The sequence below is a fragment of the Loxodonta africana genome, chromosome 4 (assembly GCF_030014295.1).
Source record: "Loxodonta africana isolate mLoxAfr1 chromosome 4, mLoxAfr1.hap2, whole genome shotgun sequence".
NCBI lineage: Eukaryota > Metazoa > Chordata > Mammalia > Proboscidea > Elephantidae > Loxodonta > Loxodonta africana.
In genome coordinates this window covers 94,815,629-94,939,268 of record NC_087345.1, presented here as the reverse complement: position 1 = coordinate 94,939,268, position 123,640 = coordinate 94,815,629, and the positions used below count along the sequence as shown (strand labels likewise).

General features: G+C 51.5%; 3 protein-coding genes across 12 annotated transcripts; 1 reads left to right on the top strand and 2 right to left on the bottom strand.

The window, feature by feature from the left end:
- Nucleotides 1-10,587: 10,587 nt before the first annotated feature.
- RAPGEF3 (Rap guanine nucleotide exchange factor 3) lies at nt 10,588-50,717 on the bottom strand. Of its 8 annotated transcripts, XM_064284337.1 has the most exons (31): nt 50,551-50,717; nt 40,373-40,463; nt 39,533-39,609; nt 36,850-37,062; nt 30,973-31,026; nt 30,783-30,889; nt 30,462-30,583; nt 30,120-30,288; nt 29,467-29,551; nt 28,431-28,491; nt 28,241-28,317; nt 27,929-28,075; nt 27,292-27,404; nt 26,912-27,000; nt 26,530-26,608; nt 26,177-26,327; nt 26,009-26,091; nt 25,157-25,196; nt 22,435-22,516; nt 21,959-22,105; nt 19,065-19,162; nt 18,476-18,601; nt 18,196-18,377; nt 17,848-17,950; nt 17,679-17,729; nt 16,562-16,649; nt 16,170-16,234; nt 15,472-15,526; nt 15,241-15,312; nt 12,935-12,983; nt 12,326-12,429 (listed from the first exon to the last, which is right to left on the bottom strand). In XM_064284337.1, coding segments are annotated over exons 2-30 (2,754 nt in total). In that variant the 5' UTR covers nt 40,389-40,463; nt 50,551-50,717; the 3' UTR covers nt 12,326-12,429; nt 12,935-12,981. The 8 variants fall into 8 exon arrangements, with proteins under 8 accessions (XP_064140401.1, XP_064140405.1, XP_064140402.1 ...); XM_064284331.1 differs by lacking the exon at nt 12,935-12,983 and having other exon boundaries at nt 10,588-12,429; nt 50,551-50,716; XM_064284335.1 differs by lacking the exon at nt 12,935-12,983 and having other exon boundaries at nt 10,588-12,429; nt 17,848-17,884; nt 50,551-50,715.
- A 15,055-nt stretch (nt 50,718-65,772) lies between these two features.
- Nucleotides 65,773-74,208, top strand: SLC48A1 (solute carrier family 48 member 1). Its single transcript, XM_003405740.4, has 3 exons — nt 65,773-65,972; nt 71,731-71,898; nt 72,920-74,208. The coding sequence occupies exons 1-3, from the start codon at nt 65,837-65,839 to the stop codon at nt 73,054-73,056; spliced, it is 441 nt and encodes a 146-aa protein (XP_003405788.1). The 5' UTR covers nt 65,773-65,836; the 3' UTR covers nt 73,057-74,208.
- A 941-nt stretch (nt 74,209-75,149) lies between these two features.
- Nucleotides 75,150-111,520, bottom strand: HDAC7 (histone deacetylase 7). Of its 3 annotated transcripts, XM_064284328.1 has the most exons (26): nt 111,433-111,520; nt 95,561-95,611; nt 91,816-92,018; nt 91,608-91,698; nt 91,219-91,330; nt 90,419-90,534; nt 90,077-90,202; nt 89,574-89,665; nt 89,295-89,405; nt 88,961-89,141; nt 88,558-88,754; nt 88,147-88,320; nt 87,124-87,352; nt 85,514-85,647; nt 85,065-85,185; nt 84,754-84,803; nt 83,297-83,404; nt 82,013-82,068; nt 81,755-81,842; nt 80,867-80,986; nt 80,537-80,634; nt 79,156-79,274; nt 78,124-78,257; nt 77,789-77,873; nt 76,452-76,590; nt 75,150-76,318 (listed from the first exon to the last, which is right to left on the bottom strand). In XM_064284328.1, exons 1-26 carry the CDS (start codon nt 111,449-111,451, stop codon nt 76,273-76,275), a joined length of 3,000 nt encoding a protein of 999 aa, XP_064140398.1. In that variant the 5' UTR covers nt 111,452-111,520; the 3' UTR covers nt 75,150-76,272. The 3 variants fall into 3 exon arrangements, with proteins under 3 accessions (XP_064140398.1, XP_064140400.1, XP_064140399.1); XM_064284330.1 differs by lacking the exon at nt 89,295-89,405 and having other exon boundaries at nt 111,433-111,516; XM_064284329.1 differs by lacking the exon at nt 95,561-95,611 and having other exon boundaries at nt 111,433-111,509.
- Nucleotides 111,521-123,640: the final 12,120 nt, after the last annotated feature.

Here is a 123,640-nt window from a genome sequence, read left to right as displayed (position 1 = left end):
GCTGGCCCTTCTCTCCTGGAAGGAGTCACAGCTGAAATGGCTGTTTCATTTGCACAGCCTGAAAACAGGCAGCCGAGCCACTGCCAGTCAGTCCTCATCTCCCTGGATTGGCACCCTGCCCACATATCTCTGACTCCAGTTAGTTTAGGGAAGAAAAGAGAGTGTCACTGGCCCAGTAGGAAGCAAGGAAGGCCTCAGAATTTAGGACTGGATGGCCTGTCCTTTCCTAGTGCTCAGCTGGGCAGATCCTGACTAAGGCAGAATCTGTCAGAGTAGGAGTGGGGTCTGCCCAGGGTCCACTGATGTCCAGCTAAACTGACTCTGGAATCGATCTGCAAGGGCGTGAGCTCTTCCTCCATCAGGGGAATTTTAGGTCAGGACCAAGGCTGGGAGGTGGGGAGACAGCTGAGACTGACATCAAAGAGCCAGAGGGATCATCTGAGGACCCGAGTGTTTCAAACCAAGTTCTCTAATAAGAACAATGACAACTTAATGACCACCATCATCAACATTGAGCAATATCACACACCAAGAGGTTCGTGTTATCTCATTGATTTTTACTACAACTCTTGATAGGTACTATTGTTATCCACATTTTACAGATGAGGAAGCTGAGGCACAGAAAGATTAGGAGTTGTGCCCGGGAGCATACAATTATTAACTTTTACAGTAGGACTTCAAACCCAGGCCTATCTGACCAGAGTACATCCTCATAAACACTAATGCCACATCGCCCCACAAACATTGCACCTTTAAAAATGCATTAACAACCACTTCATTATGTCTGCCACTATGCAAAGAGGCCTGAAATCACAGATTCGTTGGAACTAAAGGGGCATTAGTAGTCAACTAGCTCTACTTCTCAAATAATATTCCAACCCCCAAACAATGCTACTAAGGGGTTGACCTGCCTCCACTTGGATGCCCCTGGTGACAGGAGCTCACATCCTCTGAGTGCTGCAAAGGTTTCAAAAGGCAGCTCGAGAAGACACAGTAAAGTGTTATAATGAAATATGAAAAGACCTGGAGTTAGAAAACCAAAAGGGAAGAACACGCTCAGCATTTCTCAAGCTGAAAGAACTGAAGAAAAAATTCAAGCCTAGAGTTGCAATATTGAAGGATTCTAAAGGAGCTCTGGTGGCACAGTGGTTACAAGCTTGGCTGCTAACCAAATAGTGAGCAGTTCAAATCCACCAGCTGCTCCTTGGAAACCCTATGGGGCAGTTCTAGTCTGTCCTAGAGGGTCACTATGAGTTGGAATCAACTCAACAACAATGGGTTTGAGTTTTTGTTTTTTTTTTATGAGCAAAATATTGAATAATGCAGGAAGCATCAAAAGAAGATGGAAGGAATACTCAGAGTCACTGTACCAAAAAGATTTGGTCCATGTTCAACCATTTCAGGAGGTAACATATGATCAAGAACAGATGGTACTGAAGGAAGAAGTTCAAGCTGTACAGAAGTCATTGACGAAAAAAAAGGATCCAGGAATAGATGGAATAGCAAATCAAATGTTTCAACAAATGGGTGCAATGCCGGAAGCACTCACTCATCCACTCCAAGAAATCTGGAAGATATCTACCTGGCCAACTGACTGGAAGAGATCCATATTTGTGCCCATTCCAAAGAAAGGTGATCCAACAGAATGCAGAAATTATCGAGCAATATCATTAATATCACATCCAAGTAGAATTTTGCTGAAGATCATTCACAAGTGGTTGCAGCTGTATATCAACAGGAAACTGCCAGAAATTCAAGCTGGATTCAGAAGAGGATATGGAACCAGGGATATCATTGCTGATATCAGATGGATCCTGGCTGAAAACAGAGAATACCAGAAAGATGCTAATCTGTATTTTATTGACTATCCAAAGGCATTTCACCTTGTGGATACTAACAGATTATGGATAACATTGAGAAGAATGGGAATTCCAGAACACTTAATTGTGCTCATGAGGAACCCATAAATAGACCAAGAGGCAGTCATTCAAACGGAACAAGGGGATACCGCATCATTTAAAATAAGGAAAGGTGTGCATCAGGGTTGCATCTTTTCACCATATTTATTCAATCTGTACGTTAAGTAAATAATCCAAGAAACTGGACTGTATGAAGAAAAATGAGGCGTTAGAGGAAGACTTATTGACAAACCTCTGATATGCAGATGACACAACCTTGTCTGCTAAAAGTGAAGAGGACTTGAAGCACTTACTGATGATTAAAGACTACAGCCTTCAGTATGGATTACACCGCAACATAAAGAAAACAAAAATCCTCACAACTGGACCAATAAACAACATCATGATAAATAGAGAAAATATTGAAGTTGTCAAGGATTTCATTTTACTTGGATCCACAATCGGTGACCATGGAAGCAGTAGTCAAGAAATCAAAGGATGCATTGCATTGGGCAAATCTGCTGCAAAAGAACTCTTTGAAGTGTTAAAAAGCAAAGACGTCACTTTGAGGACTAAGGTGTGCCTGACTAAAGCCATGATATTTTCAATCATCTCATATGCATGTGAAAGCTGGGCAATGAGTACAGAAGACTGAAGAAGAATTGATGCCTTTGAATTATGGTGTTGGCCAAGAATATTGAATACTCCGTGGAGTGCCAGAAGAACAAACAAATCTGTCTTGGAAGAAGTACATCCAGAATGCTCCTTAGAAGCAAGGATGGCAAGACTTCATTTTATATACTTTGGACACGTTATTAGGAGTGACTAATCCCTGGAGAAGAACGTCATGCTTGGTAAAGTAGCAGGTCATCGAAAAAGAGGACGACCCTCGATGAGATGGATTGACACCATGGCTGCTGCAACAATGGGCTCAAGCATAACGATTGTGAGGATGGTACAGGACCAGGCAGTGTTTCGTTCTGTTGTATATGGAGTCACTATGAGTCAGAATCGACTTGATGGCACCTAACAACAACAATAAACCCCCAAGTTACCCCCTTGGCACCACCATTGTGAGTGGTAGCCACCACAGGGGTCAGACAGAACCCAGCATTCCAGCAGCTTCTGAACCCATACTGTAACAGGCCTAAGTTTTAGGTTCCCAAAGTAACCACCTGCCTATAACAGGGAATCCACTTTCTTTTTCCCCATTGGCTAATTTTCAGAACTAGATTGCCAGGCCTTCCTTCTTTGTCTTAGTCTGGAAGCTCTGCCGTTTACCATCATAGCAACATGCAATCCTCTGCTGACAATGAGGTGCACTGTCTGGAAATCGAACCTGGGTCTCCTGCAAGAATGTTACCTGAACCACAAATGCTTGATTAGTATCCACTTCTTGCCGGCTGTGGTAATGGGGACAGTTCTCCTCTGTCCTATAGGGTAGCTATGATTCGGAATTGATTCGATGGCAACAGGTTTCGTTTTGTGTGTGTGTGCGTGTGATAATGTTTGTTTTATACCACCTAATAGTAATTATTGGAAACCCTGGTGGCTTAGTGGTTAAGAGCTATGGTGGCTAAACCTAAAAGGTTGGCAGTTCGAATCCATCAAGTGCCTTGGAAACTCTATGGGGCAGTTCTACTCTGTCCTATAGGGTCACTATGAGTTGGAATTAACTCCACCACAATGGGTTTAATAGTAATTATAAAATAAAATTACTATTTCATGTCCTTGAACCCCACTGCCTTTGAAGAGGGCCTAGAGGAGCAAACAGAAAAAGGAGAAGCTGATAAGATAGGTAGACAGAGGTAAGGAGATTCATTGAGACAGTGAGGGGGTGAGCAAGGGTGAGCTCAAGACTAAGAGATGTGCTGGGGGCTGACCAGGAACCAGCCCTGACATTAAGTGCCTGGCCAGCCTCTAGCCCCAGGTGTGTTGGCACAGCCGGGGCTGGCCTCCCCACAAAGACTGTGACCAGGCTGGCTGGAGCAGTTCCTAATTCATCCTCTGAATATCTACAATCTGCCCAGATTATAATAATTATCATGCTACGGTAATGGCATTATGTATGGGCAATTTTCCCCTTCCTCGTTCATTTGTTAATTCACTCGACAAATCATAATCGAGTGCCGCTTGTATGTGTGTGCCAGACACTGTGCTAAGCAATGTGGGTATACAGGTGAGGAGCTTAGAGTCTGAAGGGAGAGGGAGGCATTGAACAAAGTACTTAAAGCTATGACTGTGGGAGCAGAGTGCAGTGACGGAGACCATTGACTCTAAAGCCAGACTGTCTGGGTTAGAATCCCAGCTCTGCTCTTCACCAGCTATACAACCCTGGGAAGGTTACCTGACTGTCTTAATTAGCTAGTGCTGCTGTAACAGAAATACCACAACTGGGTGGCTTTAACAAACAGAAATTTATTTTCTCACAGGTTAGGAGGCTAGATGTTGGAATTCAGGACACCAGCTCTCAGGGAAGGCTCTCTCTCCGTCCACTCTGGAGGAAAAGCCTTGTCTCTGCTTCTCTAGCGTCCTTCTTAGCGTTTCCTGGCTCTTTGGTGATCTCCACATGCATCTGCCTTTCCCCTTTTGTGCTTGCTGTCTCTGTTTCCAATTAGCCTTTTTAATATCTTAGAAGTGATTAGGTTTAAGCCACATCCTACACGGATGTGACCTCATTAACGTAACAAAGAAAACCGTGCTGCAAATTGGATTACATCCATAGGTATAGGGGTTAGGATTCCAACACGTATTTTTGGAGGACACAATTCAATCTATAGCGCTGACCTCCCTGTGCCTCAGTTTCCCCTATAACTGTAAAATGGAGCCGGAAAGGACACTTCATAGGGTTGTCATGGGGACTGAATGAGTTAATACTTGCAAATCCCTTGGAACAGTGCCTGGCATATAACAAAATCTGATATGTGCTTCTTTTTTTTTTTTTTTTTTAGTGCCACAAAGAACCTGATTTAGGTAGGACGGTGAGGGAAGGCCATTGTGAAAACACAGCATTTTAAAAACGGTGATGAAGCATAAGAAAGTGCCCAGTTTTCTAATCCAAACAATCCACAATGCAAAAGTGAATTTATATTTTTTAAAATGTGTAGTTTGAGTATTTTTGAATCTTGAAGATACCCGTTTCAGTGAGTCCCTTTCTAGCTCACCTTGATTGGTTGACAAAGGTGACCACTTCGTCTCTGGGGCACAGCTTGCAGCCTGGGCACTGGTTTTGCCCTGTGGAAAGCTAGAAGCCTCCCTGGGGAGTAATCGTGACTGTGGCCTCCTGAGGCTTGTGCTCCATCTGAGGAGATTCCCAGCAGCTGCCTGGAGCAGAACTCAAGAGCCAAGGAGGGTCGGGGAGGGCTGAGCTACCTGTGGGCCAGCCGAGAGTCCGGCTTGGACGTACAGGCTGTCGCTCCTGCACAAAGACAGCTCTGCAGGTCCTCGCCCCACCTTCCTCTCCCTCTGATTTGTACCCTGGGGTGCTCTGTGCTCCCAGGAGCCCCGCAGTGCTCTTATTCTCTAAGCAATACTCTAAGCCTTGACCTCAGCAATGCCATTAAAACTCCCCTACGTGCCATTGCCTCAGGCTCTTCTTTTTCTATTTTTGCCCTTAAAGTGACCATTAGAAGTATTATTAGAATCTTTTTCCATGAGATCATTAGAACAGTCACAAGTTGTGTATCTATGTAACCTGGGCCTTCTACACACGCTAGAGCTCTGGGAGAAGGCAAGACCATCATGCACACAGGCAGGCTGCAGGGGGCGATATTTAGAGGTAAATGCAGGGAGGTGTCTATAGCCTCACCATTAAGAGGGTTTTGCACGCTCTCTCCTCTTTTGACTCCCTAAGCTGCTTAAATTATAGACAGAGGGGGAAAACACCTCAAAACCCTTCTAGCCCAAATCTTTCTGTTTCTACATGAGGAAACCAAGGCCCAGGGAGAAGAAGGGACTTGCCTAAGGCCACATGGCTGCTGAGACTGAGGCTGCTCTACCTCAGGACACACTGCCTGCTGGAGGGAGAAGCATCCTGACACCCACTGGGGTGCCTCAAGCTCTGGTTTATAGGACACTTTTCTGGGTAGCTAAGTAAGCTTAAAATGCCTGCTGTCATGGCCCCAGCAAAAAGCCACCCTCTCTCCACCACTCTGCAAACTAGAATCTGCTAAGCACCAGAAGGCCCTGTCCTCCATTCAGAAACCCAGAAAACAGCTCTTAGTTGCCTAGTCAGCTCTGACTCATGGTGACCCCGTGTCCAACAGAGCAAAACGCCGCCCAGTTCTGCACCAGCTTCAGGATTGCTGATGTGCTTGAGTCTGGTGTTGCAACCACTGTGTATTTTGAGTGCCCTCCAACCTTAGGGGGCTCATCGTCCAGCACTGGATCAGACAATATTCTGTTGTGATCCATAGGGTTTTCACTGGCTAATTTTCAGAAGAAGCCCTGGTGGCTGTAGTGGTTAAGAGCTCATCTGATAACAAAAAGGTCAGCAATTTGATTCCATCAGCCGCTTCTTGGAAGCCCTATGGGGCAGTTCTATTCTGCCCTATAGGGTCACTATGAGTCAAAATCCACTCTGTGGCAAACTTCTTTTTTTTTTTTTCCCCAGAAGTAGATTTTCAGGCCTTTCATCCTACTCTGTCTTAGTCTGGAAGCTCCACTGAAGCCTGTCTACCATGGGTGACCCTTCTGGTATTTGAAATACCAGTGGCATAGCTTCCAGCATCATAGCAAAACACAAGCCACTTTAGTATGATAAACTGACAGATGGGTGGTGGCCCTAGACAGCTCTAAGGGTCCCAAGCTCATATCCCAGTAGGAAACCTGAGACCCTGAGTGCTCCCCAAGAGCCAAGAACATGGCAGGCCATCAGGATAAGGCCTTCAGCATCTGTCCCTGGAGCAGGGTCCATATTGGTCCAAGTCTCCACACAAAAGCAACCAGACTCCCACACCTCACAGCACAAGAAGGGGTTCTGAACCCTGGCCTCGCCTTCTGCCTTCTTCTGGGGCGCCACTAGGCCCATGCTCCTTCCTCAGTATTCCACCTATCACAACCAACAGCCCCTTTTGCCCCCATCACGGCTCCCTTCCTCCAGGAAGGCTCCCAGGTGTGGGAGAGAAGCCTCTCTCAAAGCATAGCGAGTCAGACATGGCTTCTCAGGACAATCCAGTTTTTTCACCACTGGCAGGGACAGCAGCTGTCTGTAGCCTGGAGTGCAAGTGGCTTCACCCTTGGGCGACTGGTCAGGCTGGGCTGCAGGAAGCCTGCAAGCACGGGGCATGAAGAGTCCAGAGTCTCAGAGAAGGATGCCTGAATAGGTTAGGACAGCTGGGCAGGCCTGGGTGGACACTAGTTCAGGCCCGTGGCTCTGGCCAATGTGGAAGAAGCCCGGGGTAAAATGATACATTTTGGAAATGCATTCACTTGCTGGACTATCGATCTGTAGAAGGGAGGCAGGGATTAAGAACAACTACCGGTTTGGAGGAAACTCTGGTGGCGTAGTGGTTAAGAGCCACAGCTACTAACCAAGAGGTCAGCAGTTCAAATCCACCAGGTGCTCCTTAGAAACCGTATGGGGCAGTTCTACGCTGTCCTATAGGATCACTATGAGTCAGAATCGACTTGATGGCAATGGGTTTGGGTTTGTTTGTTTGTTTTTCCACCAAGTTGGAGATTTGGCTGGGCCCTAGCCACCAGCCACTCTATCTGTCTGATACCCCAGTGACTTGTACCAGTGGTGAGCTGAGAGCATCTCCAGCTCTCTGTGCAGAGCTGTGCAGGCTGGTGTGGAGGGGTTGGGGGTAGGGGGTAGGCGCTGGGCTGCGAACCTGCCTTCCAACAGGGAGCAGCTTGTCAGTGATTGTAAGCCCTAAACTTCTATCACTTTCTGAACTTGCCTTCTGCAGCATCTTCACCTCTGATGGACTTGTTCAGTGTTCATCTTGTTCTGTGCTCCATGGTGGCCAGAACTGCCTACTAGGCCCACAGTAAGTATTCCAAATGGAAAGGAGAAAAAGAGAGCATAAGGGAAGGAGAGTAAGAGGGAAGAAGGAAGAAATTTATAAGCCCAGGTCTATTCCTACAAGAGGGATCCCTAGGTGGTGCAAACAGTTATGGCAGTTGACTGCTAGCCGAAAGGTGAAGGTTCGAGTCTACCGAAAGGCACCTTGGAAGAAAGGCCTGATGATCTACTTCTGAAAAATCAGCCGTTGGAAACCCTATGGAGCACAGATCTACTGTGACACACCTGACATCGCCATGATTCAGAATTGACTCAACAACTGGCTTATTATCCCTACAATAGTGGGATGTGGGGGAGCATCAGGACATGAGGAAGGGCATGGATGGGACGGCCCATGGTGGGGCCCGGCTGATACATACCCAGTTACTGTACCAGTCCACCCTGTTACTAACCAGTCGTGTGACCTTAGGCACATCTTTCCGTGCCTGTTTCTTTGGCTATGAAACAAGGGTAAACAATGCTTGCCCTACCTTTCGGATCATCAGGATAAAAATAAGACGGTACATATGAAAGTTTGCTGGGAAGGATGAAAACACTGTTCAAGTGTAAATCTATTATTACTGCGACAAATGCTGTGAATAACAGCCACATTGAGAAGATTAATCTTTGCTGCTTGGTTAGCAGAGCAACCAGAGGCTAAGGGCTATTGGAGACACAGAAGCTACCAGTAATGTGAAAGCAGAAGTTCCCCCACCCCTTCCTGAGCTCTAACATTATGCTGAATGGAGTGAAGGCGGAGGGTACGGAGCCACAAACTCTGTATCTGCCCTCCTGCTTGGTTGGGGCTGGGGTAGAGGGCAGGGTCAGCTTCCTGGGAGAGAAGCTGGAGCTGTCAAGGGTTGGGGCTTCCGGGACTGCCCTACCCCCTTACTAGATCTTGCTCTGCCTGCTGGCAAGGCCCTCCTTGGTGTATACCTCACAATTAGAGCCCAAGCCTGACCAAGAGTAGCCCCAGGCTTTCACAGGGAAGCTAATAAAAAGAAGTAAAGGAGTGGTAGGGATAGGTGTGGGTGCATGTGTATCTACTTGTAGAAGAACTACCCCCCCAGTCCCCCCACCTTGGGGACTCTTCTAGGACACACACACACATACCCCATCTCTATTTTGTTCCTTTTAGGTAAAGGATTTTTTAAAGGCCTCACCTCAGGTCACACTCCCTTCCCTCATGCCTCTCTCAGTAGTTCCATCAATTCCTCCTTCCATCATGGCTGCCCGGAAAATGGAACACAACATAGGAGCCCCCTACACACAGCCTGGATGGCCTCCCCACCCCACCCCCATGCCTGGGCAGTAAGGGGGACAGGAAGGCAACACAGCCCTCAGAGCAAGAGGCCACCCTAACATGGAGCCCTTCCCTCCCCCTCAGCCTCTTCCCTTACATCTGTGCACAACCCAGCCAGTTACCAGGTACCCTGGGTTTCAGCTCCTGCAGCTCCCAGAGTCTGTCTGTTCCTGCACTGACAGCCAAGGCCCTGCCACCCTGGGCACTGCTTCCAGAAAGCCCACTTCCTACAGACTCAAAGCCTGTCCCCTCAAGAGACTGAGGCAGCTGGGAGGTTGCAGGGTGGTCCAAGGCGAAAGGGAGATTCACGTGCTTCTGAGTTGTATTGGGATGTAGGTGTGGTTACAAAGACAAAAGGAAGAAACTTTGATGGAGGACACCAGCTGCCACCCCACGTGGCTCCTGCCACATCACTGGGCAGGTCTTGCCCTTGAAAGGATGCAAAGGGCAGTGGCTAGCTGCCTGGTCTGAGCATTGCTGAAATGCCAACAGACAATAGGCCTAGAAGAGAAGAAAACTCTGGGAGTCCCGACTAACTAAGGCTGGGCCTACATGTCATCCTTGCTCAGCTCTGGAAGCGTCCATGTTCTGTGATTCTCCATCTCTGCCCACAGGCAAGGAACTGGTTTGGTCAGCCCTGCCATTTGGCTCCACTTCAGTCTGTCCCAGAGGGTTGGCCTCTGATGACTTCACAGGAGGCAATGATACCCTCCCTTGTGCCAAGGACACAGGACTGCAGGTGGCTGCCACTTCTGCCATTGGTGATAGGAGCTGCTGTTTAACTTGTTTGTCACTAAGAGCTGATGGAGATCATCACACCCATTTTACAGGTGGAGAAATTAAGACAGAGAACTGTTAATTGGCTTGGTCCTATTCCCTTAGAAACCTAAGGTATAAAAAAAAAAAAAAAAAGGTATATTCCAGTTTTTCTGCCTCCCTGCTAAGGACTCCACCACCACCCGTCAGACTGTTCTGGAAGGTTTGTGTGTATGTCCATGGGGTTGAGAGAGGTCCAGCAATGCAGAGGTGAGGAAAGGGGAAGGTTTGTCTGGTCTGAGCACTGGCAGATGGACCTGCTGAGCAGGTGCAGAGGCTCGGCCACATCCAGCCACTTCCACTCCCTCCAGGTATGGACCCACTTCCTCCAGATGTCATCAGGCCCTGCTGCCTCAATACCTACTCAGGGGTCATCCCAAGGCTATCAGGTCTGTCCCGGCACCAGACAGCGTGCCTATCCCTGCCAGGCTCCAGGGCCATGGAGCACGCAGGAGGACAAAGACCCTGCCTGCATGTCCTTGTGTGCGGTACCGTCACTAGAAGAGTTGGGGGCCGGGGATGCAGACCTCACTGAGTTGATACTGTCAGAGGCAGTGACACCAAAATGACTGTAAAATCTTTGTGCAGTGTTTCAGCAGAAATTTATTATTTTTTATAAAAATATCCCTGTAGTTAGTTACAACAAAAACATTTTTCGTAAGCTCAGCTTACTTGTATCAATATACCTACAAGACTAAAACTCTATGCTAATTTACTTTTTGACCCTTCTTATGCATTTCCGTCAGAGCTACCATTATTACCCAATCACAATGACACTTCGAATCACGTGGTTTGGTCTGCACGTGCTACAAGTATGCACTGCTGTTTTTGTGGCTGCAGGTCTTTTTATAGTCGCTGACTTTGTCAAATTTTCTGGTGTTTTAGCCACAATATTATGGCAACTAACATGGGGGAGGGTGATACCATGAGTTACCGCACTGGATGACACCAATCCTAGTGATGCCACTGTTCGTGTGAGCTCTGCCTCTTGCAGTAGGGAGGGAAGGGTCCTCACAGTAGCTGGTTCCTTGGGGATGAGCTGAAGAGGCAGGAAAAAGAGGACCCTTTATGCTAACAGAGCTTGCTGGGATGATTCTCATCACTGATGACAAATGATGATTTCCTGGGAGGTTGAAGGGTAGTCCAAGGTGCAAGGGAAATTGACATGGTTCTTTGAAGTTCTATTGGCATGTAGGTATAGTTGCTGAGGGTGTTAGGCCTCTGCAAGGGGTTGTCTCTCCCCAGAAACCTCTGCTTCGGTGTCCTTGCTGCTGCTGGCAACCTCTCAGAGGCCTCTGTTCAACATGAACCACACCCAACAGGCCAAGATGTGCTCCAGGCCAGAGGGAAACAGGAACTGGAGTCAGGAGGAGGAAGGTAGAAGGGGCTAGTTGCATCCTATCAGATCACTGTGGAAAGCTGATGGTGACGCTGGTTGGCCACTGACAGAGGCTCCGGGCTCCAGCAGGTGCTGTGGCCAAGGGCCTGGGAGGCCCATCTGGGAGCCGTCAGCCATCCTGGAGCTCTGCCTGATCCCAGAGACCACGCATGGTGGAGGGACTTCTCCGTCAACCTCTCTCCGTTCACCTCTGTGGCCGGTGTGACTGGGTCTACTCCACAAGTGTCACACCTCCTCCTCAGCTCCTCTCCCAGGGGGCAAGGTCTCTGCCTCAACTTCTACACCCTCCACAGTGCTGGCCCCAGAACACACAGATTTTTGTTCATTTGCAATAACAATAAAGCTCCTCAGGGACCACCACTCCCTCATAAACAGCCCTGATCACACCCAACTGTTTATCTCATAGGCGGTGGAAAGAAAATCAGGGCTCCCAGCCCTCCTCCCAGGGGAAAGAGCAATCGCAGCAGCCCCCACCCCTTTCACACACATGCCACACACATGCAGGCTGTCTCTCCATCCACTGGGAAACTAACCACAGGGCCTGGGAGAGGCTGGACAACAAAGCCACAAGGCACAGAATCTGGAAAAAACCTGGGATGGAGAGATCTCTATTGAACACAGAGTCCCAGCACCCGCTTCACTCTCCTACCCACTCCCAGGGCCTCGCTGCCCCCTATTCCTCGGCCTTGGGCCCCAGTTCAGTTCCAATCTGAGGTCCTCCTTGGCCGCCAGTCATCACAGGGGACGGCTGCCTCCACACTGTCCTCTCCAGGGCCTCAAGTCCACTCCACGGGCAGCCCTATCCAGCTGTGGCCAGCCTGTGGGCCCCTTGGCCAGGGCCTGCCCTGGCTTTCCTGGAGGAAGTGCCTGCTCCAGCCCCAGCTCCCTCATGGTTCCATCTCCCGGGAGAGGCGGGAGAGTTCCCGCTGGTTGTCGATGACCTTCAGCTGCTGGACATAAGCCCAGGTGCTGGCTGGACTCCGGGTGCTTAGGGACTGCTCTGAGCCTAGCAGGGGGGAAAGCAGTCAGAGAGATGGCCACACCACTTTGTAAAGCCCATCCCTCCCCCCACCAAAGAGCATCACCAGCTCTGCTGCCCTCCACCCCCACCCTACCTTCTCATCTCCAGACCTCAGACTCTGCTGCCCTCCTCCCCCCACCCTACCTTCTCATCTCCAGTCCCCTCAGACTCTGCTGCCCTCTGTCCCTAACCCTACCTTCTCTGTCTTCAGTCCCCTCAGACCCTGCTGCCCTCCCCACCACCTTACCTCTCATCTCCAGACCTCAGACTCTGCTGCCCTCCTCCCCCCACCCTACCTTCTCATCTCCAGACCTCAGACTCTGCTGCCCTCTTCCCCCCACCCTACCTTCTCATCTCCAGTCCCCTCAGACTCTGCTGCCCTCCTCCCCCACCCTACCTTCTCATTTCCAGTCCCCTGAGACTCTGCTGCCCTCCTCCCCCACCCTACCTTCTCATCACCAGTCCCCTCAAACTCTGCTGCCCCACCCACCTCCCACAGATTCGGGGGCAGAATAGCATGGTGGTTAACAGTGTGGACTCTGAAAAAAAGCAGGTTTCCAAGATTACATAGGGCATAATACTCCTTTTACAAAGCTCAAGAATAACTAGAACGTGGTTTTAAGATTTTCTCTTAGTTTTTCAGCAAATTTACTATGAGTTTATGTTTACACTGCTTAAGACGTGTTGGGTGTGTTTAACCTTTTCGAAGTTTGTTGAACATTCACTGGATCTGGAGGTTAATATATTTTCATCGAAGTAATATATTTGGCCACTATTTTTTCCAATTTTTATTTGCATATATTATATTGTTAAGTACTGTGAAAATGTTTGTCCATATTTTATAGGGTTGTTTATCTTTTTATTGAGTTCTAAGAGTTCTTTCTGTATTCTGAATATAAGACCTTTACAGATACATAAAAAAATAGAAACCTAAAGTGAAAGGATATTTTTGTTGGAGCATAATATATATTTGATAAAGCTATTTTGAAAAAAGAAATAATTGAATCAAACTTGAGGATAGTGGTTACCTTGGGTGGGGAGAGGCAAGGGGACAGGAGAGGGGAGCACAATGGAGGGAGATATGAGTTATTGTCAATGTTCTCAGACTTGGGTTTGGTGGTGGGTCCTTGTCATTGTTGTTAGGTGCCGTCCATTCTGACTCACAGTGACCCTATATAGAGCTGCCCCATAGAGTTTTCTAGGCTGTAATCCTTATAGGATTACAGTACTCGGCTGCTAACCGAAAGGTCAGAGGTTCGAACCCACCAGCTGCTCTGTAGGAGAAGAGTGTGGCAGTCTGCTTCTGTAAAGATTACAGCCTTGGAAACCCTATGTGGCAGTCCTACTCTGTCCTATAGGGTAGCTGTGAGTTGGAATCGACTCAAGGGCAATGGGTTAATCTTTATAGGAGCAGGTTGCCAGGTCTTTCTCCTGCAGAGCCTCTGAGTGGGTTTAAACTGCCATCTTTTTGGTTTGCACCAAGCACTTAGCTATTGTACCATGAGGGATCCTTGGTGGATCCATAGATGGTCATTATATCATCTGAATATTATATACATAACACACACACACACACACACACACATATAAAATAAACGGTCAATGATGACAGGGTGGGATGAAAGGGTGGATTACGGTTAGTGGACATGCAACTGAGATCCTATAAAAAAATATGTGGCTCTGCATATATGGATGGGTATAGACACAGAGAATGGTGACAAATTGTGATAAATATAACTAATGTCAATGAACGACTTGTATGGAAAATGTCAAACGGGAACCTAACTTGCTGTGTAAACTTTCATCAAAAACTCAGTAATAAAAGAGTCACTGTAATAGAAGGGCTAAAGTCAGGAGGGTATAGGAATTGCCTGGTGGCCCCCCAAGTCTTAGGTGATGAAAATTAAGGACTTTCTTCTCAGAAAAATGCACAAACCCAACTACACACAGAGTTTGCAGAGTTTTAGGGGGTTCCTGGAGCCTTGATCCAGGAAGGGGAGAGCTCCTGGATCCTTGAGGAGCCCCGGTGGCAAAGTGGTTAAGAGTTTGGCTGCTAACCAAAAGGTCGGCAGTTCAAAACCACCAGCCGATCCTTGGAAACCCATTGGGGCAGTTTTACTCTGTCCTGTAAGGTCACTATGAGTCAGAATTGACTCGACAACAACAGGTTTGGTTTTTTTGGTTTTGCATCACTGAAGCCCAACCACAGATCCCTGAAACCCTGCTTAGGAACTCCTGGTCTACTTAAACCTTATTCCCTGAAATCTTCTTTAAACCAAACAATAGTTTAGCCTAATTAGTAAAGAATGTCTGCCTTGAGCACTGTGCTCTTTTAAGATCTGTGTGGAATCAAATTGACAACAGAAACTCGGAAGAGTAGTTGGAAAACTTATGATAATGGGGGAGGAACAATTTGGAATAGGAGGGTGAGAATAGTTGCCCAACTTGAAGAATGTAATCAGTGTCACTGAATTGTACATGTAGAAATTGTTGAATTGGTGTATGTTCTGCTGCATATATTTTCAACAACAAAAAAATAATAACTATTATTTTTTTAAAAATATGCAGTTCTAGAGGAAGAGTTTGGGTTCCAGCTCCATCACCAACTAATTGTGTGGCCTTCAGCAAGTTACTTAAAGACTCAAGCCTGTGTCCTCATCTTTGGTCGGGACTAACATTATTACCTAACTCCTAGAGGTGCTGTGAAGTGCTATTCACATCGTGCATGCAAAGTGCCTGGCCCACGGTGAGTGCTGTGGGTTAGTATGGTTAGCACCCACCGCTACCTATACTTACACGTGGAGATCCTTGAGGCTTGGCTGTCCTCGTGGAGGTGGGACACTCGGCTTCTGAGTGGTGAGAGAGGCACTGGGTGGGAGGAGAGATAGGAGTCAGGGCCAAGCCTTGCAGAGGAAGCTGGGTGAGGGTGGAGAAGGGGCTCTCCTGGGCCCCACTCCTGGCTCCTAGGGGGCTGGAGGGTGGCACCTCACACCCGACTGACCAGGCCTCCCACTCGCCCAGCCTCACCATTGCTGTGGCCCCGGCAATGGTGCAGCATCCGCACGGCTCTCGCCATCATTCGCTGTGGGCAACACAAGGGCATGAGATCTGCCCTGAGGTGCAGAACCCTGTCCTGCCCTTGTGGGGCACCTGGGGATCGAAGCTCCCTTTGAATGGGCACTCCTAGGGACTGCTGTTGTTAGGTGCCAACAAGTCGATTCTAACTCATAGTGAGTCCCTGTGACAGAGTACAACTGCTCCATAGGGTTTTCTAGGCTGTAATTGTTATGGAAGCAGATCGCCAGGTTTTCCTCCCATGGACCAACTCCAACCTTTCACTTAGCGGCCCAGTGCTTAACCTTTGCACCACCAGGGCTCCACGGGACTAGGGGGCTATAAGAGATGGGCCATGTCTACTCACCCTAACAAGCCCAGAGGTCTAGTGGGAACCAGGCAGTGGAAAGAAGAAGAGGTCAGGAAGGGCTTAGAGAGGAAGAGGGCCTGGAAGGGGCTCTTGTTGAAGAGTGAGATACTTGAAGCTGTTACCCCAGCAACCCCTAACAGAGACCAGACCCTCCAGTCTCCAGTAGAGTAAGGCAGGGACTATTTAAAAATAAGTTTTCATATCTATATCATTACTAACAAATTTAGGTCATCTCTCACCCCCCCATAGTCATGTCTTCCAACCCACTCCAGTGGTAAATTCCCACTCTTCTTGAGCTCACCATCTTCTCAAAGTTGATGAGGTTCTCCACTAGTGTGTGGTTCCCCTCATGGATGAAGGTCATGTCTGCAAAGAAATGGGTTTTGCTCATAAGTCCCCAAACTTCTTCCCCTTCTTGTAGCCCAGGAATGGTGAAGGGCCACCCCCACACTGCCCTCTTCTTCTTGCTCCCCCTCCAACCTCTGGTGCAATTTCCTTATGTCTCTTAGGCTTCGTGGCATAGACCATCTAATGTCATCATTATTTGTCTGCAGGTCTTAACTCCTCTTCTAGCCTGTGACCTCCTAATTCATCTTTGTGCTCCCCAAGGCACGGACACATCATAATCACTCTGATGGTGTTGGATGGAATAGATGGAGAGGGAGGCAGGAAGGTAAGGGCTGATCCTATTACCTTTGAGAAGGAGGGGCATGAAAGGGATGACAGGAGGGGACAGCTTGGTGAGGGCCAGTCGATATACTCGGTGGTTCCATGAGGGGTCCTGAGAGGGGAGAAGCTACAGTCAGAGAGGCAGAACCCTATACACTATAACCCACCACAGACCACACAACCAAATGCACACCCCACCAAAGAGTTACAACAAAGGGTGGCCTATCTCCATGCCATGAGGGTGAGACTCAGAGCCTAGTTTCTCCTTATCCTCAGATTTCACCAAGACAGCATCTGTGGTAGGCAGGGGGAGGGGGAGGCCTGAATCAAAGGCCGCAACTCCCCAGAGTCTGCAAGTGACTTTCTGACCTCCGATTAGCCCCCAAGGACACTTCATGGCAATTAGTCACAGAGACCCTTAGGCTTCCTGAAAATCAATCAGCCCCCCCGACTTCTCTCATTCCTCCCTCTCTGTGTGTCTCTCTGGAGGGCAACTTCTTTTAAACCTCTCGAATCCCATAGGTCTCCCCATCATTCAGAGGGGAAACCCAGCCATTTACATGTCCACGAGGTGAACATTTTTCTCAAGTACTCCCAGGTGCTGATAAAAGCACCTCCATTCTGGTTCACTCCTGAACACTGTAAAAGCCTTCAAATCCCTCAATAGTTCCTAGGAGTAGAGGGCTCAGCCCCCCAACTCTGTCCTTATCCTTGGTTCTAGTCTGGCCCACTAGCCCCTCAGGGCTCCTGAGGGGTCGCTGACAGGCCTGGCGCACAATGGGTGCTTGGTGCCAGGACCTGCTTCCTGAGGCCTCAGGCAGTTAAGCAGGAGTCCAGTGTCCCCCTGACACTCCCTTGGCACCTCAGACTCCAAGGTCATACGCCCCATACATCCTGTCCTGGTATTCATATATCCACAGTGAATGCTTCTTCACACACATTGAATGATATAATACACTGGGCAACTCCCACTGTAACACTAAATACCCCCGAAACTTGGCCAGCTCCCCAAACTGACAGGCCAGAGGGAATTAGGCCTGAGCCAGGGTTGGGAACCCTGTGTAACCAAGGACAGATGGAGGAACTGCCGGGAACTCAAGGGTCAGGGTTTCTAAAGGCCCTGCTAAGGCCTAGCACCCACCAGCAGCCTCTCCAGGGCAGAGTACAGCTTCCGGACCTTGTGGGGCAGCCGCTGTGGAAGGAGAGGCAGTTAGAGGGGCTACTGCTGTGGGATGGCAGCCCACCTCCAGCCAGGGCTCCTAGGAGTAGGGTGAGGGCTGATCCCAGAGTGACTTCCAGAGCACACCTACCTCCCAGGTGTGGGCCAGGCGGCTGACGGCTGAGTTGCTGAGGCCAAACATGACAGCAAAGAAGGAATTGAGATTCTTTTGCTCCTTGAGGCTGTGAGAAGACCTAGGACCCTCAGAGGAAGCAGCCACACCCACAGCACCCTACAACCAGGCCTGGGGCTCAGAACAGGGCCAGGCAGTGCTTCCTCAGCAGGGATCAAAGCCCACAGAGGAGGGGAGGCAGATGCTTGAGGGGACCAGAGAAGAAACTGGGTGGCAGATTTGGCAACATACTGAGCACGGATGGGGGTTTAAGAAAATGGTGCCTCTGGACTCTAGCCACACCCCCGCCCTCCATCAGGCACTCACTGGGCAGCCAGCTTGATGAACTTCCTGAGCAGCTGGGCCCGCAGGCCAGGCACAGGACAGAGACACAGCTCTGTGGCCACCCAGTACTGTAGCTCATTGAAGCGCCGCATGAAGCGCTCCAGGTTGGCGGTGGTGACGGTCCGCAGATGCTGGGGGCCCAGCACATAGTGGATCAGCTCCACCTGGGGGGCAGCAGGAGCAGTCAGTGCTGTCAGGCAGGGCCCCTGCCTCTGTGCTCCTTCTCTGAGCTCTGCCCGCCCCGCGCAGGGGCCTCCCGTACCTGGTGGATGCTGTTGAAGAGGCTCCAGTCGTGGTCTGTTAGCTGGCCCGCCAGGTCCTTGGCACTCACCAGGTCCAGCCCCTCAGCAGAGCCCACAGTGGGCCCCAACTGCTCAGGGTGTGGGGTCTGCAGGTGGGAGAGCACTCAGGGGGGTGCCTGAGGAATCCAGGGAAAGGCATGGGATGGGGAGAGAGGGTTCTGTGGTAGGAGGAGTGTTGGGGGCAGCAGGGGTACTGCAGGAAGTCAAGGGGCTGGAGCCACTGAGAATGAGTCTTTCCAAGGAGGCATCTCCTGACAACTCCCCAATGCTGGGACCCTTCCCTGCAGGACTCCTGGTCCCTGGGGAGCCCTTAACTAGGGCAGGGCCTGCTCTTTCTCCTTGAAGCTCCCAACCAAGGCTGCTCTCCCCCACCAATCTCTAGAATCCCCCCATCAGTCGAGGCCCACTTCTTCCTCTTCTCCCTTAAAAGCCAGCGGCAACCAGGGCAAGACCTCTCTGTTTCTGCCTGTGACCCTTCCTGAACACCCACTCCTAACATCCCTAGAACAGAGTTCCTCCCCATGCCCTGGCACCCTGTCTGGTCCCTACCAGCTTGTGTACTTCCTGTGGGTTGACAACAAAGAGCCGCTCATTGAGCCCCAGAGACGTGGCCACGCCGCGGGCATCTGGCTGCAGGCCAATGGCATCTGCAAGAGAGCGGAGGCTGTGCTGGGTAGGGCAGGGAGGAGGCCGGGACCAGCCTGTGGCCGGGGTGGAGGTCGAGAGGCCCCTCCTCCCAGTAGCAGAGCTGGAGTCCTGGGCGGCTGCTCTAACTGTGCAGGTGCACATGCCCACACATCCACGCTGCCCAGGGATCACACCCGAGAAGGATGTAAAATAATTCTTAGTGAGATAGGCTGACCTCCAGAAGGGGCTACCCTCTCTTAGCCTGTTTCGTCCTCTGTAAAATGGAGACAATAAGACTTGCCATGACTACTTCCCAATTAAAATGAAATAATTTATATAAATAATGGCTATAAGTATCTGTTGCACTGAACAGCCCTTTGAAAAATGGAAAATGCCTTACATAAGTCTTGGTGTTGGTTATAATCACTCCTTTTGGACTGTGACTGCATTTTAGTCATGTTTGAGTCCCCAGTTTCTAGAATAGTGACTTCCAAAGTAAGGTACACAAAACTACCCCTGTATCTAGGAAAACATATTAACCCTTCTACCTATATTTATTTCTCTCCATTTCTTTTGCATTTCTTTTTTGTGTATAGCTTTATAATTGGATAATATTAGTGTAGTAGTATATGTATATGATTTAACACCTTCTCCTCACTTATTTTTTTCCTCACTTATTGACATGGTTAGTTTCCAAAGACCAGGTCATTATGCAAAATCAGTGTTATGCAAAAATGGAGGATGACCACATCAGATCACAAAATGAAGGATGGCTACATTGTTACATAACTGCCAAATTACATTATTATATAACTGCCAAATTATATCATTACCTAACCATCAAATTACATCGTTACATAACTGCCAAACCACTGAGGAGCCTGGCCCAGCCAAGCTGACACATAACCTTAACCACCACAGCCAGTGTTAACTCTCACTACTGCCAGACATATATTGTTAATGTTCACAATAGACAGTAGACTTTCTACGATTGTTGTAAATGTGAACTGTCAGATAACAAGACAGTCAGTAAACGAGGAGGTGTACAAGCAGTACACACAGCCAAGGTTTGTAATAAAATACTGGTACTGACACGGGTGTCTATCAAAGCAGTCTGGAAACCAGTGTTCTAAATGGTCCCTGGGCACATAGTTACCCATTGCCATCGAGTTGATTCCAACTCATAGTGACCCTACGGGACAGAATAGAACTGCCCCATTGGGTTTTCAAGGAGCTGCTGGCAGATTTGAACTGCTGACGTTTTGGTTAGCAGCCAAGTTTTTAACTACTGCACCACCAAGGCTCCAGGCACATAATAGTAGGATCTCAATAAATACTGACTTTGGACAACTGCAACTCACTGTGTTGCCACCAGAGGGCAATGCTTTCCACTGAGCACACACAAGGCACTGGTGACCTCACTGTCTCACTCCACTTCCTGATGGGAGGAGGCCTTTTCTCAACCCCACCCCTTGCCATTATTCTCTGAATGCCCTAATTCCTGTGTACTCTGGGTTCCAGCTGCCAGGCCTGGGCTGGGCCCTCCACAGAGAACAGGTTTTTAATATCCCAAGATCCCTGAAAGCAGGTCTTAAAAATCATGGCCGCCATGTTGTGAGCGCTTACTTTGTGCCAGGCCCGTGCTAAGTGCTTTACACACATTATCTCATTTAATACCCATCACAGTCCTGTGAAATGCACATAATTACAGTGCTTCTTTCACAGACAGAGAAACTGAGGTTCAGAGTGGTTAAGCCACTTGCCCAGGATTACACAACTAATAAGCAATACCGTTGGGATTCCAACACAGGTCTGGGATTCCAGGGCTATGTTCTTAACCATCAAACTGATCTACCTTACCTGTCATGGTACCTCTAGCTCCCAAGACAGTATCTGGCCCATAGGTGACCCGGAAAAATGTGTGTTGATTAACCAAATGAATGAAGACTACCTAAATGTGAAGGCCAGTTATACTCTCGCTCACTGTGGGAGCTTGGGCAAACTGCGTCATCCCCTCCAGCCTCAGTTTCTTTGTCTGAAGGTAGGATAAAATTACCTATCTCTGAAGATCGTTAAGTGAATATATAATAATAATAATAATAGTCACAGCTAATACTTAAGAAGTGCTGACTATGTGCTAGAGACCGTTCTAAACACTTCACTGTATTAATTCAGTTCATCCTCACAATTCCTCTGAGAGAGGTACTTTTATTATTCCCACTTCACAGATGATGAAACCTAGCACAAAGAGATTAAGTCCCTTGCCGCCCAAGGACACACAGCTAGTGCACAATGGGCTGGTATCAAACGCAGGCCAACGGGCTCTAGAACGCATGCTTTTTTATTTTTGTTTATTTGTATAGGTGATTGGATTTATTTATTTTTTAAACAATTTTTTGTTGTTGCAGGAAATACATACAGCAAAACATATACCAATTCAACAATTTCTGCATGTACAATTCAGTGATATGAATTACATTCAAGTCGTGCAACCATTCTCACCCTCCTTTTCCGAATTATTCCTCCACCATTACTGTAAACTCACTGCCCCCAGGCTTCCTATCTAACCTTTCGAGTTGCTGTTGTCAGTTTGGTTCCATGTAGACAGTTCTTTAAAAGAACACAATGTAGAGCTCATGCTTTTATCCACTGCTTGTAAGGCACTTTTTTTTTGTAAAGCACTCTGAATAGACATAATAGCCTCCCATACATGCCAACCACCATTCACACTGATGAAGATAAAGACAATGACGATGTTCACTCAGAGGATCTGGCAGGGATCCCTGGGAGCCACCCTGCCCAGAGACACAACTCACCGCCTGCAGAATTGACCTTCACCAGCACCTGCTCCTTGGTCCAGCTGTCCTCCTGCGCTAATGCTGCCATCACCTCCCTCACCGAGGCCGTCACAGGCAGCTGCAGGGTCAGTACCGAGTGGTCGGGCCGGCAGATGTCGTAGGGGACTGGAGAGGAGGACAGGGCTGAGCTGTGGGAGGGGGCTGCTCGGTCTTCCCCACCCCAGGGAGGAAGGACCCCAAGGAGGAAGGGAAGGCACGAAGGAGAAGCCTAGGTGGGTAAGCTGCACAGAGAGGGGTGGGTAGGCCCTGAGCCTAGGAGAGGGGGCTCAGGAGGCAGACTACCTGGCAGCCTGGGACACAGACCCTGGGAGAGCAGTATACCACCCTCAGGGTCAGGAGCACCGAGGTCAAGGGTGACTGCAGAATGGGGAGCAGTGCACAGAGATGCCAGGGAGCAGATGGCAGGCTCTGTCACCCTCGCTTGGGCCACCAACCTTTGTCCCCAGCTCGGATGGCACAGTTGCTGTTGGGGAGGGGCTCATCCTGGCCGGCGAGCCAAACAGCCATATTCCGGGCCTAGAGGGAGAGAAAATGAGCCTGGAGAATACAAAGGGAGTGCATACAGAGCCTTCGTGACCAAGAGTCTGGGATATACCCAGCAGGCACACCACCAAAGGCTCTGCATGCCACAGTAACCAGAGCCCGGGTAAGGCAGCTGGGGTCAAGGCTCCAGGAGAAGAGGTGGACCAGGTCTGAGGGTGGGACTTGATGTGCAAGGCTGCCCCCCTTTACAGGTGTGTGTATCCCCAGGAGACAGGGAGCTGTTCTAATACAAACACAGCTCAGCTGCTGACCTGCTTTCCCTCCTTCCAACTACCATTTGCTATGTGCCAGCCGATGTTCTAAATGTTCTAAGTAAATATTCCCAATGGCCCTTTGACATAAATACTACTATTGGATAAGATTAATGGGGCTCAGAATGGTTAAGTATCATGACCAAGGCCACACGGCTGCTAAGTTGCAGATCTGGGATCCTAACCTGCATCTGCACCTGTGCTCTCATCTGCCAACACTTCACTGCATCAGCTACCCATCAAACCCCACAGCCCTTACTCAGTGGGCCTCAACTACAGCAGAACCTCTCCTGGTGGAGCAGCTCCAGCTGGGCAAAGGCCTCCATGACACAGGTTCTTTATCCCACCCTGGCTGCTCTTTCCAGCTCTAGAGCTGACAATCTTCCTCCTCCCGGCTTAAGTGTGGCAGGTCCTCCAGGCTCAGAGCTGGGTCCCTTGCTCTCCCATAGATTTCCCTCAGAGCTCCTCATAGCCTTATGGCCACGTTCATGGAGATGACTGTCAAAACTACACCACCAATGCTGAATGTCCTTCCAAGTCCTGGGCTCCAATGCCTACCGGATCCTTCCACATCCATGAGCCATCATCCTAAGCACAACATGGATCCCCTCATCCTGCTTCCCAGACACTCCTCCTCCCAGCCATTCTCCTGGGCTCCAGGCTCCTGCTGCCTCCCCACAGCCTGTCACCTTGGTCTGCAGATTCTTCTTTGAAATGGGTCTCCCAGCACCCCCTTCCCCTACCCAAAACCCAGTTCCGCCCATCTGTAACAACTCAATCCTTATCTACTACAATAGTTCCACTGTTCAGGTGCCTCTGTCCCTCTTCCTCCAATCCGACCAGACCAGATTAAGCTTCCTATCACGGCTTCAGTGGCTATCATTGTATGCTGAATAAAGTTCAGACTCTTTAGCTGCCCTATTCAAAATCCAAATCAGACTGTGTTGATCCTCGATTCACACCCCTTCAATGGCTATCACTGCCCTTAGGACAACGACCAAACCCCTTACCATAGTTCTTCCCAGGAGCCCTGCACTCTCTGGCCCCTGCCTGCCTCTCCCACCTCCTCCAGTACCCTGTTCACTCTCCTTCCTCCTGGGCTCCAAGTGGGCTGGCTCTTTCCCTCTCTGGCCTGGTACATGCTGCTGGCCTTAATTGACCTTTACCCCAAAGATCTCAGTTCCAGGAGTCACCTCCCCAGGGACATTTTCTCTGAACTGGGCACTTTCCCTGTGTCAGCTCTCCCCCTTCTCTGTTTTCAGAGATCCCTGCCTTTGTCATTATGCTTCATGAGACTGTTGGGTGGCTCTGTCCCTCACTTCACTGTAAGCCCCGTGAGGGCACGGGTAATTCCCTTAGCCCACTAGAGCATCATCAGCACCAAGCACAGTGCCTGGCACACGAGGGTGGTTCAACACTAGGCCCTTTGCTCAGGAAGCTGGCATTCCAGTGAATGTGACAGGTAATAACAGACAATAAGCAAGTAGGCAAACGAAGAAGGTAATTCCACAAGGTGATAATGCTTTGAAGAAAATCATAGAGGACACCTTAGTGGGGAGAGGTGAGGGAATGAGGGGAGGGTGGTCTGGGTAGGGAGGTCCCAGGGGCCTCTCTAAGAACCCAAGATTTTGGCAAGGTCGAAATGGGGAGAAGGATCCAATCAAAAAGCCAGAGAATGAAAGTTCCAGGCCAGGGGACAGGTGCAAAGGTCCTGAGGTTGGAACAAGCTTCACCTACAGAAGAGAAGGAGCCAGAGAGAGTCTCAGCAAGGTGGAGGGTTGGGTGGGAGGAGGGTAAGAGACAGCTTGCTCAGAGAGACCTGTAGGCCAGGGTAAGGCATTCAGATTTAGTCCCAACACACTTCCCAAAATCAGCCCCAATCTACCTTTCCAGTCTTTTCTCCCACCATTCTTCAACCAAATCTGAGCTCCAGTCACATCTTCTCATCCCACCTTTGTACACCCCCGGCAAGCTCCCTGTCAAAAATGGCACCTACCACCTCCGATACCAGGGAAGGGCCTCACCTCCCTGTGGGCTCCATAGCCCTGGCTACCTGGAACCCTTCAGGTCTCAGAGACCACCTTGAGGCACCATCCCTGGCTTCCAGTGGGAACAAATTACCTCTCAAACCGCATAAAAATTGCTTGGGGTAGGGGTGGAGGGTGATGCCTTTGATCTTAGTATCTACCCCTCAGGGCCTGGCCCCGAATTCCTCTCTTCAGAACTAAGGTGTGTGTCTGTGTTTGTGGAACCTTTCCACCCCAGCCCTGCAGAGTGAGAGCTGAAGCGGGGCCATGTGGTCCAGGAGGAGCAGAGGGAACAAGCCTGGGCAGAGGTGCAAGGAACCGGCTCAGGTGGATACCTTCATCTGAGGAGACGCATTCCCATAGCCATTTTCCAACCTGTGGGACAGGTAAGAGGGAGGTGAGACAAGGCCAAGTATCCCTGGGAGCAGAAATGTATGTGCAGGGTTGGGAACAGGGAGGCATCCAAGCTCTGGGTTCCATTCTGCCCTGACCAGAGGCTCAGAGGCCAGCACCATATACACACAGGAAGAGGAAAGCTGGGCTGGAAACCAGGGGCTGGACCCTGGATTCTGTGATTTTTCCAGACCACCAGGGAAGGGGCAAGAACTAAAGGGAGAAATGGACTCAGGGTCTGAGATCAGGCATTTCAGGTGGGCCCTTTCTGGGATAGTCTGGGGAGGTGAAGATAAACTCTAGGAAGCTGACTGGGTGGGGCTGGCAGGACCCAGCACTGAAGACACGCAGTAATAAATATGGGTTGAATGGAGGAAGTGAGAATGGCAGGTGCACTCAGGGTGAGAGTGAACAAATGAATGATTGCATGATGTACGAGAATGGCCAAAGCATGACGTAAGGGGCTCGATAAGAACAGCTCATTGAAATAAGTGGGAATAGATAAATGAAACATGAGCGATCCCAGCCAACACTCAATGGCACTTACTGTGTGCAAGGCCCTGTGCTAAGCACTTCAAGTGCAGTAGCTCATTTAATCCCCATAATGAGGAAGCTGCTCTCTGATTTACAGATGGGGGCACAAAGCCCTGAGAGTGGGCGTAATAAGACTGGAGTTCCACAGCTGTAAAAGGTATGGCCTGGATTTAAAGCCAGGTGTTTGACTCCAGATGGGTGCTCTCGATCCCAGTTATACTGCTAGTCACTGAGAGACAAATTGATTTCCAAGTCATCACCTGTGGTGTCGCCGCCTCTCTGGCCACTGCTCCTTCAGCAGGTTGCTAAGCCGGGCATCCTGGCTCACCAGGTCTGAGAGTTTCTGTGAAGAACCAAGAGTCACTGAGCTGGCTGTAGCCACATCTACCCCTGGGCACCTGGTCCAGTCCTGCCTCACTCCCAGGTACCTGGAGAAAGCTGGTGGCCACAGGGTCGGTACGGAGCACAGGGCCATACAGGGCCACCCACTGGCTGACCAGCCGCAGGATCTGCTGCCTCTTATTGCAGACGTAGGTGCTGCGCTCCTGTTCACTGCCTCCCGCAGGCTCCGCATGGAAGGTGGACACCAGTCAAGGAAACCACAACATTCAACTGGGGCAGAGGAGGGGCAGGGTGCCCAGGTCCACCGACAAGCTGGACCTGGCCTAAGGCTGGGGCATCAGAGTGTTTGGCACAGTCGTAAGGATGGGGATTCCTCCTCCCTGCTCTACATGTCATCCCATCCCCACACACTACCCTGGCCTGGGGCTGGGGAGGATATTGATGCAGGAGGGCCGCACAAAGCTGGGTGCTGGGCATGAAGACACTGTGGGTCAGGAGGAAGTCGCTGAGGAACGTCTCTGTAGGGCAGGGTGGGGACAGCAGGAGCCTTCAGAGGCTAAGGCAACTGAGCACAGGCATAGCACAGCTGCAGCGCTCCTTCCCCAAGTCCACTAGGGGCAATCCCAGCCCCAGGGACAACACTCCCCACCCAAGCCAAGAACACAGTAAGATGACTCCCCGCAACTGGCTGGATGGCCAACCCAGTGCCCGATGAGGCCAGATGCAGGGTGCCTGGCCCTCTCCCAGGTGCGCTGACCACCCGATGAGTCAGTGTGGGTAGAATGTGGCATTAGAGCAGACAGGATGTCTTCTGTCCCTACCTGTTGGGTCATGAGCACTGGAATCAGGCCGCATGGCCTCCAACAGCAGTTCTAGAATCTTCTCTGGGGTGCCAGACATTACTGTATACCTAGCAGAAACGGCCAATTGATAACACTATGTCACTACTGTCCACTCGTACTCTTGGGGCAACCATCAATAATTCATGATATCATGCTCCCCACTTGCCTGCCCTATGCCATCTGGGGACAGGCAGGGGGGCTGACTCAGGGGGTACATCTAGCCCCTTGATGCCTCTCCACCCTCAGGTGGTCAGAGGGTAGGGTTATGACATGAGGGAAGGGAGTAGAGACTGAGAAATGAGAGGGGAGAATGTAGGCAAGAGGGCAGGTGTGGAGAGGGAGCATGGCGGGTGTGTTACCGGTTCCTGCCTGGGGTTGGGGGGCAAGAAGGGCCTGCACCCTGAGAGGTTCTCTCCAGTACCAGCACCACTTTGCCATGTTCTTCCAGCCTCATGGTCTTGGCTTCCACATCCTGGAGAACAAGCCACACCCAGTGGTCAACACACTCTGGCCCACCACAAGGACTTCTTCCCCCATGTTAGGGCCTCTCCTCCCACCTCCACCATTCCAGACCCTGAGCCTCACAAAGGTCCCACAAAGCTCTCCAGGCCCTCTCCCACCCCATTCAACACCCACGACTTTGGATCTGCCCCTCAGCTTCCCCCATCACAACTCTCAGCTGCCCATCCTCCAGCCGAGCCCCTCCTCTACCTCTTTCCCTGCCCACCCTCCCACCATGGGTCCCAACTGCCATCACACTGCTTCCTCTGGCACCCCAGGCCCCACCAGCTCCATAAGTCCACTACTCCCTTGTTCTCCACTCCAAACCTGTCCTGAGTCACTGGTCTCCTTCTGCCTCTTCAGTGTGCTTCGACTCCTCATGTATACCTAGTCTGTGATCCCACTCCTACCTCCTCTCCTCCTCACAGGTTCTCTGGTCCCTACCCCTTGCCCCATGTCCTGTGTCCCCTGCCCTCCAACCCCTAGCAGTGGCACCTTGATGATGCGGTTGAAGTCCTGCTTGTCCACACGAAGGAAATGGCAGTTGTCTTCTCGCAGGATGATGGTGGCCGCCCGGGGTGCGTCATTTACCAGAGCCAGCTGTCCAAAGTCATCTCCCTCATGCAGAGTGGTCACCAGCCCCTGCAGCCGGGCCTTCTGTCACAGCCAAGCCCTGCTCTCCAGCCCTCGTGGGGACAGATCCAGGCCAGAGAGGTCAACCAGGACAGGAGGAGATGTGGGCAACCAGCAAAGGCACCACCCACTAGGACATGGACCTTGGGGCTAGGAGAGGGAAGGAGGACGTACCTTGCCATGGGTCACCACGTTGACAGACCCCTTCCAGATAATGTACCATGAGGTGCCCTTGTCCCCCTGGCTGAACACTGAGAGAAGCACAGATCAGGCGTGGTCCCCTCTGTCACCTCCACATCTCTCTGTGGCCTCTGCCCACGTCCAGGCCCCTCATGCTCAGCTCCCTGTCCCTTGGCCGACTTACATACGGTCCCTGCTTTGCAGTGTGGTTCAAAGAGCAGAACTGCCGCTAACTCCCGCTTCACCTGGGTGGAGGGGGATGGCGGGTCAGTGGTGGCACGTTCAGGTAAAGAGGGCTAGGTTAGGGATCAAGAGGTTATGTCCAAAGACATGAGTACTCAGGGGTTAGAGAGATGGCAGGTCAGGCGTGTGTCACTGGGGTTCAATAGGAGACAAAGAGTGAGGGAGATGGGCTAAGAGGGGCAGAAGGGATTTCAGACAGGGGTCCTGGGGGCAAGAAATGAGATTGAAAATATCAAGCCAGAGGGGAAGTACTCCCTTCTAGCCCAAAAGTTGGGCTCTCAAGGGGTTACAAAGAGAGGAGTCCCCTGGGCCAGGCAGTGGGCAAGGCAAGGGGCCGACCAGGCCACAATGGGCAAGGCGGTGGGCCGACCGGGCCACAGTGGGCAAGGCGGGGGGCCGACCGGGCCACAGTGGGAAAGGCGGGGGGCCGACCGGGCCACAGTGGGCAAGGTGGGGGGCCGACCGGGCCACAGTGGGCAAGGCGGAAAACTGACAAGGCCACAGTGGGCAAGGCAGGGGGCTGACAAGGCCACAGTGGGCAAGGCAGGGCTGACAAGGCCACAGTAGGCAAGGCAGGGTTTGACTGGGCCACAGTGGGCAAGGCAGGGGGCTGACTGGGCCGAAATGGGCAAGGCAGTGGCTGACTGGGCCACAGTGGGCAAGGCGGGGGGCCGACTGGGCCACAGTGGGCAAGACGGGGGACTGACAAGGCCACAGTGGGCAAGGCCCGACTGACAAGGCCACAGTGGGCAAGGCAGGGGGCTGACAAGGCCACAGTGGGCAAGGCAGGACTGACAAGGCCACAGTGGGCAAGGCAGGGTTTGACTGGGCCACAATGGGCAAGGCAGGGTTTGACCGGGCCACAGTGGGCAAGGCAGGGGGCTGACTGGGCCGAAATGGGCAAGGCAGTGGCTGACCGGGCCGCAGTGGGCAAGGCAGGGGCTGACTGGGACATGGTGGGCAAGGCAGAGGCTGACCGAGTTGGAGAGATGGGCCACGGCCTTGATGTGCAACAGCTCCTCGAAGATGAGGTCCAGCTCCTCATCTGTGCGCTGACCTGGGCTGCAGGTGCAGGGAGGAGCAGTTAGAAGAGGGGTGGGAAGCCAATCCTGAATTGCAGGCCCAGGGCCAGGCAGGGGAGCCATTTCACTCCCCCGCGGGCTCAGGGCCAGGTGGCGTCTCCACAGCAACTTATCAGTAAATGGCAGGCTAACCTTTAATGAGCTTGCACCATGTGCGCGCAGTGCGAAGCACTTTACACACATTATTTCATTCCGTCCTCACAATAGCCCTGTGACGTGGGGACTGCTATCCTCTTCATACAAAAGAGGAAGCTGGCAGACCTGGAATTTGAACCCAGACCTGTCTACAGATTCCAAATCCCGCCCTCCTCGGTGGGAACGCTCCTCAGAGATCAACACCCTCATTTACAGAGGCGGAGACAAGCTTGGCGAGGGGGGAATGGCTCAACCTCACGCAGCAAGCCGAGATGTTAGAATGAAGACCAGAGCTCAAGTCTCCTGGTCCTGCCAGGTTACTTTCCTTCAGAAAGAAGAAAGGGATCCCCCCAGAGTGAAACCTGAATGCTATGTGGGACCTGGGGCTGGGGGATGCAGGGCCTCTGACTCACGGCTTTCGAAGGGCCACTGTGAGCAGGGCATCAGGTCCCCGTTGGGAGAGCAGAGACACAGCCTCCACCAGCTCCTCCTCCATCTCATGAGCTCCTACAGGCTCTGGCTCCAGCCCAGGAAAACGGTAGAATTGAGCATCTCGGTCCTGGAAGGTCCAGTCGTGTTTCACTGTGGGGCAGAGGCCCAGGCCCAGGGAGGAGAGAAATTGAGGCTGTGTGGGTATGGGGCTTACTACAATGTCAATCCCCTTGTCACCCCTCATCGGTGCCTACTCCCCAGGACTGCCCATCCTGTCCTCAGCCCTGCCCAGTGCTGGTGACCCACACTGGACTCAGGCTCACCATGGGAAAGGGCACCTTCATCCAGCAGCACCTGGCAGACTCCTACGGCTTGGCTCCGGGAATGCACCCCAAGCCCCAGGGCCAAGATCCCATCCACCAGCTCCCGACCAGAGCAGCATTGCCTACAAGAAGTGGAAGACGACAGAGGGGAGGAAGAATCAAATGGAAGGAGGGTGGTGAGGAGGGGAGGTGGAAGGACTCTCCTTCAGAAAGGCACCTTCCTAGAATCAGCCCCAGTTCTGCTAGAAGCAGGGCTAGATCCCAGACACATGGAGTAGACGGGAAGGAGGTGGCGAGGAGGCAGGCAGGGGCTCCGCTCACCGGTAGAGCCTAAGGTGGTACTTGCGGTCTCGGATGAGGTTCGGGCAGGTGGCCAGGAGGTGTCGGTGCAGCTGCTTCCCAGCCCTGAGCACCCGCTCCGTAGAGGCCTTCAAGAGAGGAGGGGCACAGCTGGATCAGGCCCTGGACCCCCGCCCTGCACCCTCCCAGCTTGCCTCTCCCCGGCCTGTACCTGCTCCAGGCTCACGCTGAAGTCCAGGGACTCCTCGCTATCGGTGAGCGGCGTCTGAGGGCAATGGGGAGAGTCTGCACTTCGACCCACCCCTCCCACCCACCACTCTCACCGTCAGCCCAGCGCCCAACTCCAAATGCATTCATTCAGCCACTCATTTAACAAATACTCACTGAGTGTCACCTCTGCCCCACCCTGCCAACCTAATCTCCAGCCCAGATGCAAGCATTGTGTCCCCTCAGATGAGCACCCTGAGACCCGTTCTGCTACTTGAGTCCCATTTGCGCCCTGGCTCCCAGGTAAGCTGTGCCTGTGGAGGGGAAAGGAGAGTTGGAGCTTGAAGAGAATGAGGACACGATAAGGCCCGTGAGAGCCAAGGAGGAGAGCAACTCGGAGGCCAAGGGGCACCTGCCCTGGCTTTGGGTCACACAGCCTGACACAGGTTCTGTCCCCAACCATGGAACTATGGCAAATCCCCTGCCCCTATGGGCTCCAGTTTGGCCTGGTAGTTAAAAATACAACCCCCCAGAGCCAGACTCCTGGATTCAAATCTCTGCTAGTGGGGCAACCTTAAACAAATGACTTAACTTCTCCTGCCTCAGTTTCCTTATCTATAAAATGGGGCTGATGAAAAACTAGTAATACCTATTCATAAGCTTCTGGAAGGATTATATGAGTTAATTTAGATCAAATGCTGAAAATATCACCTGGCACATAGTTCTATACACATGTTAGCTGTTATTATTCATCTGGGAAGCATAGGGTGGGGCACTTGCTGGAAGGCTCCTTTCAGCTCTGAAATGGTGCTTGCCCATAACCTTGTAAGAGTGAATAAGGCCTTGGCAGCGCACAGGGCAGCTCAGGAAATGGGGTTTATGGTGGAAACCTTGGTTAATGTGGTTTCCCTACCCTTGGTATCATCTAGGGGTCCTGGTTCCTGTGTCCTGGGATATCACCCATGAAAGCTCCTCAGGCCCTTCTTTACCTGCTGCCTAAAACCTGGGATTTTCAGCTCTCTGGACAGGATGCCCTGCCCTCAATGAGCCCTCCCAAGGGTAGAGCACTTTATAGTTTACAAAGCATGTCTACCTCCCTGGTTTCCTCCTACATAAATAGGATCAGGTGTGAAATTGGCAGGGCAGGTATTGTCTGTCTTCTAATTTACAAGGAAACAAAAGTCTCGAGATGAAGTGTCCTGCTTAATTCAGTCACGCATCCTTGGGACAGCCAGACAGCTATGGATAAGCTCAAGTTCCTGCCCAGGCGAGCTCACGTTCTTGGTCTTACTACCCCCACCACACCTGCCCACTTCCCCTTCCTGCCCTCTTCCTCTCACCAGCAAGCTCTCTCCTGCTTTCCCATCTCCCCTTAGGTCCCTGAAAAGGGCTTGGCTGGGGAGCTAGGGTACAACCAGGCCCAAGGCCAGAGCCCCTGCTACTGGTCCTGGCAGGCCCTGGGCATGCGAATCTTCCGGCTGTGCACCCAGGCAGAGGCCTGAGGCCTGGCGTGCCTAGGCGCCTGGCCCAGGGCTGTGCGGAAGTTACTAGGTGTCCCAAGGGTCTCCCTGCCTGGGTCATGGGGCCCAGCCCCATGCCAGACGCAGAGCCCTGGAGACTTGATGACAGGAAATAAGGAGGAGGAGGAGCCAGGGAAATAAGGAAGGGAGGAAGGGCAGAAATGCTACCCAGCCAGGCCCTTGTGTCAGGACAAACAGTGCCTCAGGCTAATGACTTGTTGTTCATGTCCAAGTGTCCAGGTGGCCCCAGCCCCCGCTCCAACTCCGTTCGGTGCCCACAACTCAGACAACCCAGGCTGCAGCACTGGCTCCCTTCCTGTGTTGTTCTGACCCCAGAGGGCACATCAGGAGGGGAGGTGCCAGGCCATGTGACCCAGCTAGTCATGACCCAGATCCACAGGCCTGGTTTAAGCCATTTCCTGGCCTACCCAGGAATGAGCATGAGGGCCAGAAAATGGGGGCCTCGGCCCCTCGGAGCTGAGGAGTGGGCCCTGAAAGCATCCCTTTCATTCTACCAAGGAAAGCATAAAGAAGCCTAGAGAGGTGAAGCAACTCACCCAGGGTCACACAGCTACTTAGAAATGTAAGGTTCCACTGCATAACTGCTATCAAGGCTGAGCCTGGAAGTAGGTATTTTTATCCTATTTCACAGCTAGAGAAAAGGAGGCTCAGAGGTTATATAACCTGCCACAACAGCTGGTAAACAGGGGCACTAGGATTCACACCTGTGCTGTGTGAGTCCAGAGCCCATGCTGTTAGCCACCCCACCCTGCCATCTCCCTACCACCTCCTACAGGGCCTCATGTCCACCCTGTGTTTCCCTCACTGTGTGCTGTGGAAGCAGGGACCTTAGAGGCATTCCGCCCTTGGGCAGTGTTTCATGGGCAAATAAATTTGGAAAACATTGGGTCAAACAAAGTTGAATAAGTTCCTTCAACCTTTCAGTCGGGAAATGAAAGCGTAACTGTTTACACCACCTAGGGGCTCCCTAGAGACTCCTTAAGTCCCCCCTCCAAGATATTCATGTGCAAGGGACTTTCCAAGGAAGGTGGGGGGGGCGGCGCGGGGCGGGGGGCGGTGGTTGTTATTCATTAGCAGTGGTCAAATATGCAGGCTCTGAGGTCAGACGCCTGAGTTCAAATCCTGGTTCTCTCATTACCAGCTGTTTGTGTGTGACCTTGGGCTTCAGTTTTCTCATCTGTAAAAAGACATTGATGATAATAGTACCTATCCCATAGGGTTATTATGGAGAGCAAATGTGTTAACAATGTAAAGCCCTTGGCAGAGTGGCTAGCTCACAGTGACTGCTTAGTAAATGTAAGTAACTCGATCAAACTTCTTATTTCATGACGGACACCTACTACCTGGATTCAGTGCAAGAAATGTTGTACCATCCGCGCTGCCCTGTCCCTGACCTGATGACCGCGAGTGTCAGCTTAGGGATTCTCAGTTGGGAAGAAGCAGCTGAGGGGTCACAGTAAAATCCTCACCCACCTCCTCTCCTCATTCCTGGACAGGAAGGACTCAAGAGTGGAAGAGGAGGTGCTCGCTCCTCTGGCACCAGCGCTATGGCCTGCCCCACCCACCCTACCCTGTCGCTGAGTGTCAGAGCCCGGCCAGAGGGTGGGCACTGAGCCAGACAGCCGCGTGGGGACCCGTCAGACCAGTTCCCTTGGGTCTCAGGCCACGGCTGTGTGTGGTGGGACGAAGGGGTGATACCTTGAGATGTCAGTGTTGCTATCTGCAGCAATAGAGAAGTACACCATGGTGGTTATGAACATGGACTCTGCAGCCAGATTGCCTAGGACCAAAGCCCAGCTTTGCCACCTAGCAGCTGTGAAACCCTGGACCTGTCAGTTAACCTCTGTGCCTCTGTTTCTCATCTATAAAATGGAAGTGATGTCATTGGTACCTATCACACAAGGCTGTTGTGAGGATTACGTAATATGGTAAAGCTCTCATAATGGTACCTGAGAAAAAAGGGCTATACAACTATTAGTTATGTCTATTATTTGGACAGATGGGATGAAAGCATATTTTCTGAGTTAGAGAACAGGGCCACCTTTCCCAACTCTGTCACTCAGAGATCAACATCCCAGGCTTCCCTGAGCTAGTGGGACACACAAGAGGTCACCCTGATCTTGCTCCTGACTCCAGACAGATTGACCCTTCTGTTAGCCCACAGACATCAAACAAGGTCTCATCTCCCCTCATATTTTCCAAAGAATACGATGTTCTTCCATCCCATACCAGTACCGCCTTTGCCATAGTTGGTAAGTCCTTTCTGTATCTAACCTCGAGCAAACCCTACTGCTGTAACCTGCTCTCATTTTCTCTCATCTTGGTCTAGGTAGGAATAGACAGAGCTCTTTTCAGACCTCAGGAGGCTGATGCGTTTCTTCCTGGCTTTCTACGAAGAAGGTATGGCCTGAATAACCCCCAGTGCTGTCCTCCTTGGGCTCTGGGCTCCACCATCTTATAATACCCTCCCTGTACCCTGTGTGTGTACAAGTGAGCTTGCCCACATTCCCTGCCGAGCACTTGTTCCCTCATGTGAGCCCTTCTTGGGCCATAGCATCATCAGGAGGTAAAAAGTGCAACTCCACAAGTACGTAGAGCCTCTTAAGCACAGGCACACAGCCCTGTCCCCATTCCCCCAGAAATGCTCTTCAGGAGAGGGTGCAGCCGCCTGCCTCTAGCCCTAGAAATCTATTCACCAACCAACTTTGTCCACTCCAGCAACCCTTTCCCCCACCCTTCTGGCCTCCCCAGCCCTTCAATTCTGGACGCAGGGTGCAGGGGTAGATAGGTCTGGAGACAGCCTGGCGGCCCCTCCACTCCCTCTCAGACTTTGGATCCCGGGGGATCCTCCAGTGACCTCATTGTCCTGGTACCCAACCTTCCCCCCACTCCCTACCTAGCCTCTAGAAGCTGGGAAGGGGACAGGAAATGCACAAGTAATTATAGCCTGAGAGAGAAGCAGGGAGGGAGGGTTCCAGCCCACTGGCTCCATGCAGTAGCTACTGCCAGTGACCCGGAGAGGCAGAGTGGGAGGGGCAGGGGCAGCTAAGCCCAGAAGGGATCAGCTCCCCTGGTCCCTCCAGAGCCCCATCTTGAGCAGGACCCAAGCCCAAGAGGCACCTTATCAGGGAGACCCAGGCAGGGAGGGGCTGGCAGAGGAGCTGGGAACTGACACCTGGATTCTTCTCTCAACCCCAATGACTGGGCAGACCCCCTTCATCTTGAGGGCCTCAGTTTTCTCAACTCAGCCTCAAGTTTTGTTAAGTACAAATGGTGGTTAGGCAGGGTAGGTCTTGGAAACACTATGGGGCAGTTCTACTCTGTCCTATAGGGTCGCTATGAGTCGGAATCGACTCAACGGCACTGGGTTTGGTTTTTGGTTTAGGCAGGGTAGGAGGAAGGATGGAGAAGGTGATGGTCACTCAACTCAAAGGGACTCGTTGACAAGAGAAACGCTCTCCCAAGTTTGTCACCACTCCTACTTTCCCGCCATCCCTTTACCCAAGTACCCTCCTATCACCCTGCATCTCACCCCGACCTCCCTAGCCCCTACCCCCCATAGTGGGCACGCACAATAGACACAGCTGAATCTTAGGCGAGGTTACTCTACTAAGTCTGGGGGCTTAGGGAGAGCAGAAGCCTCATCCCAGCTTCTCTGCTGATTTGGACCCTACAGTAACCGTCCTGCCCTGCCCCCAACCCTACCATTCTCTCCCACCTTGCCTCTCTTTCTGTTCCCTACTCTTTCCTTCAGTCTTCCCACCCTAACTCCAGAGATTCTTCTCCCTGGCAAAGGGAGCCCTGGTCATCTCAGGTTCTCCAAACTTCTCTGGAATCCTTTCCTGAACCCCCAAAGCCTGAGATGTTAAGCAGTGTCCACAAGATCACATCACTCCAAGATCACAAAGCAGAATTTGCCAAGTTCAGTGGCTCACTAAAGGAGAATGTTGCCATGGTGACGTAGCAAGAACACTAATAAAGCTTACCTCACCCCCTACTTGACCTGGCCCCTCAACATTTCACTTGCCCCTCCCACTCCCACCTGGAAGGAACGCCAAAGCACCTAACTTGATGCCTGGTACACAGAAGTGATAGATAAATGGCAAATCCCTTTCCTTCTCTCCTACCCCCCATGCAGTAATAGAGGTACTTGGCACCCCCTCCCACACAAGACACACCATGCAGCCTGTGTGAGCCACCCACACACACCGCAGCCAACCTGCTCTACCCACTGTCCACCCCTCTAAGCCCCCAGAGAAGCCAAACCACCAGCAGCATGCCTGCATTCTCAAGCCAGGTGCCCTCTCATAGCAGGGCCCCAGAAGGCCATGGATACTTACCCAGCGCAGCCCCTGGATGCAGCTGGGACTCCGGTGTTCCAACAGCAGCTGGTAGGAGCAGCTTCTGGGCCGGTGCATCCGCCTCAGCACCATGTTGAGCAGCGTCCCCTCAGGCACCACGTCAGGGAGGCCCCCCGCAGGCGATGCTCCCAGAGCAGGGCTCGCCTCAACAGCCAGGCCCAAGTGCCAACGGCTCTCTCCTGGCCAGCCCACCTGTGACGCCAGAAGGAAAGCCTATAGCCATGGGGCAGGGGCTGGGGCAGTTGGGCCAGGACACAACTGCCCCAGGCCAAACCACTTCTTTTGAGTCCTCTGAGCTGGTCAGGCGGAGGTGGTGCAGCCCTGCCAGGAGTCAGGGGGAGGGACAGAAAGACCTCCGATGGGCTTGCCCGTCTGGTGCACTTAGGGGTCTCCAGCTGGCTCACCAGAGAAGAGCCGGCCCTTCTTCCCAGTCTTCACTGGAATTCTGCCCTTCCCCACTGCCCATGCGCCTGCAGGAAGCTCCACTATCTCCCAGTATGAGGCTACTGACTCACTGGATCCCCAAAAAAGCAACTTCGGCTCAAACCTTTCTTCTCCGCCCTCACCCCTGACCAATGCTCTCTCTCCCACCTAAACTCCCCACCGTGTCAGCTTCCTTTCCCGCCCTCAGCACCTCCTCGACCCTGACCCCACCTTACCCACCTTCATGTTCCTTCTCAAGCTCACACAGCCCTGCCGGCTCTAGCAAAAAGGTGGGGGACCTCCAGCGATCCCCTGTCAGCTCTTATTAATAGGGGGATCCTGGAGGAGCGCGGGCATTAAGTTCAGCGCACAGTGCACAGGAACAATTCCTAGCTGGGCGGACTGCCAGGGCAGCAAAACGCAGGACTGAGTGAGGAGATTCCTCATGGGTGGGGAGGGGGCTGGGAGTGACGGGGGGCTAGCCCCCCCAGCGATCAGCAGCCCCGAGCCTCCGCCTCCGTCCCAGACGAAAGAGCCAGCTGGCACCGGGAGCTCAAGCGAGGCTGTAGCTGGCACTGGGCCGGGCGGGAGCTGTCACACCCCCTGCGCCGCCCACCCCCTTCCCCTCCCGGGACTGGATGAGGGGGCGGGGAGGAGGCGCCCGGCTCACGGCAGGAGAGGGCGCAGGGGAAGAGGGTGGGCACGGGCAGAGGGTGGAGTCCAGACCCCGGGGCCCGAGGGGCGGGCACTAGCCGGAGCCGGGAGAGACCCCAGGGCGCAGGAGCAGCCCTGGGGTGTGGGCAGAGGCCCCAGCGACGCGGGACGTGGGGTCGAGACCATGAGTGTCCTCACTGGCCGCCACGTGGCCGGGAGGAGAAATGCAAACAAGGAAACCGGGGAAAGGGGGGAGGGGAGTGAGTCATTGGGGCCCCACCCGGGAGGGAAATCCGGGCTGGGGCCGCTTCCCGGCCGGGGGCGTCCTGCCTCCTGTTTCGGTTCAGGGTCTCGAACTTCTCCGGGAGGGAGGTGGGGACTGGGCGACTTTCCCGTGGGGAATCCCACTCCCGATCCTCCCACCGTGGAGCTCCCAGACACACAGCCTGATCCCCACACCCGGCGCGAGCGGGGAAACTGAGGCTGGAGAGGAAGGGCCTGCACCAGGGAGGGTGGGGGCCGAAGCTGTGGCCCTGGGAGGAGGCTGGAGTTGTGACTGGGCTTCGAGAAGAGAAGGAAGGACAGTTAGAGGATCATGTCCCCCAACCACGAGCTCCCTGGTGGCTGGGCGGGTTGAGACAGAGCCCTGGGATTCCAGTGTCCTAAGCAGGCTCTGTACAAAGGACCCTCACCTCCCTGGGCCTCACTTTCCACCACTGGGCAGGTGGCCCAGCGCAGCCCTGTTGGCTACACTTTTGCTCCCAAGCGGGCAGAGAGACAGTGGCCCTGTGTTGCCATTGCCGTGGCATCCTGTAATTGCTCAGGAGGATAATGCAGGTTTGGAAGAAGGTGCATGCCCCGACCTGGCTTTCTAGAACTCACTCCCTTTTTGCCCCTTCTTTTTTCCTTTCCCTTAGGCCCTTGAGCCTGCCAGAACTGGGAAGATACATTTCTAACAAGCCTGTCCCTCTGCTATTGGACACCTGGCCCCCATCCTCCACCGATGATTATTTTCCTGGACTGGGGAGAAGGATTTAATTGTGATTAAAATCCCAATTTTGACTTGTACAAAAACAGGACCTTATTAAAATGCAAGTTCTGCCACGACCACCCCAAATTCAGATTCAGGTGATTGGAATAAAGTGGAAAATCAGTTTTGGGGCAAACACCCCCCAGTCATTCCCTCTGTCCACACTTTGAGAACCACTGGTGGATTTTTAAATGGCCCCTCAGGGAAAGGGAGGAGCCTGAGAATGAGTCTAGCCCGGGGCCCAAACCTACCCTCCCAAGTTCTGAGAATTTGGAAGAAGGAAGAACGGCTGATGCTGATGGGAAAGGTTGACAAGCTGGGGGTCATGGAACACACGGGGAGGAAAGTTGAGGGGCAGTGGGGATTAAGCGGTGGAGGAATGTGTTGAAGTTGTGGGTTGCCGCGAGGCCAGTGACCTGACCTAGAAATTCTTCCAGGGGAGTTTTCAGAGACTGGCTATGGGGTCGAAAAGGGGTCCCCCATTTCCTATTCATTCTACCCTTACTTAGGGCAGGTGGAAAAGGATTCAAGGTGTGAATCAGGACATCTGCTTACCTGTAGACTTCTCAGGAGAGCCACAGTAGTTACCCATGTGCCAAGCACTCCTCCAAGTGCCGTACATGTATTAATCCCTACCAAGGGAAAAGAAGGCCTTCAATGAGCTGAATTGACACAGTGGCTGCATCAATGAGCTCAAACATACCAATGATTGTGAGGATGGTGCAGGCCCAGGCAGTATTTTGTTCTGTTGTACATAGGGTTGCTACAAGTCAAAACTGACGAAATGGCACCTAACAACAACAGTGGTGCAGGTAGGAGCCCTGGTGGTACAATGGTTAAGCGCTCAGCTCCTAACTGAAAGGTTGGCAGTTCAAACCCATTAGCTACTTGGCTGGAGAAGGACCTGGAGATATGCTCCTATAGCCTAGGAAACCCATGGGGACAGTTCTACTCTGTCATATAGGTCACTCTGAGTTGGCATAAACTTGACAGCATACAACAATGGAGTAGGTAGGGCAGTGGTGGTTCAATTGTAGAATTCCTGCCACCCATGCATGAGACTCAGGTTTGATCCCCAATTCCTGGCCGGTGTACCTCAAGCTCAAGCGCACCCTCTACCCTTCTGTCAGGGGAGGCTTGTATGTTGCTATGATGAAGAACAGGTCTTAGCTGAGCTTCCAGACTAAGCCAGATTAAGAAGAAAGGGGTCTGGTGATTTACTTCCAAAAAATCAGCCCTATGAAAAATCAAAACCCTATGGCTCATAACCCTATGGGGTTGCCAAGAATCAGGGCCAACTCAATGACAGCTAACAATAACAACATGGTGTAGGTACTATTGTCACCCCTACTTTACAGATGGGGAAACCAAAGAGCAGGGTATTAAGTGACTTACCAACCTCACAGAGCATAGTCAGTGGTAGAGCAGTGGAGCTGGGACTTGAACTCAGATTATCTCGCTCCTTTTAACCGCCAGGCAGTTACCTCTGAAAAAAAATTAGCCAGCAGAAACCTTACAAATAGCAGTGGAACATTGTCTGATATAGTGCCAGAAGATGAGCTCCTCAGGTTGGAAAGCACTCATAATATGACTGGGGAAGAGCTGCATCCTCAAAGCAGAGTTGACCTTAATGATGTCAAGGGAGTCAAGCTTTCAGAACCTTCATTTCCTGATGTGGCAGGACTCAAAATGAGAAGAAAAAGCTGCGAACATCAATTAATAATCACAGCATGGAATGTACTAAGTGTGAATCTAGGAAAATTGGAAATCATCAGAAATGAACTGGAATGCATAAAGATCAGTATCCTAGGCATTAGTGAGCTGAAATGGCTGATACTGGCCATTTTGAATAGGACAATCATATGGGCTACTATGTCAGGAATGACAACTTGAAGAGGAATGGCGTTGCATTCATCGTCAAAAAGAACATTTCAAGATCTATCCTAAAGTACAATGCTGTTAGTGATAGGATAATATCCATACGCTTGCAAGGAACACCAGTTAACGTGACTACAATTGAAATTTAAGTACCAACTACTAAGGCCAAAGATGAAGCAACTGAAGATTTTTACCAACTTTCGTAGTCTGAAACTGATCGAACATACAATCAGGATGCATTGATAATTATTGGTGATTAGAAAGAAACAAAGAAGGAGGATCAGTAGTTGGAAACTATGGCCTTTGTGATAGAAATGATGCCAAAGATTGCATGATAGAATTTTGCAAGACCAACATTGAAAATATCTTTTTTCAACAACACAAGTGGTGACTGTACATGTGGATCTCTCTGGATGTAATACACAGGAATCAAATTGACTATATCTGTGGAAAGAGACAATGGAAAGCTCAATATTATCAGTCAGAACAAGGCCAGGGCCAACTGCAGAACAGACCGTCATTTGCTCATATGCAAGTTCAAGCTGAAGCTGAAGAAAATTAGAACAAGTTCACAAGAGCCAAATTACAACCTCGAGTACATCTCACCTGAATTTAAAGATCTCCTCAAGTTTTTTTTTTTTTTCAAGAGTAGATTTGATGCATTGAACACTAATGACCAAAGACCAGATGAGTTATGGAATGACATCAAGGACATCATACGTGAAGAAAGCAAGAGGTTATTAAAAAAAAAAAAAAAAGGAAAGACCAAAATAGATGTCAGAAGAGATTCTGAAACTTGCTCTTGAATGTGAAGTAGCTAAAGCAAATGGAAAAAATGATGAAGTAAAAGAGCTGAGCAGAAGATTTCAAAGGACAACTCAAAAAGACAAAGTATTATAATGACATATGCATAGACCTGGAGTTAGAAAACCACAAGGGAAGAGCACACTTGGCATTTCTCAAGCTGAAAGAACTGAAGAAAAAATTCAAACCTCTAGTTACAATAGTGAAGGATTCTATGAGCAAAATACTAAACAATGCAGGAAGCATCAAAAGAAGATGGAAGGAATACACAGAGTCACTGTACCAAAATAATTGGTTGATGTCAACCATTTCAGGAGGTAGTATATGATCAAGAACCAATGGTACTTACTGAAGGAAGAGGTCCAAGCTGCACTGAAGACATTGGTGAAAAACAAGGCTCCTGGAATTGACGGAATACCAATAGGATGCAGCACTGGGAGTGCTCACTTGACTATGCCAAGAAACCTGGAAGACAACTTCTGGTCAACTGACTGGAAGAAATCTGTATTTATGCCTATTCCAAAGAAAAGTGATCCAAATGAATGAGGAAATTATCGAACAATATCATACTTTAGTAAAATTTTGCTGAAGATCATTCAAAAGCAGCTGCAGCAGTACATCACTGGGGAACTGCCAGAAATTCAAGTTGAATTCAGAAGAGGACATGGAAGGAGGGATATCATAGCTGATGTCAGGTAGATCCTGGCTGAAAGCAGAGAATACCAGAAAAATGCTTACCTGTGTTTTATTGACTGTGCACAGGCGTTCGACTGTATGTATCATAATCAATTATGGATAACATTGTGAAGAATGAGAGTTCCAGAGCACTTCATTGTGCTCATGAGGAACCTGTACATACATCAAGAGGCAGTCGTTTGAACAGAACAAGGGGATACCGCACGGTTTAAAGTCAGGAAAGGTGTCAGGGTTGTATCCTTTCACCATACTTATTCAATCTGTGTGCTGAGCAAATATTCAGAGAAGCTGGACCAAAAGAAAAAGATCACGGAATCAGGATTGGGGGAAGACTCATTAACAACCTATGTTATGCAGATTGCACAACCTTGCTTGTTGAAAGTGAAGAGGACTTGAAGCTCTTACTAACGAAGATCAGAGACTATATCCTTAAGTAAGGATTACACCTCGACATAAAGAAAACAAAAATCCTCGCAGCTAGACCAATAAGCAACATCGTGATAAACGGAGAAAAGATTGAAGTTGTCAAGGATTTCGTTTTACTTGAATCCACAATCAACGCCCAGGGAAGCAGTAGTCAAGAAATCAAAAGATGCATTGCGTTGGGCAAATCTGCTGCAAAAGACCTCTTTAACGTGTTGAAAAGCAAAGATCTCACTTCAAGGACTAAGGTGTGCCTGACCTAAGCCATGGTGTTTTCAGCCACCTCATATGCATGCAAAAGCTGGATAGAGAATAAGGAAGACTGAAGAAGAATTGATGCCTTTGAATTACGGCATTGGTGAAGAATGTTGAATATACCATGTACTGCTAAAATAACGAGCAGATCTGTCTTGGAAGAAGCACAGCCAGAATGCTCCTTAGAAGCAAGAATGGCAAGATTACTTTTCACCTGCTTTGGACAGGTTATCAGGAGGGATTAGTCCCTGGAGGAGGACATCATGCTTGATAAAGTAGAGGGTCAATGAAAAAGAGGAAGACTCTCAATGAGACAGATCGATGCAGTGCCTGCAACAATGGGCTCAAGCATAACAATGATAGTGAGGATGACACAGGACTGGGTAGTGTTTCGTCCTGTTGTGCGCAGGGTTGCTATGAGTCAGAACTGACTTGGCAGCACCTAACAACAACGTACTTCCTTGTATATCCATTATATCTATTCTTCTAATCTGCACTGCCTAAGAGAGGAAACTAAAGAAAGGCAACTGGGTGTATATGTATGTGTGCAGGGTGGGTATGTGCAAGAATCCAGAGAAAGTGATTCAAATTGGTAAAAATAATGTGTTCCAAACCCACTCTTCCCCATAGTGCTCCCCCTGAACACCACTCTTCCCTCACCTTTCTTTTTTCATGTCCTTTTCTCTTTCCCCCTCTCCTAGCAGCCTGAGAAGATGGGCTGGGGTGATTACCTGTTCTTGGGTAGCCAGGGAATCCCATAGGATTGGACCTTCCACTTGTCTAGTTTCTCTTGCTGGCAGGCAAGGCCACCAGTCTCCTCCCAAGGCAGATGATGGGGCAGATATTTTCCTCCTCAGGATTCCTAGGTTGGGACTGGCCAGTGGAATTACTACTCAGTAGATATTGGTGTGAAGCGGAGGCCTGGAGAGGGCAGGGGCCGGTGAGTGTGTATGAGAAAAACATCCCAAGCCACGTGGTGAATTGTCTTGGGGACAGTCATGTCCTAGTGCAGCCTCCACCCTCCCCTGAATCTCATTAGATATTTGGCTGGTGTATTAGGAGTGATTGGCCTGGGTTTAGGAGTGATTAATAATAATAGTAATAATAGTTAACTTGGGCCAGGCTGTGTTGTTGATACTTTATATACATTAACTGATTTAACATCACAACCTTATGAGACAGGTATTATTTTTCAGAAAAGGAAGCTGAGACATGAAGAGGTTAAGCGACTTGCCCAAGATCCCTCAACTACAAGGTGGTAGAACAGTGAGTGATTTAATCTAAGCTGTTTGCTCTAGTCTGTGTGTTTTAGTACACTGAATCCTGCCTCTCAAATATACTAGTAGCTCCTACGAAGAGGGTAAAGCCCACATCTGGAGTCATTTCTCCCACTACTGGGAGCTCAGGCCTCGAGGGCAGGGAGAGAGCAGGCAGATGATGGAAGCTGAACAGCAGAGCCCCCTACACACAGTCTACCCATTCAGTGAGCTCTTTGTCGGGGTGTTCCCCTCACACAGGGGACAAAGGGGGCTGCAGAGGCGCTCATGGAACGCTCAGAGAGAGTGGAATGGGTGAGGAGGGCCTCTTGGAGCCTGGCTTTGACTCCTGGCTATATTTCTCCCACTCCATCCTCTTTTCTGAGTTCTATACATGTTAAGAAGCCCTGGTAACGTAGTGGTTAAGAGCTTGGCTGTTAACCAAAAGATCGGCAGCTCAAATCCACCAGCTGCTCCTTGGAAACCCTATGGGTCAGTTCTACGCTGTCCTATAAGGTTGCTATGAGTCAACTCAATGGTAACGGGTTTTTTTTTTTTTTTTATGGGTTGTACTTGTTAAAGGCACTTATGGTTCAGTGATAGAATTCTCACCTTCCATGCAGGAGACCTGGGTTCGATTCCCAGCCAGTGCCCCTCATGTGCAGCCACCACCTGTCTGTCAGTGGAAGCTTCTATGTTGCTATGATGCTGAGCAGGTTTCAGTGGAGCTTCCAGATTAAAGTGGACTAGGAAAAAAGGCCTGGCGATCTACTTCCGAAAATCAGCCAGTTAAAACTCTATGGATCACGAGGGTTTAATCTACAACTGATCATGGGTATGGCATAGGACCGGGCAGCATTTTGTTCCATCATGCATGGGGTTGCCATGAGTTGGGGCTGACTTCATGGCACCTAACACCAACAATTGCTGAGCCACAGTTTCCTGAACCTCCATAGATGCGTCATACTCAATATGTCGAAAACTTTCTTCCTACTCCAGCTACATGGACTACCAGAAAAATGAACAAGTCTTTCTTGGAAGAAATACAGCCAGAATGCTCCTTAGAAGTGAGGATGGCTAGACTTCGTCTCATATAATTTGGACATGTTATCAGGAGGGAACAGTCCCTAGAGAAGAACATCTGCTTGGTAAAGTAGAGGGTCAGCGAAAGAGAGGAAGACCTTCAATGAAATGAATTGGCACAGTGGCTGCAGCAATGAAACACCGGGTAGTGTTTCCTTCTGATGTACATAGGGTCATTATGAAATGGAATGGACTCTCCAGCACCTAACAACAGCAACAACTCCAGCCTGCTTCTCCACCTGCCTTACCTCTCTCAGCTCGCTGCTCCCAGACACCTGCCACTGCCTTGGCTCCTCCTCCCACATCCAATCAGGCACCAAGTCGGGTTGATTTGATCCATGAGGTATCTCTTGTATCCATCCGTTATTCCCCATCCCCACTGCAACTGCTCCAGCCCATTGATGGTCTCTTCCAGCACTTACTATGTGCAGGGTACTGTGCTTGTCACTTTATAGACATCATCTGTTAATCCTCACATTTGCAATTCCTGTTTGCCAGTGAGGAAACCGAGGCACAGAGAGGTTAAGTAACCTGCCCAAGGTCATACAGCTAGTAAGAGGTAGAGCCAGAATCCAGCCATCTGACTCCAGAGCCCACACTATTAACCACTATTTTGTACTGCCTCCCTCAGCACTACTCTCAGCCTTTCCTCCCTCGGTTCTATCTATGCAATGCCAAAAGAATCTTTATTTCATTCAACAATGTTTATTGTAGGTACCAGGAACGCTGGTATAAACTTGTCTTAGTAATCTAAGGCTGCTATAACAGAAATATCATAAATGGGTGGCTTTAACAAACAGAAATTTATTTTCTCACAGTTTGGGAGAGTAGAAGTCCGAATTCAGGGTGCAGCTCTAGAGAAAGGCTTTCTCTGTCTGTTTTCTCTGGGGGAAGGCCCTTGTCTCTTTTAGCTTCTGCTCCTGGGCAGTTTTCATGTGGCTTGGCATGTCTCTTCCCCCATCTCACTTGTTTGTTTAATCTCTTTTATATCTCAAACGATTGACTCAGGACAGGCCCTACACTAATCCTGTCTCATTAACATAACAAAAAAAAAGACAATCCTAAATGAGATTATAACCACAGGCATAGAGGTCAGGTTTTACAACACATATTTTGGGGGACATGATTCAATCTACAACAAAACTGAAGATCAAAAACTGAGCAGATACTGTCGCAAAGCTAAGGACCACATTGCTGAATGCAGTTATCTTTTTATCTCCCTAATTTTTTTAACACACTAATCTGATAGGGTTTCCCTACCCAGCACAGTCTCTTGGGTGCTTAATGATTATGGGTGGAAATGAAATGAGCGGAAACTGGGAAATCAGCTGTCCTTGCTGTGAGTGAGCCTATACTCAGGGTGGGATAGAAGGATGCTGGTTTTCCAGTTCATTTATAGGACACTTCATTCCATCTCCTTGCTGTCATTTGAGATTGGTTGGTGGGATGAAGAGTGGGAGATTGGGGGAAATTTCAACCGCCAGGCTTCTAGTGGGACCGCAGAAAAAAGCCAGTTTGGAGGCCAACTCTAAAATGAAGCAGTAGGGGATATGTCTTAGTTACCTAGTGCTGCTATAACAGAAATGCCACAAATGGGTGGCTTTAACAAACAGAAATTTATTTTCTCACAGTTTAGAAGGCTAGAAGTCCGAATTGAGAGTGTGGCTCTAAGGAAAAGCTTTCTCTCTCTGTTGGCTCTGGGGAAAAGCCTTTGTTTCTTTGAGCTTCTGCTCCTGGGTGATCTTCATGTGGCTTAGCATCTCTCTTCCTCCATCTCTGCTTCTCTCACTGGATTGTTTTATCTCTTTCATAGCTTAGAAGAGATTGACTTAAGACACACCCTACAGTATCCTAGTGTCATTAACATAACAAAGAAAGCCCATTCCCAAGTGGGATCCTAACTACAGATATAAGGGTTAGGATTTAAAACACATTCTTTGGGGGACACAATTCAATCCATAACAGGATATAAAGGCTGTGCCTGCTGCCAGCCCTCTGCCAGCATCCCTGCAACTCTAACTTGGCCATTGTTGGCCATGGTTGATCAACTATTGGGAGAAATTAAAAGGAGAACCCAGGTATCCTCATCTGGTTTCTGTCTCCTGGTTCTGTATGGTTTAGGGTTCTCTGACTTCTGGCCAGGGTCCTTTTCCCAAGTGTGGTTCCAGTTCAGTTCTCCCATCTCCTCCCCTACTCATTCCTGAGGCGGGGGGCAGATGCAGGGAGCTAGAACACTGATGGGCACTGAGCCAGATACTCCTAGGACTAGCAGGTCACAGCCAGTCACCCATGAGCTGCTTACAACAGTGGTGGAGTGGGGAGGCAGAGGAGAGGTGGGCTCCTGCCTTCTCTAGGTGGGGGCAGTGGGACAGCCAGGGTGGTGGGAGAGCAGTGGGACAGCCAGGGTGGCGGGAGAGGTTCATGAGAGTTGGAGAGGATTGGCTGGGGACCAGCAGGGAGCTCGCTGAGGCAAGACCAGAGACCCTGAACTTTCCTGGAGACATTCTTCTGGCTGGTGCTCAAGCTACCCATGTGTGACAGGGACAAGGAAACAATTACTATGGTGCTGATGGTGGTGGCCACAGGGTGAGGGGAGGCCAGGAGAGCAGGAGAGAAGACAGGGCAGGTTTGGAGCTGTGCTAAAGGGAGGGAAGAGGCCTGCCAACCAGGCAAATTTGGCATTATACGAAGGTTCATCAATTAGTAGCTGCTTTCTCTTCCCTAGCTTCTGCTTCCTGAGGTGTATATGTGTGAGTGTGTTCTAAATACCCAGAGCCATTGCATCTGATGTTGAGTGTGCATTCTAGCTGTGGCCATGCTTCCTCAGGCTCAGAGCATCTCCTCTTTTCCCCTCACTCCTGTACCTCTGGACTTGCAATCTGTACTTGCCTTCACCCTGACCTACACTCCTCCCCAGGCTCTCCCTGGGGCTGACCACCCACACTACCTCTTCCCCACTCTCCTCTTTCTGACATTCTCAGCCTTCCCTAAACCCATGTCTTAAGCACTACCATCTTCCCTCCCATCCAGGCCCAAGGCCTCTTTTGAGGTCTCAAACTCTGTCCCCACTTGGCACTCTGGTCTCAGAGACTTGGCAGGGGCACGGCAGGAGCCGGAGGGACAGGTCTGAGTAGGGCCCTGGCACTTGTTCAGTGAGCTGCCCAGTTCTGTCTCACAGGCCTGGTCACTCAGGTTGGACCCAGAGAACTGGCTGATGAGGGGCAAGGGCATAGGTAATCAGACAAGCAGGCCTGGGAGAGTGGCCCCTTTCCAGAACCAGAGCATACCCCAACCCTGCCTCCCAACCCCACTCAGGAAGTGCTGAGGCCAGAGAGGAAGTCAAACAGTCCAAGGACTTCCTGGCCCAGACTCACTGCCCATTTCCTCCCTCCAGAGAGGATGTAGTAAAAGACCAGGGAGGCTGCAAAGCTGGGGATCCAGAGAGGGAAAAGAGAAAGAGAGGGAAGTCTGAAATTCAGACAGAGACACACAGGCAGTTTCCTCCCCTCGTATCATTCTTTGCCTCCAGACAGAGAGGCAGCCACCAGCTGCTCAGACTTCCCCACCCAGGGCCTGCAGGAAATACTTCCTGCTCTTCAGCCTTGGCCCCCTGCTTGAGGTGCCTTACTTCCAGAAGAAATAGAGTGCCATCGGGTCAGAGTTCACCAACTAAACACACTGCAGCTGCTGTCATAGAGCGCCACCTAGTACTTCCCTTCTTGTTCCCTAAAGGCCTTGAAAACCAAAAAACCAAACCAGTTGCAATCTAGTCGATTCCAACTCATGGCATGGCGGTGACCTTTCAAAACAGGTCGCCAGGCCTTTCTTTTGAGGAGCCTCTGGGTGGGTTTGAACTACTAACCTTTCACTTAGGAGCTGAGCACTTAACTGTACCACCCAGAGACCTCGAAGGCCTTGAGGTAACCTGAATCCTGATTTAATCTTCCCTGACTGCTTCACTTCTCCCCAGGCCCCAGGCTCCTCAGGGCCTTAGCTGAGGGTGCCCGCTGGAGCCTTGGGGCTGGACAGGAGCCAGACATCGTGGCAACTTCTCACCTGATGCCATCCCCTAACCTGTCGTTCTCCCCACACAGGGCTCAGCTATGTGTGGGTTCCCCCTGCAGGGCCTCTTATCCCTGATACAAACATGGAGCTCACCACGACTGAAATTAAATAATTACATGACTATCTAGTGGGTCGCTGCCCCAGGAGAATGTACGGTCCGAGAGGGCAGGAACTGCCTACGCGTGCTTTGCAGCCAGGCCTTGTACATCGAAGCACTCAGGAGAGATTTCTTGAACTACATAGGTAATTTTTTTTTTTTTTTTTTTTTGCCACAGGTCCTTCTTGCCTCCCTCACAGCTCCCCCAGATCTGTCTTTCCACCTAGTTCCTGACCAATCTGCTTTCCCAACACTGCTCCTGTTCATCACTAGTCCCCCTCCTTCCTCCTCCAGGAAGTACCATCAAATGGGGCCACTCAAACCTCTCCAGAGTGCTATCCTTGGGTCCATGCTTTGCACTAAGCACAGGGGATAGCCTTATTTCTAGTCCCTTTACACCACCAAGTAGCTTTGCAGCTGTACTAGAGTGGGATCCACATGTATTGATTAAGCCCCCCTGATGACTTTCTCAAGAACCCTGGTGGTGAAGTGGTTCAGTACTCAGCTGCTAACCAAAAGGTTGGAGGTTCGAGCCCACCAGCCGCTCCATGGGAGAAAGATGTGGTAATCTGCTTCCATAACTATTTGCTATCTTGGAAACCCTATAAGGCAGTTCTACTCTGTCCTATGGGGTCGCTATGAGTCAAAATTGACTCAACCGCAATGGGCTTGGTTTTGGAATGGTGACCTTCTCAGCAGATGCCTCATTCAAAAAAATCCAACCCCCACATTCAAATCAAAAGGACAAATATTTATTAATCCAGGTGAGAGCTTTGTCCTTTGGATAGAGTTAATGCCCTCCTGTCCTGACCCTAAGGCTTATTCTTTCACTTTCCACAGGATCAGAATCTGGCTTTCTCCATCCTCTTAATAGCTTTCAACGATCCACCCAAGCGAGTCAGCCCCATTTGCCCTCAGGCTCAAGACCATATTGAGGGTTAACTGTAGTCTCTCTCTCTCCTTCCCCAACCAACAATGGCCTCTGAGTGAAAGCAAAAGAGAGCCAGAATAGATACCTGTGGTTGGCGGTTCAGGTCAGGAGATGGAGGTAGCTGGAGAACACCAGGAGAGGTATGCAGTCCTGGGCCCAGGCTCCTGCCTGCTGCTCTCACTGCAGCTGCGGCCAAGGCAGTACCTCGCTGTCAACACCTCTGGCCCTGCTTCTGATGCTCAGTTAGCTCTTCAGCTCAAAGACTGTTGCTTCCGCTCAGCATCTTCTCACTCTGCATCCTGCCCACTGCATGGACCTCAAGGCTGTCAGTGGGCAGGCAGAGGAAGTGGGGTCTCGGTGAGAAGCCAGACTCTGAGCGCATTCACTCTAGGCCTAAGAAGTGAAGAGGTGCTGTCACAGCCCTGGGAACAGCACCCCTGGATCAGAGCCTTCAACTCTAGATTCTTTCCTACAGCCTGGGAAGCTGAGATGCTTGTGATGGGGCCAGCTCCTCCCTCAGTAAGCCACCTGCCTTTCTCTCTAGAACAGTCTTTTCTGTTCTGTGGTCTATAAACCTGACCTTAGGAGGAAGATGAAGTTACAGGGGTGGGGGTGGGGAGGGGGGGATAAGAGGAATCCACATCTGTGCCAGTCATAGCCTGGGCCCGCCATAACAAGGCTCCTCAGCCTTGGACTCCACAAGCATTGGTGGTGGGTGAGGGGATCACCTAAGGTCTAGGGAAGAATCTTGCGGAACTCACCACCCACATTCAAAGGAGATTTTAGCCCAAGTGCAAAGCTGGGGCTCAAAGTGCAAGGTTGGGGAAGGCTGCCCCCTAGAGCCAGGAACAAATAATTCGTTATGGACAGCCAGCCATTCTTTATTTAGATATTGCACAAATATTTATTGAGTTCCTGCATTAAAACCCAAAAACCAAACCCATTGCTATTGAGTTGATTTCGACTCATAGTGACCCTTTAGGACAGAGTAGAACTGCCCCATAGTGTTCCCAAGGAGTAGCTGGTGGATTCGAACTGCCATCCTTTTGGTTAGCAGCCTGAGCTCTTAACCACTGCTCCATACTACACACCAGGCATTATGCTTGTTGTTGTTGTTAGATGCTGTTGAGTCGGTTCCGACTCATAGCAACCCTATGTACAACAGAACGAAACTACCCTGTCCTGTGCCATCCTCAGAATTTTTGTTATGCTTGAGGCCATTGTTGCAGCCACTGTGTCAATCTGTCTTGTTGAGGGTCTTCCTGTTTTTCACTGACCCTCTACCAAGCATGAGGTCCTCCAGGAACTGATCTCTCCCAATAACATGTCCAAAATATGTGAGACGTAATCTCGCCATCTTTGCTTCTAAGGAGTATTTTGTCTGTATTTCTTCCAAGACAGATTTGTTGGTTCTTTTGGCAGTCTATGGTATATTCAACATTCTTTGCCAACACTGCAATTCAAAGGCGTCATTTCTTCTCTGGTCTTCCTTATTCATTATCAAGCTTCCGTATGCATATGAGGCAATTGAAAACACCATGGCTTGGGTCAGGCCTGCCTTAGTCCTTGAAGTGACATTTTTGCTTTTCAACAAAAAGCAAATTTGTCCAATGCAATGTGTTGTTTGATTTCTTGACTGCTGCTTCCATGGATGTTGATTATTGATCCAAGTAAAATGAAATCCTTGACAACTTCAGTCTTTTCTCCATTTATCATGATGTGGCTTCTTGGTCCAGTTGTGAGGATTTTCGTTTTCTTTGTGTTTGAAATGTAATCCATACTGAAGGCTGTAGTCTTTGATCTCCATCAGCAAGCTTTTCAAGTCCTCTTCACTTTCAGCAAGTAAGGTTTTGTCATCTACATAGCTCAGGTTGTTAACGAGTCTTCCTCCAATCCTGATGCCCCATTCTTCATATAGTCCAGCTTCTCAGATTATTTGCTCAGCATACAGATTGAATAGGTATGGTGAAAGGACACAACCCTAACACACACCTTTACTGACTTTAAACCACACAGTATCCCCTTGTTCTGTTCAAACGACTGCCTCTTAATGTATGTAAAGGTTCCTCATGTGCACAATTAGCTGTTCTGGAATTCCCATTCTTTGCAATGTTATCCCTAATTTGTTATGATCATGCCTTTGCATAGTCCATAAAACACAGGTAAACATCTTTCTGTTATTCTCTGCTTTCAGCAGGGAGCCATCTAACATTAGCAACGGTATCCCTGGTTCCACATTCTCTTCTGAATCCAACTTGTATTTCTGGCAGTTCCCCGTTGAAATACTGCTGCAGCTGCTTTTGCATGATCTTCAGCAAAATTTTGCTTGTGTGTGATATTAATGATGGTGTTCAATAATATTCACACTTGGTTGGATCATCTTTCTTCAGAATGGGCATAAATATGGATCTCTTCCAGTCGGTTGGCCAGGTAGCTGTCTTCCAAATTTCTTGGCATAGATGAGTGAGCACTTCCAACACTATACCCATTTGCTGAAACATCTCAATTGGTATTTCGTCAGTTCCTGGAGACTTATTTTTCACCAATGCCTTCGGTACAGTTTGAATCTCTTCCCTCAGTACCATCGGTTCCTGATCATATGCTACCTCCTGAAATGGCTGAACATCGACCAATTCTTTTCGATATTGTGACTGTGTGTATTCTTTCCATCTTCTTTTAATGCTTCCTGCATTGTTTAATATTTTCCCCTAAAATCCTTCAGTATTACAACTCAAGCCTTGAATTTTTCTTCAGTTCTTTCAGCTTGAGAAATGCCAAACGTGTTCTTCCCCATTGGTTTTATATCTCCAGGTCTTTGCATGTGTCATTATAATACTTTACTTTGTCTTCTTGAGCTGCTCTTTGAAATCTTCTGTTCAGCTCTTTTACTTCATCATTTCTTCCTTTCGTTCTAGTTACTCGACATTCAACAGCAAGTTTCAGAGTCTCTTATGACATCTATTTTGGTATTTTCTTTCTTTCCTTTTTTTTTAAATAACCTCTTGCTTTCTTCACGTATGATGTCCTTGATGTCATTCCACAACTCATCTGCTCTTTGGTCATTAATGTTCAATGTGTCACACCTATTCTTGAAATGGTCTCTAAATTCAGGTGGGATATACTAAAGGTCGTATTTTGGCTCTCATAGACTTGTTGTGATTTTCTTCAGCTTCAACTTGAACATGCACATGAGCGATTGATGGTTTGTTCCACAGTTGGCCCTGGCCTTTTTCTGACTGATGATATTGAGCTTTCCACAGATATAGTCAGTTTTATTCCTGTGTATTCCATCTGGCAAGGTCCATGGGTATAGTCACCGTTTACGTTGGTGAAAAAAGGTATTTGCAATGAAGAAGTCGTTGGTCTTGTGAAATTCCTTCATGAAATCTCCGGCATCATTTCTCTCACCAAGGCCATGTTTCACAACTACCAATCCTTCTTCTTTGTTTCCAACTTTTGCATTCCAATCACCAGTAATTATCAGTGCATCCTGATGGCATGTTTGATAAATTTCAAACTACAAAAATTGGTAAGAATCTTCAATTTCTTCATCTTTGGCCTTAGTGGTTGGTGCACAAATTTGAATAATAGTCATATTAACTAGTCTTCCTTATAGGTGTATAGATAATATCCTATCACTGACAGCATTGTACTTCAGGATAGATCATGAGGTGTCCTTTTTGACGATGAGTGCAACGCCATTCCTCTTCAAGTTGTCATTCCCAGCATAGTAGACTGTATGAATGTCCAATTCAAAATGACCAATACCAGTCCATTTCAGCTCACTAATGCCTAGGATATCGATCTTTATGTGTTCCATTTCATTTTTGACAATTTCCAATTTTCCTAGATTCATACATTATACATTCCATGTTCTGATTATTTAATGAATGTTTGCAGCTGTTTCTTCTCATTTTAAGTCTTGCCACATCAGCAAATGAAGGTCCCAAAAGCTTGACTCCATCCATATCATTAAGTTCGACTCTACTTTGAGGCGGCAACTCTTCCCCAGTGTCTTCTGAGTGCCTTCCAAGCTGAGGGGCTCATCTTCTGGCACTGTATCAGGTAGTGTTCCACTGCTATTCATAAGGTTTTCCCTGGCTGATTCTTTTCAAATTAGACCACTAGGTCTTTCTTCCTAATCTGTCTTAGTCTGGAAGCTTGGCTGAAGCCTGTCTGCCATGGCATAGCTTCCAGCATCACAGCAATATGCAAGTCCTTGCAGTACGACAAACTGATGGACACTTGGGGGGCATTTTGCTAGGTACTAGGAATACAGGCAAGATCAAGACAGACAATAGAGTGAATAGCCATCATGGTTTGCCGGAGACTGAGGGATTTCCTGGGATGTGGGATTTCTAGTGCTAAAACCTATAGAGTCCGAGGCAAAGTGGAACCAATTAGTCACCCTAACAGATAAAGTCCTTGTCCTTGTGGAGGTTACATTTTGATGGGGATCAGGGTGGCTAAAAAAATACACAAGACAATGTCACATAATGATAAGTGCTGTGAAGGAAATAAAACAGAGTGAGGGACCCTATTAGATGAGGAGGGCAGGAGTGGTCTCTCTGAGGAGGTAACATTTGAACTGAGACTTGAATGATGGAGAATCGATCTTTTAAGCACTCCGAGAAGACATTTCCAGGTACAAAGTACAAAGACCTCAAGGCAGAAACAAGACTGACAAGAAGTTCAGTGAGCCTAAAATGGAATGAGCAAGGTGAGACAGGTTGGAGATGGAGTTGACTAGACCTTGATCAATTTACTCTAAATGCTGTGGGAAGCTACCAGACCATTTTCAGCAGGCAGTACCATGATCTGGTTATTATTTCAACAAGGTCATTCCAGCTGTGGGGTGGAGAATAAATTGGAAGGGAAAGAATGAACACAGGAGGACCAGCTAGGAGGCTGTTTCAGGTGGGCAGGTGGTGGTGATGGTAGCTGGATGAGCGTGACAGAGTGGGGATGGAGAGGAAGGACTGGGGCAGACCCAACTCATTTGCCAGTGAACTAGACGTAGGGAGGGGGTGAAGGAAAGCGAGGCATCAGGGATGATGCCTGGCTTTGGGGCTGGAGCCACTGTAAACAAGGACATGCCCCAGGGCACATCAGAGGTCCCTCTGCATAGGGAGTACAGATGAGGAAGCCCTGACAACTTGAATAAACTCAATCAATTGGAATCTAGCTCCGTGGGTGTATCCTTGACGTAGTGTTGTGGGAGAAGATGCATGTCTGGAATGTGCCTTTCTTGGGGGACTGAGGGAGGAATTTCCTAGGAGTAGAATGTCTACAAAGGAGCCCTGGTGGCACAATGGTTAAACTCTCAGCTGCTAACCGAAAAGTTGACTGTTCGAACCTACCCAGCAACTCCTCTGGAGAAAGACCTAGCAATTTGCTTCTGTGTAGATTACGGCCTAGAAAACCCTATGGGACAGTTCTATTCTGTCCTTTGGGGTCACTATGAATTGGAAATCGACCCAATGGCACATAACAACAACAACAGGATGCATACAAGTGGGGGTTAGAAATCTGTCTTAGGATTGGTGGGGCCCAGTTCAAAAGCGACCTCAGAGGGACTGATGATTCAGACAGATTATCTACGTAGGATATGTTACTGTTGTTGCTGGCAGCTGCTGTCGAGTTGGCCCCCAACACATGGTGACCCCATGCAAAATGGAATAAAATGTTTCCTAGTTCTGCGCCATCCACATGATAGGTTTCAGATCATTTTGGTCTATAGGGCTTTCATTGGCTGATTTTTGGAAGTAGATTGCCAGGCCTTTCTTCCTAGTTCATCTTAGTCTGGAAGCTCCACTGAAACCTGTTCAGCATCATAGCAACACTCAAGCCTCCACTGACAGACAGGTGGCCACTGTACATGAGGTGCGTTGGCCAGGAATCAAACCTGGGTCTCCCTTATGGAAGGTGAGAATTCTACCCTTGAACAACCTGAAATGTATACAAATGAGGAATGGTGTATTAGGATAATAAGATTAGCTGTAACAAACCACCCCCAAAACTCAGTGGCTTAACACACCTGTTAATAACCTGTTGCTGTCGAGTTGATTCTGACTCATAGTTAGACTCATAGCAACTCTGCAGGACAGAGTAGAACTGCCCCACAGAGTTTCCAAGGAGCGCCTGGTGGATTTGAACTGCCGACCTTTCGGTTAGCAGCCTTAGCACTTAACCACTACGCTACCAGGGTTTCTGGCTTAACAAAACAAAGGTGTATTTCTCATTCGTGTTACAGCTCAATAAGAGTCTGGGAGACAGAGGAGGTGACTCTGCTCCACTCAGTCATTTAAGGATCCCAGGCTCTTTCCAAGGAGCCCTGGTGGCACAGTGATTAAGTGCTCGCCTGCTAGCTAAAAGGTTGGGCAGTTCGAACCCACCAGCCACTCCACGGGAGAAAGGTGCAGCAGCCTGTTTCTGTAAAGATTTACAGCCTTGGAAACCCTAGGGGGGCAGTTCTGCCCCGTCCTATAGGGTTGCACTGAGTTGGAATTTGACTTGACAGCAGTGGGCTTGGTCTGGATTCAGGCTCTTTCATCCTGTCGTTCTTGAACACCCCCCTCCCCGTCCTCTAAAATCATCAGAGAATGAGAAGAGGGAATGGGGGAGACATGGGAGGTCTTTATGGTTCCAGCTTGGAAATGGTACACATCTCTTCTGCTCTCATTCCATAGCCGAGAACCCAATCTCATGGCATCAATTCAACTTCAAGGGAGCTGGGAAGGATAGTTCAGCTGTGTGGGTCATGTGCTCAGGAAAAGAGAAATGCAGGTGTCAGGGAGCGTTAGTGGTGTCTGCCACAGGGTATCTGTCTCATAGGGGGAGGACTGGTATCAGACCTGGGTTGGGAAGGGAGTGTCCTGAGAATATGGATAGAAAGAAAGAGAGAGAGAAAGAAGGAAAGAAAGAAAGCTGATGTGGGCAGATGTGTATTGTGGTGCACATCCATGTGCTTTGAACGTCGGCAAGCCTTCTTTCCCGTTCTCCTGGCCTTTCTCCAGATAAGGTCTTAGTCGTCTCACACTTTGACATTGAAATAAAAACTAAAAAACCAAACCCACTGCCATCAAGTCGATTCCGACTCATAGCGACCCTACAGGACAGAGTAGAACTATCCCATAGAGTTTCCAAGGAGCACCTGGCAGATTTGAACTGCCGACCTTTTGGTTAGCAGCCTTAGCTCTTAACACTGCGCCACCGGGGTTTCCAAACATTGAAATAGCCTTATGAACACTTTCTGTCCTACAGTTTTCTTTCTCCCAGCAATTCTAACCTGGATATTCGCAGTCTAACTAATCTTCCTAAGACATAGCTTATGTCATGTTTATCCTTGTCCAATATTAATATAATAATAACAATTTCAACCATATCAATAATAGTTTGATTACTGTGTTAAATGCTTTACTTGTAGTATCTTAGTATATTTCAATTAATCTTTAGAACAAGCCAGCAAGGTACCATCATCATTCCCATTATACAAACGGATAAACAGTTCCTGAGAGGTTCAGGCTCTCTAGTATGGTAGCCACTAGCCAAGTGTGGTTATTTAAATTTAAATTAATTAAAATGAAACACAGCTAAAAATTCAGTTCCTCAGTCACACTAGCCACATAGCCAATATTCATAGCCACATGTGACTAAAAACCAAAACCAAACTCTTTACCATCAAGTCAATTTCAACTCATGGTGACTGTATAGGACAGAGTAGAACTGCTCCATAGGGTTTCCGAGGAGCGGCTGATAGATTCGAACTGCTGACCTTCTGATTAGCAGCCGAACTCTTAACCATTACTCTGCATGTCACTAGTGGCTACCATTTTGGAGAGCTCAGATACAGAGCATTTCCTTTGTGGCAGAAAACTCTATTGGACAGTGCTGAGTTAGGGGAACCTGTCCAGGGTCACACGGTGAATGGCGAAGCTGGGCCTCTGACCCATCTGAGTCTAAAGCCCTGCAACAGCTCCTTATTGCTCCACAATTAGGAAAAAATTTCGACAGACCTTTAATCCTTGAGTAACCTATGCCTAAGCTACAGTTACATAATTATTTCCCATTATTTCCTTACACAATCTTACCCTCCTACATAACAGGTTTGCTCATTACTCCAATAATCCTAACATGTCCACTCGTATTATTTTTCGCTCTTCTGCTTTTGTCTGCCCAGCTAATTAACTCCTGACCTTTAAGGTTCAAAGAGCCTAAATACTTCTTGAATGAGTTCCCTTCTCCCATTCTCATGCCTCAGCCTGAGCCACCTCTCAGGCCGTCATCCTATCTTGCTTTGACAGCCATTCTACTGTTATTAATTATAATTGCTGACATTTATTGAGCACTTACTATGTGCTAGGCACTCTTCTAACCACTGACTTCTCATAACAACACTTTGAAGTAGGTGATACTACTGTCTGCATTTTACGGATGAGGTAACCAAAGCACAGGGAGGTGGAGTACTTGCCCAACTGGTCTCTCTCTGCTTCTAGCCTTTTCATGGATGGTTTCCTCTCACACTATTAACCAGTTGCCACCGAGTCAGTTCCAACTCATGGTGACCCCATGTGTCTCAGAGTATAAGTGTGGTCCCTAGGGTTTTCCATGACTGATTTCTCGAAAGTAGATTGCCAGGCCTTTCTTGCAAGGTGCCTCTGGGTGGACTCAAACCTCCAATCTTTCTGTTAGCAGCTGAGCATGTTAACCATTTTCACCACCCAGGGACTCCTCTCACACTATCACCCAGGCTATATTTCTGGAACAGAATTGCTCCTTCCCTCCCTTGGGCCCAAAGGGAGGGGACAGCCTTCTTAGCAGAGCATGCAGGGCCCTTCATGTTTGAAACCTTTCTAACCTCCAAACCCACCACTTCACCCACAGTCCAGCCACAAGTACTTACAGTTTCTCCAACCTGCCATCTTGTTTCTTCCTTCCGGGCAACCCCACATGTTGTTCCCACTGTCTGGAATGTCATCCATTCAGTCAGCTCTGAAGCCGTCTATGGCAGCGTGCTTCAGTCCACGGAGCTTATGCCTTCCTCCGAACATCCAGCACTAATCTCTGCACCAAACCAGTAAGCAGTTGCCATCGAGCTGAGTCTGACTCATGGCGACATCGTGTGTCAGACTAGAACTGTGCTCCATACAGTTTTCAATGGCTGATTTTTTGGAAGCAGACCACCAGGCCTTTCTTTTGAAGTGCCTTTGGATGAACTCGAACATCCAACCTCTCTGTTAGCAACCAAGCACATTAACCTTCTGTACTACTCAGGGACTCTACTCTCTCCACTGGCAGCTCCCAAAGGAGTGCTGGGTGCTGACCTCACCACATTAAAACTACTTCTCATTAAAAATATACTCTCCAAATTCAAATTTCATAGGCCAGAGGTAGAGTATGTGGTCTTTTTTTTTTTTTTTTTTTTTTAAGAAGCTCCCCATACTATTCTGAAGTGAAGCAAGCAAATGTTGTTTATATTGGTTTATGTCACTCATTTGGCAATTAATCATGCCCTGCCTAGATTTCTTGTGTATGAACCCCTTTATTCCCACACCCACTCCTCACTTATTGGCATGGTTAGGTTCCAAAGATCAGGTCATTATGCAAAAATTGGCCTTATGAGAAAATGGGTGATAACCACATCGGATCATAAAATGGAGGATGACTACATCATTACATAACTGACAAATCACTGAGAATCATGGCCCAGCCAAGCTGACACATATCTTTAACCATCACAGCCGTCGCGATAGCTCTTGCCTTGCACCTTGACATTCATTACTGCCAGATGTATGTCATTAATTTACAAAATAGTTTTTTGCTGTTGTAAGTGTGAAATATTGGACAACAAGATAGTTGATAAGTGAGGAGTAGATGTATTTAATTATTACCTTCATTCATGCACATTCATGGATTCAACAAATGGTTATTAAGGGACTATTATGTTTCACACATTCTTCTAGGCGTTGGTGTGAACAAAACTGGCACAGTGCCTGCTCGTGATTGTGAAGAGTGTGGTAGGCAGAATAAATCTGTTGCTATCGAGTCAGTTCCAACTAGTAGCGACCCTATAGGACAGAGTAGAGTTGCCCTATACAGTTTCCAAGGCTATAATCTTTATGAAGGAGCTCTGGTGGTGCAGTGGTTAAGAGCTTGGCTGCTAACCAAAAGGTTGGCAGTTCGAATCCACCAGCAGCTCCTTGGAAATCCTATGGGGCAGTTCTACTCTGTCCTATAGGGCTGCTATGAGTTGGAATCGACTCGACAGCAATGGATTTGGCTTGGTTTTTAATCTTTATGGGAGTAGACTGCCACATTTTTCTCTCGTGGAGCAGGGCTAGTGGGCTCGAACTGACGAGCTTTTGGTTAGCAGCCAAGTACTTGAGCACTGCGCCACCAAGGCTACTTAGGCAGAATAATGACCCCCAAATATGTCTGCATCCCAGTCCCCAGAACCTGAAATATATTACCTTAGGTTGCAAAAGGGATTTTGCTGATGTGATGAAGAATTTTGAGATGGGGACATTATCCTGGATTATCCAGGAATTTAACCACAAAGGTCCTTATAGGAGAAAGGAGGGAGGCAAGAGGTTGAGAGAGAGAGAAGGAGATGTGACAGTATACAGAGCTTGGTGAGATGTGCTTGCTAGCTTCGAAGATGGAGGAAGAGTGCCACAAGCCAATGAATGCTGGTGGCCTCTAGAAGCTGGAAAAAGCAAAAACAAAACACAAAACCAGATTCTCCCCTAGAGCCTCCAGAAGGAACTGCTGTCGCCTTAATTTTAGCCCACTGAGACTCAGGTTTAGACTTCTGGCCTACAAAACTGCAGATAATAAATTTGTGTGGTTTTAAGCCACGAAGTTTCTGGTAAATTGTTACAGCAGCAGTAGGAAATGAATACAAGCGGTGTCAGTTACTTACTCTGTGCAGGTATGTGATGGGTTTCTCACCTAGATTGTAAAATGTTTGAGGGCACAGCCTTTGTGTTTGGTTTGATTTTCCCTCCCAGCTCCCAGCCCACAGTTCCACACACTCCTGCTATAAATTTATGTCTCTACTTCAGAATTCTCTGCAATCACTTAAGAGTGATACTTGCAAAGAGAATTGGGGGGATGAGGTTTGCGAAGATGAAAGGAAAGGGGGTTGTCAGTGACAGTAAGGTATTTGAGGATAGAAAGTGATGGTTTTGCAGAGGTCCTCAAACTTTGTGGTGTGGAAGAATTTTCTAAGATGTGCATAAAGAAACTCTGGGGAGAGAACCTGGTTGATGGCGGCATGGGTGGAAAGAATTATTTTCACTGTGTACTTTTATGGAAACCCTGGTGGCGTAGTGGTTAAGAGCTACAGCTGCTAACCAAAAGGTTGGCAGTTCAAATCCACCAGCGCACCTTGGAAACCCTATGGGGCAGTTCTACTCTGTCCTTTGGGGCCGCTATGAGTCAGAATTGACTTGACGGCAATGGGTTTATGTACTTTTATGTTTCTTAAATTTTATGCCTTGATTTTTTTATTGTACTTTAGATGAAGGTTTACAGAACAAACTAGCTTCTCATTAAACAGTACACATATTGTTTTATGACATTGCTTAACAACCCCATGACATGTCAACACTCTCCCTTCTTGACCTTGGGTTCCGCATTACCAGGTTTCCTGTCTCCCCTCCTCCTGCCTTCTAGTCCTTGCCCCTGGGCTGGTGTGCCCCTTAAGTCTAGTTCTGTTTTATGGGCCTGTCTAATCTTTGGATGAAGGGTGAACCTCAGGAGTGACTTCATTACTGAGCTAAAAGGGTGTCTGGAGGCCGTAATCTTGGGGTTTCTCCAGTCTCTGTCAGGCCAGTGAGTCTGGTCTTTTATTGTGAGTTAGAATTTTGTTCCACATTTTTCTCCAGCTCTGTCCGGGATCCTCTATTGTGATTGCTGTCAGAGCAGTCAGTGGTGGTAGCTGGGCACCATCTAGTTGTACTGGCCTCAATCTGGTGGAGGCTGTGGTAGTTGTCCATTAGTCCTTTGGACTACTCTTTCCCTTGTGTTTTTAGTTTTCTTCATTCTCCCTTGCTTGCAAAGGGGTGAGACCACTGGTTTATCTTAGATGGCTGATCAGAAGCTTTCGAGACCCCAGATGCTACTCACCAAAGTAGAATGTAGAACATTTTCTTTATAAACTATGTTATGCCAATTGAGCTAGATGTTCCCCGAGACCATGGTCCTCAGTCCTCAGCCCAGTAATTCAGTCCCTCTGGGAGTTTGGATGTGTCTATGGAGCTTCCATGACCTTTCCTTGTACAAATTGTGCTGTATGCCTTAATTTTTTTGATCTTTTTATTGTGGTCTTTATACATTGTATTGAAACATTTACGGTTTTAACATTTTTTACCTGTACAATTCAGTGATATTAATTATATTAATCATGTTGTTCAACATTACTATTATCCATTTCTAAGTTTTTCCATCACCCGTAACAGGAGCTCAGTGTCCCCTAAGCAATGAGTCCTCTATTCCCCCTCCCCCTCCCCTGCCACTGGTAACCATTAAAACTTTGGTCTCTAGACATGTGCCTACTCTAGGTATTTTGTATAAGTGGGATCATACAATATTTGTCCCTTTGTGACTGACTGATTTCATTCAGCACAAGTGTTTTCAACGCTCATCCATGTAGCATGTATCAAAGCTTCATTTCTCTTTATTGCCAAGTAGTATTCCCTTGTATGTATGTACTGCATTTTATCTATTCATCTGTTGATGGACATTTGTGCTGTTCCCACCTTTTGACTATTGTGAATAGTGTTGCAATGAACATTGGCATGAAAGTATCTGTTTGCATTCCTACTCTGAATAATTTGGGATACCTAGGAGTGGAATTATTGGATCATATGGTAATGCTGTGTTTAATTTTTTGAGGAACCACCAAACTGTTTTCTACAGTGCTGCACCAATTTACAGTTCTACCTGCAATGGGTGAGGATTCCAATTTCTCCACCACCTGACCAACATCTATTGTTTTCTGTTTTTTCCAGGGATGGACTACCCAATAAGCAAGGTATGTAAGGGTTTACTTGTGTTTGGTTACTAACCTGTGGTGCACAATTTCACCTGTTTTTCAGCATATCAAACATGCAGTGAAACTCATGTGAAATTGTGCACTACAAATTAGTAAGTAAACACAAGTAAGTCCACGCGTACCTTGCCTACTGTGAGCCTGTGTGTACCTTATTGTTGTTAGGTGCCATCGAGTCACTTCCAAAGCATAGTGACCCTATGCACAACAGGATGAAACGTTGCCCCATCCTGTGCCATCCTCACAATTGTTATTACACTTGAGCCCATTGTTGTAGCCACTGTGTCAATCCATCTCATTGAGAGTCTTCCTTTTTTGGTGAAAATGTACTGCATTTTGTTTATCTATTCATCTGTTCATGGATTTACCAAGCATGATGTCCTTCTCCAGGGACTGGTCCCTCCTGATAATATGTCCAAAGGACATAAGACCAAGTCTCATCATCTTCGCTTCTAAGGAGCCTTCTGGCTGTACTTCTTTCAAGACAGATTTGTTGGTTCTTCTGGCAGTCTGTGATATAGTCAGTATCCTTTGCCAACACCATAATTCAAAGGCATTAATTCTTCTTCAGTCTTCCTTATTCACTGCCCAGCTTTCGCATGCATATGAGGTGATTGAAAACACTATGGCTTGGGTCAGGCATACCTTAGTCTTCAAGGTGACATCTTAGCTTTTCAACACTTTAAAGAGGTCTTTTGCAGCAGATTTGCCCGATGCAATGCATTGTTTTGTTTTCTTGAGTGCTGCTTCCACGGGTGTTGATTATCGACCCAAGTAAAATGAAATCCTTGACAAGCCATCTAATTGTGGTTTTGATGGTGCAGTGGTTAAGAGCTCAGCTGCTATCCAAAAGATTGGCAGTTTGAATCTACCAGCAGCTCCTTGAAAACCCTATGGGGCAGTTCTACTCTGTCCTGTAGAGTCACTGTGAGTCAGAATTAACTCAACGGTAACGAGTTTGGTTTTTCTGAATGACTGACGGAGGAGCCTTGATGGCGTAATGGTTAAGCACTCAACTGCTAACCAAAAGGTTGGCGGTTCAAATCTACCACTTGCTTTGTGGGAGAGACAACCTATCAATCTGCTCCCATAAAGATTACAGCCTAGGAAACCCTATGGGGCAGTTCTACTCTGTCACCTTGACTCACTATGAGTTAGAATCAACTCGATGGCACACAATGACTAATGACATGAGCATCTTTTTTTGATTGGGTTGTTTGTCTTTTGTTGTTAAGTTGTAGGAGTTCTTTATATATTCTGAATAGTAAACCTTTATCCAAAAAAAACAAAACCCCATTGCTGTTGAGTCAATTCCAACTCTTAACAACCCTATAGGACAGAGTAGAACTGCCCATAGGGTTTCTAGGGAACAGCTGGTGGATTCGAACTGCTGACCTCTTGGTTAGGAGCTGAGCTCTTAACTACTGTGCCACCAAGGCTCCATCGGATATACAAAATTTTCTCCCAATCTCCTTACTTTGTTGATAAAGTCTTTTGATGAAAAAAGTCTTTAACTTTGATGAACTCCCATTGATCTATTTTGACTCTTGTTGCTTGTGCTTTCAATGTCATATCTGAAAATCCGTTGTTAGAGATCCCAAAGCATTATTCCTGTGTTGTCTACGAAGACTTTTATGTGTTTAGTTCTTATGTTTAGGTCTTTGATCCATTTTGAATTAGTTTTCTTATACAGTGTGAGGTATGGGTTCAGGCTCATTCTTTTGCATGTGCAAATCCAGTTGTCTCAGCACCGCTATTAAAGACTATTCCTTCTTCATTGGATGGACTTAGCACGCTTATGGGAAATCAACTGACCTTGGATGTATGGGTTTATTTCTGGTCTCTCAATTTGATTCCATTGGTAATATATATATCATTATAATTATGCCTTAATTCTTCATGAAAAGTTAAAAGAGTAATTTAAATCTTAAATGAGAATGTGCCTACTGTTCAGAAATAAAAATTTAAAAGTAATTGCTACAGGTGTATGTATAAATACATATTCCCGGGCCCTGCCAAGGCCTAACTATCCTAATACGGTGGGCCTGGGGATGAGCTCAGGAATCTACTTTTTTAAACAAGCATCCTCCCAAAAGATAAGGCAGCCTGGAACCTCACTTTGAGGGACACCAGATGTGCTCTCATGTCAGTCAGCCCCGGGCGTAGGCGGCCTCCGGCCGTCGGGGGGCGCTGTGCCGGCGGCGCCGGGGGCGGGCCGGGGGCGGAGCGCGGGGTAGTCGGCGGCTCTGGGCTCCGGGCCCTGCACCTGTGACTCCCGGCTGCGCCGCGGCCGCGCTTGCCCTGTGCCCGCAGCCCCATGGCCCCGTCCCGGCTGCAGCTCGGCCTCCGCGCCGCCTACTCCGGGATTAGCTCCGTGGCCGGCTTTTCCATCTTCCTCGTCTGGACGGTCGTCTACCGACAGCCGGGGACCGCGGCCATGGGGGGACTCGCAGGTACCCACCGGGGGCGCGCGAGGGGCGCTCGGTCCGGTCTCCCGGCCGGGGACCGGCGCGCGGCTGCGGGGGGGGCGCTGCCTGCTGCTCTGGGAGGCGCTTCTCCGGGGAGCGGGTGGGGTGTTTACCTAGAACGTCGTGGGCAGCTCAGGCCCCGCCTGCCAGGGCTCCTGGGCATTCCCCCGGCGTCTCTGGGACCCGGGCGCGTTCCCGGGGCTCAAACGTCCATTTGCACAAACCTGCAGCACAGTCCACCGCCTCAGCCCCCTCCTTTGCACGCAGCCACCGGGGTTATCTCGTCTCTGCACCCTTTCTGTCTGCCCCCTCTGCCCAGTTCCCCCATTACGGCGTCCTCTCTGCGCACCCGGTTCTCTCGCGGTCCCCTTACATGGCTAGGTGTGAAGACCCCCTACACACACGCGCGCGCGCACACACACACGCACTCACACACGCGCACTCACACTCTCTCTCTCTCTGTGTCTCTCCTCTCTGTTCTCCGGAATCCCCGCCCCTTCCCCTGAGGCTGGGTGAGCAGAGAAAGGGGATAAATGGGGAAGGGAGCAGCATCAAGAGGGTGGGCTGGGAGCTGCTCTGGAAGCCAGTATGCCTCCTTCAAGTGGGCACCCGCCAGCCCCAACAGAGCCCACAGCGCAGACCAAGAGGACTGCATTAGGGATGAGATGGAAACTGGAATCCTCCTTGGAACCCACGTTGGGGCTTCTTTGCCACCCCTCTGCTGTGGCTCCTCGGCTGGGTCTGCTAAACCCTGCTGACAACACTTTATGTACCTTAAGGAGGGAAGGGGTGGGGAGACAGGTGCTAGAGTGAGTACAGAAGTATGCTGATGGAGGGCCAGTGCTCACCATTGCTCCGGACTTGTGAACGTCTTTGGACAAGCCATTTCACCTTTCTGCTGTAGAATTGGTGTGAAGACAACAAAATTTTTTTCCTTGCTAACATTGTTTGTTTTCGGTGCTTTCTATGTGCCAGGCAATGTTTAAGCAATTCATTTTCATTATCTCATTTAATCCTTACATTCACACTATGAAATAGGCATTATTGTCATGCCCATTTTATAGATGAGGAAACTGTGACTTAGAGTAAATAAATAACTGGACTGGGGTTACACAGCTACGTGAAATAATATGTGTGGTAAAAGCACTTTGGGGGAAAAATGCACATAAGGATAATACTTTTACATATGATGATCTTATTCCATTATTAACATCATCTGCCAGAAGGACCCAAAATGGACTAACTAAAAATAACTGGATTTACTCATTGCCACCAAACTTACTGAGCTCCATCTATGGGCGGAGAAAGTGAGAGAGGGGGTTTCTGCCTTATAAGAGGGGCATGCATGGCCAAAGCCTAAGCAAAGCACTGGGGGTCACCAAGGAAGGCTAGGTGGTCACTCCGGCTGGAACATTCCTGTGCCCGCCTAGATGTCACACCACCTATGGGCTCCTTTCCTTCTTGGGGCAGCAGCCCATCTCTGCTCAGTTACCTGCAGACCCCTGCTCCTTTTCCCTCTGCACCCCCACCACCCATCAGGTTCTTCAAGCTTCACTTCTCCTTGAACCTCTTTTTCTGTTTCCTATTGGCTCTGCTGCCTTCTCCTTTGGAAAGAGACACGTGTGGCCTTGCCCCCTGTGGTTGCAGGTGATGGTTGGGGGTGAGGAGGGAGGGCCGACTCTGGGATCAGAGTTGGGTGTGTTGGAGTCTGGTCTGGTGGAGGTGGAAGTGAGCCCTCCTTAGCCATGTGACCTTGGGCACGTCACTGGTCACTGGGCCTCAGTTTCCTCATCTATAAGGAGTGGGAGGTGCTTCCACGGAAAGATGATCTCTAAGACTCCACTCCAGGTCTGAAATTTTGCAATTCTGGTGTCTACTCTCTGAATCTTTCCAGCTGTCTGTTAGAGGGCCGTGGAAAAGGCCCTCTGACTTTGTCCCCTGGGGTTTCCCTCTGACCCAAACTCTGCCCTCTCTCTCTCTGGGGCTTCCCTTGGCCTCTGTGGCTGGCCAGCTATGGAGTCGCCTGCAGGGAGAGGTGTGAGGGCAGCCACCACCTGGGGCCCCAGCACCTTCCCAGAAGTCCTGACCCTTGACAACCAGGAGGTGGCCACAGAAGAGCCAGAGCTGCTTGGGGCAGGTAGGGGACGTTGCCGGGCCAGGGCCACGTGGCACACACCCTCCCCTCCATGAGAGGGTCTGTAGCCGGTCAGCCTTCCTCTTTTGGGGGTGAAGTGTCAGCGGTTTTGCTGACTTGTGAGCACCCACTTCTGACTTGGCGTTTTTTCATCCCAGAAACTGCTGAGTCACTGGAGGACAGCCTCCAAATTCACCATTCTCCCATGTGTGGGGCCAGGCAGGGTTTGGTTGGGGGTGCTGGTTTCTGGCAGTGTCAGCCGTGGAGCCCCTGGGTCTGGTGGGAAGATTGTTCATGGGTTAGGACTCCCTCTCCTACCCTGGTGGGTATGTGGGAAGAAACAGCTTTGAGGAAATATGGAGACAGAAGAAAGAGCGGGTTTTTCTGGAGAGGCATGAATTGGACCCCCTGCTCTGGCTTTGCCGTGGGAACCATAGAGGAAGGGCACATAGACTCTTGCTGTAGGTCTCATGGGCCAAGGAAAGAGAAGGCTAGAGCAGTTGTGCCAGGAATGTAAATGGCTCTGTGTTTGAGCAAGAGGCACATAGAGGCTTTGGGCCTCGCCTTCCCCTGGGGCGGGGAGGGGGGCTGGTGGTGGTGGTGGGGTGAGGTAGGGCGGGGTGGGGGGTAGGGCTGGGGTGCAAGAACCTAGTGTCCCGCTGGTCTGCATTTACCCTGTGAGCTCCTCGTGGCCTCCCCTGTCTCCCTACCTCCAGCCGAGCTGCTGGGGATACTTTCACTGACTGACCCAGTGCCCTAGCTTGTCGGCTTACAGTTAGCTTGTCAGCTGGGAGCCCAGAGACAGGGCCCGCCCTGCTCCTTAGAGCAGGCATTGTGGGGGCGGGGGGAATGTCGAGGAGTGAGGTCTGCCCTGGGCATGCAGCCGATGGGCCAGGGCCTGGCCGTTCTGCCCTGAATTGTGCAGCTCAGTGAAGGGTGGGGAGGAGACCAGTAAGGAACCCCTGCCCTCTTCATTGAGCACCTTGGGTGGAGTTGGTGGGGGAGGTTGCTCTTCCCAAGGAAAGTGATGAGAGCCAGGATGGGTGGCAGTGGGCCTGCTTCCAGACTTGGCCTTGTTTGTCTGGAGGTGAGGGATAGGTTAATGCCATCTTCCTTTTCTTCTGCTCTCAGTCCTTTTTGGTAGATGTGTGCGAGTGGGTCTGTGGGTGGGTGGTTTGGGAGCGTCGCTGGAGCACGGCCAGTAGACTAAAAGATGGCATGTTCGCTGGCCCTTATTTCAGCAGTTTCCAACCCAGAAATGCTGAGTCATAGAGGAATTGCTCTGACCTCCTTCTTTTTCTCCCACACTGGCTTGCAGAAGCTTCAGGTAGGAAAGGATCATAGAGCTCATCTGATCCACCCAGGCAGAGGGTGTGCAGGCCTATCCCAGACAGGTGTCCATCTGACTATTCCTGGAATGTGCCTAGTGGCAGTAAGCCTTCTTCCTAGGGCCCTTTGAGAAATCAAACAGCTTCCTCAGATAAAAACTTAGGGTGCATGGAATGGAAAGACTTTTGGGAAAGGCGGCCAACATGAAATCCAGATTATTTAAGGTTGAAGTTGAAGCTGTGGAATTCTTACTCTGTCCTCCTCTGCTCACTCCAGTTTCCTGCCTAGGTAGGGACGGAGAGATGCTTGTCCAGCCTCACCCTGTCCTTGGGTAGAAAAACCCAAGTCTGAGGCCCCCAGCCCCTGAAGAATGTTAGAGGTGGGCAGGGGCAGAACCTGGGGAGTGTGGGTGACACAGGGTGAGGAGGGCAAGCAATGGGAGCTGGTGGGCCTCTGCTCTCGCAGGGAGGGAACCCTGGTTCCCTGAGCACCCAGGCTGGCAGAAATCCTTAGGCTTACCATTTATAGATGTGCAAACACCAGGGTTCTTGGAGGTGGTGAGCAGCCCAGCAGCACCAGGCCCAGGCTTCCTGGCTTACAGCCTCATGGTTTTCTCTCCCTCACCAGGCCACCTGAACTGTGACTGCATCTGAGCTGATAACCAGAGCATAGCTCCACGATGATACTCCTCCCACCTTTTATTTCAACTGGAAAAAAAAAAAAGGATTATTTCACGCATGTGAAAAAGGATAGACGATTTAACAAACACTCTTACACTCACGACGCAGCCTAAGAAATAAAATATCATTGATTCCGTCAAAGCACCTTCCACCCCCACTTCCCTATCAACTTCCCTTCTTCCTCTCCCTTGCCCGAGATAACCACTCTCCCCAGCCCGATGCTTATCCTACCCGTGCACATTTTGGACACTGTGTAGGAAACACAGGAGTGTATGCAGCTCCCTCTTTGAAAGGTCTGCTGACTCCTGGGGTCCCCACCCCATGTGGCCCACAGCCTACAGGCCAGCAGGCTGAGAGCCTGCGCTGGCTTTACCGCTCTCCTCATTCCCTCCTTGCTGGGGACCAATGGAATTGATACTTGTTCCACCCTTTGGGTTGTGCCAGCAGGCACCGCCTGGCACAGAGGGCACTCATTGTATTGGCTGAGTGGCAGCTGGCATCCTAAAGGAGATGTCATCCTGGAGGGCAGGCCCGGGAAGGGCTGGGGGAGTCTGGCCTGCCCTTCACCAAAAACTGGAGGGAATGGCATGAGGTCTGGCCAAGAGCGAGAAGGAGGCCACTTGGGTCTTGGGTGGCCCTGGGGTCCTCAGGGCTGGCCATGTGTCAAGGCTGGGCCTGTTTGTCCTGCAAGAACAATGAGGGTGTTTGAGAAGAGCCCTGCTGCTGGACAGCTTGGCCACAGGCCTTGAGAGAGTCGACTGTGAGGTTCTGGCCCCTGAGGGGCGTCCAGGGTGGGAGGACTGCTTCCCCACATCTACGGCCCTCAGGGTAAGCAGTGAGGAGTTCCTGCAAAGCAGGCTAGACTGCAGCAGTTCTCAGACTTTGTAGTTTCAGAACCCCTGTACGCTCTTGAAAAACAGTGAAACTCCATAGACATTTTGCTTATATGGGTTTTATTGATATGTGCAGTATTAGATATTAAAACTGAGAACGTTCTTAAACATTTTGAAGTACTTAAAAATAATGTATTAGCATAGGTAACATTCTTGTGACAAGTATTTGTATTTTACAAGACACAAAAATTAGGGAGAAGAGTGACATGGTTGAATGCATCTGCAAAGTTCTTTAATGTCTGGCTTAGCAGAAGGTGGCTAGATTCTCTTATCTGCGTCTGCATTCAAGCTGTGAGATCACGTGTGGTGTGGCCTGCAGAAAACTCCATCGTGCAGTCATGAGAGTGACAAAGGCCAGTATGATGTTAGCACAGTGAGACCTGTGAGAACTGGAACTCCACAGGACTGCCTTGTTTCTCCGGGTCTTGGAAGTTTTCTGCCTTTGACAGGGTGCAGTCTTACCACTCTTCTATTGCTCCTTTTAGTGGGAAATATTTGAGTTTTCCTTCTCTAACAGGTTTCTGCCTTACCTGGGTTCTGGCTTTCCCAGGTGTCGTGTATTATAAGCCAGGCCTAGTACATACCCCCACCTTGTGTCCTGGTCACTGAGCTGAAGGTGGGGTTGAGGAGGGGCTGTTCGGAGAACAGGGGACCTGCAGCCCGGAGTGGATGGCGAGGGTCCCCACTGACTGAGCCTGTCCCCACAGGTGTGCTGGCGCTCTGGGTCCTGGTGACGCACGTGATGTACATGCAAGATTACTGGAGGACCTGGCTCAAGGGGCTGCGGGGCTTCTTCTTTGTGGGCGTCCTCTTCTCAGTCGTCTCCATCGCCGCCTTCTGCACCTTCCTTGTGCTGGCCATCACCCGACACCAGAGTGAGGGCCGTTCCAGGGTGGGGTTGGGAGGGCCAGCTGGCCGGGAGGGAGCAACTCAGGAGTAAACCAAAAACCAAACCCACAGCAACCTAATAGGACAGAGGAGAACTGCCCCCTGGGCTGTAAGTCTTTATGGAAGCAGGCTGCCACATCCTTCTCCCCAGGGCGGCTGGTGAGTTCAAACCTCCAACCTTTCAGTTAGCAGCCGAGTGCTTAACGACTGTGCCACCAGGACTCCGTGACTTAGGAGTAGACCCTAGGATTTCTGGGTTCCACAGCTTTCCTTCCAGGGACTGAGCAGATCACTTACCTGCTCATGGTTTAAAAAAAAAAAAAAGAGTACCCACCACCTAGGGTTGGGAGGATTCAGTGAAATGCATGTGATGTGTTTAGCATAGAGAGTGGCACATGTAAGCAGGGCTCTGAACCGGGTTCGGTTGGTTTAAACCTCTGCTGCGAATTTGCATTTCCACCCCAGATATACTGAATCAGAATCGACAGTTTAACAAGAACCCCAGGTGATTCTTATGGATAATAAAATTTGAGAACCACTGCTCTACTAGTGGTTTTTAGAACTGGTCCCTAACCAGCAGCATTAGCATCACCTGGGAATTGTTAGAAATGCAGATTTTCTGCACGGATTCAAACCGGAAGAACCCCGTTCAAAGCCCAGCATGTAAGCACCCATAAATAAATGATGGTACCATTTAGTCTTTCTGCCCAGCTCTGGAGTGGGGGCGCCCTCTGGTGGCTGTATCCGGGAAGCAGCCAAAGGCTCCTCTCCCTGCCCTTAGGGAGTCTAATGCTAAAACAGGCTGAAAGTAACCTCGGTTAAATGTTGCAAAAGCAAGTGTATATGATACAGACCTGTGATTGGCCAGCCCTGACCTTTCCCGATCCCAACCTATAGGATTGGTTCAGCTAAGCAGTGCTGCAGGGATGTTGCGTGACCCTGGGCTTGTGGCCTGGTAAGGCCCTCTTGAGTCAAGGTCTGGGCTCTTCTCCCCCCACCCCCCTACAGGCCTCACAGACCCCAACAGCTACTACCTCTCCTGCATCTGGAGCTTCATTTCCTTCAAGTGGGCCTTCCTGCTCAGCCTCTATGCGCACCGCTACCGGGCTGACTTCGCCGACATCAGCATCCTCAGCGATTTCTGACCCAGGGTTGAGGTCTCTGCACCCTGGGGATCCTCAGGACCTGGACTCAGCCTCTGAGACATTGGGCGGGCCTGCCCTATGCCCTGGGCACCCCAGAACTGGGGCAGAACATACACAGCAGGAGGATTATGGCCCCCCGGAAGCTGCCCTGCCCCCTTTGGGGGAGACCCAGGTGTGGTAGAAAGGGGTTCCTGCTATGTTGCCCCTCATCAGCATGGCTGGAAGGCAGCTTTCGACCTTTTCAAATGGGTCTATTTTCTTAGCATTCGGTGAGGAATCTTTGCAGGCAGGGCTAGGGCCTTGATCTCTGCCTGGTTGCAGGGGCAGGTAGTTTGGTCCTTGCTGCCCCAGGCACTCTCCCTGAGGCTGGGGTGACAGCCGGGGCAGGGCAGGTCAAGTATACCCCTCCACCCCAGCACCCCCATTCTGTTGTCCCCCAAGGGTCAGATAGGTTAACTAAGGAGCCCAAGGGTGGCGACTCTTGATTCTTTCCCCAAGGCTTGGGGGGCCGAGTGGAGAGGTGAGTCCCTCCTCCTTCCCTGTTCCACTCAGAGCTGGTCTCCATGAGTGTGCTAGAGCTAGGCAGTCATCTGTGGCTAGCCTCTCTCACACACCCCTTCACGCCCCAGAGCAGGACTCAACAAGGACAGGTTAAGGGTCAGGAATATGCTTCTGCCTCCAGGACTTTGAGGGAGGGGCAGCACGGTACAGGCTGGAAGGAGCCCCCAAGCCTGTGCCCAGGCACCTCCAACCCTGGGTTTCCACCCTGCCTTCTCACACCTGCCCCGACCACCCCGGCCATGACACCTTCTCTGCCTCCCAACCCCTGCTCACTGCCTCCCCTCCCCTAGAGCTCTCATCTTTTTTTAGTCTCCCTTCTGAAGGACAAAATCTGCTTCTCAGCCCCCACGCTGGCCCAAGGGCTCACCTAAGTTGGGAGGGAAGGGGCTATTAAATCTTTTTCTGTTAGGTTGCCATTTTGCACGGTCTACCCCTTTTCCCCGATGTGTCCTACCCCCAGCTCTTTGCCTTATCTGTGTCACTGTCACTTTAGCAGAAATACAGCTGCCATTTGTATCAGCCAGCCTCTGGTTGTTTCTTGTCATGTGGGAATTGGTGGGGGGGGCGGTCTGTGGGAGGTTGGTGGGGAAGGGAGTTCCATAGTTGTCTGATAAGTGGCTTCCCTAGCCCAGACTGTGCCTTGGAGGGCAAGGGAGGGGGTCAGTGTCTCAAGCTGGAGGCCCTTCTGGCGTGGGGGAACGTACCAGCCCAGTCTCTCCTCCTGGCTGTCAGCATAACCCCAGCCCCTGCAAGGATGAGAACACCCAGGGCCATAGCCACCCCTGTGGGATTTAGTCCCTCACCCTGAGGGGCCAGGGCAGATGGGAAGCGGACAAGCGCTAGACTACCTCTTCCCTTCACACTCTCCCAGGCCATGGGTGCTTGGGGCCAGGTCTGAGGTAATAAGGCTGGAAAAGCTTGGCAACTCAGAACCATAAAGGCGAGGGCTGGCAGCCCAGGGCTTTCCTCTTTGCTTATACTGGGTGAGCTTGTCTGGGCCTGCTGCCTTGCCCATTCTCTTCTAGGCTCAGTATATGCTTAAAAAGTCATGGCACATTAGAACAGGAAGGAACCATAAACAATGTCTATTTCTGGAGCCTTTTACTGATAAACAGAGGCCCCAGGAGATGATGTGATTTACCTGAGCTCCCAGCTGGGACTTAAACCCAGGAATGTCTGATTCACAGCTCTTTGGGAATGCTGTAGTGAGCTAGGTCTGAGCATCTGTGCCCCCCTCCCCAGTAAATACACCTAGGCTGGGCCCTCTGTGCCAGCCCCGTCTATGCTTAGCCCAGAGCTGCCTCCTCTCCGTTACCCTGAGTGGGGGCAGGGGCAGCTAGAGTGCTTTCAGAACAGAGTCTTGCTGCAGGGCGGCTGCCCAGAAAGGGCGAGAACTAGAGAGGGGACTGCAGCCCAGCCCAGCCCAGCCTGTGCCTTCTCGGTACCGACCAGCGGCACGCTATATACAGCCGGGTGCCCGTGTGCATACCAACTCCATTCCTGGGGGCTTGTCACTTGCACTTTTAAAGCAAATAAAACATTTATTGTTCAATTTTTTTTCCGTTTTTAAATTTTTTTTTTTTTTTTTTATAAAAACATGCACACAAACGGTATAGTGGGCCTGGGAAACATACACACATGCATGCTCACACGCATACACACGCACACGCGCACACGAGCACGCACACACACACACACACAAATACTTTCCTTCTTGGCCCCAGTCCTGAACCCCAGAAGCCTTGAAGACTTTGCCAGGGCAGCCTCCCCTTCTCCACGTCTTGCATCCACTCTTCTCACCCCATTCCCCCTCAGCCAAGCTGGTCCTATGTGGGGCAGGAGTCAGAGTAGGGTGGGGAGACCCCATAAACAGAGAAGGTTCATGGTGGGAGGGCAGTGCCCGAGGGGCTGTGTTGGGCCCCCAGGGGGAGACGAGGGTTTGGCACCATTGGATCGGGAAGCACAGAACTCCAAGAGCACCTGTCCGCTCCACCAGGGCACTGAAGTGGTCAACGTAGGGTGGCCTCTGGCAGGACCGGATGGGAAGCTTGCCGGTGACTGCTCTCAGAGGGAGCTTCGTCTCAGTGCCCAGCGGTGGAGAGTAGAAGCTTCCAGAGTCATTTGAGGAAGCAGGCAAGAGGAGGGACTCCCCTTGCAGAAAGGGATATGGGACCCTTGGCTTCATCCCCCTCCCCTCCTAGGGACCTCTCCCTCTGGCCCCTCCTAGGAAGGGCCGCCCTGGCTGAGGCCAAGTTCACATTTCTGTGTGGGGCCTGGGGCTGTGTGCAAAGTCCTGGGTCTGTGGAGCCAAGAATAGTGGTTAAGGGTGGGCCCCATGAAGCCAGTCCTCTACACGTCCTGAGGAACGGGGGCCACAGCCAGGGGCCCAGACCCAAGGGGCAGAATCTGTTCTCGGGAGTGTCCTGTGGGGCCTGAATGGCTGCCCAGCCTGCCCTCTCAGGTTCTGTTTGGTCCCCACCTCAAGGCCCAGGGGCCTTCTTGGGCTCCCTGGGGTGATGGCAAGGCAGGCTGTTTTCTGGCCCCGACCACCCACCAACAGGTCTCTGAAGACCTGGGGTGCAGGTATTGTTGCCAGAGGTTAGAAAGAACCAGGTCCACAGGGCAAGAGTGGGTGGGCAGATCCGTTCTGAAGCCTCAGAGATTCATAGGTTCTTCCTCCTCCACCAGCTTCTCTGAGGGCCTGTGAAGGGACAGGGTGGAGGCTTCAGCTGAGCTTCCCTCCCAGCCCTGGCCAAGAAGTCCAAAAAGGCTGAGGGGCACGAGCTGGGGAGAAGCCAGGCGTGGAGAAGCTGTCGCGCAGGGTCAGACATTACCTCTCTTCAGCCAGGATGCCCACAGAGAGCGATGCCAGCGCGGCCACTGCTTCCACTTCTTCTGGGTCGGCCCCTGGCACCCTGGGCACCCAGACATCTGGACAGGAGGCCAGGCGCTGCATGCAGCCCCAGTATTTACCTGGGGCAAGAAGTCAGTTCAGAAAGGGTGGGGGAGACAAGCCCCTCCATCCTGCCGCACCCGCACCCTAGACCTGACACGGGCTGGAGTCTCAGGCTGGGGCCTGAGGGTGGTGCTTGTGACCCACTTGCCCTTTCTCCCCCCTTAACACAACACCCACCCCCGACATGGCCCCCACAGCCCTGACAGGCGAGCAGAGCTGGTCCAGCACAGCCACAAGGGGGGCCTTGTGGGTGCCCAAGTCATTCTTCTCCCCGCTTTGGCTGAGAGGCCACCGCAGACCATCCCCCATAAGTGTGCGGTTCCTAAGGGCACCGTGGGCCCATCTTTTGGTGGGTCTGGGTCTGGGTCCTCACAGATCCCCGAGCCCTGTCCTCCTGGAGCATGAGGTCCCAGAAGAGCCCTCACATGCAGGCCCCCATGCTCAGCCCAGCACACGGGAAAGGAGAGAGTGGGATGCAGAACGAACACAGCATAGCCTTCGGCAAGCTGCCTACCCTCCCTGGGCTTCCACTTCCCCATCCACACCATGGGAATAATAATCCTGTCTGCAATAGTGAAAATAATGTATATAGGACACGCCTGCCACAGGACCTGGCACAGTGGAAGGGCTCCGTGAAAGTATCAGCATGTCTTCATTGTGCATGCTCCCTACTGAGCCCCTGCTGTGTGGAATCTATTTCAGTCATTTGGGTATCCCCAGCAGAAGCGTGGGCCTTCACATAAAGTGCACGATAGATACTGAGTTGAGGTTGAAAATGTAAAGTGCTTTCTCAAGGCGGGTGTCATCCTAAGACCCAGCCCCAAAGCAGGCAGAGCCCTCAGGACCCCTGTGGCCAGGACTAAAGGCAGAGGTGGGAGCCAGGCCTCTTGGCAAACGAGGCCTAAGAGTAGCTGTTGGCCTGGCCCTGGCTTAGGGCTGTGGCCACAGAGGTGGGGGCAGGTCCTTGCCTCTAGGAGGCCCCTGCTGGGTCCATCTGGAGGGCCAGAGGGCATCTGCTCATAGGGGGCTTCCCCACCATTACTGTTGCGGGTAGTGCACAGGAATTGCACTCCAGATCAGCAGCAGAGCCCCTGGCTGGCCAGTGTTGAAGGCCCTGGGACCCTGGTCACCGGGAGCAGTGGAGCCCTGAGGCTCTCCCAGGTCTGGGTGAGGGTAGCTGCCCTTTTCGCGGCTCAGGGTCCTCTCCACACTCACTGTGAACCCGGATCACAGCTTCCAGGGAGCGAATGGCATTGAGGTTGGGTTTCTGTTTCCAGCCTTCTTCAGAGAGGGGATCCACCTACAGAAAAGAGTACATCAGCCACCTGTCTCTTGGAGGCCCAAAGACCCAGCCCTCTCCCACCCCAAGGACCCTAGGTCAGGAGATGCTGGCCAGGGGCCTGACCTGGGGTAGCAGTGTCCACTCTGCCTACCCCAACTATGTCTACCAGGCAGGTGCCCCACCTGCCTGCTCCCTGGGGCACTGGCTGGGAAAGCCTGGCCCACCTGCCCCACAGATGCATGCATGGGAGGCAGGGGTGGCAGCTCACCTTGTTGCCCAGAAGAGCAGCCACACAGGCCTCGGAGGCATCACAGATGGCGGTGAGGTCATGGCCGCCCTCCAAGGCCAGCACCACTGCACCTCCTGCCAAGTTCATCAGCTGCTGCGTCATGTACCCGAAACCTAGATGGTTGTGGGGGGAGAAGTAGGAGGGACGGAGTGGAGGAGAGGCAGACCCATTCTCTCCCTCTGTTGTTTCTCTGCTTGCTTCCTCCCTTGTAAATAATGACTCAAGTACTTTCTCATTGAGCCCCATGCAAAACCTAGGAGTATGCCTCATTCAAAGGAGCCCTGGTGGCACAGTGGTTAGGCACTCAGCTGCTAATTAAAAGGTTGGTGATTCAAACCCACCCAGCTGTTCTGTGGGAGAAAGACCTGGCAATCTGCTCCTGTAAAGATTACAGCCTAGGAAACACTATGGGACAGTTCTGTTCTATCACGTGGGGTTGCTGAGTCAAAATCAACTTGACAGCACCCAACAACATGCCTCATTCAAGGTTCAGAGAACTTAAGGGACTTGTGCAAGGTCCCACAGCTAGTAAATGACAAGGCAAGGACTTGAACTGGGACAGCTCCTCCAGCCTGGGTTTCTGTCACTAAGCCACAGCATCTCCTCTCTCTGCCCTCCAGGCCTATGGCCCGGGGGACTGAATGGGCTCCCTCTGTTCTAAGAACACAGTTCCTTCCCGTGCTCCCTCTGGAGACGCTGCCAACCCAGCGTGGGACCAACACAATAGGGGGTAGGATTCTAGGGCTGAGCTTCCAGTCTGACATCTGATGGACTTAAGTCCCCAGGGGTCTGATGAGCTCATCCTCTGTGGTGAGCTGATCGAGTCACAAGAAGGGTCCTGGGCTATGCTAGGCTAAGAGATCCCAGGAAATTCCAGGACCAGTGGCCATACCCGAGTCCTCACACGCCCGGACCTGGGCCGGCCACTGCTGCCTTCCCATTGAGAATTGGCAGTGCCTCCCACCCCAGCCCGGCCTCATTCCCTACCTCCCCTAGGCTAGCCCTCCTTACATTTGGCGGACACATGGTAGCCACCCAGTGGGGGTGGGTGACCCTCGGCAGCATCAAACCCAGCTGACACCAGGACCAGGTCTGGAGAGAACTCTCGGGCGATGGGCATCACGACTATCCTGTGAGGTTGCGAGAAGGGGGTGCTCACTGCACTGTCAGGGCTGCTGGGGAAGGGGTGTGGTCCTGCCCAGCACATATGTGGCCAGCCCTCTCCCACCAGCTTTTCTGTGGAGCACCCAGCTCCTAGGACTCCAAGACACCAACCCCCCCAGCAGGGTCCCTCTGGCCTCCTTGCCCTTGGCTGGCCAACCATGTATGTCCCTGGCACAGCCTGAGGACTCAGCCGCCCAGGGCACTTAACTAGCAAGAAGCAGAAAGGAGCCAAGGATGGACACAAGAGCAAAGGAGAATGTGTGTGTGTGTGTATGTGTGTGTGTGAGGGCGAGTGTATGTGTAAGTGTATACACATGCATGTCTGTGGGGTGCAGCAGGCGGGGCCACAGAGCAGGGACAGTCTCACAGCTGGATAAGCTAGGCTCTGGTCACTAAGCCTCTGGGACAAAATTCTCAGCACTTAGCTGCCGCTCACCTTGGACTGAGCTGACCATGCTCACCACTCACCAACTGAGAGCTGACCAGGGCAACTAGACCCTCTGAGGTCCTGGGCCACCTAGTTCCATTCTTTCATCCTCTCCCCTTGCCTGATCCTCATAGCTACCTCCCTCTAGCCCCAACGCAACCTTTGGGCATGCAGAAGCCAGGGACCCCAGCCTGGAGGTCCTACAGAATGGGCTCTTGTAGAGAATACCTCCAGAAAAGCATCAGAAGATCTATTTCCAGGATTCTTTTTTCCCAAATGGCATGCAGGACTCCAGAGTGAAATAGACATGAGGTTCCTGACCGAAGCCTAAAGCCCCTCTTCCAGATGATGGCTTTTTTAGGTAACTCCCCAAGGTAGACAGCATCTGCTCGCCCACTCTCTCCATCAGTTTAAGTTCCTCAGCTCCTGCTCAAAGCCCAACCCCTCCAGGCAGCCTTCTTTGACTAAATTTGACAGCTTTGCCTACTCAACTCTGCCCAGCTCCCAGAACTCAGTTCTACACTGGTTCTTGGTAATAAGTAACTTAATAAAACACCCTCTGACTTTTTCACTCTTGTGTGTATGTCCTGTCTTCCCATCAGGACTGTTGACCCCTATTGGCCAGTAACTACACCTTCCCCCCCACCCCCACCCCCCCACCTGGGCGGGCCTAGAGTCTAGTCATTAGTTTGGGACAGGCCAACAAGCCAATTGGTCACCTCCAACCTGGTGCTGTTGGGAGAGGGGCAGGAAAGGGAGGCCTGACTGGGTCTGGCCACCTCTGGGCCCCAGAGCATATACCTGAAGGCAGCCAGGTATTCAGGGTCCCCCATGGGGGGGTCCAGACCTCCGGCCCAGGCCACATTGACATTGAAGCCTTCACCGCTGCCAGCCCCCACCTAAAAACAAGAAGCAAGAGAGATATGAAGAGAGCAGATGCCAGAAGAGGAATCCCAAGATGTTAGCACTGCAAGACCAGCTCGTCCAGCCTCTTCACCTTCCAGATGGGGAACCTGAAAGTCAGACTATACAGTCTGCCCAGGATCACATAGCTAGTCATGACAGAGGCCAAGTTAGCACCAGAGGGGAGAGTCAACGGGGCTGGGAGATGCAGACCCGCCACAGAGCTACCTCATCCGCAGCCCCACTGCCTGGAAAGAAGTTGCCGTCATCATGGCGATGCAGAGAGATGTAGAGCACACTGGGGTCCTGGTAGAAAGTCTGCTGGGTGCCGTTGCCATGATGAACGTCCTGTGCGGAGAGATGGGTGGTGGATAAGGGAAGGTCCAAAAGCAGTGAGATGGCGGCTGGGACAGGTTGGAAAGGTTTCAAGGCTGGTAACAATTCTGAGGGTCAACCCTAGTGGAACAGCCCTGCACTCAGTCACTCCTAGGACCACCTATGGGCTCCAGTGTGGAAAGTTTCTCCACTGATCTCAACTTCCGCTTAGAAATGCCCCCATTCACAACTGTCAACACAGAAGTGATATGGCTTATGGTTAAATGCATGTACTCTAGAGCTAACCTGCCAAGTTCAAATCCCTGTCTCACATCTCCTAGGTATGTGACTGTGTACAAATTAATCTCTCTGTGCTCAGCTTTCTTATCTGAAAACAGGTTATGGTCAGGATTATATAGTCAGGATTAAATATATGTAAAACCATTAGCATCTAGATGCTATTAGTGGTATATCGATGTTAACTGCTACTACTGTTAGCATCACTACCTGTAGGGGAAGTTCAGGACTTACTAAGTCTGCTGAAAGAAGCAATAGAGGCCAAAAGACAATGCAAATGATCCTCCCATAAGCTCTGGGAGTTCCTTCACACATACTGTCTCCTCTGGGCCTCCCAACAGCCCTGTGAGGTGGGTACTATCTTCACTCCCATTTTCCACAGAAAAAACAGAGGCTCCAGGAGACTAATCCAGAACTAGGACCTAAGCCATGTCTTCTGACACCAGGCTCAGATCTCTTCCCACAGGACTTTCCACTCTGAGGGGCCTAGGAATCAGGACCTACCCAGTCCACAATGAGGATCTTGTTGGCCTTGCCCTGTTGTTGCAGCTGCCGGCAGGCTATGGCCACTGAGTTGAAGAAGCAGAAGCCCCTGAAAGGAGGAGAGAGAGGTCTTGCCAGGCCATTCCCTCCCCATGCCCTTACCTCTCCAGCCCCAGAAGGCTCAGGAGAATGTCCCGGTAGGAAGACCCCAGGGCCTGCCACCCACCCTGCTCTATCCAGGCCTGCGCTTGCCCCCGCCAGCCCTCTCCCAAGCCTTACATGGCTGTGGAACGGTCTGCATGGTGTCCTGGGGGCCGTACCACAGCAAAACCGTTCTGGAAATGGAAAGAACACGTGTCAAACAGCCAAACCTCTGACACACATTCGTGTGAGCCTGCCCCCACCCCCAGGTACCTCCTCTGAGAAGGAGCGACAGCTGCTGGCACATCTGACTGTGCCCAGGCAGGATCTGAAGCGCCCACTGCTCAGCCCTACTCTTCACATGCTTCTGTCCTCCCTTTCGGGCTGGACACGCACAAAACCAGCCATGGTGTACCAGACTGCTATCACTCGGCAATAACAACAGCTCCTGTTTATTAAGCAACAACCAAGTGCCTGACACCGTGCTAAGCACTTTTTAAACCCTGAGTTTCGTCTTCACAGTAGCTCCCTGAGATAAACATGATCTAATCCTCACAGCATTTCCATGAGGTACAGTACACATTATCATGATCCAATCTACAGGTGAGGGAAAATCTAAAGCTTTGGGGGGTTCAGCGACTTGTTGAAGGTCTCCTGGTTGTAAGTGGTGGAGCTAGGATTTTAAAACCAGGACTGTGTTGTTTTTCTTTTTCTCAAATAGTTTTTGTTGTTGTTGTTGAAGATATACATAGCAGAACATACACCAATTCAACAATTTCTGCACGTATAGTTCAGTGACACTGATTACATTCTTCCAGTTGTACAACCATACTCACCCTCTTTTTCCCACCTGTTCTTCCCCCATTAACATAATCTCACTGTGCCCTAAGCTTCCTACCTGACCTTTTGAGCTGCTGCCACAGCTGTGCTGTTCACTGCAAAGCTTCACTAAGGCGCTATGCCATTTAGAACACTCTGGCCACTTTGGGCTCTAAGCTTCTAAACAATGGGACTTCTGACAGTGGACCTCAGAACAAGCCCCTGTAAGGTGCTCAGCCCCAGAGCAAAACGAACATGGGCACCAACCCAGTTTATGTAAATACAGTACTGGGAAGAACAAATTGACCTGTGCCTGAGGTCTAAAGAAGTTCTGCACTTGCCTTCAGTCCTGGATGATCATGACCCTGAATCTATTGGAGACCAAGGGTCCAGGCTCACAGAGGGTTGACTGCTCACCGAGAAACATGAGCCTAGGGTTCAAATCTCACCCTGGTCCCACAGCCCTTGATTTTCTTTCCAAAACTCTGGGTTATATCCAAGAGGAAAGAGGCAGCCTTGTCTGGGGTTTTGGACCTGGCCTTCCCCACTGCCTCATCCTGCTGCCTCCTCCATAGGTTGCCCACCTCCACCCTAACCTCCTACCTTTAGCTCACGGGAAGCCACTTTGAAGGCAAGGTCTGTGACGCTGCCTGCAGCCCAGCGGGCTGCATTAGAGGAATGCAGCTCATTCCAGATGGTGTCAGTGTCCACCTGTGGGACCAGAGTCATAGCCTGCATCATCCAGGGCCTCCCACAGGTGCCAGGGCCCATGGGGCAGTGCCCACCCCACGGCCAGGACCCCAGGGGCAGGGAGCTGGGCAGACAGCGCTGCCTCCCCAGTGCCCCACCGCCCCAAGGCAAGGCCTCCTGTGTCCCCCAATCCCAGCATGGCTCCTTCCCAGCCTCAGTCCCAGCACCAGCCCGTATCTGGCCAGCACTCTGCCGGCAGCATCACGCCTGCCTCCCCACTCGGGGGAGGGGGCATGGCGTTACCTGGGCGGGACTTGGGGTTTGGGCCGGGAGGGGGTTTTAAGCCCCAGCTGACTCTGCTCAGGCCCTGCGGGATGGTCGGAGCTGGCGGGGCCGTCTGCACCACTGTCTTCCACTCAGGGCCCCTAGCCCAGGCTGGGAGGCCCCCCAAACCCAGTCCCTGGGCCTCAAGGCTAGGGAGGGGCCGGGGGGCATGGTGGGGAGATGGGGAGGGCGAGGCGGACCAAGAGAGGCGAGGAAGGCAGAGAGAGTCGCAAGAGGCTGGAGAAAGAAGAGAGAGAGAGAAAGACAGAGAGGGAGAGGAGGGAGGAGAAAACAGAAGCAACAACAGTTGGAAAAATCAGAAAGTGGCAAGAAATGGGAAGTTGTGAATAGGGCACTGGCTGACTCCCAAACAGCCCTCCCACCAGCTATAGCTCCCATTTTTCCTTCAGAACCAGGCTCCATCCCGTGCCTCCATACCTTGCCAGGGATACCACTGTGGGACATTTTAGGCAAGGAGAGCACTGGCAGAGGAGGCAAGAAGCCCCCAAAACAGAGTGAGGAGCGAGGAAGCAAAGCTGGACAGTGAAATGCTGTGTTCCGGGGCAGGACACTGGAAACAACATCACAGCCCCACCCCAGCAGACCAAAGCTGAGGACAGCCCAGAGGCAGCCCCTAGTCAGCCTGGGAGGCCCCCTCCTGGGTAGACAAAGCCATCTGGGGGGGTGTGGTATGGCCAATGCCCAGATACAAGGTTCTTACAAAGGCAGATGATCCCAGGCCCCAATCTTGGCCCTGCTTTTAAGCCTCAAATTCACTCTCTCATTCAATATTTACAAACCACCTCTTAAGTGAGAGGCCCTGGGCTCCACACTCAGGAGACACTAATGGTCAAGGACACACTGTCCATAGGATCCCATACACCAGGAGGGATTCCGCCTAGCAGTAGACATTGTAGGAAACTTCCTGGCCCACCTAGTCTGCAGAACCCCAAGAACAAGAAGGCAGGGGCTGGGCCTGGAGAACTGAAGGGAGGAGCTCAGAGAGCCCTTGGCAATGCCCACTCAAGACCCCTGGGCACACTTACCCCAACCCCACCACAGGGCAGCATCACAAACATCCGCTGTGCCAGGAGTCCTGTGGGGAGAGGCCGAACGGCCATGTGAATGTGAGTCTGCTTAGCCTCTGGCCTGGCAGAAGCTGGAGGCCCTGATTAGAGGGCCTGGGTGGGAGTGTGAGGAGAAGGAAGAGGGTAGGGCGAGGAAGAGGGGGCTGAAGAGGAGATGGGGAGGTCAGGGGAGGCAAGAATGCTGGAGGGCTGGGATGAAAGTACAGGGGATGGAGGCAAGCCGGACACTGGCTGGACCTGGGGGAACACCAGGCAGCACCGGGTCCTACCTGCCAGCTTCCCGTTGTCCAGTTTGAGGCGGCTGAGTGGGTTGGTGCCGTAGAGGAGCACGTGCCTCTCAGAGTGGACTGACTGCAGCTCCTCCAGGGAGGCTTTCCGGCCCCGGAGACACTGAGGAGGGGAGTGAGGGCCCACAAGCTCCTAAGCCCCTGCTCACACCCTTCCCATCCATTACCACTGACCTCATGTGCCCTCTCACCTCACGCTGGCCCTGGAACCTCGACTCCTTCCCCTCCATCACTCTCCCCTCTGACTCTACACCCCCACCTATCCCCTCATCTCACGCTTGCCCTGGAGCCCCGACTCCTTCCCCTCCATCGCTCCCCTCTCTGACTCTGCAGCCCCACCCATCCCCTCACCTCCTGCTGGCCCTGGAGCCCCAACTCCTTCCCCTCCATCACTCTCCCCTCTGACGCTGCAGCCCCACCCATCCCCTCACCTCACACTGGCTCCTGAGTCCCCGCTCCTGCAGCCGGGACCAGATGCTCTGGATACGGCCAGCATGCTCCGGGTGCCTGCTGTTGTCTCCACAGGAGCACTGGTGCTTCAGCATTACTGAGTCATAGAACAGCCCTGCCGGGAGAGGGGCCGCAGCCCACCTGGCTGTTAGCCTTGGACAGAGTACCCGCCAGCACCTCCACAGCCAGCACTCCCCATGAAGTCAGCATGGTAGGCCCCCCTCGCACCGCACAGTCACGAGTACCCCATCTAACCCATCGCCCCAGCCACAGTCATTCCCACACACATGCACACCCCCGATGTTGACCCAGGGAGCCTCAGACAACCTCACGCACACACCAGCATAGCACCCCAGCACGGCGCTCGACAGGAGCCACAGAGCCACACCTTCCCGACACAATGACAGTCTGCAGTGTTGCCCGACACATCTAGGCTGCCCTCAAGTGCTCCTAACGAAACAGGGTGAGGCCTAATGTCAGGGGTCTCACCCGTAGAGGCCACCTCAAACAATGAGAGGAGAAAGAATTCCTAGGAAACCCCCAAACTGGGAGCTGGGGAGCCCCACAGTGACACTGGGCCATGTGATAAGACAAAGGTAGTTTTTGGGCAGTGACCAGCAGGGAGATGCCACTGGTGGAGGCCGCTGAGCATGGCCAGGCAGGGTCAGTGCTCCAACCTTTCCAGGGGGCATTTTCATGGCATCGCAGGGCACCAAGAACCTTCAGGATGCTCAGGCCATTTTACCCAGGAATGCCACTCCTTAAAACCAACTGATCTTCGGAAAATACTCCCAGAGGTGAGTACAGGTTTATATATAAGGAAATTAAAATGAAGAACTATCAGGAACAATCTAAATGTTCAACTAACGAGAAATGTTTAGATAAAAATAAAATACTGCGTGAAATACTAGGAAACTCACATTGTTTGAGGACTGAGTAAAATGTAGTTATGCGGATATGGTATTTGTACTCAGGCTGGAGCAAAGAGTGGATTGAAATATAGCAAAATTTAAGATGGGTTATCTCTGGGTGGTGAGCACTGGTTGATTTTATTTTATTCTTATGCTTCTCTGTATTCTTCAAAATTTCTATTATACTTTTGAACTATTTTTACAATCAGAAAAACAATCAATATCATTTTTAAAGCACTGAACTAGTTGGCAAAAAAAAAAAAAAAACCAATCCCGTTGCCACTGAATCAATTCCAACTCATAGTAACCCTATAGGACAGAGTAGAACTGCCCCATAGAATTTCCAAGGAGCGCCTGGTAGATTCAGACTGCCAACCTTTCGGTTAGCAGCCATAGCTCTTAACCACTATGCCACCAGGGTTTCCAAACTAGTTATCAAGAGACCCAAATTCCCTGGCCTGACCACTAGCTTGCTATCTGACCACAAGCTGGTCACCTTAGATTTCCTAAGCCTTAGTCTCCCCATCTGTGAAAGGAGAATAACCACCCACTCCACCTACTTCATGGGAGGTTGTGTGGATCAAATGAGATGAAGGAAGCATTCTAAGAATGCCCTGAGTGACACCATGACACAAACATAGCCTCACACCCCTGGCCCCTCACTCCAACCCTGGTTTTACCTGTGGTGAAGGGCAGGGTCCTGGCGGGGGTCTCAGAGCTGGGAAGGACACGAGCCTGGCTAATGGGCTCTGGGGCTGGCAATGAGGCAGGTGCAGCTGGGGAAGACTGAGCCCTGGACAGAGGCCGGTGTCCACCCTGGGCCAGGGGAAGCAGCACAGAGTCCCCAGGGCCTCCCCTGGGGAGCCGCGCCACCAGTCGCTGCTGCTGCTGCTGCTCCCAGAGGAACACCTGAGGGGAAGAGGGAGCCTCAGCTGCCACTATCTCAGGATCCTGCCCCATTGGCTTCTACCGACTATCCTGACAACCTCCAGGCAGGCTCCCTTTTCTGGTGAGATTCCAGGATGCTCTGCCTCTCTGCTGGGCTCTGTCTTTGATTCTCAGAGCCCCCTGCCTCCACCAGCCCCCAGTGGCCTGCATCACAGACTGACCACCCAGGTCCACTGGAGCTACCTGGGCCCTTGGGTCTCCAAAGTCAGAGCCCAGGAGAGGGACCTCAGGCCCAGCTCAAACCAGGATCTCCTTGTCTCTAGGGACTACAACTGCCCAAGGGTGTGGGGACCTGAATGACCTGCTGCCTGGGTGTAGACTGTTGCCATGGCTGGACTCACACAGTGCGAACATTATGAGGTTGAAGCACTTGAGCCTGGCTCTGTCCCACTCTTGCCCTAGCCACCTTCCTGGGGTTGGGATGCCAGTCACAGGGGAGAAGTACTAGGGCAGGAGTGTGTATAGTTTCCTGAAAGGCCAGCTTCTCTGCTGGAAAAGGGACATGGCTTCACCCTTAGACTGGCAGGCTGCTGGAGCATATGCATATGTGTGCACATGTTTGTGTGTATGCGTGTGTGCACGTGTCTGTGTGTGTGTGTGTACACACCCTGGTGTGGATGAGACATGCAAGGATCTGTGTCAGGCAACCATGGGTCCTGGACCTGTCCCTGCACTGATGTCACACCTCCCACCTTATCCTGGGTCCCACCGTCTTCTGACTACACCCTCTGAAGGGCACGTGGGCATTCTCATACCTGCTGGTGCTGCTGAAGAGAAAAGGGGCCTCTGGCCTCTGGCTGCCCATGGCTTGACTCCCTGTGTTCCAGGCTGTCGTCTCCCACCTGCCCCACGCCCCCGCCATCTGTCTCTAGGTCCTCAGCTGAGGGTATCTGCCGTAGTCGGGGCTTCTCACTTGGCTTGGCTGGCCTCTAGGGAAGGGAGATGCCTGGGCTGAGCAGCCACGCTGGAGTGAGGGGTGCAGGGTGGCAGGTGGTGGGCGGGCTAGGCGGCCACTTGTCTTGCTAGGACTCCAGCTTTGACCCCAGAGCTGCATTCTCTCTCTTGTCCTCCAGGGCCCTGCCCTCCCTAAGCCCCCCTTCCTCTTTCAGCTGCCAGAAGCCCGGTTAAGCACCCCCTCGCCAACTTCCCTACCCACTTTCCCTCACCTTGATCAGCTGGACGTGAGGTTTGAGCCGTTCCAGGCGGGGCTGCAGGGGGCCCAGCGGTGGGGGGGCAGTGGTGCTGGGGGGCAGGGGCTCTGAGCGGGTCCGGCTCAGTGGCCGGTGGAGGCCTGACCCGGAGAGCCGCTCGGTGGTCAGTAAGGACTGGGCCAAGTGGAAGGGCAGGGGCCCAAGCCCAGGCACTAGAAAGAATGGGGTCGGGGGCATAAGGAGGGAACTCTAGGGAGCAATGAAAGAAGCAAGGGCATGGGGGAGGGGGACAAAGCAGGGAGGTACCCAGGAGGGCAGGGAGCTGGAGAGCAGGCAAGAAGGACAGGCCCCTCCCCAAGCTTGGCCCTTAGCAGGGTACAAGGGCCCAGCCCCTTCACCAAGAAGCAGGGGGACTCACCAGTCAGCAGCGGGGCATGAGAGACTGAGGGGTCTAGGAGGAGGATGGGCTGTAGGCGAGAGGGCAAGGTGCTCCCAACTTCAGGCTCCAGGCCAGGAGGCAGGAAGAGGGGAGCATGGGGGCTCCCCAGAACTGGTCCCCGAGGACCCAGAGTTGGATGAGTCCTGCGGTCCCCATCAGCCTGGGGAAGAGGTGAGAAGCCATCACAGGAGGACAGTGCAGGAGGGAGACGAGCAGTAAAGGTGAATAGGGGCAGGTGGTGGGAAGGGAGTGAGTTGGGGGTGAAGAAGCTGCAGGAGCCTGGAGTCGGGGGAGGGGCACCCCGGCCACTCACCCTGGCAGGGGCGGGCAGCCCCAGCGTGATTGCGGGCAGCAAGGACACTGTCGGCAAGGTGAATGGAGCCAGAGAGGTCTCCTGCAGCCGCAGCCACTGGGCCAAGAGCGCCTGCCACGGGGAGCAGGGCGAGGGGTCACCGCTCCCAGGCTGCTACCCCTGGGCATGCCTTCCCGGAACTCCCAGAGGCTCAAGGGGTGGGGGTCGGGGGGGTGGTTTGCAAAGCAAGAGCTGAGCCTCAGACCTACCCGGGAGAGCCTAAACCCTGTGAGGCCTTACCTCAGAGCCCAGGACTGGGTTGGGGCCGTGCTCACTGTCGTTGGGGGAGCTGCACCCTGACGCGGGTGTGCTGCTGCTACTGGGGGATGAGTCTGGGGGTTAGGGAGAGGGGGATGTGCAGTCAGAGGCCAGAGCCAGCCCCCTGGTCCTGGACATCCAGGAACAAGACCCCTGCCCCTATGGGCGGCCTCTGCTTCCTGCTTTCTTTCTTGAAAAGCAGGAAGAAAGCAGCCCCCGACTAGGCTACAGGGTGCCTTTGGACAGTTTTTGTAAAGGTGCCCCTTCTCCTGGACAGTTGTCAGCTTAGTCACAGAGCATGGCTGTGTTTTACCCCTAGCTCAGTCCCCTGGCCAGGAAGGAATCTATGAGTAGGCCACACCCTGTACAACCTCACACAGGGCCCTGAGGAGGGGACCGCTGTCAGGGGGTGGGAGACCAGCCCCAAAGGGACAAGACCACCCAGCTTTAAGGATGTCACCCCCACCCGCCCTGCTGGCCCTCACCCCCGAGGGTCTCCGCTGGCCGCCTCCGCAGACTGGGTGGGGCACTCTCCTTCCGCAGCAGCGGATTCTTCCTTCTCTCCAGGGACTTCTTAGGCTTGTAGCGCAGCTTCAGGTTGGGCTCAGAGACTGTGGGGAGCACCAGCATTACTCAGGCCCTACCCTTCTCTCCTCTGCATTAGCCCCTCACACCCAGTCACCACTTCTGGGTTAAGGCAAGAGAAGGCAGAGGGGGAGAAAAAACCACAGCATGCTGGCCTTTCCCAGGCCCAGCCCAGCCCTCCACACTCCTGACCTACTGTCCAAGGTCCTTCCTCTAAGCACCCACCTGTCTGTCCTGCTCACCTGTCTTACGCAGGGGGAAGTGCTCTGGGGGGTCACTGGGCAGGCTGGGAACAGGAGGCAGAAAACTGCTGAGCATGGTGCGGGTGGCTCTTTCTGTCTCCAAGGACTCGAGAGTTCTGTAAAGTGAGTGCCAAGGCTACTTCAGAGGGCAGGAACCCAGAGGCCTGCAGCCACCTCACTCTGCACAACCACCTTCATTAGTACCTCTTCTGCTCCAGGGCTCCTTCCTGAGCCTGGGCCCTGGAGACCCGCCTCCATAGTCACTGTCTCTGCCGGGTGGTGGGGGGTAGGTAGCAGAGGACAGGGTGGGGCAGCATGGGGCCAGCAGGAATGGGGCCATCTCCAGGTGACAACAGCAGGCCACCCACCCCTCCCAGCAGTGCAATCTACAGATCTCTGATCTAGGCAGAGAAGCCAGTGACTCAGGGAGCCTAAGTCAGGGGCTAGACAGGGTGGGGACTCTGTTCCTCTCACAGGACAGGAACACACTCTAGGAACCGGGACATTTTTGTGTTTAGGGGTAGGTGTAAAGAGAGAAGGGACTCATAGAAAAAGGCCAGGGTGTGGTGTGTGTGTGTGTAGGGAGGAAGGCCTCACTGAAGAAAGAGAGAATTACAGGAGAGAAGGCTGGTGTCAGTTGGGAGAGGACTTGGGCGACATAATGTTTAGAAGTAAAGGAGAAGGGTTGGGTGATAAGCATCTGGGGAGGCAAAGGGGCAAATGTGTGTGTGCTCACCAATATCTATAGGGAGGAAGGAGCATGGTGGGGATGCGAGGTAGCAGGAGGGAAGGGAGGGTACCTGTAGGGAATGCTGGGGCTACTGGGATGGACTGTTCTCTCTAGGGCTGCCTGCTGTTTCTTCAGAATCACCTCCGCCAGCTTCTGCTTAACCACACTGCTGGCTATGGCACCTGCAGGGGAGGAGAATCACGAGTGGGCTGGGGTGGGTGGATAGACTGGCTTCTTGGCACATTCTCTGCCCATTGCTCTGTCCACACCCCTAGTACGAGGTGTCCCAGGGACTCCGCAGGCAAGAGCCGAGCTGGAAGTGCCACCCCTCCTGTGAAGCTACACCCACATTCACAAGCAGAGCCTGCAGGCAGAGGGAGACCTGGTGGCCTTCGTGTAGGCACACTGTGACCCTCCCGCCCCCTCTGTGTCCCCCATGCACACAGCTGCCGTCCTTACTCCGCTTGCTCTTGTCCTTATTGAGAAGCTGCCGCAGTTCTTGCTCCTGCTGCCCCACCTGCAACTCAGGCATCGGCGTGTCCATTGAGAGCTGTGGACAGAGTCGGCAGCCCGGGAAGGGACAAGGAGTTACAGGGCTGAGACTAGGGTCCGGGAAGGCTGCAGGGAGGGGTGGGGGCTGACCGGTGTGCAGGATGTCTGCCTTTACCCTCAGGGGCTCCGCGGAGCGCTGCTGCTGCTGCTGCTGCTGCTGCAGGCCTGCTAGGAAGAGGTGATGGTGCAGGCGCTGTGAGTGCTGCAGGGCCAGCAGTGTGGGCTCCGGGGTGGGCTCCACTGGGGGCCGCTGGCCCACCCGCAGATCCATGGGCTGAGGCTGGGGGCCTGGTGTGTCTGCGTGGGGCGTGAGGCGGCCTGTGGACAAAGAGGTCAAGGTCAGACAGAAAGTTTGTGCGCAAGGAGTGTAGCTGCAGCCTAATCAGCCCCCTCAGGCTCAACAATGACAAGACACCCTCACAGAGCCTTCTCATTTAATCCCAGAGCATAGAACCGGTTTGTTCCGGTTCGAAACCCTGCTGAGAATTTGCATTTCCACCCCAGATCCACTGAATCAGATCTGACACTTTAACAAGATCCCCAGGTGATTCTTGAGAACCACTGCTCTACTAGTGGCTCTTAGAATTTGCACCCTAATTAGCAGCATCAGCATCACCTGGGAACTCGTTAGAAAAGCAAATTCTCAGCAGGGGTTCAAACCGGACCGAACCAGTTCAAAGCCCTGTTTAATCCTCACTCTGATCCTGCAAGGAAGGTATTATCAATTCCGTTCCAGCCATGAGAAAGGAGTCATATGCACGGCACAAAGCTACCCTCTGTTGCTACCGGTGGTCAGGTTCAGCCTCCAGACTCCAAGCATAGTGCTTCCCCACTAAGCCTGGGGCTGAGGGCTTCACCTTGTGAGGGATTTGGTGATGGGCTATGGCCCTACCGGTTCACTCTGGGCCCTGCCCTCCCCAATCTCCCTGCCCCTGGAATTGGAGAATTTGGCTCAGCTGCTCTCTAACGAGCTGGGCTCAAAGGCAGCCATTTGGCAGGCAAACAGTCCTACTTTGTTCTGTCTCCAACTTTTATCCACCCCTCTCAGACTTGCCACACTCTATTCTGGGTCATGGGATAAAAAAGTGATGCCTTAAACCTGTAGCCACCCTGGCCTACAACCCTGGGCCTGCTGAGCCCTGTTTGCAGTACAGGTTCCTCAGCTCACTGGGCCACACGGGCATAAAGTCTGCTTGCCAGGTCTGGGCCTAGCACAGTGAGGACCGCAGGGTCAGCTGCCCCTTCTCAAGTGTCCTTAGCACCCACGCCAGGCACACCCTGCCAAGGCTGTGGGTGCAAAGGCTATTTATAACTAGCTGCCAGAGCAGACTCTACGCCTGTGCACTACACCAGGCCAGGCTGGGCTGAACAGCCAGAGATGTGCAAGACACTTAGAGGTAGGACCTTTGCAGGGGGGTCTCCTGGAGAAGGAGAGAGGTTAGGGTGGGAGCAGACTGCCCTATGACAGGGAAAGCCTGAGAGGTGACCGGAGAGGCTGCCTTCAGCACTTCCAAAGCGAGGCATCCCCCAACAGGGCAGCCGTAGGCTGTTCTCTGGGCCTGGGTTGAGGCGCACTGGGAAAGTACCCTGGGAAAGCAAGCAGCACACTAGTCAGGGAGTCAGGAAGTTCAGCATCCAGGCCCCACTGACCATTATTAATCACAGTCTTAAGATTGTGGCATACGTGCATGAGTGTCTACAAAAGCCTTCCACTTCACCCCCATGACACCCTGGGAGCTAGGTATTACTATTCAATTATCCCAAATGAGGAAACTGAGGCTCAGAGGGGAAGGGCCTGCCCAAGGCCACCCAGCTAGGCAGGAGCATGGATTCCAGTCCTGCTGAGGCTGGTGCTGTTTTCCCACCAACACTCTAATGCGCCATGGGCTTTCAGGAAGTCCCCTCCCCTCAGGGGAGCTTCTCACTGGGCAAAGAGAGAGGGGCTTGCAGTAGATGGTCTCTCAGGGGCCTCCCACTTTAACAGTCTCTGACTATGAGATGGCCACAAGAAAACAGCCAAGCAAGGACGTGCCTGCCACAACCCTCTGGATGGATATCAGAGGCTGGAGGTGATGGGTGTATACCCCAGTGCAGCCCCACAGAGAGGGCTAGGAGGCAAGGCATGGCTTTGATGCCCCCGCTCCTTATTCATGCACCCCCCTAAGGACTCTAGATTCTCATTCCTGTCAGTCTGGGCCTCTAACACCAACACAACCCTGCCCCATGTTCCGGTGTCCTGGCTTCCTGAGGGGATTCCCTGCTAATGTAAGAGGGAGCCCTAGGAGATGCCAAGGCATGACACTCAGGCCCAAAGCCTGCACCTTCAGCCACACACAAACTCTAAGCTCCTCCTGAGCAGTGGCCCACCCCTCACTCTCAGCACTGAACAGTGTCCAGAGGAGAAGGCTGCTGAGAAGGTGGGAGGGGCTCTGCCTGGAACCCTGGGAATGCCTCTCAGGGGCTCCACAATCTACTCCTAACCCAGCTTCTCTCTGCTTGGTCTTCTACTTCTGGACCCAAATCCCCCACCTCAGCCATAGCTGTCAATGGAGCCCTGGGAATGCCTCTCAGGGGCTCCACAGTCTGCTCCTAACCTGGATTCCCTCTGCTTGGTCTCCCACCTCAGCCATGAGCTGTTACTGAACCCTGTACTTTCTGTCCTCTGAGCTTTTGCTCATACTGTCCCCGTCTGTGCTTGTCCTTACCCCTACGTTCTAATTTTCCAATTCTACCCTTTCTTCCAAGCCCAGCTGGAGCCCCTCCTCTCCCCTGGACCCAGCCCAGCGTCCAGGGTCCCACCCTCTCTTGGACTTCAATCACGTTGGCTATTCATGGGACCACAGCTGAGTTTAGCTCCATAGAACAGGGACTTGGTTTGTTCATTGCTCATTATCCCCAGCACCTAGCACATGATAGGCACTCAATAAATACTAGTCAAATCAATCACCAAATCTTTGTATCTCCCAGAAAATGCCTGGGACAGTACCCTGGCACATAGGCATTAACGTTTCCTGAACGAATAGATGAACTCATCAATCAGTCATCCCTCATTTGGCACTGGCCACATATTGCATTCCATCATTCTCTCTCTATTTGTGTGTCCTGTCTCTCCAACCTACCTGTAAGCTTTTGGGAAGCCAGAACTGAAGCAAGGAGACTACCTGGCCTTCCATTTCTCCCTGCCATATGTTATTACTAGATGTCAGGCTATGACCTGCATTCAGTGGACCTGCAGTGGATAATTGCTGCAGGTAAGGAAGGGGCAACCCCTCATTCACTCCAGGTCTAGCCCCATGGGCATGTCCTAGGTCAGAGCAGCAGCAGGAGGTCCACTCCAATCCTTCCTTAGGCAGCCTAACAGCAAAGGAGGCATAGGCCAACAGGGGAAGGAGGTGAGGAAGGGTGAGAGAGCCAAGGTGAGGGGGTCCTCTCCCACCCAAGCACCATGAGGCTGCCTTCCATCCTCCAGGGCTGCCAGGCCCACCTTGCAGGGCTGGTGTGAGGACTGAATGAGTCAACATACTAGACTACGCCTGGCCCAGTGCCTGAGGTAGGGCAGAGGTCTGAATATAAGCATGAGTTCCTGGCTTTCCTTTCTGTTTCACTACAACCAGCCAGGACCAAAAGGATGCCCTGTGTTTCCTTTTCCTGTCAAGCTCCTAGCACTGGGACCAGCCTGGATCCAGAGATGCCTCTCTTGCCCCCATTCCTCATCTCTTTTCCTAAGACCATAACCTCCCAACTCTCTGACCAACCAGCTAGCTATCCTGCGTCCCCAGCCCCTCAGCTTCTCATCCTTCTTGTGTCCTTTCCATCCCTCATCTTCCACTCCCCCAGTCTCCCTCAGGCCTGAGTCTTACCTGTGCCAGGGGGACTGGGACAGTGGGTGCCCGGGCTCACCTGGGTCCCATCTGCAGAGAGAGGAGAGATGAAGTGAAAGGGCTGCAAGGAGCAGTGAGGGGAAGGGGGAAGGAAGGAGACAGGGCCAACCCAGGTAGGCTCACTGCCACTCTAGTAGGCTCTACTTCAGCTTGAGCTCCCCAAAATTTGGGGCCTCTATAAGATGCTAACCAAAAGAGAGGATTCCCCACCCCAGTCCTCTCTCAAACTCCCATGCTAGCTGAGAGGGATTCCCAACCCCCTCTTCCTCATCTAACCTACTAAGTGACTCAGATATCTCAGCCTGACTGAGCCCAGGCCACAGTAGGAACCTAGGGAGGTCCCAGCTTAGCCGTCCCTGATGTGGTCTGTACAGACTTCCCTGGGCAGCCACACCAGTCTCCCATAGCCTGAAGAAGAGGGCTGGGGAGGTGAGGTGGAACCAGAAGTGGGAAAGCATGGCTGGTGAGGCTGCACTATAGATGCCAGGAGGGAGATGATGGGAAGGAGAAGCCTGGAGAAGGGGGAGCTGTGGCCTGGCCAGAGACTCCACAGGTGGGCATATAAAGGCGAAGGTGAGAACAGGAGGCTCCCACAGGAGGGAAGAGACTGGGACACAGGCTGAACGTGGAGTTAGGTCTGGTGGGAGTCATGAAGCGGCAGTCTGGAACACATAGCCTGAGGACCCCACATGAGGGCCCCTTTCCCAGACTGCCCCATCCTATGTCTTGCTGCCTTCATTTCCCCCAGACAAGAGGCCCACTCAGCCTCTTCCTCAGATAATCTGAAATAGAAAGTTTTCTTTTAGAAATAGCCATCTCTCTCAGGCTCCTAAGCCTCCCATTCCATCCCACTATGAGCCCTCAAAGCCCTAGAGTAGACCCCGAGCTGAACAGCAGCAGACTGATCCCAGCAACCCCAGAGGTGAGTCCTGAGGCCTCCTGTCCAAGATGGACAACTTCCCTTCCTGCCGTCCCAGCTCAGGGCCAAGAGGACAAGAGGCTGGAAGACTGAGAGGACGACTGGAGAGAGGATTTGATGGACACACAGAAGTACTCCTTTAGCCAGACTTGGGGCAGAAGGGATATTTTCCAAAGGACAACCAGTGGGAGCTGCTTTTTTAGGTCTGGGTTTCAGGGGCAGCCACAGTTCCTCTTCCAGAAGTTGAGAAAGGAGAACTCCCTACAGGCAGACACGCTGGGGGAGGGCACAACTCTAGGCCCAGGGAGACTCCACTGAGACACCCTAGTGCCCTATGCTTCAATGGCACAGCTTGGCAGGGAAATGCCACTCCACCCATTCAAATTCTGCTCATCCTGTGGGGTCTAGCCCAAGCCCATCTCCTGTGATGCTCACATTTATTCTGTGTCCAACATCTCGATACTTCGTTAATCAAGGTTTCTATGGTTTCACTTGTAAGCCATACCTACCTGTATGTGACACCTCGCTGGGCACATAGCAAGCTTTGTTTGAATCTGGTGAATCAAACACAATGACTCTCTCCTAGCCACCTGCCTAGGACATAGCATGAATATTTCTCAGTTGGCCCTTCTTCAAATTTTGTGAACCCCAGGGAGCTCACTCACGCTGGAGGCAGACTCCTCCTCAGGACATGGTTAACCACTCCCTCGACCAGGGCTTTAGTAAGGCCTCCTCTTTCTTCTGCAGGACCTATCCCCGAAGAGAGGTTTGTTTCTGAACTGGGCCCCAGGGCCACTCTCAGAGGCTTGTCAGGCCTCCAATCCCGGCCTTGGTCCTCTGCCTGCTGGGACCAGCCTGAAGGCTGGCCAGTAGCATTCACACTTGGAAGCAGAGCCAGGTTCTCTGTACCTTGCCCTTCTAGCAACCACAGATTCTGGACACCGTGCACTCTCTGGATGGGAGAAAATCAATGGCCCTGTACTCTAGTGTTTATTACCAGGCCGAGAATGGATACTTCGTGATGATGATCTATGATATAAACTCTGCTCAGAAAGCTGTGTGCGTGCATGTGTGCATGTCTGTGTGTGTGCTGGCAACAGAGGCTGCTTCCAAAAGCAATTCCTGGAAAAAATTCTGTTCCCCTTCCCCCTCACTCTCTGTGCTGAGAGCCCTTGAGTTCAGAAGAGCCCAGAGCCACAGAGATAAGACCTGGTGAACAGCTCTCCTTGTGTCCCAGAGGAAGACAATAAGTCCCAGCAAGGACTGGTATCCGAAGGCTCCCTGTCAGTGGCTGAACTGAAACCAGATTGCAGATATACTGTATCCCGGTACTGGCTTGAGTTTGAAGACCCTCTTCTCATCAGCCCCTCACTGCCCCTCTCAGAGGGCTGTGACCACTTATTTGGTGTCAGAGTGAAAAAAAATGAGGGTAGGAGTAAATGGACCTGAGGGACCAAGAATACTGCCTTCCAGAATTTCCCTATATTGCTCAAAATCTTGGCTCTAAACTGTTTGTTGCTCAGATTTATCCAGAACCCCGGGGGGCTCCAAGCTGGCTGGAAACTCCTACTGAATGAAGTCTGGCAGGCTGCAACTGTCATGGAAATGGGGGTGTATAGCATAGGGGACATTGGCTTTGAGGTCTGATGGACCTAAGTTCAAACCCTGACTCCATCAGTGACCGGCAGGGAGAGCCAGAAACAGGGTTTAAGCCTTGGTTAAGCCTTGGTGGTTTCATCTGTAATAAGGGGATAAGAACCCCTACACTGAGGAGTTCACCTGAGATTAGCAACACTGCATGTGAAGCACTCAGCACATGCTAGGCGCTCCTTCCATGGTCATGGCTATTACTGTTTGCCTCCTGACCTTGTCTGCAGCCTCCCTTTTGGCATAGACAATCCAGTGTCTGGTCCCAACTATTCAGTGCATCCTCTCCCCTCCTATTCTAAAGGCCATTTTCTCCCCGATGCATTCCCTGCCCATCTCTAATCTCCTGCCTCTCCCAACTATACTCTCTTCCATCTGAACTTTTGTAAGCTAACTCTACGATGTGCTGGGAGTTGTTCTAAGTGCCTTTCATTTGTTAACTCACTTAACCGTCACGACAACCCTATAAGGCAGTTATTATTTTTATCTCCACTATACAGATGAGTAGACTGAGGCCCAGCAGTATTAAATAACTTGTCTGAGGTCACATAACATGAAAGTGGGTGAGCTGGGACTTGAGCCCAGACATTTGGGCTTTAGAATCCATGCTTTCAACTCAAACACTCCACTGCTCCTCCCCCAGCACTTCCACTCTCCACAGGCCAGTGGTGCAGGACAAATGCAGGACCCAGATGGGCACGGTGAAAGTTGCCAAATCACATACCCCTACAGAGGGCCTGTGCCAGAGGCAAACCCCAGCCCAGCTGCAGGTGAGAAGGCAGAAACTGCCTATTTCAGCTTTGAGCCCTTGTGAAGACAACCCTGAAGAATCACAACACAGAGGACTTTGTGGAAATCAAGCAATAATTTGGGACGACATGTCCCTGCCCTGCTCAGAACAAGGAGCTGGTCACAGGCAGGTCTTAGAGGAGATCAGGTGCCCTGCCATATCCCTGCTCTAGACGTTCCCCGAGTCCCTCTGAGACTCTCTCTTATCATCCCAAAGCAAGCTGCAGGGTTTCTCCTGTGCAGGCAGAGGGGCCAGCTGCCCATCAGGGCAGGGCCACGGTCCTTGCGAGCGGGTAAGAAGCGAGAACCCCGCAGCCAGACGAAGGCCTGTTGTCGGTCCAAGGCCAGGGAACCGAGAAGCTCCGCAGGCTCAGCAGCTGTGCACCAGACAGAAGACTGGAGGGATGTGTGGCCACAAAGCTGGCCTCCCGCCTCCACCATGAGCGTGCCCCTTTCCCCGCCACCTCTGGGCGGCTGGGGCCCCGTGGCAGCTATTTTTAGCTCTTGACACCTGGGTATTTTGCAGCCGCAGGATGTCCGGTTTGGAGTCTCTTTCTGGGAATCCCACATGCGGCTGTTGTAAACAGCCCCACACAGCGGTGGCCGGAGCTGGGAGCCCTGCCCCTCCTTTCTGCTGTTTGAGATGAATCAAACAGGAAGCAGACGTAACCATGGCAGCGGCAGCTCGAGCTCCCTGGGGGTGGGAAAGCGTCCTCTCTGGCTCCTTGCCCTCCATCCCAGGCCCCCCATTCCACCCTATGGCCTCTCCTCACAGGCGGAGACCTGGCTGGATCCTGACGTAGGGAGCTCTGGGGCCATTCTGAGTTGCACATGGCCATGGGTTCTGGGGCTCTAGAGAGCCCTACTGTCCTCTGGTAATGAAAAACAAGGGTTCCTCCAAGCCCTGGCTGCCTTCTGGGGCCTCCCAGACCACCATTCAACCTCCCCTGCCCACCTTTTGTGAAGCGGGGGGCACAGTTACTTCCTCAGGGTGGCAGGCCTAGAGTGCCTGCATCCACTTCCTGTCACCCTCGGCCTTCTCCTTACAGCATGGCCTGCTCCTGCACTGCCCTGCCCACTTACAGAATTCCTGAGCCGGCAGGCGCCCCTATTCCAAACTTCCTAGTCTAGACTGCCCCAGGATTTCTCAAGTCCAGAAAGCCCTCAAAGACTTAGAAGTTTCATGCTCATCCTCACTCCCCTGCTTCAGTATCTCCAATCCTTGAGATAGGAAGTTCATCGTGATATCTAACTTCCACCTTTCCTAACATCAGCAAAACATCCTGAGCAGTCAAGATTTGAGGGTCCATCTGTAATACGGGGATAAGAGTTTAGGTTCTGACAGCAGAGTCTGCCTTGTCCCTCCCTGTCTCACCTCTTGCCCCCCCAGCACCCCACTCAAGCCAGCTGCTCCTTCTAAGCCAGCCTGAGCTGGTCTTTCTCAAGGCCAGAGCTTGCCCCAACAGGAAGCATGGTCACCACCCCAGGACTGCCTCTCAGAACGGCTCCTTCTCCCCTCTGAGGTTTCACACTCATTCCTTGCTTCTTGTCTTTCCCTCAGCTCCTGAGCTCTTCTCGGCCAGACCCCTGCCTCCCTGTGTACCCTACTTCTGCCTGCCCACTGGTTCCGCCCCTCCCAGCTGCACGGGAAGCCTAGAGATGTGCCCCCTCAGCCCTCTCACCTCTGCCACCAAGACCACTCAGCCTCCTCCCAAGACTGCCAGGGAGACTTCTAAGGTATCATCATCATCATCCATGTACTGAGCGCTCACTGTGTGTCGATTATTGCGCTAAAGCACTGTAATATCTCACTTAGTTCTTACGTTGTTATTAGGTGCCGTCGAGTCAGTTCCAACTCCTAGCGACCCTAAGTACGACAGAACCAAACACTGCCCGGTCCTGCGCCATCCTCACAATCGTTGCATAAATCTCTCTTGTTGAGGGTCTTCCTCTCTTTTGCTGACCCTCTAGTTTTCCATATAGAAGTCTTTTGTTTTTACCACATAACAAAACAAACAACAAATAATTTTAAAAACTTCAAGTTTTCCATATAGAGGTTTTTTTTGTTGTTGTTGTTTGCTCGTTTGTTTTAATTGTTACGTGGTAAAATGTTTCAATCTTTTCCTTTATGACCCCTGGGTTTTCTCTCCTGATTAGGATTCTTATTCCAAAATTTTAAGGAAATTCACCTATATTGTTTTAGAACTTTCATGGTTTTATTACATTTAAATCTTTGATCCAAACAGAATTTGTTTTGGCTCCATCTTTATTTCCCTCCTCCCCCAACAATGATCCAGTATCCCAACACCATTTGTTGAATGTTCTCTCTTTTCCCCATTGATTTGCATCAAAATGCTTGACTCTTTCCCAGGTTCTTGCCCTAACTTTTGGCTCTAACGTTATGGATTCCAACCCATTGGAAGACATAGAGATGCACTTGGAGTCATGGAAGGAGCATTGGGCCAGGTTCTAAACCTCTGTACTCATTTTACAAATGAGGAAACTGAGGCTTAGAGAGATTAATAAACTTGCTGAGGTGGCACAGATGGCAAGTGGGCTGCTGGGACTCCAGGCCCTTAGCTCATCATCACGACACTGGTGCACACAACCACTTCAGCCCACCTTCTATTGGGTGGTGAGGTGAGGCCACCAAGAGAGCTCAAGACAGTGTGTTTCTAGAGTCTGAGGCCTGGGCGTGACTCCCAGCACTGGCATGTTTCTATAAAGCGTGCAGGTGCTCACTGCTCTATCCAAAAACATCAACAACAACAAAAATAAAGACAAAGTCAGTAATCTCTGCCTTGTGTCCCTCACATGTGCGTTTTTTTTTGTCTCCAGGTCAAAAAGCTCCCTTCTCATTTAATATTTTCCCTGCTTTTTACATATACACTTCACCATTTTACTGTGTTTCCTGTAAGCAACTTCAAGCAGGGTATAACTAAACAAGCAACCTCACCAAGCAGCTGTGGAGGAGCAAATGTGGTCTGTGAAAGCGCTCTGGAAACTGTCAGGCCCTGTGTCAGAGGCAAGTTGCATAATCAGAGCAAGCCACTCGACAAGTGGGTCCTCAGAGTGAATTCCCTTGGGGGGAAATGGTCTCTCTCACTCCAGGCCTCACACTCACAGGCAGGCCTGGGGCAGGTGGAAGGGGTGGAGGCACCCACTAGTGCAGAGAGAGCACCCACCTTGACAGAAGGCTCCCGGGGACTATGAACACAGTCAGACAGCCATCGGCACCCCGACCTGGGGCAAGGGAAGGCAGACACCACTGCAGAGACCCTGGCCTGTCCCATGGCCTGAGGACTGGACAATCACTACTAAAAATCAACAAGGAAGCATTGCGGATATGAGTCCATAAATAGCAACAAGCTATGAATGCTGGCACTCACGGGATGCCACATTAATATTAATGACAGTAAATACCCCAGAAGTCCTCATCTCAGTCATGCCCTAATGTCCCTCTCCTTTGCCTGTTATTTTTGGAGGACGGCAGAGGTCTGTCGAGCAGATTCTCCAGGTGGCCTATTCCCTTTTGCAGCCAGGGGTGCTTTTTTCCAGATCACAAATCTAGCCAGGGTGCTTGCACAGCCTTCAGGGAACTTAACCGCCAGACGCATGGTCCTGGATACTGCTTTGGACAAATCAGCTGCGAAGAACAATTTCAGGCCAACTGGATATTACATGAGATGAAAATTTACTGTAATGGAAGTTGGAGATCACTGACTAAAAAGACAGCATACACATGTGATCTCATTTTGGGAAAAAGAACAAAATATGAGGGCACACACGCAAATGGAAAGCTATGCAGTAAGGTATTCGGGTAGTGGTCTGAGTGACGGGGCTAGGAGGTTTTTTATTTTTTAATTTTTGCTTGTCTGCACTGTCAGATTATCTACAATGTACACAAACTGCCTCTGTAAGAGCAGAACATTATATATCTGTGTGAAGGAGCTTGGGTAGCACAAGCGGTTTGCACTTGACTACTAACCTAAAGCTTGGCAGTTCGAATCCACCCAGAGGCTCCACAGAAGAAGGGCCTGGTGAACTGCTCCTGCAAAGACTACAGTCAAGGAAATCCTATGGAGCAGTTCTACACTGCAACACATGAGGTGGTCATGAGTCAGAATTGACTTGAAGGCAATAGATTCGGTTTTTGGTTTTTCATCCGTATGTGTATGTGTGCACACATACACATACAAAGGTGGCACAGCATATGGGTAGCAAAGTCAAGGTAAGACCTCAGGTTTTGTGAGAACTAGGTCACAGGGCTTTCTTTCACTGACATTGCGTATTCTTGGAGCCCGTTCTCTGAGGTTCCGTGTCATCCATGGCCTAGTGTCCTCTGCCTCTCCTGAATCACACAGAGGGCCCCGCACAGGGCTGGGCACAAAATCAGGACTTATTTAATAAATGCCTGTAAGCTGAATAATAATCATTTCCTGAAAGCAAAGCTTCGTGGCTCTTCCAGGACCGCTGCGCTGGGAATACTCACTGCTAACATCACTGACCTTCCCATCCCTTCTCTGCCTCATGTTCCTCTTAAGAGCTGCCAGGGAGGGGCTAAAATAAAGGTCACCTCAGCAGATGCTGGCAAGGTATACCACTTCGGGGCCTTCAGAGGCAGTCCTATCCCAGACCCTCCCTAGGCTGATGTGGCTGCCACTTCTCAGTGCCAGCTGGCTGCAAGGCCCTTGGGTCCTTCCTTGCCCTGCCTCACTGGGTGAGGCTGGAGGACGTTGAGTGAAAGAGAGAAGGGGTCCACCCTGGGACTTTTGGCTCCAAACTCCCGCTATTCCAGGCCCTTTTGGGTGGAGAAATCTGGAATAGGGAATTTGGAATGGTTTTTTCTGTGAACTGGGGCTGGGCCCAGTTTCTGTTCCTTCATGTCTTTAACATTCCCTATCCCTGACCTTCAAAAATATAAACAATAACATTAATAATAATGATGAAAATTTAGCACGCACTGATTTCATGCCAGGCATGGGGCTTACTGACATTATCTCTTTAATCTTTATAGCAACTCTGTGGTGTTGAAACTATGATTTTCACATTACAGATGAAGAAACTGAGGCACAATTTGTCCAAGGACACACTTAGCTGTTTGTAGGAGAAATGGGGATTCTGTCAAGGTCACCTCATTCCTCACTCTGTGCCCTAACAAGAGGGCTCTTCTGCCTGGCCTTGCAATGGGCAAAGTCGGTGGTTTAAGGTGATAATTAGCATTTGTAGGGACAGGTGGTGCAACCGTTTAGCGCTAGCGGCCCTGGTGGCACAACCGTTAGGCTTAGCTGCTAACTGAAAAGTTGGCTTTGGAACCCATCCAGCGGCTCTGTGGGAGAAAGACCTGGTGATCTATTCCTGTAAAAACTAAAACCAAAACCAAACATGTTGCCGTGGAATCGATCCCGACTCAGCAACCCTACAGGACGGAGTAGAATTGCCCCACAGCGTTTCCAAGGAGTGGCTGGTGGATTTGAACTACCCACCTTTTGGTTAGCAGGGGAGCTCTTAACCACTGTGCTACCAGAACTCCTCTGTAAAAATTACAGACTAGAAAACCCTATGAGGCAGTTCTACTGTGTCACATGGGGTCTATCAACAAGTACAGGGGGCTTGAGAATCCACAAAGTGTTTGCTGTGGTGTCAATTCTGACTCATAGAGACCCTACAGGACAGAACAGAACTGCCCCACAGGGTTTCCAAGGAGCAGCTGGTGGACTTGAACTACCGACCTTTTGGTTAGCAGGCATAGCCTTCACCACTGTGCCACCAGGGCTCCGCAAACTATTTACATATGCATATATGAAAGTCCCCACTTAAAAGAATCGAAGGCTTGGAACCCTCAGCAGCCTTGCATGAGGTCCCACAGATACAGCTGGGATTCAAACCCAGGTGTTAGACCTCGGATTCCCACACTTCCTCCCCCTATATCACAAAATGCCCCTGGCCCAACTCAGCATGGCCTTAAAGGCCTGGAAGATTTGCATCCTTCTCCAGCAACTTCCTTCCAGGCTCTAGAACCCCAGTGCTCACCCCTCGCCCGGTGGGGGTGGGAATGGGGGTACAGTGCCAGGCACCCCATCAGTGGCTCCACCACCGTGACTCACTCCTGGGACTCGGGGGAAACACAGCCAGTGCAGCCGGCAAACATTGCCCGCCGCCCGCCCCGCCCCCAGCTCCCCGCCTCCACATTTGCTAACCGAAACCGGGCTGCTGCTATTTTTAACCCTCCAGCTCTCCCTTGCCTGGGGCTCCCCCTTCACCCCACCCCCACCCCCTGCCCCAACCGGGTGCCACCAGCCTGTCATTCTGAGAGCAGTTCTAGAACCTGAAGGCCCCGGAGGGCGCAGCGGATGCCCCGGACGTGCAGCTTTGTGGGGCAAGCAAAACAAGACGGTTACAGCCCAGTCGCCGAATTCCCCCACCCCGGACTCTTTCCGAACCTCGCAGCCTGCCCCACTTCTCCCCAATAGCCTGGGAGCTGGGGGGGCTGGGGGTTACTGCAGGAGCCAGAATTGGGCCCCTTGAAATGAATGGGCCCTGCAGAGAACTGAGCTGGACTCTTAAAGGGGAATGAGGGACCCCTCATGATCCCCAGGGCTGACGCTCAAGGTTTTCCAGAGCAAGAGTTTCCAATCCCTGAAGGCCACATGAGGGGAGGGGAGGAAGTGGTGTGGAAGCAGGGTGTCGAAGGTGAGTTTAGCTCAGGGCCCTCCTCATTAGAAGCAGCCCCCTTCCCACCCTGCTCTGTGGGTGTACAAGGGCCAAGGTGGAGCTTGGGCAGGGAAGGCCTGGAAGGCCCAGGAGTGAGTTCACCAGAGCTTGAAAAGGGAGGCCCAGGGTGGAATGACAGCCCTGGCAGGGTGTGGACAGAGGGAAACCGAGCTGGGCCTCTTGTCTTACATGAGGGCTCCTCTAATACTTAGGCCTCCAAGGAAAGGGCTGACTGGAGCCACCTCCCTGTAGCCTGAAGGCCTGAGACCCCCAAGAAAGGTTACCACCGGAGGTGAGAGGGTCTGAAGGTTGTTGGCCTAGAACAGGAACTTTAAGCCCAAGTTGCTGATGTGAAAGTTAGCCTCCCGATAGAGGGGTCAAGGGGCAGGGCTGCAGGTGGACCAGAGGGGGCATGCCCTTCTGGTTTATGTAGAGTTGGCTACTGGAACCCATCTGTCCTCTGGCCTTAGAGTCTCACCCAGTTTGGGGGTGCAGATTCCAGAAGCCTAGGAGGGGCACTGGAGCACCCAGGTGAGGAGCTGTGTCTGGACCCAGGCTTTCATCCATGCCCTCTCTCCTGCCCTGGGCCCCTCTCAGCCAGCCTCAGCCCTCTCTTGAGCCGTGTCCTCTTGGTCTCAGCTCCTCTCTCTAATCCAGCCCTTCTTTCTGGTTCTGTCCTTTCTTCCAGGTCCCCTTAAGTCTCAACCCCTCCTCCCTCCTCAGCGATTCCTGAGCCAGGTAAATAAATCCCAGTGGCCACAGAGGCAGCCGGGCTAGACCCAGAGGGGAGGGACTTGGCACAGTAGTTCCCCAGGTGGGGAGATGGGGAGGAAGGGAATGAGGTGGGACGAAGGTGAGGCAGGAGGGTCAGGAATGGGGTGGAGCTTGAAAGCTCCTGGAGAGAGGCTGCCTCCTTCCCAGCACTCAGCATGCCCACAGGGTTCCCGGGAAGGCAGGCCCAGAAGGCAGATTCCCCCGGAAGGCAGGCCCAGGAAGGAAAAAGGCTGCTCTCCCAAGCAATAGAGTAGTCTCCATTTCAGCTCTGGTCAGCTCCCCTTTCTCACTCCCTCTGTCAACCTTTGGGGGCTGCTTGAGGTTAGGAGACCCTGTTGTCATCCATGCCAGTCGAGAGGTTGGCAGTTCAACTCCTGTCTTTGGCCTAGGTCCCCACCAGGGTCCATGCAGTTCCCAAGCATAGCTCAGCAGACTCTAAGGGGTCACTACTAGTTTGGGGAGGTGAGAGAGCATCAATGTCACCTTCCTGGCCACCCTATCTAAAGAAGTGCCACCTCGTTATTTCTACTGCTGTGCCCAGTTCATTTCCTTCTTAGGGCTTATCACAATGTGCAACCAGATACCTAGACTAGACTCATTTCTTTACTTGCTAACGTGTTACTGTGTGGCTCCTCCACTAGAGTGGAAGTTCCCTGAGGTCAGACACTCTGCCCATGTGTTCACTATGTACCTGTGCCCAGTGCATGGCACACAGCAAGGTGCAGTAAGTATCCAATGAACAGACGAATAGCTGAATGACTGGCTCAGTGAATGGGCCCCCTGATTGCCAACATCCCTTTAGGGTTGCTGCTCAACAGTTCCAGGATTTCCCCAGAGAGCAGGATGCAGGATGTAACAGGCATAGCAAGGTCAGGAAGGTTGGGACCCAGGGGAAAGGGCAGGCCCCAATCAGTGTCTGCACCAGCCCCATCTGCTCATTTCATCCCGCTGGGGTGGACATGCGTGCATATGCACACGCACAGGGTACAAGAGCGAGTGGGAAGTCCTGGGCAGGTCTTGAAAGGCTTGAATTTTGTCTTGGTTCTTCTCTTAATAGCCCTGTGACCTTGGGCAAGCCCTTCTATGGATTTCAGGTTGCTCAAAAGAAAGAATGAAGAGGTTGGCCTGTATTGGTGGTCCTTAAACACGGCTACACGCCAGAATCACCTAAGGCACATGTTGAAATTCAGTTTCCCAGAGCCTGCCCCTGCAGATTCTGACTGCAATGTAGATCTAGAGGAGGGCCTGAAGGTCTTTATTTTTAACACACTCCCCAGGTGACTCTGAGGCAAATCGTCCAGGAACTGGCATCTGAGGGCCGTGGAGGAGATGGTGCATTCCAACCCATATGTGGACTTCTAGACTTCCATTAAAAAGTCACTCCTGCACAGGTACACATGTTGTAGTTGTTGCTGTGTGTCATCGAGTCGATTCCGACTCATACAGAGTTCCCAAAAAATGTCCGTATAGCCTACAGAGCCAGAAGTTACAAAAGCATACACCATGCATCACACACATCTACACTTCTGACAAACACCCGACAGAGAACTACCACAGGGGTCACAAATTGTCAGGGAACCACACATATCTACCTACACAGCCTGGGGGCACAAACCCACCCACCTACCACACACCTGCCCAGTGTCACACACACCCATCATGTGGATACCCACACTGAACAGACATTAGCCTAAACTTATTTTGCCTCTGAGATCTGGTCCAGGACGGAAGTAGTTATGCTCTGCTGATAAAAACACCCCTCCAGCCTCTTCCATGCCTACCCCTACCCCTCTTGCCCCAGGCAGGTTGCTGTCCACCTCCTTCTTGTGGGAGGGATGGCGGCTGGAGGAGAGCAGTGGAGAGAAGGGACGAGGGAAGGCAGAGACTGAGCCCAACAACTCAAGCTGCAATGAGCCCTCTCCAAATTCCAGCAGCCCCCTTCTTCCCCTTCTCCCCCATAAGATGCAAAAGGGCCTCTCCTCAGCCCCCAGGTCACTGGTCACTGGGCCCACTCTCCTAGATCCCCAGGCCTTGGTCCTAAGCAGCCAAAAGGGTTAGGGTGGTGGCTAGATCTGGGGACTCCTCCTCCTCTAATACCAGTCCTCTAAGGAAAGGGCTGTCTGGGGGCACCTTCCTGCAGCCCAAAGGCCTGGGTCCCCCAGGGAAGGTTACCACAGAAACGGGGAAAAATATTACAGGGAAACACAATACCCGGCAGGGTCACCTGCTGACCGGGCTTCCTGCTATGTTGCCCACCACCCCCCCCCCCCCAGCCCATTGCCCTCATGGCCTCCTTCCCCTAGCCTCAGCCTGGGCCTCCTCACCAATGCTCTTCCTGCCTCCCCTTGGTCAGGGAAGGCAGCTTTATGCAGAAACTCTGCCCCAGGATGGTTCCACACAATATCAGGGATGGCCCAGAGCTGAGCCCCCCACTCCTAATCCCTACCAATCCTGCCTCCTGCCACAGGAAATCAAAGCTTCCTGCCCCAGAGGAAGTGCTCCATCTAGTGAACAAATCCAACATACACAAACACATGGTCCCAGGAGGCTGAGGGAGGAGAGATGCCCCCCCATCCCCAGGCCTGACTCTGGCCCTGCTTCCAGCAATACCCCACAACCCACTGGAAGCCCTAGCCCCAAGTTTGACTGACAACAGGCCAGAGCCAAGGTGTGAGGGGGTGGGGTGGGAAAAGAACCTGTACCAGGCCAGGGGAGAAGAAGGCCAGGAGGATGGGCACCAAATGAGCATCAGCAGAGTGGAAGGTCTGGTTCCAACCCAGCTCAACCTGCCATTCCCTAGCTTGGGTGACCCTGGGCCTTGCATTAGCTCCTCCTTGGCCAGCTTCAAAAGTGAACACTCTTAATGAAAGGCTAGGAGAAAGAAGACAAAAAAGAGGTTACACAGGCTTCTGCTTCCCGGTTCTTGGACAAGCATACCCACAGCTACAAGAAGGCCCCCACACCCAATCACACATGAGTTTCTGACTCGCAAGTGTTCTCCATCAGGACTGAAGAGGGAGCAGAGGAAAAGGAAAGTTCTTACTCTCATGCCCAGAAGCCACCAAGCTGAGGCCCTTTATGTCTGAAGGAAGTATGTGTGTCCGTGTGTGTGTGGGGGCGGGGGGAATAACAGCCCCCACACTCCACTCTGATTCATCTCTTTATAGTCAGCCTCTCCTCGTATGGCAAGTATGCACTTGGAATTTTCTCCCCATTTTATTGATGGGGAAAATGAGCTTCAGTGTCAAAGTGGAGTGGCCAGCTTAGATTCTTAGGAGGGTCAATGCAAAACCTGGAATGCAGTGTTCCCAGGGATCCCAGCTTAAGACCTGGCAGCCAGAGTGACAACTACCCAATGTAGGCTCAAGCTAAGGAACACAGAGGCCTCAGGAGAATGCTGCCCCGGGCCATTCTGCTAACACCAAGAGGTCACTCTGAGTCGGACTCTGAGCCTGGCCCTGCCAGGCAGCAAGGAACATCAAGGGACTAAAGACAGAGGAGGCATCTGAGGGGTCCAGGAACTGGCTCCAGGCTGGGTTCACTGGGTGCATCATAGTGGGGTGCTACCCTGTGCTTCAGTTTCCCTCAGAAGTGACTGCAGAGAGAGGGGAATTACTTAATATAGGGTTGGGCAGAGGGAACAGAAAGGAGTGAGGAGCAATGAGATGCTAAGCAATGAGGAGCAAGAGATGGTTTGTAGGAGCTGGAGAAGTGGTCTGGGCAGGTACAAGAAGGCTGGTGTGAGGAGCGATGTGTGCCACTGCAGGGGCCTGGTATATGGGGTCCTGTTGGGGAAGATGGGCCACCAAAGTGTGAGAACTGAGTCAGTCTCCCAGCTCAGTGGCAGGGGTTTGAGGAGGTCCCCAAGGGTCTGGGGAACAAGATTGATGAGTCAAGATGTTGAGTTCCCAGCAGGGCCACTGAAAGCCAGTGCCCCATTTTCACCCTAGAAACTGGCAGGTTAGGCTGGGGCTCAAGCACATCGGGAACAGGGGTGTGGGGAAGGATGGGCGGCCAATGTCCAGATGCAGGGAGGCCTTTGGGTCTGTAGAACAGCCAGCAAACAAGGGAATAGCCTGGACTGGGTAGGAGGAGCAGCAATGGTTGAGGTCAGACCGAGTGGGCAGCCAGAGGGAAGGAAAAAGGAGTAAGGGGAGATGAGTGGCCTGCAGGCCCCAGAAGGCTCTCCCTCAGCCCAGAGGCCTAGAAGCTCTGGTACAAGGCGCCCAGCTCAGCTGCCAGATTTGCAGCCTGCTCTCACACTCCCCAGCACCAAAAGACCCCAGGCCTGGGGGGCTCACATCCTGTCCCCACCCCTCAGTGCACGGTCTGCGGTCCCCCACCTTCCCGCTCCCCTGCAGCCATCTCCACAGCACACTTGGGCACAGGTGTCTCGCCACGCTAATGGGTGAGCAAGGGTGGGGGGCGGTGCTCAGTAAAACCTCCTGCAGGGGACTCTCCCTCCAGGGTGCCGCTTTCTCCCGCCGAGGGGACAGGGTAGGGCCCTGCTCGGCTCCACGGGATGGGGGCGCTGATGTCCAGCCCCACAAGCCCAGCCCCAACTCAGTGGGTCCTGGCCTTTGCCCTAGCAGCTTCCAAACCTTCCGCTCCAAAGCACCGCCCCCTCCCCGGGCCGCGGCACCATCCCTCCCTCCACGGTCCCCCCGGCCGTTCCTCCAGGGAAATGGGGGTGATGGGGCTCCGGGCCCGCGCACCGGCGGCCCGCGGGCCTCCAGCTCCCTCCCTCGGGCCTGTCGCTGCCCGGGGTGGGCGGATGTGGGCGCCCCGCGGGAGGCCCGAACCCTCCGGCCCCGGAACCAGCCCCGGCCGGGAGCCTGCCAGAGCCCCGCGGAGCCGGGTGGGGCGGGCGCGGCCGGGGGTCGCTCGCCGGGCCGGCCCGCTGGGCGGCGGGAGCTCGAGCGGGAGCCCGAGCCTCAGCCTGGGCGGGCGGACGCTGGGTGCAGCGCGCAGGGCGGGGCGGGGCGGGGGGCGGCCGCCCAGTACTCACCAGCGCCGGGGCTGTGCATCCAGGGGCCGGGGCCCTCAGAGCGGGGGGCTCATGGCGGGGCGGGGGGTTGGGGCGCCGGCCTCACATCCCCCCAGTCGCCGGAGGCTGCAGAGCGACTGTGAGACGGCGAGAGGAAGGGAGGGGGCCGGGAGGGGGAGGGCCCTGGCAGCCCGGCCGGCCGGGTAGGATGACAATGGAAGGAAATGCTTTATCTGAGTCTGAGAGCGGGCCAAGGGGGAGGGGAGGAAGGGGGCAGGCGCTCGCGGCCCTGGGACACACAACCCTGTCAGACACTGCACAGCGCGGCGCAGAGGCGGGCCGCAGACACACCGCGCAGCCGGATCGCGGCGGGGCGCGGCGCACCGCCGGGGAGGCAGCCCCAACCCGGAACGCGGGGACGCGGCCCCGGCCCGCGCGCAGCCGGGCGCTGCCCCCACCCTCCCTCTGCGGCGCGGCGCACCGACCCGCGCACAATTCCCGGATACCTGAGCGCACGCACACTTGCATACACAAAGTACAGGAGCATACATCCATGTTTACACAAGGGCAGAATCATTTACGCAGACACACACCCAAAGGAAAGACCCCCGCGCGACACCTACATTCACTTACAGTCTACAATCAAACAGCTGCACACAAGGGCAGCTGGACACGCGTGGAGTCCCATGTCCAATGCCCAATGCAAGGAATCCCAGACAGATCAACCTCCCCACCATAAACACACACACACACACACACACACACACTCGCATACACAACTTGCCTGAGGAAAGTTCCGGGATCTGATTTGAATCACTGCCCAGCCCTCCCCCACTGGCACCCCCCTCCAACCCCTGCTGAGGGGCGCTGAAGGGTCCAGCCTGTTCCTATTAAAAGAAAAAGGGGGTGGGGGTGGTGCAGATTTTGAAAGTTTTCTTTTTTTAAAGAAATTTCTCAAGGGATTTCCTTCCCTCCTCTCCTGTTCCTCTCTTCCTCCCATTCCTCTCCCCCACAGCCCCCCTCCGTCATTCCCCCTCCTGGTCCCTATGAGTCAAACTTCAGCAATGTGCCCAGTGTCTCCCAGTGCATTACAGCGGATCACAGAAATGTTCCAGTCTTTGAGTCGGAATGCAGCCGCCTCCAGCCCTCCCTCAGCTAATAAACTCAGCTCAGGACCGGCTGTGCATAGCAGCCCTCCCTGCCCCCGTCCTCCTTTTAGCTGGATAAGAAGGTCAGATTCAGGGGTCAGGGGCAGAGGACCTCTCCATCCTGCTATTCTGCATGGCTTATCAGCTCCTGGGAGAAGCCCTGGTGGCTCAGTGGTTAAGTGCTCAGCTGCTAACCAAAAGATTGGTGGTTTGAACCTACCAGCTCCATCATGAAAGAAAGATGTGGCAATCTGGTTCTGTAAAGATTTACAGCCTTGGAAACCCTATGGGGAAGGTCTACTCTGTCCTATAAGATCGCTGTGAGTTGGAATTCACATGGAGTGGATTTGTTTTTTGAGGCAGCTGACTGCGTCTTAACATGTCCTCACACTTTCCCACTCCTTTGCCTTGGCTCTTGATGTTCTCCCCAGGCCTTTTCTCCACCTGTTGAAGTATTTCCACTCCTCAGGACCCACAGCCTATACCACCTTCTCCAGGAAGCTTTCCCTGGTTCCTATAGAAAGAGGGACCCTTCCCTTCCCTTGAACAACACCAGGCCCACCCTGGTACTCTGTTGGCCTTTCTCTGTGCATTTACCTTCAACTACCTAGTCTACTTGTTTCAACTGTCTTCCTTCTTCCCCAAGAGTGTTCGAGAGTGGACTTTCTTCAAGCCCAGCTACTGCCTTCATCAGGGATGCATCCCTGTGGTGTTTTGCTAAACGCCTTGCATAGGATTCAAGCTCCATGTGGACATTTGCTGAACTGGAACAAGTGTTCATGGCTTTCAAGGATTTCCACCCAGCTGACCATCCCCCCTACACCCTTGTTTCTCATCGTTCCAAACCTGACCTTGCAAGACACACGTTCTCCCACCTCAGATATATTCTTCACAGTCCTCACGTCCAAACCAGATTGCACTCCTTCTGCATCCCTCCTCCTCCTGTGTGCCCACAGCCTCCAGAGAAACTGCTAAGTTGCTACCCGGAGCCTGTCCCCTGCTGTTTCCTCCCCTAGCCTCACAACAAGGAGCCCTGGTTGCATAAGAGTTAAGTGCATGACTGCTAGCTCAAAGGTTGGCGATTCAAACCCACTAGCCACTTTTCAGGAGAAAGACCTGGTGATCTGCTCCCATAAAGATGATAGCCTAGAAAACCCTATAGGGCAAGTTCTGTCAAATAGGGCTGCACACAACACCACCCCACCCCCAGGACTCTTGTGGTTATCTCTGTGTTGAAGTCGGGCCTTGCTCATTTCTACCATGTGCGTCATTAATATATTTCTCTGTGGGACTTCTTTCTCTTTTTGACCTGATCATTGAGTTCTCTGGGCAAAGACAGTGCCTCCCCCTACCTCCGTCTGTCACCACCACATAGCTTTCTACATATACCAGGACTTACTGCCTCCAAAGGGTAGTCAGAGAGAAAGGCAGCATGTGGGACCTGCACCTGGGAACTGGATTGTGTTCTCCCTTGCCAGCTTTACTTACCACCCCCCACTTCATGCCCCACCCCCCCCCCACACACACATTGTAGGGTCCCAGTTTCTAAGTCACATGTCCCTAACAGGATATGTTAGGAAGCCCCACGAAGCCTGAGACATGAAACAGAACTTCTGGCTACCTCTCTCTCCTCTGTCCTGGCTGCCATGGGGAGCTTCCTTTAAAAGGCTCTCGATGAGGAATCGACTCAACCTCAATGGCAACGGGTTTGGATTTTTAGTTTTGAGTCCAGGCCTCTTACGGCATGCTCAGCTAAACACCTACCAGACCAGAATGGCCCTAAAGGACCGGCCTTCGCTTCCTCGAACCTTCCCTGGAGTTTCTGCTTTGGGGCTCTGGGTTCACTTGACTTTCTCTTTCGCCTTCGCTCCTTCTTTCCTTAGTTAGCTACCTTTTACTGCCTGTTTACCACAGAGCAGCTCTATGCTTTCCCCTTTACAAATATTAGGTCATTTATTCTTCACAATAACCCTTGTTATGCTCATTTTACAGACTAGGGAACTGAGGGTCATAAAGATTAAGAAACCTGATCAAGTCATACAAGTAATAAATGATGGTGCCATTCATTCATTCATTCATTCCACAAATATTATGGGGTGCCCACCTTGTGCTAGGACTCAAAGCTCCAAAAAGTTATCTGGTCTAAATCTCAGAGCTCTGAGACCACTTCTGTCCAACCTTTCCAGAAATGGTGGCCGCAGCCACAGTCCCTCTTCCCAGCCTCACCTCTTCTCACACAATCCCCAGACACTGCCTGGTAGCCACTGTAATTAGCCAGAGGTGCTCATTCACCAAGGCCTCCATGAGATCTACCAGTGGACGTTGGGTTGGGTTTGGCCTTGCATTCCAGTTTCTGGACCTGGGATCAAGTGCCAATTCACAGGGTTTTGGACTTGCAGATGAATAGGTGAGGCAGGTCCCCAACTTCCAAACAAAGGATTTTATGGGACCAGATATAAGAAGTGGAAGGAAGGGACGATAATTAGGATTTATTGAGCATCTCCTATACATCATGTGCTGTTCAAGGGCCTGTCACTTATATCTCATTATCCCCATTGTTTTAGTGAGCAAACCAAAACTCAGGAAGACAAAACGATTTGCCCAAGGCCACAGCACCAGTAAATGACTTAATCCTAAGTGTCTGATTCAGAGCCTGTGCAATTTCTTCTAGCAGGCCCAAACGACGGAGACGCTGCTGCCAGGGTCCCCTGCACGTGTAGCCTGGTTACCTGAGGGCCCTGCTGATCTGTGCTTGACATTCCAGGTACCAGGTTCCCTGCATCACCGACCTGGCTGTGTGGTCTCATCCTTCTCTGTTACATTGCACAGACAGGCTCAGAGGGGCTATGTGAGTATTCTGGGTTGGAGGTGTGGCTTTGGGCTGCAGGTAGTCAGACTCCCCACCCAGGATGTCAGGGCCTGAGGCAGAAGGTGCCACATCCTCTTGGGCCAGAATTGGATGGAAAAATCAGAAAAGGTTGGGGCATTGCTACAAATCCAGATGGCTTGGGTTAGAAGGGGAGATGACCATGAGGACTGAGGCAGGTAGGGAGAAACTAAACAAGTCCCTTCCCCTGTTTCCCTGCCTCCCTCCAGTGTAAACAAAGGTGATGTGGTTTCCCCTGTGGTCTGTCACCCTAGACACCTGCAGTTCTGAGTATATGTCTGTGCCAACAATGCAGTGGGGGGACACAAGGAGAAAGCAGTGGGACAGGATGGGGAGGGGCAGGAAGCCAAAGACGGTGTCTCCTGAACCCCAAGATAAAGAAGGCACAATGGATGTAAAAGATGGCCATGGTCACCCTCATGACTCCTCCAGGTCCCCAGCCAGGAGCATAAGGAGAGAGCTGGAAAAGAGGCATTGAGGGTGTCAGAGCCCAGGCTGGAAGGCAGTGAACTTGGATTCTAGGCCCAGTCCTGCCATTAACTTCCTGGGTCCCACCTCCCGAGATCTCAGTTTTCTGCTCTGTTAAATGGCAATACCTTGGTTACCTACCTTGCAGGGCTAGTCTGAGATCATAGGACTAATATAAGCAAAAATTTGTACCACTGTGAGTTGTTAAATCATTGTCCTGATGGCATAGGAAATTTTACAGTTGTTTACTCTAGCCCTTGAATGAATACACACACACACACACGCGCGCACACACACACACTGAAGATCAAGAACATTAAAGGCAAAAACAAAAACATAGTCCCTGCCCTCATATTGGTCACGATGTGCTGAGGCAACAAAACAAAACAAACACATAAAATATTTGAAAATCTTTTACAAAGCCAACTATTAAAACAATCTCACTCACTATCTATGTGACCTGAGCCAAGTCCCAACCTCTCTGGGCCTCAGTTTTCTCATTTAGCAGAGGAGGGGGCTGATTAGATCATATCTACTTATTTTTCTGAGTCCAGAGCAGTTCCTTGATTCTGTTATTCCAAGTGTAAATGAATGCATAGCAAAGAGGAAAGACCCGAACAGATCAGGGCAGAACAGAACACGGCCTGGGTGACAAGTTAGGAACTGGGTTTTGAAGGAGCCCAGAAGTGTGAATCAGTGTGTGTGAATCAGGGGGGTTACATTCCAGGTTGAGAGAATGGCATGTGCAAGGGCGAGGCAAGGAAGCACAGGGTGGCAAACAGATTAGTGTGGCTCAAAAATGAGGTTGGTGAGGATTGGAAGGAGCCTGGGGAGGAAGTAGGGAAAGGAGGGTTAGAAGGGGGCAGTCCCCAGGTTGAGGCAGCTAATACGGGAAAGTGGGGGAGGAATATGGGTGGGGAGAGACTCTTAGCCCCTGAGGTCGGCGCCAAAGCCATCCAGCCAAACTCCACCCAGGAGAGAGGGAGGGAAAGGCTCCAGCGCCAAGAGGCCCCACCCACCAGGGAAGGCCCATTCCTCCCTTCCTCTCTCCCAGCCCCACTTAAGCAAGAGCTTCCTTAAACCAGAATCTTGTTGATAACAGAAGCAAACAGATGGGGGCACCACCACATCCCTCAGTAACAATAATTTAAAAAAACCCATTGCCCTGGAACTGATTCCGATTCATGGTAACCTCCGTGTGTCAGAGTAGGACTGCGCTCCATAGGGTTTTCAATGGCTATGACCTTTCAAGGAGCTTTGGTGGCTCAGTGGCTAAGGGCTTGGCTGCTAGCCAAAAGGTTGACAGTTTGAATCCACCATCTGTTCCTTGGAAACCCTGTGGGGCAATTTTACTCTGTCCTATAGGGTCACTGGAAACCCTCGTGGCATAGTGGTTAAGAGCTATGGCTGCTAGCTAAAAGGCTGGAGGTTTGAATCCACCAGGCACTCCTTGGAAACTCTATGGGGCAGTTCTACTCTGTCCTATAGGGCCACTATGAGTCTGAATCGACTTGATGGCAATAGGTTTTGGTTTTGGTTATAGGGTCGCTATGAGTCAGAATCGACTCAATGACAATGGGTTTCATTTTTTGTTTTGTATTACTGTTCAAAAGTAGATCACCTGGCCTTTCTTCCGAGTGGATTTAAACTGCCAGCCTTTTAGTAAGTAGTTGAGTGCTTAACCATTTGTACTACCCAGGGACTCCTAGTAACAATAATACCAGCAAAATAATAGTAATAATAGCAATGATGATGAAATAAACTACCCACCACTGCCCACTGATAAAACCCCACAGGGCCAAAGCCTCTTGATGTGGCAGCTCCATTTACTAGACTCTGCTCCTGGAGCTGCAAGTGGTTTCCAAGGTTATCTGGTGGATAGAATCCCCCATATCTGGCACTATATCAAAATCACTTAAGAGAGCCTGTGAAAAACTGATTTCTGGACCCCATCACAGACCCAATCAGACTCTTTGGAGAGGGGGGCAGGTCGTGCCCAGAAACCTGCAACTCCCAGGTGTGGTTAGGTTTGGGATACCGCAATCTAACTGAAACCCCTTGCTTTACAAATGAAGAAACTGAGGAACAGAGGGGGAAATCACTAGTTGGAGATGACATGGTTAATCAGGGAGAGTGACAGGCTCAGAACTCAGGCTTCCCAGCTTCTAGGTCAGCGCTCCTTCCACACCCACACTGCCCAGCCCCGGAGATGCCTATGCCAGCAGAGATTATGGTCAGGGAGGCAGCCAGTGGGCCATGCACTAATTGACAGTGAGAAGAAATTCGTCTGAGTTGCAAAATGCCCTTCTGCAGCCGGTTCACCATTACCCACTCCAGTAGGTCCCTGCAAGGGCATTGTGGCCCACCCACGGAGAGTTTGGGCGTTCAGCCTTGCCACACGCTCCCCCCACAGGGTGCCCTGTGGCCACTGTGGCCACAGCTGTACCAGCTGAAGGGCAGGACCCCACTTTGTTAGAAATCGTAATAATTCTTCTCTCGAGGCATGTGCCTCTGGCCCCAGAATCTCCAGGAGATACCGCAGGTGAGGTCCTGGCCTAAGAACACTCACCTCTCTTGCCTTTTGGAATGTGTTTTAGGATAGTCTTGGATTATGCCCCTGTGTGTCAGGGGAGTGGAGGCAGGAAAGAGAGGGATGAGCTGAGGTGAGGGAAATGGGGTTGAGGGTGGCTAAACAGAGAGGTGAGTGGAGGTGTCCTTGCCAAGACCTGGAAATACCCAGCCCACGTGTGAGCTCCACCATGCTTCTCTTCATCAACTCATATTTACTGAGCATCTACTGGGTGCCAGGCACTATGCCAGGCTCTCAGGCACAGGGGCAAGATTAGCCACATTGAAGAATTCATCATTCCCTGGAGTGCAGGATATAGGCTAAGAAAACCCAGAGTGGAGAACACTGTCAAATGAGGAGCTCCAACAAGGTGTGCAGTGAAGAGGAGATGGATTCCCTGAGTCACAGAAGCTTGGAGCTGGAAGGACCTGATAGATCTTTGAATCACTGTGGACTGGGGCAGTGGTCCTGCTCTGACCTGCCCCCTCTGTGCCCAGGTACCCAGACAGAGCCTGAAACAGTGGTTCTAGAAGTTTCTACCCTACCAGATCCATCACTCCAGCTTAGCCTCTGTCGCTGGGGGTAGGAAATCAGAAGCGGCAGAGAGGTTGAAGTTCAGACAATACTTCTCTCCTCTTGGGCAGACCCCAAGGTCTGGACTCCAGTGTTCTCTAGACTGAGATTTCAAGGATCATTTAAAAGCATGTAGAGGAATGGATGACTCGATGGCACTAGACTAGGTTAGAGGAATGGATAAAGGGAGATGGTGTTGTATCGTAGATAAGAGCAAAGATTTGGAGCCAGGCTGCTTGGGCTGGGGTTTGCCACTTATCCACTAAGTGATCTTAGGCATGTTATTGAACTTTGCTGAGGTTGGGTTTCCTCATCTGCACCATAGAATTGAAATACCTACCCCATTAGGGTCATTGTGAGGACTAATGAGATTGGGACAACCAGTGTCTAGCACAGTACCTGACACACTCTGAGCTCTGTCAGTAATACAGCTCAAATGCCCACATTAGTAACAGAAGAGAGACAGCGCCCTATCTCTTTCTAAGCCTCAGTTTCCTCTTATAAATTAAGTCTCAAAATGAGCACTGCCCTAATGTATGCAAATGAATCCAAGCAAGTCTATAGCCCAAGCTGACCCTCCTGGAGCATAGTGTAGCATGGCCAGGCTTTGGAAATGGGGAAAATATGTGGAACCCGAGATTTTCAGATGTTGTCTCACGGCTGAGGAAAGCCTGGACCAGCCTGCAAAGAATGCTATACTGACTAGCAAAAGGACCTTGCCTCCTCTCCCCTATCCCGGGACTGCACATCTGGAGTGATCTGCACATCTGGCTGTATCTCTGGGGCAATGGCCACAGCTGCTGACATTTGAAGGAGGAGGGATCCAGCTCCACAGCCAGGGCCTCAGGAGGGGGGCTATAAATAACTAGCTAAGAGGACCAAGGGGATGAGGTTGACCTTTGTGGGGGGTGGTGGTGGGAGAGGCTGGCAAATTCCCCTCTCCTTGGGTCCAAAGCCAGAGCTTTAGCAAAACAGGAAGAGGCAGCAGCAGCAGCAGCTGGGAAAGTAGGAGTGGCTTCTCTTCCTCCACTTGCCCAGGGCCTTCGGATCCCAGCCAGGACCTGGGAGAGGTGGAGTCATCCCGGCAGGGAGAAGGAGGGGCGGACCCACGCAGACTGTTGTCCCGGTGCCCAGTGCCCCTCCATGGCCACAGGACAAGGGTGAATGAGACAGAGGGGAAGGGCAGTCTGAGGAGTATGCCTGCCACCCCAGGCTCCCTCCTGTTCACTTTCTGTTCCCCCATCAGTGGACAACAGGAAAGATAGACATTCACGATAGAGCATGTAGTGGGCATGTGGGTTTGTATCCGGAGGCCGAGGGTTAAGTTGAGCCGACATCCATCCCTCATCTCCCCACATTACTGTGGGCTAAGCCTAAGCCCAAGATGGTGGGAGAGAGAGCTCTAGACAGGAGGGAGGATGCCTTTGGGTATATGGTGAGGGATCCAGATCCTGGCCCAAGGGGAATGATGGAAAACCTCCTCATGAACTACTGAGGTGAGGATATCCAAAGCTCTTGGATGGCCCTGGCGGACAGTCTCCCTGGAATAAGAGGGCATGTATGGGAGCCAAGGCCCAGAGCAGAGGGCCTCATGAGGTCCAGGACTGGAAGAAGTATCCAGGACATGTTGGTTTGCTGTACCAAGGGAGTCTGTCCTGGAGTGCCTGTCTGGAGAAGTTTGGTGGAGCTTTGGCTGGCTCACATCGCTCGTGGAGTCTGCGCCTGTATCCGCCCTGGTCTTTGCTTGCTGTTTCGCCTGCTGGGAGGAACTAGACCAGCATCATCCAATAGAAACATAATGCAAGCCACATATGGGGACTTGAAATTTTCTAGTAGCCACATTATAAAGAGTAAAAGTAAATAGGTGAAATTGATTTTAATAATAATATATTTTTTTAACCTAACAGATCTAAAAGATTAGTGATATTTTACCTTCTTTTCTTCATACTAAATCTTTGAAATCGGTATGTATTTTATACTTACATCACGTTTCAGTTCAGATGAGCCACATTTCAAGTGCCCAGTGGCCATGTGGCTAGTGGCTACTGTGCTGAGCATCACAGATCTAGACAACTCATAACCTGTCCTTTACCCCTTTCAGTTCGTTGCTGGGGAAGCAACTCAAGAGGTGGAGAAGGAGGCCAGTGAGGTTCATGATAAGGCCTTTTCTATGAGGACAGCACCCACTTTGGCTTTCAAGCGTCTACTATCTCTAGACCTGAAACCAGTCTTGGCATATAGGCAAGCAGGGAAACTGAGTCACAGAGCAGCATCTTCCCTGCCAACTGGGCTTCTCCTCCATTTTCCACTCCTCTTCCTCTGAGCTGGAGATTGATAGAATCTCATTTTCTCTTCAGGTGTGCCGGCCTCTGCCCTCCCTCTTTCCTCTTCCAAACACAACCCAAGTCCCAAAGCAGAGTTAGGGAACACCAGAGGAGAAGCAAATTTGGAAGGAAATACAGAATAGAGCTGTGGACATGTGGGGTTTGCGGTGCTGGTGAGACAGTCAAAGGGAGATGTTGAGTGTACAGTTGCTACTTGGAGCTCAGAAGAGAAGGGAAGGATAAACAAAGATCCGAGTGCCATCGATGAGAGCTGAGGTTGTAGGAAGGGGTGTGATCGCAGGACTGGAGAAGAGAGGAGAGGAGGGGCATGGAGGGAAGGGGCAGGAAGAGGGAAGGGAGAGAAAGGGAAGGGCAGGAAGAGGAAAGGGAGAGAAAGGGAAGGGGAAGAGAGGGAAAGGGAAGGGAAGAGAAGGGAAGGGAAAGGGAAGGGAAGAGAAGGGAAGGGAAGGGAAGGGAAGGGAAGGGAAGGGAAGGGAAGGGAAGGGAAGGGAAGGGAACCACCAAGACGGCTAAATATAAAAACCTCAGCCAAGGGATGGAAGCCAGAGAAGGTGGCCGAAAGGAACAGCCAGAGATTTAAATGAAGCAAGAGAAAGTGCCATGGCAGAATCTAAACTGGGAGAGAATGTCAAAATAGCTCACACAAATTGATAAGAAACACTCAAACAGCAGTAGACTAAAGTTCAAAGACAGAAACAGACTGTTCAGGAAAAGAGGAAACACAGCAAAGTAGGGGAACGTTGAACTTGATCCTAATCAAAGAAATGCCCATTAATACAAGATGAGCATGAGTGCGTTTTCAAAAAGTGGGGAAGTGTGCATGGTGGTGGTGGTGTAACCCCTTTGGAAATGAATTTGGCAATGCATAGTAAGTAAAACGCTTTGGCTCAGTAACCCCACCCTGAGAAATCTACCCCCAACGAGAGCTTTGTATCCAAAATTCGGGGAGGGGGGCGGAGTGTGTGCATAATGACATTCACCGCCACGCTGTCTGTAATATGGAAACTTAGCTACAACTTGAACACCTACAATTGGAAAATTGTGAAGTAAATTATGATATTTCCACTTAATAGAAAATGATGGTGTTAAAAACATGTTTATGAATGCCATGAGGCATCGCAGGAGAATACAGATCTGTGCAGGTCCTATGATGACAATTGTATAAAAAAGAAACATGCAAGGAGGAAAAGACTGAGAGGAAATACGTGTGATGCATAACGGTTATGTAGGGAGGTATCAGTATGTATGTCTTTCTTGTCATTTAATAATTGTCAAAATCATGAACAGCCAAGGGGACAGGGCTGCACAGATAGATTTGACTGTGAAGCAGTCCCCGACACCCTTTCAGGGATCATGAGTTCCTTCATCTAACAAGCATTTATGAGCTCTCTCCACATGCTGGTGTCCCTGGGTAGTGCAAATGGTTAACATGCTAAGCTGCTAACAGAAAGGCTGGAGGTTCAAGTCTACCCAGAGGTGCCTTGGAAGAAAGGCCTGGCGATCTACTTCTGAAGAATCAGCCATTGAAAACCCTGTGGACCACAGTTCCACTCTGACACACATGCGGTCACTGTGAGTTGAAATTGACTTGGCGGTATCAGGTTTGGGGTTTCTTTTGTCTGCATGCCCCGCGCTGTCTGTCATTGCATCAGCTCACGGGGAGGGATGCTCCCTGTGAGGGGCAATGTCTGGTCACAAGGGTGGTCTGTCCACTAGAGGCTCCTGGGGCTTTGCTGGCTGCCCATCACTGCTGAGGGCAAGGTTCGTCCTAAGCCGGACACGCAGCTCTGCAATGAGGGGAACGAAGGACTGAGAGAAGTAAGGGGTGGCGCTGCAGGAAGGGGGGGAGCAGTGAGAACTGTAGTAGTTGCTACAGCAAGTTTAGAGGAGGGCGGGGGGGGGTCACCAAGGGGCTTAGGGGGCATGAGAGCCCCTCTGCTCTGGAGGAGGGTTGGCAGGTTGTGGTCTGCCCAGCTGCTGTTTCACATCACCCTGAAGGTGACAGAGAAGGGAGTGGGCCATCACCTCCACCGCCCCCCCACAGGAACCCTACCTGGGCCCCCACCTACAGGCACCATCCGGCCTGGGCAGCCTCCTGCTCCTCCCCCCTCAGCTCTCTTCCTATGACACACTATGTGAAATAACACATCTTTATTTACGCCATCATTTCCACATAATTTGCCTATGATTCATTTGTTGTCAAGAGGCATTAAAACTTCCAGTCCCTGCTCCCAGGTGC

Excerpts from the sequence above, each read along its gene's own strand:
- RAPGEF3 (XM_064284331.1), bottom strand. Across the intron at positions 26,328-26,529 it reads TGTGCGGCCCTCCTGCATCA|CTTCCATGCGGAGCCTGCGG; the intron begins ATATCCTCCCCA and ends ACTGGTGTCCAC. Across the intron at positions 18,602-19,064 it reads CACAGGAAGTACACAAGCTG|ACCCCACACCCTGAGCAGTT; the intron begins GTAGGGACCAGA and ends TCCCACCTGCAG.
- SLC48A1 (XM_003405740.4), top strand. The coding sequence starts at position 65,837 with ATGGCCCCGTCCCGGCTGCAGCTCGGCCTCCGCGCCGCCTACTCCGGG. Across the intron at positions 65,973-71,730 it reads GGCCATGGGGGGACTCGCAG|GTGTGCTGGCGCTCTGGGTC; the intron begins GTACCCACCGGG and ends CTGTCCCCACAG. Across the intron at positions 71,899-72,919 it reads GGCCATCACCCGACACCAGA|GCCTCACAGACCCCAACAGC; the intron begins GTGAGGGCCGTT and ends ACCCCCCTACAG.
- HDAC7 (XM_064284328.1), bottom strand. Across the intron at positions 90,535-91,218 it reads AGCCCCAGCATTCCCTACAG|AACTCTCGAGTCCTTGGAGA; the intron begins GTACCCTCCCTT and ends CTCACTTTACAG. Across the intron at positions 79,275-80,536 it reads GAATACCTGGCTGCCTTCAG|GATAGTCGTGATGCCCATCG; the intron begins GTATATGCTCTG and ends GCAACCTCACAG.